Source organism: Gambusia affinis, linkage group LG04 (assembly GCF_019740435.1).
Source record: "Gambusia affinis linkage group LG04, SWU_Gaff_1.0, whole genome shotgun sequence".
NCBI classification, from domain to species: Eukaryota; Metazoa; Chordata; class Actinopteri; order Cyprinodontiformes; family Poeciliidae; genus Gambusia; species Gambusia affinis.
The window spans coordinates 23,405,596-23,510,656 of NC_057871.1; the positions used below are offsets into that span (position 1 = coordinate 23,405,596).

Genomic DNA, 105,061 nt, shown 5'->3' on the forward strand with positions numbered 1-105,061 from the left:
AAATGTTAAAAGCTTCAGGGGGTGTGGAGAATAAAATGTGCTAATTTCGTCCATGCAACCAAATAACCACAAAAGCTACTAAACTGGCTTGTTGCTATTATCTAAATAGTGACAGAAGTGATCAATAATTCACTTCTGTCACTGAAGCTGCTGGCGTGACGCTAATAAAACCAGACTTGTTCCATACTATTATTATTGTACAGTCCTGAAAATTTGCTTTTAAAAAAAATCCCAGGCAATTCCAGAGGGCGAGCACAGGGACCGTGCGGACTCCTCAGACACCGAGGGGCCGCCCTCCTCCTCTTTCCCATGCACCAGCATCCACTGACATTGGCCACATTAAACACCCTGCATTCATAAAAAAAACAGAAAGAAAGAAACGAGAAACCATCTAACAAGAGCAACGCCAACTGCTTCCTGCTGCCGCACCGCACTGCTTTCAGCGCTCTGCACGTCGTTAGAAAGCGCTAAAACTCCAGAGAGAGGAAAGAAAGAAAGAAAAGAAGACGAAGAAGAAGAGAAGGAAAAATGGCCAAAACTGAGAGGCAAAGACGAAGTTTGAAGAGTGACGACTTCTTCTTTGATTCGGAAGCATCCCTCTTGGATCAGCAAGATTTCGACATGTCCAGCTGCGCTTTCAATGACGTCTTCAACTCCAAAGACTCCCACATGGAGCAGATCACTTTCCTGAAAAACGTTCAGATGCTACTGGATGCTGCAAGGATTGTGGAGAGCGCCGAGCGCAAGGACGGAAGTGAGTTGATCTCTGCTGCATTTTTTTTTTATCCCTTTACATTTTTCATCTGAATTTCAGGAGGACAAAAAAAATCACCTCATTGTCAACAGTCTCAGACAACAAAGGGCTGAGTTCATGCAACTCGTGCACCACTGTCTGCAATAAGCACAGCCTGGGGCAGGTTTGCACGGACAATACATGCGATTTAATCATTGCGTTAGTAAATGAAGGGGGGTGGGGGGATTGCGTGCTTTGAATCGTGTTTAGACTGTTTCTGTGTGTTATCCGCAGCAGCATCGTCACTGTGTGCCTCTGCAACTCTGAAAAACAGGGATCAGTAATTTTCCCTGCAGCACAGTTAAAGTACAACATAGACCCCGATGATGTTTAGGTGTGTATGAATGTTCTAATAAAATCTGATCACATTGCGGCGTCCTCCGGGGCTCAGTTTTGGATGATGTCATTGTGCCCCCGCAGACTCTTCAGGGGGCCATATATGGCAAAAACAGAGTTGTTGTTGTTTTTAATACGCAGTGAATGGAAGTGAGTTTTACAGAACGTGTAATTCTGGGCTTGACGTGTCAGATTCCCCATCTCGTAAGCGTTTTTGCAACTATAAATAAGTTATGAGACTTTCTGCAGACGGCAAATCTCGACATGCACGAAGACTCAGGCCTTTATGGTGGTAATCTGGTGGCGTTTAATAAATTAATAATACAGTAGGAACAATGCATATTGTAAAATATAATATCATATCCTTATAATCGGGCATGATTTGTTGGACATGCCTTTGCATTTTAGCGCGAGTCTACAAGAGTCGCTTGGCGTTCAGCGCAGAAATATTAATAATTCCAGGGCTGCGCACATGAGAAGGCACTTTTACCCCACTTGTAACGTGGGAATTTTCATCACCTCGCTTGAGACAGCTCTTCTCTCAATTGTTTGCTTCCTGCTATTTGGGGGCGTGTTGCAGTGCTTTCCACATGGCGCAAATCTCTGCCGCGGTTGGTCAGCTGCGGGTTAAGCCCTCCGCGTCCGTCAAAGTCATCCGCCAATTAGGCTTGTGCTCGTCTGTGATGTCATGTGTTGCTGGGCCTGGCTTAAGCCGAGAAAAACACTCCCACCGCCCCGGTGAAGTCTGGGACTTAGAGTACTTTTTCTTTTAATCCTCATTGCTCAGTCATAACTAACGCTATTATATAGGAGTCTCTTTAGATGTCGTTTATTACTAATGCAACAACACACCATGATCAGTTTTTCTCTTTGATTTGATACTTGTTGTAAATTATTATTTAGATAAATTAGATAAAATTAATCCTTCCAAAAGCAAACTTTCATATCCAAAGGTATAGCGTGCCAAAGAGCCAAAATCCAGTAAATAATGTTATGTAATACGTGTTTTGTTATATAATTTATAAAAAGTGGTGACATTTAAAATAAATAATCTATAATTTAACATGTGGATTTTAAAAAACATCAATAAATGTCAGAATTGGAATGTAGCTTAAAACTTAGGCAAAGAATAGGTATCCTAACATCTGATTTATTGTGTTGTCTTTAATAACCTCATCAACGCTCACATCTACTCACTGCAAATTATTTCATGATGCACATCTCATGACTGTGAGAATCGTAAACTAAACTAATAATTAGGTCCCATAAGGAGATTTCAATTATAACTACCATATTTTTTTTTCATTAATAAATTCACATATTAAATGCATTTATGATAAATGCCTTAAAATATGTAGAGCTTAATTTATTTTCTCATTTTAATGCATGTACCTCCAATGTTATTTTTATGTACATATGCAACATCCATTGTTTATCAGAATTTGTCACTTTTGGTGCTCCATACTGTGCTTGTTAATCTTGTAATCTTGTTCATATGTTTTATTTTAGTGAAATTGTGATTTACAATAGAACTTCATAAAGCATCTAAATTCATTTTCTATTCATTTATTTCAAACAAGTTTTTTTTCTTAAAAATCTAGTAAAGCAGAAACATGTAGACACAAAGCCAAGAAAAAAATAATTAGCGTACTACTGTTGTGTTTGAAAAAAGAATAGGAAGAAGTGAATGCTTATTTAATCCTACTCCCTTATCTCAATTTGTACTATCAAATTATGATAACAAATATTTACGATATTTTTTATTGTAAGTGTAATAAAATATATCTAAATACATATTGTTAATTTTACTTAGAAGAAGTCCAACTTGTAACTTGAAATGATAGCGTAAAGCAAATGCACTAAAAATACTCAATGTCCCAGAATACACCGCGTTTAAACCACCCTACCTCACTCAAACCCCTCCTTAGTTCCCGCCTCCCAGCTGAGCGGCTAGGTAAACAAACAGGAGAGGAGAAGAAACGAGCAGCAGACGCTTTGCTGGGTTCTGGCTTATTTAGGGACACTTTTCTATTCACACCTCTTTTTGTAAAAAAAAAAAGCAAACAAAAAATGACATCCTGTTTCCTAGAAAAAATATTCCTTTGATACTAACATTTTCTAACAAGATTTAAGAACTGCTGGTTGTTAGTAGTAGCTTGCTAGCTCGGGAAGATTGGACTTTTTGTGTCATCTTTTTTATTAGAGCTCGTAAGAAAAGCTCTGTATCGGTCAGTAAGGTGTATTTTTTCAGCCAGTTCCATTAGATGCAGTACTGTCTTCCGTAAATAAATAAATTTTAAAACCGAGCGTTCTTGCCGTTTGCGAAGTTCAACGTTAACGGCAGAAAGCCTCAGAGAAGAATGACCGATGTCCAGCTAATAAATATCCAGCGGTTACTGGAGGCAGCGGAGTACATAGAAAGAAGAGAAAGAGGTGACATGTGTTAATATATTTTAAACTGACTGTGAAAAAGTGCCTCGGGAGCAGGTTTTGTGTGTGTGTGTGTGGAGCCGTGGCTGTCAGTTACAACCGTTGGTTTTCTGTCCTCAGAGTGCGAACATGGATATGCTTCGACCTTCCCTTTAAACCAGAGCACAAACTACCAGAGGCAAAGGAAGTTCCGAAATAAAAAGTTCAGCAGCAACCACAACAGGTAAGAATATCATCTTTGTTGGCTTCTGGCTTTTTTTTCTTCTTTTTTTTTGCTGGGAAATGTAGCATAGCGCGTAATAAGTATAGAGTAATTTGTAAGTACTCATAGGAAGGCACGTGTGATGTAAGCAGCGTTTCATCAGCTGATTGTCAAACTGACTTTCTGATCCAGATTAGAGATCTTGATAAATGTGAGCTCAGAAGTAACAATGTTGCAGCGTTATTTTGAATAATGTCTAAATCTTCAGTCATCATTTTAAAAGGACTTTTGTTTATTTTTCTTGTATTAATATTAGTGCTCATACATGTTTGGTAGATTACCTAACGTTCTTAGTTTCTCTTTCACTTAAAGACAAACTCGCTGCTAGTTCCTTTATGGTCACGCGATTTGCCTGTGAAGGACTAACAAGGAAAACGTAACCTTAGATCTGATCACTCTGTACAGCTACCACATACGTTCTTAGTTACATAGGCGTAATCCTTAAAGTATAACAATCAGTTTAAAAGTAAAGCAGGAAAGCACCATTAATAAGCACTGCTGCAAAAGTAAAACGACATAGCACCAGTTACAGCTATAATAATTGAATGTAATAATAATGAATGAATTTAATGCGCTTATTACAAAGAATATTATACCTACAGCCTGAGAAACCTCTAGTTTTTCTGTAACTGTCCCACCCTTGACTTTATTTAGGTAAGATTCCCAGTAAGGTTCTTACTGAGCAGGGGTCAGTTTGTGATTGATGTGGAATGAAACAAAACATTTTTTTTGTTAGTTTTTCTTTGGTTTCTGTGGTGCTAGTGGCCTTTATTCAACAGTAGAAAGACAGGAAGGAGGGCAGAGAGAGAAAGGGGAAGACATGTAAAAAAAAAAAAAGATCTGAAACAAGCACTTTGAATTGCCTTGTTGCTATATAAGTAAAATTACCTGGACATAGGACGGTGTAACCTCTGTATATGGTGCGCCTGCTCTAACACTGAATCATGTGGACCCCGCATGGTTATAAAAATCTCATCGGTCAGTCAGCCAATGATCGGAATCAGACAGTTTAACCCTGATTGTGACGTCCAATAGTGACAAATCAGCAAAACCAACAGTTCTTTATTACTTTATGGCCAATAAAAATCACATAGTCATAAGCTCATTTACAAAAGCAGGAATAGTCTTAACACATTTGTTTTTAGTTGTATTAGAATCTACTGACTTCGTCTAACCTGCCAAACTGTTTTTATTTCTTTCGAGTCAAACCTCGACGGAAACCCTAAATCAGTATCAGCTACATGAAACCTGATTGATTCACCCTGTCAAAAAATAAATAAAACTAAAACAGAAATGTATAAACTAATGAATCATAAAAGCAAATTATTATTCCAATCACTGCTAAATAATATCACATATTGCTTATAACAGCTAAAGTAAGCGTTGGTAACATTCATTTACTGTCGTTTTAATTTTAATTATGCCCTGCTGTCGAGCTAATGCTAATGTTAGCTGTTAGTTACCATCTACTCACCACTGACATAGTGTCCTCTCTTGCTACTTATGGTGTTAGCTTTAGGAAAAAAATTTTGTTGTTGGCAAGGGTTAGGGTTAGGGTAGTTACTTTCTTTCAGCTAGCTAACATGCTGTGTGAAGTAACATGTAGGGGAGAGGCAGCGCTGAGGATGTTCCAGGCAGAAAGAAAAAACAATGCTTCATTATAAGGACCTTAAACTGTTAGCGTAACTCATGTCTAGTTCCAGGCTCCAAGACATGAGCCTGTAGCTGGATGCAGAAATGAATCTTCCATGTCAACTCCCGCTTCCACGACCACCCTTCCTGCAGATATTACATCCTCTCCTCCTGCTTACATACGTATGTAACGCTGCCTATTAACAGTCCCACATCAAACATGAGCTCCCCCTCCGATTGCCTTCTGAGCCTTTTAATATTGACGTGAGAACGGGGCCACAAACAGGAGTTGCACGTTATTTGTCACGATCACGGAACGCTGCCTCTCTCTGCATGGCAACAGTCATGATCAGAAGTCTGCGGCCCTATTTAAGGCATTCAGGATGAAAAAAAAACCCAAACCCAGACATATGTAGGAATGCCTCAACACAATTTGCCCTTTAAGTTGTATTTAGTTGGCGCGGTTGTGATGAAGTGACAAAATCAGTTGTTGGTGGAAATAAAATATCAGTACCGAGCAAAAATTGCGTTCTTCAAAGCGAGGAACACTCTAGAAAATATTCTCCGTGAAGATATTTTCATAGGTCAGTCTAGATCAACATGCTGTCTACCTAATACCATTTAGAGCTGCATATTGTGATGGAGCTCACTTTATTCCTGTCTTGAGCCCTAGTGTGTCTTTGCAGCCACACTAGGGCTACAAAGAACATTTATTTTAGTAAACAATTCTGACGATTAATTGATTCATCTGATAAAAAATGTGGCACATTCTGCAAGATTTTCATTTAACCACTTAAGCTTTTTTACACAATATCAGAAATACACAAAAATGCAAATAAGCATACAATTCAAATACCTTTTTACATGAGAAGATAAAAATGTTATTGCCCGCAATGTAATTTCTTTTAGTGTTTCCTTGATCATTTGTAGCAAAGGATGCATCTGCAGCTAAAAAATACTGCCTACTAATCCGTTGATCATGTTTTGCGATAATAGATGGATAGGAAAAGGGGGCTTATTAGGAGATTTCTTTTACACAATTTGAACCAGGCGACGCTTGAGGATCTCAAGGTTAAATGTTTGCATCGTAAATGAAAGACTTGCATAGTTCTGACTTAATTACTGCTCTGACTGTGTTTGTCTTTCAGCAAGTGACCCTTTTTAGAGTCTGTCCTCTCCAGGTAACAATTAATCAATTACTAAATTAGTTGATGATTATTTCAATATTTGATTAATCACAATTAGTTCCATTTTTCGTCTAAGCCCTACTTCAAACTGCAGCAGTGCCTCCCGTTAAATTGAATTGGGATTTTCTGTAATTTTATGACTGTTGACAGATAGAGGGAGTAACACTTGCTCACCTTGTTAGGATGCGATGCTGCGCTCTGAAAACTCATTCCCTGACCTTCGTGTGGACTCTGTTTTAACACTTGATAGATCACTCCCAGCCTGCAAGTGTCAACAGAAGGACAGTGAAAATGCCCTTTGTCCACGACCTGACTCATCAGGGCTGTTTTGTATATAAATAGCACAGAATGTATGTTTATTTCACTGATGACCTGGAGCTGTAATGGACCGTCATAATATAGCTACATCTCATTCTTCAAATTATTGTTTTTCCCTCCCCTAAAGCAGTAGCATGGTTAGGTTGTCCTCTTGGAAAGGTTGATAGCGTACACTGTAGGGCGGAAACGATTGCGATTAATCGATTATTGACGTAATTATCAACTAATTTAGCAATCGATTAATCGTTAGCTGGAGTACACATACCCAAAAAAAGGCATTTTGCTGAGAAAAACGTCACAATCAGAGCAGTAATTATACAAAGGTCTATAAATTTTCATTCAAGATAAAAAAAAAATGTCTGTATATATTTTCTACCTAAAGCTCCTCAAGTATCATAGTATAAGCTGCACCTGGTTCAAACTTTGTAAAATTGTCATATTGAACACCATTTGCTGTGCAACTATTAATTTGTTAATTGAAAACGTAGAACAGCCCTACGTTGTATTGGTGTTAAGTGATGCAGAAAAGGGCTTATTTAAGTATTTACCTTACATTTATTTAGCTCTAGTTGCATCCTTTGCTACAAATAATCAAGCACATGCTAAAGGCATGCTGCGATGTTGCATTTAAGCAATGAAATACTTATTTTCTCATAAAAAAAAAAGGAATTGAGTGATTTACTTGTCTTAATTTCTTACATACTTGTAAAATTTTATAAAAACTATGCTTAAGTGGGCAAATGAAAAATCAGCAGAGTGTGTCATTTCTCGTATTCGATGACTTGATTAAGCGTCAGAGTGACCGGTTACTCAAACGACTGTCAGCTGCAGTTCTAATATTCTTTCTAAAATGTACAATTCAAATTCATCTTGCACATTTCGTTTGCTCTCCAGTTTCGTTTGCCTCCTCGGTGGCGGGTTGAGGCTTAAAGCCACAGGCTTATCTGACTCTGTCCTCTCTCGCCTGCCGTTTATAGCAGGGATGCTTTATCTCGCTGACCCACTCTACGGGCGTGCGCACTCGCACACATGCACGCACACTTACAAGAACGCAGGAGGACGCCTGGTGCTGTTATGTCTGCCCTGGAGCCACTTTATAATCTCTGCTGCTTTTGTTGTCATGCACTGAAGATTCAGATATTGTCAGTCAGGATGCAGGAAAATGGTTTCTGATTATAAATCCCTGTGAGAAAGGAATCTAACTTTGATTGTTTTCTTTAAATAAGAGGCCACACTTAGATATGCTGTGGCTGTCCGTGTTGGATGATTTTTGGGTCAGGGCTGGTGGACACATACACACGAGTGACTAAAGTTACTTGATTAGATTTTTGCAGTGGATACTTACGGTCGAATATTAGGGCCGGGATGAGAAAAAAATTAAGCTAGAAAAGTTATAATATTAAGAGAAAAATGTCATAAGGGAATAAACTCATAGTATTACGAGAATACAGTCACGATAATACAAGAATAAAGTTGAAATTATACTAAAATTAAGTCACAACACATAAAGTCACAATAATCCAAGAATAAAGTCGTACGACAAAATAAAATGATTTTATGAGAATATAATATGAGGAAAAATTTTTAGTGATTAGAGAATAAATTCATAATGTTACCAGAATACACAAAAGTCATACTTTTATGAGATTAAGTTGTAATAACACAAGGAAAAAGTTGCGTGACAGTAAAGACTAAATAATACGAGAGAACGCTTACAGTATTACCAGAATAAAGTCGTAATGAAGTAGCAATTTTATAGTAGCTCCAAAACAAAAACTAAGAAGATGTTAAAATATGAAAAGTTGAGCATCTTGTAAAGTTATACTTTTGGTGTCAGTTTTACAAATTGGACATGTTTAATCTTTTAACACATAAGCATCAAATTATTATCAGCAGCAGGACTTTGACACAATTGTACAAATCACTCTGCCTATTTGGAAGAAAGAATGATAAACTAGATGACCAAGTCAAATCAGATCTTGATAACTAAAGTATGTCTTTATCTTACCAGTTCTATGATTTTATTCCCGTAATATTGGAAAAACCAACTCTTAGTCAGACCCTAATGCTCGGTCGTCCAAATTATTTTTCGAACATAATTTTCAGTTTACATAAGCGTCCTGTTTTGATGAATGTTTTAACAGAATGGAAGCTGCTCCCCTTGACATGCTGTAATTGCTCCTATAATGTGTTTATGTCCTGTGAAAACACTGGTCTTTATTCATAAAAGAGCAGTAATCAGCTGAAAACAAGCAACTTTGTTTTTTGTAAAAAAAAACAACAAACAAAACAAAAACAAACAATAAAGTTTTAATTGTCCAGCTAAAAGGGGATGAGGGTTACTAAGCAACCCAAATGCTGCTGACAACTATTGACTCATATGATGAAAAAAAAAAAATTACACGCATTCATTCGTCTTCTGTTTGGCGGACTCACTGATACACACATCTGCTGATCTGGTCCCATTTTAAAAGTGGAATTTTTCTGAAAACGTTTGGCAAGATTAACTTATTTTTGATTCTGATCTGTTTGACTGAATGTCTTGGAGTTGGGAGTTTCCAAGCATGACCACTGAGATATAGTTGATGCAAATGGAAACCTTTAATTCAGGTACTTAAGAGAGTTTCAAGTAAACAACTATTAGCAGCTTATCAGTGACTAAAGTATGTTGCCGCTCCTTTTACTTGTCGTAGATGTTGACGTGTGCAGTCTGTCACTTGAGCACAATGGTAACTACAAAGGCCTTATTATTCTATTGTAAAGAGAAGGAAAATATTTCACTCTGACCGTTAAAAAAAAAAAAAAAATTGTAATATTACGGCCTCAAACATCAATGTTTGTTTTGAGGGATTCTCTGCAATGGAATACCAACACAAAGTAGCGAATTACCGTTATATTTCAGAAAAACAATTTGTGGTTTGTGAAGTAATTTTACAAGCAAAAATATGAGTGTCCTGCCTTAGTAGTTAAGCACTTTTGGCGGAAGGTCTTTTGAGTTGTGTCTCTACCTGATTTGCACATCCAGAGACTTTATCAGCGGCCTCGCCGCAACCTGAATTTTTCTTCCCAAGAACTCTGAACAGCTTCAGAAACTTTTCTATGGCTTTCTTCTTGATGTGCTTCCATACAGACTCGATTTGTGAAAGACAACAATTTCAGGATCTCTGCAACAAGCCTCTTGGCTGCTTCTCTTTCCTGACCTGTATGGATGGGTGCCTGGTCCAGAATTGTGAAAGAAAGTGGAAAAAGTTCAGTTCAATTCAAATCCAAAACACTTTATTTACCCTGAAGGGAAATTAAATATTGTTGCACCTCATGTCATCCAAGTTTCTTCGAAGAGTCGTTGTGGATGGTGATGCTGAGGGAAGGAAGGATCTCCAGTAGCAGTCAGTCTTGCAGCGAATCTGCAAAGGCTTCTAACTGCACACTGCGGCTATATCACTGTCATGACATGGGAACAAATCAATTTCCAGGCAGTGGATATGATATTCCACAGCGACGCGTCTTAGATGACACTCCCAGTTGTTTGCAAGCACTACTAATCCACCTCATTTGCTTTTGCCGCTCCTCTCTAAATCTCTGTCTGGCGGTATGTTAGGAAAGCCGGGCAGAGAGACGTTGGAGTCGAGGATATAATCCTCACCCGTTGGATGGATGGATGGATGGAAGACATTAGGGCTGCCGCCGATGATTATTTTAGCAATATGTTATAGAATATTCTGACGATTAATTGATTAATTGGATAAAAATATTGGCACATTTTGCAGGCTTTTCATTTGACATAGCGTTAGAGATGCATTAAAAGATACAAATAAGCAAACAATTAAAATTAAACTATATTTATAAATAAGGGGGGGAAAAATGCGGCAACAAAGCAGTCCTTTAGTGTACGACTGAACATATTTACACACAAAGAAGGTTTTTCTTCTTAAATGCAAAAAGTGTATATCTTTGTGCGGTTTTGTCGAAACTTCTGCGCTGACTGTGTTGTTCTTTCATCAAGTGGCCGCTTTTAGAGTCTGTATACTCCAGTTGACAATTCATCGATGACTAAATTTGGTGGTGATTATTTCTATAATTGATTAGTCACGATAGTTTCGGTCCTAAAAGAGATGGTTTAAATTTCCTCCTCCTCCTTCTGCTCTTTGGTCCCGTCCTGCATCCACGAATCCTGGCTTTAAACTCCTATGGCATTTGGGCTCGTAGTTCAGGTGTTATTCGAGGCTTTTGAGATTCTAATCAGCTGCTCCCAAATCTTTGTTGCCACCATTACGCATCATAAAAAGTGTACAAAAAGACCCAAAAACTACCGTAATAGTATAATTTCTTCCAGCTGCGCAGCATCCAAGACCAAAGGAAATTCCGGAATATGATTATTTTTTTTTCCTTCCAGGCAACGTATGACTTCTGTTCTTACCGTTTTGTTTATTCGCATCTAAATAAATGGAAAAAAAAAACATACTATAATCAAACAAAAGAAAAAAATGGATTCCAAGAATGAGTCACAGTGTCACTCTACCCGTCATGCTGCATTCATGAACCCGAGCCTCATTCAGAGAAGGCAGGGTGTAGTTTGCGTGTCGAGGGAAGTTGGCAATTTAGGAATCAGGAGGAGGCCTGGACTCCTTTCAGTTTGTTTCCATACAAACACACTCTCAGGCATCAGCTGATTCACTTCGCATTATTAACAGAGGACTGAACCCTGGATGCTGCAGCTGCTGTGTGTGTGTGTGTGTGTGCCCACATGCACACACACTCTAATGCTCTACTCAGAGGAAACATAAGTGCCTTCAATGTCACACTCGTCCTCAAAGAGGTCTGTTGTGTGTTGTTCAGTAAGAGGCTTTATGATGCTGCAGTGAATGCCTGGATGTCATGTTAATATTTGTTCATGTAAGGTCTTCAGTATGCAGAATTTATTAGTGTCTTGACTAGTTTTCACATCCCAAATCTTAGCTTGTGTTTGTTGACCTTTATATACCTATTCTCAGATTACAAGTGGATGTTCTTTTGCATACTTTCCTGATTGAAGTCTTAAGACCAGAGGGAAAAGTTACAAGTGTTTGTGCTGCTGGATCGTAACGAGGTTGTAAGTTGAGCCTCAGAATGGAAAAAAAAGAAAGAAATGGTAGCAAGAAACAGAACAAATAAAGGACACCCGGGGTTTACTAATGTAACCCTGTGTGTCTTTTAGGAAATCTAAAATAACTATTATTGTCTCAAACCTGTACAGCCTTGGCTCAGCAACCTCCCATGTTCTAACACATAATGGCTTGTTTTTTTGTTCCTGTTTTTATCTTTTTGCATTTTGAAGCTGCCCTTGTAATCTTTTTATGCAAAATGTCAATACTTTGTCCCTTCCTTTCTCCCTCGCTCTTGAGATTATGTTCAGGACTGTATTAGGTTTTTTCTGAAAATGGAAAGTCTGTATTTCACTCTCTGTGCAGAACTCTCCACTGACTCCTTATGTATTCTTTCTTTATGTTTTTTCTGCAGGTCAACACACAATGAACTGGAAAAAAACAGGTGAGTTGGCAATTCCAGTCACATGCTGGCACACCCTTCTTTGATGTGAAAACAAGTTCATTTGGTTTCACTTTCACTTTGATAGAAAACAAGTTTGGAATTTTTTTTTAAATACCAAACTTCCTCTAACATTGACACATTTCCAGACAGTTTCCAGGAATTCACCTTCATACATTTGCTTTCAACTTGAATGTAAAAGAAATGACACTTTATGCCTACAATTGACTCTTTTTAAACTAAATAATGAACCCTATAATTCACAAGAAACACTTACCTTGATTAACTTATGTCTCAAGAAATTAAGTGACATAAGGGATGCTAATGCAACGTGTTTTGATTGAGGTGGTATTTTAGGTTTGAATAGCTTTGCTGATAGTCTAGGTCCTTTTAGTACAACTGGCACACAGCAAGACTTTTCCAGCATCCCATCAGTTTGTATTTTGAAACAAAAACGAACCCCTTTGGGTAGAGAGAAGCAACTTTGTCATCCATCGCTGTTGTTTGCTGTACCAGAAACATTTATACGTTTTTTTGTATGCAAACAAAAAGGGAATAAATGTGATTAATTGCTTCAAAATTTTTCATGCATTCCAATCTATGTAATTATCTAATTGAAATGAGCACATTAATGTCCCTGGGTCTAATAGTTATAGAAGCTTGCTAAGCTGTTTTTTTTCCCCATGTGACTGTTGGTTGCGCCTCAGCTAAATGTGACATAAAATTAAATTGTAGACCAGGTCCGCTTACCAAATCTGAAATTTGAAAAGCGTTGGGCTAATAGAAATATGTCTGATATATGTCATATTTAAGGGCTTTGACATGTGGTCAAAAACATGCAAGAAAATCTAAGCTGAAAGCTTGAAAAAAATTTTTATCACAACGCTGAAGTTTTTATTGATTGGTAGAGAATGTTGGCGCAACAGAAAAGTCAGCTCTTTATCTAAAGTAATGCATTTAAGGTGGTTTCCAAGCCTCTATATTGTTCTAAAAATCTTATCTTGGGCGCTCATAATGATTTCTATCTACAGGGTGAGGAAGTGACTTTTTAGATTCTGGATTGTAATTTTTCTCTTTTTTTTACCGCCCTATCCTTTGAAGTAGCTAAGAAAAGCCCTAATCAGATCAAGCTTGCCACCCACATACGGTGTTTACGCTCTGTGACTGCAGGTTTCAAGAGTCAACCTGTAAAGGGTTCCCTTTGACTCTATAAATAGGAGCAGCTAGACTTAAAGTATTTATTGCAAACAGAAACAAGCCTTCCTTGTATTTCATTATGTCAGAGTGTGTGGGTGCATTGAAGAGACGTAGGAGGATGAATCAATTCAGAGTAATTAGATATCACCTCAGCTTTTTTTTTTCATCTCTCTCTCACCACACTCCCTGGCAACTTCCTCTGAAAGGATGGGAACATTGGAAGGAAATTCAGTGGGTTAAAAATAGATGAGAGTTGATGTGTCATTTTTGGTGCTCACATCCACAAGCCAGCCTTTTCGAACTGACTGGCCTCGGCAGATTGCAGCATCCGTGCAGGCCTGCGTTTTACAGTGTTCCGCCTACACAAATGCATTCCGATAATAGCGTCGGCTCATTTGTGTGTTCACTGTACGGAGACGGTTTTGGAGACTCTCGATGCTTATCTGTGTTGTGCGCCGTGCTTCGATGGCCATTTATGGAATGTAACCACTTCTGCCTATCAGAACAGGCCATGGCAAAGCCTGTTGAAGGAGGAAAACAGAGTCATTGTGGGTTTTCCGTCACTGCTGACAAAGCGCCAAACAACAGTCTGAAAGAGGTTATTAGTAATTATGCTACTGTCGTTAAGCCCAAACTTAACGACAGGCACATCTATGAGGAATGGATTTGACTTTCTGCTCGGCACTTTTCCAATTCCCACACTGACACTATATACTCAACAAAGTGAATATTATATTACAGCTTAGTAATTCATATTTCCACGAGGAAAGAAAATACGGATAAGAAGGCTATTGTTAATTCATCTTTCAGAAGCACATTTAAAGTCAAACATTTATAATCCTCTTTCTGTGCCAGCAGCTAATCCAATTCCCCTACAGCGAGTGCCAGGCTGTAAATTATACGTATCAGGCGTAGTTGTTCACCCAAGTGTGTCTGGCTTATGCCATGATTCTCCACCCTCTGCTGCAGCAGCACCACCAGCAGCTCTTGATCCATCTTGAGACCACAGCATTTTCCAACATTTATCAAGCCTGTGTATCAGCAGGCGGCGAGACGATCTGCCTTGCATGACTAGCACAGGTGTTGATAACCTCTGCAGTGTGCAGACTAGCGATACAGTGGAGACCGCTAAAGGTCGATAAAAGGCACCGAAAGAGAGGAAAAAACCCACAAGCACATTCCAAATATTTGGAAGGAGATAACTTGCTCTGCTCACTCAATCCTTGTCCCCAAAATATGCAGCCTTTGTAGAGTTAATAAGAAAAGGCCATGAGCCCTGTCTTTTCACTACTTTGACTACATGGATTTTCTTTTAAACGTGGCAAACTGTTGGATGGTCATTCACATCTCATGTTCATGAATTCAGTTAATCTTTAGGGTTTTTGTACTATTTTGAGGATAATACTTTTAACTTCAAATGCGGAGGCACAATTACTAACAAGTCATAGTGCTTTCAGACCAAACGAGATTTGAGTGTTGGGGCGACTGGATTACCTGCAAAGTCTATGGTGGTCACACATTTAGGGCACATCAAGAAGTCTTGTGGTGTGTTTAGCACTGCGCGTTTCAGATCTCAAGCCTTCAATGTGTGTACAACGCATCCAAAGCAGCAGACGCTAGAGTTGAAGAACTTGGAAAATTTGGTGTCCTGGCAAGAGATGCAGGCACCAATGCGAGTCATCAAACTGGGTTTGGGTGAGAATAAGATAACATCGAAAGCAACACTTGTCAGCGCACAGCACCTGGAGTAGGTCGTGGAACTCAACAAACTCAGAACTTCTTTGGATTATCCGGTAGATCCAGACACAGACCAGAACTGCTTGATGACAATGTTCTCTTGCTTCAGTAAATAAAGCCAAGTCTCCCTCAATTTCTTCTGCCATTGTACAAAGAGACCAGCAGAGGAAACAAATGTCAAGAGGCTCCTCCCAATCGCTCTAGATGCGTGTCTGAGCAAAGTGTGGAAAGACACTCATCTAGAGTAATACTGACGCTTGCATCCAACTTGAGGCTTTGGACATCTTTTTTGACATGAAACACATTCAGTCTGAAAGCAGCAGTTCTCATTTACTGAAACTTCTTTACAAGCATTACAACATTCCTTTGGTAGATGTTACTATGGCATTTTCAATTACAAGAAACTATTCTATTGCCAAGTTTGCTCCCTCCAACTTTGAAAAGACTTGGTAAATTCTCCACACTGAGCTGCTTTAATTGTGCCTAGATCTTCCAGAGCTTTCTGAAATATATTGACATCAAGTAAGCACATAAATTTACTTTGCTGCATTCGCACACAACATGTGTGTTATTGTCTTGCACTGTTTTTGTCCAGCGAACATATTGAGGCATTAACTGTTTGCTTGGATATTCTTGAACTCCTCCAGAGTTGGAGGGATTGATCCAAGTCCAATTGGACAACTCTAACGATCAGTACAATGGGTTCAATTTCTAATGATCCTACACTTGAGGTTTCTATTGGGCTGATGAAAGGATTTTTGTAATTCATGTAAAATGACTAAGAATTTCCATTGAGGTATTATGAAATATATATATCTCAGTTCCCATCTCTCGGCACATGATATGCACTGTTAATTCTTCAATTTATTGCTGTTCCAATTTTCTACATCTGCTCATTAATATTTTACAGTCATAGTTTTTGCCTGTATAAAGCAGAATATTCCTTCAAATAGAATTGTATTTTTCAAATGCCAAATAAAAAGGACTTTATACATTAATTTTTCATAATGAGTGGACCACAAACTCACAAGTGTTCTTCCAGCCATGAGCTTTGGTGAGCATGATATTCCTTAAAGAAAAGAAACCTCTTTTAGCAATCTCTCAGTTGTCGTCCCACTGAGCACAACCTATTCTCAGGCCCCACTGCAGGGCCTAAAACAGAACCCGTTTGTTCTGACCAACGTGACAACTTGTAAGCTTTTCTTGCCTTAGAAAAGCAGCTTAAGGGACCTGATCTTTGGTCTACTGAGTCCAGCTTGGGAGAACACACGTGCTGGGGTGTTTTTTTTTAACTGCCTTCTCTCCGAGGCCATCCGTTTCGTGTTGTCAGTGGCCTCTCTTGGCTCTGGCTTACCTAATGATGGTCCAAACAACCTGACTAAGGACAACGCAAAGCCTAATCTGTACTCCAGATTTATGTACAGAGAGCCTTTTGTGCTATAATTACCAAAGTGGGATGTTCTCACATCCCCCATTTATAATGAGGAATTACATTGTTCGTGTTGTCAGTGGCCTCTCTTGGCTCTGGCTTACCTAACGATGGTCCCAGAGGACAAGGAAGTAATTGACAGGGTAATGAGATGAGCCGGGTAATCGGTCAAACAAACCTGACTAAGGGACGCCTTGAGTAGCACGCAAGCCTAATCTGTACTCCAGATTTATGTACAGCGAGCCTTTTTGTGCTATAATTACCAAAGTGGGATGTTCTCACCTGCCACTACAGTTAGAGGATGTAAATAGCTCGAAGTCTTAGATCCCCATTTATAATGAGGAAATTATATTGTGCTGTTGTATTATGTGCATCATGCGAGCCATGAACATTCAGTTTTACATGTATCATAATCTTGAGATCTATAACACACAGTATGTTCTGCTGAGTTGTACAACCTGTACAACCTTTTTACGATGCAACTTTTTTTTTTTCTGTTTTCTGGTTATCAGGTGTGTAGCTATTGCTGTAAAACAAGTAAACTGCAATCAAGCAAAACTGTGGAGGAAGTCACTAAAATTGACACATCTAAAATAAATTAAGGAATAACTTAAATTTATATGATAGACCTACTCAAAGTGGCACGTAACAGTAAAATGTCAGCGAAATTATACTACTGCTGCATCATGCAGAAGGAAAGCTTCTTTTAAACTGGGACAGAAAGCCGGGCAAAGTTAATGGGGAGTTGGTTGGAGCTAATTTGTGAGTAACTGTAACTGTAAAGCTGTGACTGCATGACACAGCATTAATAGCAACACAGACACAAATACTGCTCTGGAAACCATACCCATTTGTAATGCGCTTATTTAGGATACCAGTCACATAAAGAAGCGTGTGACTTGTGTCACTAAGCTGCCCATAGAAAGTGGATTTAATCATATTTTCAAATCTATTTGTCTCATTAAAAACACTGTTGAGTAAACAATAAAAATAGCAATCCCGACTATATGAACAGTTGTAAAAAAACAAAAAACATAATTAATTAGAATTTATCATCAAATCAAAAATCCTGTAATGACAAGAAACTGAGCACAATAAATGATAAACTGTGATAAATGCCCACCCCAATGAGACCACGGCACCGATTCATGTTCTTCTAGACCAGGGGTGCCCAAAGTCCGTCCTCGAGGGCCGGCACCCTGCATGTTTTAGTTCCCTCCTTGGTTTAATGCACCCGGATCAAATGATGACTCATTAGAAGGACTAAGAAGAACACTGACATGCTGAAAAGGTTGTTGGTGCTACCAGGGAGAGAACAAAAAACGTACAGGATGCCGGCCCTCGAGGACCCACTTTGGGGACTCCTGTTCTAGCCGGACGTCCCTAAACATTCAACCAGAGTTCATGTGTGAGAGTGGTCCAGTCAAAGTCCAGACCTGTGCAACTGAGAACATGAGAAAAGACTTGAAAATAGACATTCACAGATGTCTATTTTAAACCACTGAGTTTGAAAGAGCTTCATCAACCGTAGCCTGTAGATGTGACACATCGATACAGACCTGCCCCAAAAGACTGCAGATGCAATTGCAAGGGAAAGCTGCGCCTCAGAGTGACTCAAATACAAATCACATTATTTAGACTTTTAATTCTAGAAACATTTAAAAGGATGCAATATGTACTTTTCCATTTACAATTATGCATTGGTCTGTGTTGGATCTTTCACATAAAGTCCCAATGAACAACATTAAAGTTTGTCGTCTTAACATGTCAAAATGCGAACCAGTGCGAATGGTGTGTATACTTTTGCAAAGCTCAGCCTCCTAGTTAAGCCGTTATTTTTCCACACACTACACCACATTACACTGGAGAGTGGTGTAACTGTTTGATTTGCTAAAGGTGGACTGGCATATGGGATCAGTCTGCTGTTAAATAAAATGCACACTGTGTGAAAAGGAGTGATTTATTCTCTTATTTATTGCTTGCAGCAGGTGTTCCAATTAACCACATTTATTAGCGACCGAATGTTCATGCTGATCGGTAATGTTCCGCACATTGTCTTCTTCCTCCCACATGACGAGGTTTGTAGTCTGTCCAGCCTGTGCTCTTAAAACGTTAACACAATTCAGAGTCTTCCAGGATGAAATGTCTGTTTGCGCGGCCAAATCTTACAGCGCTCTGTCACATTGACCTTCGTGCTGTTTAGTCACAGCTAAGAAAGGAAAAGAGTGAAAAATTAAGAGAAAGAGATGTGGTTGCAGAAGATGCAAGACTGTGTGCTAAATATGAACGTGGCTTCTATTTTTAGCCCCACAGCTGGGGAGAAAGGAGAAACACCACTGCCTGTGGACCAATCATAGAGGTTAGCTTTTGACCAATGAGAGCAATGAGCTTAAACATGAGGGGGAGAAGTCTCCGCCTCTTATACTTTCATAAACGCTGCTTCACGTACTTTCCCATCAGCAAAACCTGGAGAGAACATCTTCATTTGTCATGTAAGAGTGAATAAAGTTATAACACACAGTGAATCTAACGGCCACCATCAGTAACGGGGCGACTCACTATGACAAGCTTGTGCGGCTTAATTTATGTAGAAAATGTGAGGCTACATCAAAGATATTTCCTCTCTGTGGGAATAAGAAGATTCTGTTCCTATTACATGGCACAACATCAGGCTGTATCTCACGAGGCTCATTTTTAGGTCTTGGCTACATTCGAGTCTCCTTTTCAGTGACAGATATTTTGAGGAGAAACCGAGGCCTGTTGTTGGGAGAGTTCTGTTCTGCAGACTGAGAATCAAGAAGGAGATTAATTGAAATGAATGTTCAACCTTTCAGGGGTGTGTGGTCATCGTGCAGTGTAAAGCATTTTCCCATCTTCCTTCTTGATGTTCCTCTGCCCACCTCTCTTCCGCCAACCCCCACCACCACCTGGCTCAATTTCCATGCTCATCCCTTTCATTTGCTCCATGTCTCTGTCTCTTGCCTCCTTTCCTTTGTGCTGCCTTCAAACCTTTGTCAGTGGTGGAGATTAAAAGGCAGTGTGCACGTGTGAACTAATCTGTGCATTAGTGATGGGCTTCAGCCCTGCAGTGTCTTTGCCCAGCCGCACGGAGAGCACATCTCCCACCCTCTTTTTTACTCAGACAAACTCTGCACATGTATGCTTATATGTGTGATCACGTGCCGATGTCTGTGGTGGCTGTTTGCAGAGAGTGAATTGCTGCATCGTTGCATCCATTTTCTCTCAGTCACCGGTCATCTATGTCTTCCCGTCACTCTGTTTATCACAGGAATGGCCTCTATTGGCAGAACTCCTTTGGCACGTCAGGAGTTGATTCAAACATGATTCAGAAGGATACGTCAATTATTGAGATTGCATTTGTAGCAGATTCCATTAGGAACCCGGCACATTTTTAACATAAAGAGCTGACCTTATCAAAAGTAAATCACACTGACACCCATTCACTTTATGGTGACATTAGATTGGGTTTGTTTTGATTATTTCCCCTGAGCAGTACAGCACAGGTAAATGCGCTTCAGTACACTACTTTCACAAAAAGTGTCCAACACAACCGACGCGTACTGAACCATTTCTTCAGGGGTACGCACACGTTGTAAGGACAGAGACCGATGCCGTTGTTTCTTACTCATTCTGCAGCATGTTGGCGCGCAAGACCTAACAGACAGCATCTGGTTTAGAATTTTCAAAATAAAAGCTCCTCCAGACTCAATACATAGAACTGACATATTTAATTATTTCTTGGGGACCACTGCTCTAGACCATATAATATAATACCAAAACAACATAGTCCATTTTGTACCACTTAGAGAAAACGAGATGTTAGAGCTTCAAATTTTGGGATTTTACTCTCATGGGTGCTCCATGTTGCAAAAACGTTGGTGCTTTACGCCTGTTGACTATGATTGTAAATCCTTTTCATGCATATTTGTGGTGTGGCTCTTGTAGTCATTTTTTCTTCAAGGTCAGAGAGTGCAAGATGAATTGCTTTTTCTCCCAACCACTTATGTGTTCGCCATACACAGTCTTGTTGCCACACCTACAAACTTGAGAGTTCCACCTTTGCTTTTGTCAAAATTTGGTTATATGCAAACATTAGCAGAATACAATATTGCAGTTTAATTCAAAATCGTAAATGGCTACTTCTCAATGCATCAAGTAATAAATTGTGGCCTCACAATGGCCTCATTGGGTTTTGTGAGTGAGGCTTCATCTTTCCTCACTTTATTTACCACTACATTCATTTAGCCGTAGTTACAGCTATACAAGTTTTAATTGTAAAATCCCTTTTTGGGACTGAGGTCGCAATTGGCTCAGAGTCTCATTCCCACCCCCCCACCAGCAGTGATGCCTTTATAGCCCCGTTTCATCCTGCTACCACCATCAGTTTCTGTAGTAGAAAGAAGAGGTCTAAGCATTTACCTCATTTCCATTTCTCTCATTAAGTTTAACATTTGGCGGTTGGTTAACGCTGTGCAGTAAAACTGTTGCGTGCACAATAAAACTTGTTAGATGCAAAGTTCAGACAGTTAATTTATGAAGCCTATGTTCTGGAGTGTAGAAGATCTGCTTGTTCTAAAAAGTTCTTTTAAATTGAAAGAAGTTTTGCTGTAGTTCTATTTGGCGCTAGCTGATGGACAGACTTGTTGAGATTTTACTTCTGCTAAGGTTTGAAGTTGCCATGTAAGCACCTCACCAGAAATTCACAGAGAAATCAACTGGAAACCGGTGTGATACAAATTTCAGCTTGATAATCCTAAGTGGTGACTAACAAAGAAGGAAATATTAAATCCCAAAGTTTTTCTGGTCAGTGAACGCACCGTGCGCAAGAGTTACCAGGTCATGCTGAAAAGAGTCTTCAGTGTGGAAGTTTAAGCTCAGGAGAGTTACTGGTTGAACTCACATTGGTGCCCATTTCCAGTTTCTGGACAGATTACACAGTCAGAACGCTACCCTTCCTCCCCCGTTCTCTATATCTCAGCCTCTAGATTTCTCTCTGATTCGCTCTGCATCCAGTCCATCTGTCCATGTTTCATGGAGATGATGAAAAGGACACCAACAAAAAAACAAAAATACAGTTGTTAAAGGATTGCTTTAATCTTATATGTGGAAGTACTCTGCTGAAGCCTACGGTTCAGGCTTTGGAGTGACCACATAAAACTTTTACTCTATTTATCAAAATGTGTAGCTCCTAAAATAACCTTTTTGTCTATTCAATGAGAACTATTGTGCTTTCTATCTTTACATTCAAAATGGTAGACATCACTGACCCTATTGCCTGTTGGTAAGTGGTCTTCACTTTACGTAATGGCTTTTAACCCTGTTTTAGCTTTCACTAAGCAATGTGGTAATGCTCTTCCTATTTTCACATCAACACAAGCACTCAAACAGTACTTCTGATTGAGTATTATGCTACACATTATTTCGGGATGTTTTAATAGATTTTGAGTCATTTAAGATTTGGCATTCGCCCATACTGAGTCTTAATCATATACTAATTTAAAATGAAAAAAATTAATAAATAAATGAAAACATCAAAGCCATGAGTACGCTTAAGAAAGCTTTAAAGTGCATTCAAATAACACACTACATTTGATGCATTAGTTTTGTGATCGTGCTCATGTCAAAACAGACACCTTGATCCTTGCCGTTGCTGGATGGGGTTTTCTTGAAATTAGTATGTAGTGGGTTTTAATGACATCTTGGCAAGTTGCTAACTATGTAATCACGTGTCATAAACACAAAGTTAAAGCCAGTGAAATTACTTTGAGATAGAGCTTGTCTGCTTCCATTTGTTATCTTTTCAACTTGGTGTTTAAAACTCAGATTATAAAGCTGTAATTGATAAGGCTCCACTTTTGCAGCCAAGTTGGTGCCACCTTGATGACAGCAGTAAACTTAGGTAGTATTTGCTTCTCCTTTGTTAAATATATACGTATATATGTGTGTATGAACTCCAAGCACATTACTTAAGCTGTTGCCTAACATCAATCATGTGACATATCCAGAAGAGAAGGAAAATCTAAGGTTACCTTTAAGAAATATGACCCAACCACATAAACATCAGCTTAAGCTTCCCTATTTTGTTAATGCCGACTTATCTGTTGATGCAAGATGTTAAATGTGCAACGATCGTTCTATTGACCTCTAAATGTTGGAGTGCAATCGTGTGCCATCAACACAATCAATTCACCGTCTAAAGTAAGAGCAAGACCATCGCCGAGCACATACACATAGACTGGCGCCTGACTGGGAACCTTCAGACCTGCCTCTAGACCATGTATATTACATGTTATCATCTGTAGAGCGAGGATCCAGTGTGACACATGCTGTTTTATGATGTGCGGCCCAGGAGACTGAGCCGCCTTTAACACAGACGTAATGGATTTAGAAAACACCGAAAGGGGGTGGGAGGGAAGTCTTTCTGGTAGATTTGCAAGTCTCCCTCCTTAAAGCGAGGTAATTAAATGTCGAGAACGACATTTGATGTTGTTCTCAGTTGACAGACTGCAACCACTCCAATAATCTTTAACCACGTTGTGAATTATGATGGAAGGCTGCTTTAAATGAACCTCCATGCTGCAGATCAAGCAAGGCACAGAAGGAACAGTGGATTTCCCCCATGAAAGTCAAAGTTTTTTTTTCCACAAGTCCAGCGATGTCTTAATTTCCTCTCTTGTGTCAATTTAAAAGATTAACCACAGAAGCAATCATTGCTCATGTGTAATTAGTGTAATAAGTGGGTGAAGGGTCACGTTTGCTTTCTCTCTACTTGTTTTAGAAATGGGTCAAATTATGTATGTGTCAGTGTGTGTGTATGTGTGTGTTAAATGGGTTTTAGAGAGTAGGGGGATTTGTCAAAGAGGAGAGTATTGACCAGTGTCTGGGCTGGAAATGTGACCCTCTCTTTTAAAAGCCTGTCCAGTAATTATGTCAGACATCTTGGATGGCCTGAGAACTTATCCATTATTTAAGTATTCACAATCTAGGTCAGCTGTATTTCTTCTTCTTCTTTTCTGTGTGGGTAACCCTTCAGCTCCTGGTTAGGAGGACTTTCAGACAGCAGAGTATACTTAGAAACGCTGCTTTGTCATAGTAGTTTTTAATTATGTTTTTGGTAACTGCATGGGAACTTATCCATACCTCTTTTAAATGTTCATGCTTTTTTTTTTCTCCCAAAAATCATCTGCTTGTCTTCAGGTTGCATTAACACTAGTAAAATGTAGGAACTGTGGAATCTCTCTGTCATACACAGAAAAGACATAACGATCAGTGGATTATATTTTCCTTTTTGATAATCAGTGACTTTTACAAGCAAAATTATCTCCACAATTAACTTGGACTAGGTTGTATCTTTCTTTTTTTTCTCAAAACACCAGGCTCATTGTTGTTCTTAGGTGAATTGACAGAATTTAACCTGTATTGTCTTTTTTTTTTTTATCATTATGTGATGACCTTTACAAAAGACAGAATTTGTTTGTTTTCAGATAAAAAAGGGCCATCCAGTCCATAAAAACCATAGATTATAATACCTAAAGGGGCACTGTTTATTCTTTCATTTAATTGCTGAAACTAGAATACCTGAACTTATTTATCCAAGGGTGCCCAAGTCATGTCATAAAGTTCTACTGTCCTCTGACTTTTAGATGCATTCCTTTTCCAACAAAGTTATTTATTGCAGTCCTTTGTGATATATTGCATTTTTTTCTGTCATACTCTTCCCCTTGTTTAAAGCTGATAGCACTGAGCTACTTCCTGATTAATTTGGTTCATGATAATCTGACCTTGTGAAGGCAGTGATAGAGCATTGAAATATAATTCCCAGACAATCAGTTCATTCTTTAATATAAAAAACAAATTAAATTAGCATTCAACCTCAAATCAAAGCAACATAGTAATACACTGAGTTTCACGCCATTGATCCCACCGCACATGTACTATTCAAAATGGCAGCGCTTCCACGAATATTTCGAAAATGTAAGCATACCTGGCAAGATAGGAACCACTACGACATCAGCTGAAGTATTTGTTGTACGTACAGGCTGGTTACCGGTGTCTGGAAATGTTGACTCTTTGGAAAGGTCTGATTTTGGAACATCTAAAATGTTCTGACGTGCATCTTCTTACAGTTACAAGCCCATTTGATCAAGATATTGTAGAAGGTACAGGAGTCTTCTCTAGCTATTTGCCCACTGCTCCACCTGTTTTTGTGCAGTTAGGACGAAGGCTATTAAACTTTTTCTTCACTTTCAAGACAGTGAAGTTATGCTGTTTGAAAATCTTTATGGACACCAGCAACACCAGACTGTCATGGCATGGAACGCAACATAAAGTGTCTCTTTGTTTGTCTCAAGCTATAGCTTGTGAGCTATTAGCAACGTTTGTGAAGCAGCTGAGTGCAGGCTGGCTAACTAAGCACTAAATGGAACAAGGTGACAAAAAAGGATAATATTCTGTCCAATAAATGCCTGAGAACGACTACTACTTTTAACAAAGGTTTCTACTTATTGTTTGCTTCATTCTATGTATCAGAATCACAATATTTAAAAATAAAGATGTGATAGTTCACTCAAAAATATCATCAGAATTTCAGTGTCATAGCTTACAGTATTCTTAGGTTATTACACCAGTGTCACTGAGATCAAGAAGTTACAGCTAATTGCTCCTAATGACTCCAGTCTTCTTGATCTGATGGGATTTTTTCTTCTTCTTTTTTTTGCCTTGAAGCGATTGTTAATCTTGTTTCAAATCAGAGTAATGAACAACATCAAGGCAATTTTATCTGTCTGTAATTGCATATTAAATCCGATTTAGAATGCATGGTGCGTTGTGAGTGCCTTGCAGTGCCCCACCAACAGCAGAGGCGTGAAGTGAGTGCTGAGCAGTTGTACATAGGATGTGCGTAGGTTTCGGTGGGAGTTGAGGTGGTCAGCTTCTCTATGTAAACTTTGAAAAAAAAAAAAAAAAGACTGTGCTTCAGTCACATTGGAAGTAGATTCCCACATTTAAACAAGTGGAATGGTATCAGTTGTGCCAATAAATGTTCTCAGAAGATGATTGTTTTTCACTGGAACTAAAATTAAAGCAAGAAGAAAGGAAAGTAATGGAGGCAATATTCACTAAGGGGCGGAAGGGTCTGGATAAAAATAAAATGCAGTCTGCGCAGATTCACAGGGAGGCTGGTTTCGAGAGCAGGATGGAGGCAGAGGAAAGGTGCGGCGCAGTGACCCAGGGCTGGCTGGCTGCTCGCTCACATGTCAAAGCCAAAAGGCAGAGCTGCCTGCCTGCACACCCATCTGGGGCCTGTCAGGAGCACAACTCACGGAAGCACAAACACACACACACACACACACACGCACACACATACAATCGTCAGCATGACAGAGACCCACATGTCTTCATACTTGAGTGGAGTGAGTAGTTTGGAAGCAGCCCATTGTCTCCGGAGGACAGGAAGAGCTGTCTGCTTGCCAGCTTTTCCTTGAGGATTCAGCAGTGGAGTGCTCATTGCCATAGTTCACTGTGTTCTTTAGGTTTTGGTTTATTTATCTGTGAAAAAAAATAAATAAATAAATTGTTGGGTGGTTCCAATGGTACCAAGTGTAAAATTTTACACTTTTTGATGGTTTCTAACAATCTGAATTTGTACATCTGTCGGAAAAAGATCTAGGCATGGGCCGGGAAACTGCATCAAGGCAGGTTATAAAAATGTTCCACTTAAAAAAAAACGCTCCAGTTAACACTGTTGCTGTGGTTTATAGTTGTTTTAACGAGATGCCTGGAGGAGGTGCTGGCGTGACCTGAGTTTCCACTGGAATACAGGGTAGAGCAACCATTGCTGCCTACCTGTTGCTGCCAGTGGATGTTTAACTAGGTAAAAGAAGGCCCCAACATTGACAAGACAAAACCAGCTCATGCTGCTTTAAATAAAAGAAATTAGATGGTGTTGTAAAGTTTTGTTTAAATTTTTTTGAGTTTCCAAGTTTGTCCTAATTGTCCAGCAATTTCTAGTTGTTGGAGAGTTTCATTAATAACAAATGTTGGAAGTTTTCATATTTTGTTTGTTAGTAAAAATTCTTCACTGCTGATGATTTTGCTGGTAAAACCAGAGTTGAAAGCGCCTGAACGATTCTTTTACTACCGCGGTGAATATTTTCTGAGCAGGTAACTCCCAGGCAATGGTGAGAGATCTGCGGCTGCTTTAGATGTGGTTTTTCTGTAAATAACCACTCACATTATAGATCGATCTGTTCATAAATGTACTGTCAAAGACACCGTGGGACGGTGGGGGCGGCTGTTCGCCTGCATGTAACTGCTAGGTGCCTAAAGAAGAAAAAAAAAACACAACCCTTTCATTTATTCTTCCACCCCAGCATCTATGTTTGCTAAACACTAGGGAAAAAAAGGGCTATTTTGCCTTTGTTGGCTCATTGGCAGTGAGGGTTTGACATCCCTGCTGCGTGTGACAGTTCAGAGCAAAGGTCTTGGTAGCAACAGGCCACGTGTTATATAATCCGTCACAGATGGAGAGTTCCTCATTCAGACAACCTGCAGCTCATTGTGCCATTCATTAGACACTGGACTCTACATGCTGTTAGTGGCTGCCAATATGTAATGTATTATTATGCTGTAGGGTATCGAAAAAGTGTTTTTGCTCATTTGGATTTGCTGATGCTTCTTGTGCAATCTATGTACCATAAAGGGCATTTAATTGTAGAAGGTAGTTTAACCTCTTTGTGAAAGATGTTCTATTTATTGTACCAGGCAAAAGATTATCCACATATACTTAACAGAACCTTAACATTAGCAGCAGAGGACACAAAGTTATGGCTCTTCTAGGTAAATCTATAGCTGTTTATGCAACTGGCTCCAACCAGGCTTTTCTAAGAACTCTGGAAACAGAAGGCTCTGTTGCTGGTTAGTGTGATTATAAGAGGGTTAAGGGGGGAAGCAAAATAAAAAAAAGATTGTGCCTGCATATTGTTATTAGAAATGCACCGAATGCAGGACATGCCCCCAGCCTTTTCCGGATTTCCATTACACCCAAAAAAGTGCATCAAAGTACATTCTGTTGGTTAATGCATTTCTAAAATGAAAATGGCAGATGGCATTAGTTTTGAATGACTTTATGAATGGGTAAAAACATGAAAAAAATATTTTCAATATTTCAGAGGAAAATTATCTTATTTCAATTTATGATAGATTGATGCATATCTCGTATTTATAGTCAGATGATCTCGCTCGAACTCCAGCTGATCCTGTTTGCAGCTTTTTCGGCAGCAAGTCTCCTTGATGAACAGGTGCTTTTAAGTGGTATTGATCCTGTGATTGGGGGGGGGGTCATCACCAGGAGTCTAGGTTTATGACCCTGTAGCCTCTAAGGGGAACACTTTGACCTCATTTAGATTAAACCCATTGACGCCGGAGTCTATCTTTGTCTGTAAAAACCCTGCTGACACTCAGTCTCCACCAAAACTACATTGCCTTCTTTTGGGGCTTTCAGAATACAAAAGTAGGAAACATTTTACAGCTTTTCAAGTCAAAATGGACTCTTCCAACGTAGCGTGCATCCACGGTCTGGTTTGCGAAGGTGGCAGTTGCACTAACCGACATGAACCAGCCCCCTTGCAACTCTTCACATGCCTGTGGCCGTCCTAATGCAATCAGCAGGTTTCTACAATAGAGTACTTTCTAAATTCTTTTCCGGCTAAGACTTACGCTGATGTCCAGTTACCAGACTGTTCTGTGCAACTGCCATAAGCTGCAATTAGATGCCCCTCCCTGCTTTGTCCTTTTGCGGTTACTCCGTCTTTGTCCCTCCTTTTTTTTTTTTTTTTGCTCATCTAGCTTCTTTGGGCATCTGTAATTATCTAAGTGCCACACACTTGGGTTGCGTCATAGCCGCAGAGATAAAAAAAAAAATGTCACATTGCATACAGACTTTTATATGCAAGATATAAGTCAGAAAGACTATATCTTGCATATAAGTCAAGCTATAAGAGTGAGGGTGTATGGATGCTGATAACAAGTTGCATCTTTCCACCAGAAGAGATGCAATAGCGCCTAAAGTAGTTGTGAATAAATGCCAAAGTGGTGAAAGAAGTGAGCACGCTCACCCATGTCAACATCCAGTGGGTGTGGAAGGTTGTTTGCGGTGAATCAGCAGTGGGGATCAGCTGCCCAGTAAGTACCCACTCGCACACTATTTGCGGTCTGTGTGCTAAGAACCATAATAAGATATTTGGGATGGGAAAAGTGTCGACGTGCCATGTAGCCTGGTTCCCCCAACCGTTTGTCATGTCGGTGGGTGAGGGTGAAAGCAGGATGAAGACAAAGAGTGCATGTAAATGGGGGGTTATCAGGGGTCGTCTGGCATTGACTGTAATCTCTACTGAGCGTCTCCGGTGTCTGCAGTTAGCACATTTTTATGCCTGACGGGCCAGAGTCTCAGACAAACAGGCCCACACATGACTGCAGTGCCCAGTTCGTCCCTTACTGCTCTCTTTATCAGGCCCTACCTGGGCGTCTGTGAAGAAAATCCTAGTCATTGTGACTTACAGTAAAGTGGCGTAGGATGAAAACATGTACATACACAGTGCCTTGCAAAAAGCATTCAAATCCCTTGAGCTTTTTCACATTTTGGGGACCCAAACTTCAATGCATTTCATTGGGATTTATTTGATGCCTCTTCACCCCCCACACCCAAAAAAAGAGTGCACAATTGCAAAATTAACTCACTTTGCTCAAATGCCCCTAGAGAAATCTGTAGAAACCAGTGATCTTCAGAAGTCACCTACTGAAGTAGCCTCATTATAAATCCAGCTGTTTTTCGAGGGCTCCAATGGTTTGTGAGAAAATAGTAGTGAACAACCAACATCTTGAAGACCAAAGAACACAAAAGATAGGTCAGTGAAAATTGATGAGTACTTAAAAGCAGGACTAAGTCGTTAACCAGCCAATTGCCACAATAAGTGCAAGTTTCAGTTTGCCAGAAGTATTGTATTGGAAACAGCTAAACATGGGGAAACGGTTTTCCAGGCTGATGAGATTAAAAATGCACTTTTAATATCTCATGCAAAATACCAAAACATCACGCTGAAGACACACACCCCACATTGAACGTCTGCTTGCAAAACTCAACACAAAAAAAACTCTTTTGCCTCGATTCCTGAATTATCCATTGCAGTTCCTCATTAGACTGATGGAAAGAGTGGGTAGAAACTTAACCACGTTTAGTTGCATTGTGCCGTGTTTAGTCTGTGAGCTCTCCCAGATGGAGCTCTGTTGTTAGTTGTTAAAAGGTGGGAGTTGATACCTGTGTATGAACAGATGAAAGGTACAGATAGGCATATCCATCATGGAGAAGAAAAGGGGAACTGAATAGAGCTGATTAAACAGCCTGTTGACCTGAGCCAGACTGATAGTCATCATTTAGACCTCATTTGTGTGTGTGTGTGTGTGTGTGTGTGTGTGTGTGTATGCCCATGTGTATTGTGACTTTCAAAGCTGTGGCCACACGGGCTGCACCAGACTGCTGTAGACTTGTTTAGTCTGCAGACATGCAATGTTTATTCTCATACAATATCCATATACAGTACTGGTGTAATGGCTGTAATAGTTTGCCCTTATGCTCTTATCAGCACCATCCATGCATAACTGAACCATAGCACAAACACACGCACACTCGCATGCAGCCACCAGCCCTGAGGCAGCGGGGCATAGCAGAGAACCACATAGCCCAAACGTCTGCAGTGAATTCCCGCTCCGGTCCTTTGGGTACGTCTCCTTTGGTTCCCCCAGAGATCACTTCTGAGTCTACGGGTGCTTAATGTCTCTCCGATCTTACCCCCCAGGCTGAGCTGAAAGGGCAGCCCCCTCCTAATGGAGCTCTGATTTTGTTAAAGATACAATTATCTCACTTTACCTCTCAACCGGGGGGTCCATTAGCGGGATAGATAGTACTTGCTGTCCATCTCCAGTCACAGAATACGGAACTGTCAAGAATGATGGAGTGCTGGAGTTGAGCAGGCTCCAGGAAAAGCCATTACATCACCTTCCCCATCGCTGTACCTTTGGTTGTAATGTAGATGGCTGGCGTAGCTTAAACTCAAATAACTGCGGAGGATGAGGCATAACCTTGAGAAGGAAGTAAGACATGAATTATATGAAAGCTGTTGTCGTTAATGTAAATCACCCAGTTGAGGAAAGGATTCGAAGTTCAGTATCCTCTACAAAGGACAGTTCACCCTTAAGCATCAATTTTGAATGGCTTCAAATTAGAAAGTTGTTTAGCCTTTTAGAGGTTAAGATAGCTTTTCAAAAATGTTCATCTGACAACTAGAAGGCATTTTTAATAGACAATGTTTGGACAATCCAAGGCAGCAGCCCATTGTGTTTTGCACAATTGGTGCGCACCCCTTCGCACCCAGTTCAATGTGTAAACTATAGACCTAGCTTAATCTGTCTTTAGTGTCACTGTTACTGGTGTATAAAAAACCCCAATTTAAAATAAACAACGCTTAGCCTGGTGGGGTGGGAGGCAAGCACATCATACTTACAATACATTGGTGAAAACACTGGCAATCCAATCATTGTGCTCCTTTCTATTTGTCTTTCCTCTATACTCTATAGACGAGCCCACCTGCGGCTGTGTTTGGAGAGGTTGAAGGCCCTCATACCTCTGGGACCCGACTGCAGCCGCCACACCACCCTGGGCCTACTCAATAAAGCCAAAGCACACATAAAGGTACGGATGTTACAGGTTGTCCTAGTTACACAATTTGACAGACATTGCCATAAGACTATCACAATGACGCACAGTAAAAAAAGATGATGTATTATCTGATCACTTAGACCAGTTTTCCTAGAAACTGCTATAAAAAACAGCAGCCCAAATAATGATGGTGACACCACCATGTTTCAACATGATGAGCAATGTGACGCACGCAACAATTTGCAAGTCAACGGAACGTTAACGTTTGGTCTTGTCTGACGAAAGCATCTCCATCCACAAACTGTGGATGTAATGAGGCACAAATGAGGAAAAGTTTCACGTATATTTTGCGCAATATTGTACGACTGCACTTAGTTATCATAGGGCACAAACTTTTCCATATGCAGTGTGTCTCTTTCTATTCATGCGACCAGGTAGGCGATTTCTCATTTGTGTTGTCACTCACACGCGTGCGTTATGAGGTCTGGCATCGTCTGATTGTCATCACATAGTGTCATGGAAAAAATCGGGGGGCATTTAAACACGTCACGTCGTCCTCATTTTCCATCTGTTCACTGGACATAATAATAATAATAATAATAATAATAATAATAATAATAATAATAATTAAAATTAATAACAGGTATTAAAAAAAACTGAAACCAATTGGACGCCGCTACAAAAATACACGATTGCCTCAGATGGAGCAATCTGTATGTGAGAATGTTGGCCTGGCGTGCTGCTCGCACGTGATGCGGGGGGGGGGGGTTATGTGCCAGCATAAAGCCAATATTGTTGTTCTCCACCGTCACCACTCTGCACCTCTGCTGCTGTCAACTGCGGCTTATTGACGGCCTTTTGTTTTGCTCCGTCACTAGGAGAGTCACGCATGCTAGTGCTGGCCACTGTGACAGAAGGCTGTTAGGTCGGAGCACAGAGCTGCTGTATCAGGCACGACCACGGTCCCCCCACAACCCCCACTCCCTGTTTGTATCGTAATAGGCATAGGGCTGCAAGCAAAATGTGATAAGTGAATGCGGTAACTGGTAGTTTGAGGGGGGATTGTGATTGGTGTTACTGAGTTTGCAGTTTCACACATTTCCTTTAGTTGGAAAATTGCTTTCCCTACATAGCAACACCTAACCTCAGTATCTCTGCTTTTTGTGTTTCCTCTTTCGCTGTTATTTTTCAACTCCATCTGTGGTTTCTCTTTGTAGTTGTGTGGATATTTGCATAACATTTTAGCTGTGGAGGTCTGGCAAAATCCAAATGATTGTGGCTAGGCCCGTCGCATTAAGCTATAACTCAATATATCGCACGATAAATTACAACAAGCTTAATAATTTCTCTTTTCTCTCCTTTTCTAACCAAAAAGCTGCATGACAAATGTCTTCGGTCTCAACCAGCCCTTTTTGAAGAACAATTGTGTTTACAGAGACGCCATAATTAATTTTATTTGTCATTTCTGCTAAAAAAAGGAAAGTAAGAGACTTGAGTTGAATTAGTAGAGTTAATCTAATCTGAAGCTGATTTAACATCGCTTCCCGTCTTGGAATGTGTGCTGTCACATTGAAAAATGTCTAAATCTTAGGAAATAGCGAGGACTTTATAAAACATGAAGTCTTTGAAGTACGTGTTCCCCTTTTAATTGGCTCCCCGTTGCAACAATACATGTTTAATGTGAATTTAATATTCTTTGTGTAAGATTTTTCTTTCACGTGTAAGGCTCAACCAACCATCTGGGAATGACATTTGTCCTGCACTACAAGTGCCACCCGGTGGTCAGATAATTCCATGCAGAACCTAATCAGAAAAGTGGTTCTGCTGGCTGTGAGTTTCTCTTTCAGTTTCAAGCGTCCTGCATGCAGAAGTGAGTGAACTTTCCCAGCGCAGACGCTTCATCTGCGTAGCATAGAAGGAGATTAAATAAAGAAGTTATTATTAGGTCACGGTTGTGATATTTGAGGCGAAGGTGCGATAAAAAAAAAAAAAACATGCACAAGTAAGGAACAGATGCCACCAGTGAGGGACCCCAGTACTGTCAGTGTACGTCGAGATGACTCCCAGGGCCCAGCTGGAGGCGCAGAATTATTGGCTCATTTTTATTTGTCAAGCTATACCTGGAAGACCCCGGCCTCTCCAGGTGTGACAGCAGAAGTTGACGCACCCTGGAGAAGCTGCAGCGGGAGAGGAAGGGAGAGGGTTGGAGAGATGAAGCCCCTCCGCCTCCCCCTGAGGGAGGCTGATGGCATTTTGTCAGAATCTGAGTTGAACCTGTACAGAGCTTGGCATGGTGTGAGTTTAGACCTGCAGGAAGAGGTTCAATGTCACCACAATGTCGAAAAAAAGATGCTGCAACCCTCAGAGTCTATATGGGTGAGTCATGTTAGTGGGGCAGTGGGTGTGTTTCAGGAATTCAAATCAGTTCAATCCAAAGTAGCATTTCGGCATAATTTTAGAAGATAAAAACCTTATGTTGGAAGCAAACCTGCACTTACTTTTCAGAATTATCCAACAAATTAAAAAAAAAATTGTAAAAAGATAAAAACAACAAAAAAAGTCATATATGTACATATACAACTCTGGAAAAAAAATAAGAGACCACTGCACTGAACCTCATTGAAATTCTTATGGTTATTCCACCAAATATTGATTTCTGAACTCTTCCTGGGTTAAAACTTTCATATTGTTGTTTCTAAATGAGTATGAACTTGATTTCTTCGCATTATTTGAGGTCTGAAAGCACTGCATCTTTTTCATTATTTTGACTATTTCTTATTTCCTCCAAATAAAAACTAAACTTTTGCTTGGATTTTTGGAAACACGTTGTCATTAGCTCATAGAATAAAAGAACAATGTTCATTTTACTCAAACATATAACTATGAAAAGTAAAATCAGAGATACTGAGTATTTTAAACGGTCTCCTAATTTTTTTTTTCCAGAGCCGTATATCAAATAAATAACCATGTTGTCCATCCTGGTCATGGAATTTGTCTTGTGGATTCCCGAAGTTTAAAGTGACAACTCACAAACCTTTCCTCTGTTCTCAGCGGTTTTTTATTTTATTTTTTTGTCCTCTCCAGAAACTTGAAGAAGCCGACAGGAAGAGCCAGTACCAGCTGGAGTCCCTGGAGCGCGAGCAGAGACACCTACAGCGTCAGCTGGAGCTTCTGAGTGGAGGAAGCGCCGCTGCCGTCCAGAGCAGCCCGGGGGAGGGGGAGAGGATACGCATGGACAGCGTGGGCTCCACCCTCTGCTCCGACCGTTCGGACTCCGACCAAGGTTCCAGCTCCCCGCGGTTCTTTGGCTCATTTTGCAACATTGAGAGTGGAGGTGCTGTTGGTGGCCGTCGACAGAGATTCGCTAATGTAGGCGAAGCTTGTCGGAGTTGATGGTGGATGGGGGCTAAATGCAGCGTGATACTGGAGTCTGAGGGCGGAGGTTCCCCCCTAAGCCAACATGACCTAAATATCCATTTTGCTTTCAGGCCAGTCGGAAACAAACCCGTTTAGATTCACAAATGTCGCATGGCATTTTAAAAAAAAAGTCATTTTACTTCATTTCTGTATATATTTTTTTTAAAGAACAACCATTTTTTCTCTGTTTCTAAGATTTAATATATAAAGATGAACCTAAAATTTTGAAAGAAAAAAAGGATGGAATTTTTTTTCCTGTGTAATGGAAAATTATATATAAATAAATAATAATAATAATAATAATAATAATGATAATAATAATAATAAAAACATAGATTCAAACTTAATCACAAAATCTAAAAATCATATGACTGGTGTCATTACTCGTGAAAATTCGATGCAGAAAATTTTTTTTTTAATTGTTAAAAACCTGTTCTTGATGTTGCATCTACATTTAAAACATGAGCCGGTTCTTTTTATTTATTGTGTCCAAAGTTATTAAGAGTAAGTATTTTCCCCCGTGGCAAATATCTTGTCTCAAAAAAAAAAAAAAAAAAAAAAAACTTTAATATTCCCCTGAGAAATTTTCTTACTATCTTGAGAAAACCACATAAAAAAAAAAATAATAAAAGTGGGTCACCCTCTTTATATTAGATTTAATTTTAAAAAGCATTTTATAACATCTTTATATATGGAGCTTCCCAACTGTGTCTGTCTGTCACTTATAATCCACTAAGATTTGTGGCTGTACATTAGATTTTAGTGTTTTTCACTAGTCTATTGGTATGAAAAAAAAAAATAAAATAAAATAGAGTACGTAGAGCAGTACATCCACATGAGACATCAACGTTTCATCTCTCCTCTCCCCCTCCCCCTTTTTTTTTGTTCTGCAGAAGAGATTGAGGTGGACGTAGAGAGCACCGAGTTCTCCCATGGAGAGCTCGACAGCGTGAGCATGGCCAGCACCAGCGACCTGGACGACCACAGCAGCCTGCAGAGCATGGCCAGCGACGAGGGCTACTCCTCCTGCAGCGTCAAACTTGCCTTCTCCTCCTAAAGCCGCCGCCGCCGCCGCCAGCACCGACCAGCCCTGCCAAACCCGCCTGTCTTTCTCCTCTGCCGTCTTCATAGCCCATCTAAACGTGGCGTCGCCAACGACGACAGCATCCCCTCTCCGAGCCTTTTTTCTTTTTTTTCTTTTTTTTTCTTTTTGTTACATCCGCTCCATCCCGCCGTCACCTGTGGCCTCCCCCCCCCCCTCCCTTCTCCTCGCCCCGAACAATCGGGTTTTAAGTTTGGTTTAAAGGGAGAACGGAGGCTTCGCACACACAAGTCTTCTGGATTTTTTTAAAAACCCACTACGAGAAGAAAAAAAAGAATTTGTAATTGAATTTAGACGTGATATTTCCTTTTGATTTTTAAAAACATGCACAATCCCTGATTTTACTGAAAATGCACTTAAATTTTTTTTATAACGGTGAACTTGCTCAAGAGTCGTCGGTTCTCCAATGCGGGCGTCTGAACCGAAACTTAACGACGGGGGAGGGATCTCCGCCCCGCGGGCGCCACAGACGTCTTCCCCGTCGCCTCACTGCTTATCCGCAGCACAGAGGCTCACGTCCTCGAAATCGGTGCTACCGGGAAGGCAGGTCAGACTCGTCGCCACCCGGAGAGCGTCCTCTGCGTGTCGCGGCGATCGCGGGAGGAAACGGGCGGAAGCCACAGAATGCGGTTTCAAAAGTCGTGAGTTTGTGCGAATGTTTCGTTTTCGCTCCTTTCCCCTCAGACAAGCAGCTACGACAAAGCCATGCAGCACTCGCCTACTTCGTAGCTGTCGGTATGTAACAAGGCACAATCCGAGACGAGATTAAAACACACACACACACACACACACACGCTTATAAGGAAAAAAAAAAAAAAGCAGCAGCAACAAGGAAAAAAAATTGTAACAGCTCCGAAGTTTGGAACAGAGGCAAGACCTTTTTTCCAGCAGTAAGAAGCAATAACTCCCGCAGTTTTTTTTTTCTTTCTTTTTTTTTTTGTCTGTTTCAGTCCCTTTCCTTCCTCAGTTCTGTGTGACCATCGAAATAAACAAGTTAGAGCAATTAATATTATTATTATTATTATTTTTTTTTTGTACATACAAATAGCTTAATAAATCAAACTTTAAAAAAAGAAAAAAAGAGTTTAAAAAGCTCATGGATAGAGCTGTTGCTGTTTGACTTCTGTTTATGGTGCATTATAAATGAAATTTTATCTTTTCAACATTTCTTTGCTGTTTGAAATAAACTATTTACTCGGCGCCCCGACCGGGGAGCGACGTTTTATTGGTGTGACGGAGAAAACCCAAACAGAGCAGCTCTCTCTCTCTCTCTCTCTCTCTCTCTCTCTCTCTCTCTGTGTGTGTGTGTGTCCTGTCAGGACTTTCAGTTGGAGGATGCGGCTGTAGTTTGGCGCAGTTAATGTTATTATCATTATAATTATTATTATTAATTTTTTGTTTTTATTTATTGGATTTATTTTTTATGTTGTTGTTTTTTGTTTGTTTTTTTGGGGGTTATTTCTCGTTTGATATTCCTCGTGCATGTGGCATTCCTCCGGTGGGTCGGGTGTTTCTGAAGGAGAAAAACGGGTCGTATGATGTCAATAATCTCCATCCTAACCTTTCACTGGCATTACGAATTGCACTTCAACCACAGTTTCCTTTTCCCGCTCCACCTGCCATCCATTCATGTTCCCATTCGAAACGAGAACGGGAAGAACTCTGCTCGCTCTTGAATATTTATTTCTCAGTCCCTTAAAGAGCACAAGCAGTGGGGGGGGGGGGATGGATGGGAGGCGAAAAAGTTAACTTATTTTGGTTCTGTCTTATTTTACTCACTATTATTCCTCATTCCTTATTTTAAGAATTGTATATTTTATGTTGTCTTTAAGCTGTTTTTCTTTTCTTTTCTTTTTGGGGTGGGGAGGATTTTAAAGAATGATAATAATAATAATAAATTTAAAGAAAAAAAAAAAGCATAGCCATTTGGTTTGATTATTATTACTTTTCAGATGTTTGACTCTATGGACACTTGAAATGTACTCGGGATCCCTAAGCTGCTCCTAGTGCTGAGCCTCGCCTGTTCTGAGTCGCCGGCCTCGTCCAGAACCGTCTCCGTCCTCGAGCAGCCGCTTCAGTCTGGGGTTTTTTGTTTGTTTGGTTTTGTTTTTTTTTTATTTAAAAAAAATAAAATAAAAATTCTGTTCCGAGGCTTGAGCTGCTTCTTCACGAGACTCGCTCACAGCCAAGACTTTCACTGGCAGATACTGAGCCAGCTACTACACAATAAACAAAAAAGGGGGTCTAAAAATCAACAACAAAAAAAAAAACACGAAAAAAAAAGCTAACAAAACACACCACTTTCCTGTATTGCGAGGATTGTAGTCTCTATTCGACTTGTGTTTTAGTTGACTAAATATGTCTTACATTTACCTCCGTTTGAGGATTTAATGTGGAAAAAGAAAAGAAACAGAAAAAAAAACACCGTAATAAGAACAAACCTTTGGTTGCCTAAGGGCGTCACTAAGGCGTGGGCTCCTCCCCTCGGAGCTCTGTGGAGGTTGTTGGACTTGGCACTGAATCAGAAAGTCACCACTTTTTTGGTGCTTTATTGTAAAAACAAAAATGCCAAAAAAAAAAAGAAACACACCTCAGAACACCTCAGTGTCCTCTCTCTCTCTCTCTCTCTCTCTCTCTCTCTCTCTCTCTCTCTCTTTGAGGGACAGTTTACATTTGCTTCCCCCCTGCCCCTTTTAATTTAATGACTTCCATCTTATTGTTGCTTTATTGTTGTTGTTTTTTTTTTCTTCTTCATATGTTGGCTTTCTGAAACTGCACTGCTGACAGTAGAAGAGCTCCATGGTTGACCACAGATCTCTCTCTCCCTGTGCAACATGCTGTGTTTTACCGCACACTTGATGAAATGGCAAAACTAGACGTGATGAAATTGGTGGCCAAAATCGGACAATATTTGATCTTGACCAAAACCAGCTGTTCTGATTTATTGGCATTTAAAACTTATGCAAATGTGTGTGTGTGTGTGTGTGTGTGTGTGTGTGTTTGTGCGTTCTTGAAGGACCAAAGCTTTAGCAACAAAGGGCCTGATCTTGAACTAGCCTGCACACATCTTCTTAGGCTCTTTTTTTTTTTTTTTTTTTTTTTTTGGATGAATTTTAGCCTCCCAGGGTGTGTTTATCTTAGAATGACTGGTCTACACGGTGTGTGTTGCTCTAAAAGTAAAATCGGAGCTTGATTGCGGGTTTGATGCAGACTGGATCCCAGATCAGCTAATAGGCAGGTCTGAAGAAAAAATTTTTTTTGGCTAGCATATCTTCTCAAAACTATATTTTTCTCTTAAAGTGTTTAAGCTCAAGTTTTGTTTTTTTCCTGGTCTCTGTCTCTAAACTAATGGGCGCCTTCTTCCAGGAGCAGTGCAGTAGAGAGCCTACTGTTTTGGTGAACCTGTGGCCACTTTGTTTTGTTTTTCTTTTTTTGTAAAACATGCACTCTGGTGACGACGACGGTGATGATGATGATGATGTTGATGAGGAGGAATAATCTAGTTGTGTATGTTGAACATGCAATACCGACAATAAAGCCACCAAGATTTTCAAACCTAAAGGACTGAAATGAGCTGTTACCACCACAACATGTCTCTCCTGAATGTACTGTAAACAGATGGCTCACAATGAGATGAATAAAGTTTGTGACTTTGAAACGTCTTGTACATCGATGTACGTTCAGTGTGTTCAGTATGAACTCTTATTCACTTTGTCACGTTACACAAACCGTCCACAGGAAATGATACAAACATTGATTTTCTGTTTTCATTCTCTTACTCCTAAAGGCTGCAGCCCCTAGCTGAAAGTTTCTAAGTGTTTAATTGGTGCCAAAAAATTTTTTTGTATGTTTATTGTACTAGAAAATGTTAGGTTATGTTACAAAAAAAAAAAAAATGCTTTTGTCTCTTTCGGAGTGATGGCTTCTTCCCTCCTGAGCGGCTCTTCAGCCCATATTAGTACAGGACTAATTTCTCTTTGGATAATGACACTGCTGTGTCAAATTTAAACTAAAACACATTCACTCCTGGAAATATTGTATATGATGGTATGACGGATGAAAATTCCACATGGTCTTTCTACCGGGTGAAAAGAAATCCCACAAATGAATAACAACGGCAAGCAACTTTACTCAGATTAAAGGTTGGATTTGTTTATTATGACATTTTGCTACAGTAATGAAAAAGAAATCATCACAGATGTGATATGCTGTGGCGTCAGATCAACCAAACGGTTGAGCGCTGGTAACTCTTTTAACCTTTTCTGAACCTTTGAAGTCTGGTGTTCAGACGCTGCTCATTTAGCTCCGAGTGGAAGGTGAATGTTGCGTTTTTCAACCCATCGTTACAAAATCCCTGTTTTCTGGCAACAAGCAGGTGGAAAATGTCCAGAATTACTGCAACAACCAGGGATATATAGTAATAAGGTGCTTTTAATAATTACAACTGAACTGAAGTTCAGAGAGATAAATGAGTTTAGATTAACAACCAAAGCCTTCATGTTAGGGACAAACCTCAGAGAAGCGTGATAGATAAAATGGATTTTTCTGAAGATTTTAAGCTGAAGTGTTTGTGTATATATAATCTAAACAGATAAAAATGTTGCTGTGACAAACCACTTTTTCAGCTTAAAAGAAAAAAAATATTTGTTTTAAAAAATAGCCTTATTTGAGTTTAGGTTTCTTCACGATTATGCTGATATTAAAAATGAATGTTAGCGTTTTGTCCTAATTCATTCATGTGGCCTGATATTGAATCCCGTGGCGCCCCCTGGTGGACATTTAATAAATTCAGAACAGACCTCGAGAACGAGAGAAACGACAGATTCAAAAATCTGTGAGAAAACGCGCAAATGTGATAGTTTGGTAGTTAAATGAAACTGCTGGGTCACCAGTTACAAAAGATGACTCCAGACTAACGGGATTTTTTATTATTATTTTGGATTACACAGAATTTTAAGATGTAGTGCTACAAACTCAGCTCAAATGTCTGTGACTGTGTGCTTCTTCTGTTTAAACAGAAATGAGATTTATTGAACATCTGCAGTGCTTGAAAGGAGAAGACTCCAAACACGGTGTGGAAAATCTAGAAAATTATTTTTCTGCTCATTTTTCAAAGTTGCTCACAATTTGACAGATTATGCAGGAAGCGCATCCTGTCTTCAAGTCCAGATTCTGATTTGGTTTTAGCTCTCGATTTTAACTGGGTTCAGAAATTACTTTCAAAAATGTAATTACAAAATTTTTACTTGTGATGTTTTAATAAAACAAAAATAAAGCACTGTGGGTTTTTGCTGTTGCAGACCCGAGAAAATGCCTCGTCGAAAAGACAGGCAAAGGAACAACCACTAGGTGGCGCCGGATGCTTTAAAATAATCAAGGGACGCTGATTCTTTGCTCTATCGTGATGACACACTGCCTGCTGAAAATAAAACTGAAAAACACCGCTGTAATGTATCTCTGCTGTCAAACCGTACTGACTGTTGTCTCAGGACTCTTCAAATGTATTTAGGCTGATCTCGATTCCAGCGGAGATGACTTGAAGTAAAACAAGTGAGTCTAAAATGAAAATCTTATTAGTCAACAGAACAGAGGAGATGCCTGGCATTAGCCACATACACAATTCTAGAAACAGACTAGAACTCCAGAGTAAAATCGACCTTGAATTAGAACTGCATGAGAGATACTCGGAGAAAATATGAGAACTTCTGTGAAAAGGGGAAAAGACTTAATAAAAAAAAATGGCAAACTTCCTTCAGGTCAACATCTAAGACTGATACATCTAGGACCTACAGATTTCCTCTTGGATTATTCATACCTCAACATTGGTGCCTTCGTTTATTATTAGCACTATTATTAGTAGTAGTAGTTTTTCAGCTTTTCCAAATTTTCAGAGACACTCTTTTAGTTCTGCTGCTGCTTTCCTACAGACAGAGGAACCTGATGTTTGTTTTATGCAAACGCATTAAATGCCGAATTCGGCTAACGTTAAAGGACATGCTGTCCGTGTTTTCCATTTACAGATCCAATGCTGACAGCAAATAAAAGCTGCTAACACCTTCTTCTCATGTTTTTTTAAATATAATTATTATTACCAGAAATGTCACAAATAACAGCCGGTGCATTTAAATGTGCTGATGCTCGTTTTCTGACAAACACAGATATATTTCTTTAATTTGACTCAGATCTTTGAACAGACTGAGTTAAATCTGGATATGTTGTTAAATACCAGCCTGTTTTATTTTGGTTTGGTTTTGTTTTAGCTTCATCATTTGGTGGAAACCAGAACTCAATCAGGGACTGAGGACATCGGAGTCAATGAGTGAACTCAATGACCTGCAGAGGCGTTTTACACCCAGCCACGAGTTTCATTCAGGTTTCATGGACATATGAATATAATAACTAAGGGTTGTTATGGCCTCTTGATTAGCCTTCTGTTGTTTTACTTGGTCTGCTCTTAGTTATCTTTGTTAGATTACATTATTTACTCCTTCTGTTAGTCTGGGTTACAGTCAGATTCATTTCCCAGTGTACCTGTTCTCCCTCGCCCCCTGTCAGTCTCTCTCTCTCTCTCTCTCTGTTTCCTCAGTCTTCCTGTCTGGTCTCATCCCACAGCTGCAGCTCGTTACTAATCAGCCAGCTGTTCCCTACCCAGTAATGAAACTCTCCAGTATTTAAGCTCCTCATGGCCAGAGAGTCACTGCCTGATTCTACTGCACAGGTTGTGGTCTGTCCTTTGTGTTCTCGCCTCATTCCACCTGCTGCCATTTAATCTCATCTTGCACCAATCATGACAACACTGCACACCATGATAATCTTACTTGTGCTTAAGTCAACCATGCACACACACACGCAGGTAAACTCAGGTAAAAGCATTTATTGCACCGGATTTTATTTAGAGATTTCAGAGTAGAAGGAACACAAATACACAAAAATGTTGCAAATGTTGCTTGCACTTGATAAGAAATTACATCTCTTTTACCACCAGAGCGCTAAACATAGGCATATATTTTTATGAAATGAATATCTGGGCCGCATCTCCATATTGCAGTCGTGGTTCAGCTCCCCTCTGGTTCGCCTGCGAGGGAGCAAACCCAAACAGCCAATTACTGCTGTGAGGAAAGAGCCGGTGGGAGTCCACAGGGGTCGAAAGTTGAGGCAAAATTAAGCAGGGCAGTAGGGCTGAGTGATGAGTGGGGATATTTCTGGAGAGGAGGCGGGTTGGTGGGGACAGGTTTCCTCCGGTGGCACGCATGAGTCACCATCCCCGCGGCGTCTGACATCACGGCGGCCTTATCAGAGGAGGAAAAGCAGCAAAACGTCCTTCAACACCGATGGATCGGAGGTGGACGCAAAACAAATTATGCATCAGCTCTCCCGAGCCGGCTGGTAGCGTATAAACAAAGCAGGACAGTGTTTCTGCTGATACAAGAAGCCAGGTGTGTAGGCGTGTGTGTCTGCGTGTGTGTGTGTGTATGTAATGGCAGAGTGACAGACAGAGTAATTGCAGTTGCAGTGACAAGGATGGAGGCTGGTGGCGTCATACCCTGACCAGGCTTCAGGCCATCCAATCATAAGCAGTCTGTCTTTTTCTGTGTGTGTGGGTGTGTGTGTGTGTGTGTGTGTGTGTGTGTGTGTTCTCAATGGGTTCAGTCATGCTGTCACTAAGTGGAGACCCATCAGGCACGTAGGACTCTCCCTGAACTCACGTAGTGCAAAACTTTTTTTTAAATCACAAAAAACAACCTACGAAATAAACAGAAACAGGAAATAAAAGGGAAGTTTTGCATTCTGTGACCTGTGAGTAAGACAGAGCACATCTAGGAGGGTTTTCAAGAGACGCTGCAGGACAGGAAACAGAGAGCATTTCCAAATGAAGGCTTGGATACAAATAGAAATGTTGTGACAAAATGTGAAGCAGTAGGGTTTTTAAGCGGTTATCTGAGCAGTAGTTTGTGTGGTTTTTTACGTATGGAGAAGCTCGACAGCTGCTGCACGCCACACATTTGAACTCCCAGAAATACGATCAGCAGTGGAGCCTGAGGAGAAGACTGGTGGATTATTTCTGAGACAAGCTGCTGAATATTTGAGACAAATATATTCAAACACATAGATGAAGTTTATTAATATTTCTTGAGTATTTGGAAGAATTGCCTTTTTAACCTGTGGGATTTGAATCAAGTACACACGCTCACACACTGTCGTGTTTTTATGACTTGTGGGGACTTTCCATTGACTTCTATTTATTTTCCACAGCCTAAGCCTTACCCTAACACCTAACCCTACCCATCACATACCTAACCTCTAGCCCAAAAGTGGCATTTGCCCAATAAAATGTCCCCACAAAGAGCAGTGGTCCCCACAACCCCACATTGTAGAAACAGGTCCTCACCAGGATGTAAAAACCAAGTTCACACACGCACACAAGTGTTTACAGAAACACACCAACTTTGGCTGCTGTTTCCACTAAGTACATCTTGTATTAATTAGCACCATGTACTTTTCAGTTTTTGTATGCTTGTCGCTGTGGTTTCTCTGTTCTGTTTTTTTTTTTCTCCCTCTCTTTCTGCAGATGTAGGAACAGACTTCTAGGATATTTTCTTGAATTCTCTTGTACACTTCATCCCATCCTGTATTCTTACTTCCTTTTTTTCCCCCCACTAAAAGCAATAAAACCCTGCACAGGAACATTAAATAAGCAAACAAATAAAATAATCTAAATAATTCTTTTTCATCTCGGTTGTGAAACATTTCCTTCTCCTGCATTGTTTCTCAGGACAGTGTCGGGCCTTGTTTTGGTATTACACAGACCCGTGGATGTGCCGGATTTAATCTGGTGTTTATTAACAAATCCCGCCCGCCTTTTACCTGGAAAGCTCATCACCTGACAGACTTCCGAGTTCCTATGCTGTTCAGCATTACTGACGGCTTCACAGATGTGCAACTGAATGAAAGTTACTTATTCGACTAGTACGCTTACCTGCTGTTAATGTTTCATTGCGGACAAAATTTAGTTTGAGATTTCACGTTGACCAGCCCACATAATGCAGTGCATTAATAAGAAGTGGGACAACAATTATACTGTACATGGTTTTCTTTTTCAGATAACATTTTCTAAAAAAATGGCACCATTTCTGTTCAGCCATAACATCGTGCAAACTGACAACCTCCCACCAAACTACATCACTGCTCTTATTTCTGTAAACTCCTTGCTGTTGTTAACATACTTGGGATTTTATTTGCTGCAAAAACAATAAACTTGATTCAAGTTTTCAATAAATAAAATAGTAAATGGACGTTGTATAATCACACACAGAAGAAAAAAAAAGCAAACAACTCCTCTCCCTCACTACAGCCAAACACGTTTGGTTGTAAGAGGAAGACATGAGAACAAAAACTGAGTGGGATTAACAGAAAAACTTTTGAACATAAAACCGCCCAAAAAACAGGATGAACTGCTTTCAATGACTAATAACAAGCGTTTCATAGTTTCCCTGTTTCCCAAAGTGACACACATGTATCATGATGAATCTCCCCCCTGTGTGGGTGAACCGCCCCCCACTCCCACTCTACTCTCAACCCACTTAATCTAAACGCCCCTCTGTCCTCTGTGTTTTTTCGCTGATAAATGTTGCAAATGTAGCCCTTTGTTGATGAGTGACGTGTCATTTTCGCCGTCCTGCTCCCACCGACACATTGTGCTGACAAACGCTCACGCACACTTTGGCTGACTTGGTCTCTGTGTCACAGGCGGGCTGCCCTAACCGGACATCTAGGTTAGTTTGGAGCGTTTATGTGATGGGGCTTGGGGGGACTTGACGTTTTATTTAGAATCACCATCTCTTCCCGCCCTCCTATCCCGTTTTCCTCCTCCCCTCCATTGTGACATGCCCACATCTGTGGCCTCTGGAGAGGTTACAGCTCCGGGAGGATGGCAGCACGGATCCGTCAACCTTGCCTGCCTTCGCTCTCCTTGGCTGGGTCCAACTTCCCACCTATCCTGAAGAAAATAGCCCACTATAATGTGCATGAAACAGGAAGTGCTTTAGTATACATGAAGTGCTTGGCAGATTTGTCAGAACATTTCATAGGGCTGAAATGAATAATCGAATTAATCGTGATTAATCGATCATAGAAATTACAATTGAAATTATTCTAGAATTGAAATGATTGATTATAGAAATAATTGTGATTAATAATAATTGATTAATCACTGCCTGGAATATATAGACTCTAAAAAGGGCCATTTGAACAATCAACCCGGTCAGAGCAGTAAGTCAAAACTGCACAAAATAAACCATACACATAAAGCACCACAAAGGACATCAGTAGGCTTTGCAGAGCAATGCATTCTGGGTACAGAATAAACGTCATTCTCTGGATCACATCACAGATGGAGGATGTGAGGAGCATCTGATCTGGGATTGCTGTGACAAGAATATTCTGAAAGAATATTGTTGTGGAGAAATTGTCAGGAGAAAACTAAAATAAAGAACACAATTTATTAAATATATTCTAATTTGTATGATAGCATTCAGATATTTCCAGCACCTATCCACTCAGCCCATTCAGTGAATCCTGTGTGAATCACATGTTTGGGTTTGGTGAAGAACAAGAGGCGTCCTGTGACAGGTGGGCGGACTGAACCCGTTGGAGCAGCTGTCCTGAAGATGTCTCACGATGGACTCATCCTCTCCAGTGTTTTGTTTGAGTCAGACTTAAAGGGATTGGTAGGTGAAATGTGCAACCGCCAGCCTATTTGGACGGTGAGCCAGCGCCGTGTCACAGAGGTTATCTCATCCAACGAACTAGCCAGGGGTGGATGTTTTAATTTTAAACATCCTGTGAAGCAGAGATTTAAGAAAGAAGATTTTCTGCTTTTGTGGTTTAAGTAAAGGATTTAGAAATCAATTTTGGGGATAAAGATTTTGACCAAAGGCGTTGCTTCTCCAACATGAGAGCAAAAAGTGTTGACTGCTAATCAAATTTCTCAAAGTTTCCTCAAATTTCTTATACTACAAATCATGGCTTTTAACATGATCGTTTGTCTGATCCAAGAGGGTGACGGGACTGATAATCCACAAGCTGATTCACTGTTGGTTCACCTGCTTTTGTTTCTTTTTTTTCTTCTTTTTTTTTTTGAGAGCAGGTTTAGCAATGGCAGCTTTGTGTTTGTCAAACGCTGAGTAAGCGATGGGTGGTCTGATTACAGCAGAGAAGTGTCGGGGCGGGACCGCATCATGGAAAGTGTTTTCAGCACAGCGTCCGCAGGCGCCCTGCGCCGCCATGGAATGTATTTAGGTTGCACCTGGTGTGCAGACGTAAATCTGCTACAAATTTATGGTCAGGAAACGCGTCACTGCAAAAGGTTTGAATCGACCCGTTAAAAGCTGCAGCAGACATTTGTTACGTCACCGTTAGTGTTGTGGAAAAATATTAACCCCCATGAAGATTTGCTTGTGTTTGATTAATATGAGACAAAGATAAAATTGAGAAAATATGGTCAAATTAAATTCAAACTAAACTGACCTTGTGTGAAAATATATTTTAATTCGCCTTGTTAAATTATGAATTGAAAGAGTTTTACCAGATTTTTTTTTTAACAAGGTACAAGAAGATGACCCATTTTGCACCGATAATAAGAAAAGACAAGAACAGATGAGAAGTTATCAGTCTGGAAAAGGTTCAAAAGTCATTTCAGTGAGATCCATAAATATAGAAATACAACAGTGGCGAGTCTCTTTGGGAGTAGCCAATAAATCGAAATCACCCTAAAAATGGATCATAAAACGAAACCAGAATAATCTAAAACACTGCAGGCCTCAGTTGAGGTCAGTTTCCACAACTCAACAATAACATAGGGACCAAATTGAAACAACACCCATGAAAAAAAACATCTTACCTTCTGGGTAAATATTCTACAGACTGAAAAACAAAGAAAAAGTTGAACTTTCTGGAAGTTGTTCTAAACAGCAATGTTATCAGCCTCCAGGTTGAATATTTTTATAAAAATATAAAGTCTAAACTGGGCCATTTTTTTGAAGTTTGCTTCTTTATTGTACACACATATATATATATATATATATATATATATATATATATATATATATATATATATATATATATATATATATATATATATATGCATATTGCAACACAAAATGGTCAGAATAATCCACACAAACACTCCATGCATTCAACTCTACATGTCATACATTGGTTTGATGTTTTTTCTATTTTTTTAAATATAAAATACAGATTGTTATCATAAACATACTTATGACATATTACTGAATCGACTGGAGAGTTGGGTCGGACTCTTCGGTCCAGTACTTAACTGGGTTGAATCTTACATAAAGAATAGGGATTTCTTTGTTTCAATTGGAAACTTCTCATCAAAGAGGTCAAAGGTCACATGTGGGGTACACCAAGGTTCAGTCCTAGGACCCCTCTTATTCAATATTTATATGCTCCCACTGGTTCAGGTTATAACAGGAAATAATATCAGCAACCATAACTATGCAGATTACACACAGCTCTACATTATGATGTCACCAGGTGACCTTTGACCCCATCCAATCACTGAACAGATGCTTAGAACAGATAAATGTGTGGATGTGCCAAAACGTTCTCCAGCTGAACAAAAACAGAACTGAAGTTATTATGTTTGGACCTAAAGAGGAACGATCTAGAGTCAGTGCACAGCTTCAGTTATTACAACTAAAAACCAGTGATCAGGCCAGAAACCTGGGAGTAGTGATGGACTCTGACCTGAACGTTCAGAGCCACATAAAGACAGTTACAAAGTCGGCCTTCTATCACCTGAAGACCATTTCCAGAATTAGAGGACTGATGTCTCAGTAAGATGCAGAGAAGCTCAACCATTCATGGATGAGTTTATCTTCAGTCACATTGAATGCTGCAACCGTGTCTTCACAAGTCTGACTAACAAATCAGACAAATGATTGATTTCTTAGTCAGAGCACAAGAGAAATAAGCACAAGAGAGACAATCTGATCAGATTACAGACATTTATTTTCTAGTCATGTGACAGTGGATATTATTACCGATTATTAAGAAAACAGCAGCTTCACTAGAGAAATAATATTTTAACACAGTTTGTGCACACTTGTGCACAATAATTTTAATTCCCAAGGAGTTCAGCTATAAATCAGAAAATGAATCAAGTGAAAACTGAAATTTAAAGATTGACAAATTTTGTCATCTTGTGATGCTGGGAACATATGCATTTAGCCACAATTCACACACTGGGAAACCCAGGATTTCTTTGGTTATATAATTGAATTAATTGTGTCATCTATCCACTTCTTGTAGGCACAGACGTCCATGAAACCAGCTGGTGCAGCGTGTGCATAAATATGATCTCCAGTGAAGACCTGGACGCCATACAGCCTGTTCCTGAACACCCATCCTCCACCAGAGTCGCCCTGTCACAAACACAAAGCTTTCAGTTGTTATGCTGCTGTGATTCATCCAGTAAAATAAACATCAAGATTTTGTCCAGAAAATGGTTTAAAGACCGACATACAACAGATGTGTCCTTCTTGGTGGTTTTCACACTGTACCAATTCTGGTAACTGTACTGAAAGCACTTCTGTCTGGCCAGTGCCTCTTGCAGCTTTTCATTTTTATCAATCTTTAACTCTGCACACTGAAGATCATTTGATCGACTTTTGACTGTAGAGAAAACGCAGCATAAACACAAAAGGTCTGTTGAAGCATAGACACATTTTGCTCAAAATATCACCTTGTTGTCTGTGGTTATTAAACTGCAGTATGTTACTTGTATAAAATGCATTTTTTTTACATTTTTATCAAAACTGTCACTAAGTCCTCACGGTAAATATGAAACAGATACTCTATGAAAAGATTGATCTCCTCCACCTCCTCCCTGTTGTCCTAGTTGTCTGCAGAAATGCACCACTCCAGGTCAAAAACAACCAATCAGAACCAAGAGGAGGATCTTAGTGCTGTCAATCAATGCTCATGTACATCCTGTTCACTGTACAGGGGAGCAACCTGTTATGTCTGCTTGTTCATATTTTCAGGCTAAGCTCACAATTTTCTCAGAACTTCCTATTTCAGCTTTAAGCAGTTTATCTCAGAGTTTTTGATAATCAAATCTTCAACCCGCTTACTAAGTTCAGCTTCAACAGTCTAAAAATGATTTGAATCATCTGAATCATTTTGAGGTAATAACAAACACAATGAGAAACATGAACATTCATCTCACTTCTTTTGTTGAAAAAGCCAATTCTTTTTGGTCCATAACCTGCAATCTGAACCTTGGTGCCGCTGAAACACAAGAAAAACAAAACTGAAAATAAGTCACATTAACCCTCTAATGCGTAAGTGGGTCCTTTTTCATCTGGTGAGGTCATCTTTTTGCAATATCTTTGTAATGAAAAGTTTTCATCACTTTGTATTCCAGGTATTCCTCAAAAAATATGTTACTGATTTTTTTTATTTATCTTTCATACATTTTAAGAAATGTCATGTTTTATATTACTACCCCTTTCTTCCGTGAGTGGGTCAAAAAGGACCCACATTCATTTCCTATGGAATTTAATGGGAATCTTTGTTTCTTACCAACTGTGACTGTCAGGAACACAATTTTTTGTGAACCATACACACTGAGTGCTAAGTGTCACCACTGAATAAAAATATTTTACACAGCAAAAAAAAAGTATTATCTTTATTTTTTACCTCACAAATGTGTGTGTGCGTGTCAATCATGAGTACTGTGACAGAGTTATTTTCACGAATCAACATATTAGCCTTCTTCAAAGTTAACCAACTCTAGTTATCTAACCAGCTAGCTAACATTACTGCCTATACTTTATTGTGCATGTGTGTCTGACACCCTGGATGACAAAACCAAGAGCGAGGGAATGTGTTGAATGACATGCAAAACCTGTTATCAATGTGTTATTTCTTATATCATCTCAATAAATAAAATAACAATTCAATGAACTGGAAAAGAAGAGCGTGCCTTCTCCGGGTCATGGAGGGTGTCCAGCCCCAAGTGGAGGAGTTCAAGTATCTTGGGATCTTGTTCACTAATGAGGGAAAAATAGACCCAGAGATCGACAGGCAGATTGATGAAGCATCTGCAGTGAAGCGGCTACTGTACCGGTCTGTCGTGGTGAAGAGAGAGCTGAGACGAAAAGCAAAGCTCTTGATTTACCAGTCAATCTATGTACCCACCCTCAACTATGGTCATGAGCTTTACGTCATGTCCGAAAGAACAAGGTCACACATTCTGCGGCCGAAATTAGTTTTCTCCGTAGGGTGTCTGGGCTCTCCCTTAGAGATAGGGTGAGAAGCTCAGTCATCCAGGAGGGACTCAGAGTAGAGCCACTGCTCCTTCATGTCGAGAGGGGCCAGTTGAGGTGCCTCGGGCATCTGGTCAGGATGCCTCCTGGACGCCTCCCTGATGAGGTGTTCTGGGCACGTCCCACTGGGAGGAGGAAGACCCAGGACATGCTGGAAAGGCCCGGAGAAACCCCAGAGGAGATGGAAAAAGTGGCTGGAGAGAGGGAAGTCTTGGCCTCTTTATTTAGGCTGCTACCCCTATGACCTGACCCTAGATAAGTAGAAGAAAATGAATGGATGGATGGATGGATGGATAAATGCACACACATACATACACTCACATGCTTCATACACAAAACAACAGAATACAGACAGTAATGTTAGCTAGCTAGTTTTAAGAAACGTGCACTTTCGCACCCCCTCCCCATGCCCACACACACTTGCATACACATGATGGACATAGTCCATTATTGACATTTCATCATTGCTGTTGTAAAATAGATATTATTGTCACTTTGTTTTAAAAATGTTCTACAAATTGTCACAAATGTTCGACAAATTGTTCTAAAAACGTTTTAAAGTGAAAAATGACAATATTTCAAACATGGAATAATTCTTGTGTGAAATAAAACACTGTAGAAAGTATTACACAAAACATTATTTTGAATCAAAATGACAAAACTAGCACAAAAACATATCGATTGTAACCCAGGTCAAACAACACCCAGTCACAGAAGACTGCATAGTCAGTCACTCACGCATCAGAGCATTAAGAAAAAATAGATAACTCTGAGAGACCAGAGCTCAATAGTATCCCTGGATTAACTTTGCCTGGCAGATCAAGAACCAAGTTCTGAATCTTGAGAAGATAAAACTTACAGTAGGAGAGTATCTGGACAGTCAGGTAGTTTGATTGGTCGGATTGTTGTTTTATCTGACAGCTTCAGGAGCATGATGTCATGTAAACGACCGTTGCAGTCTGTATAAATTTCACGTTGAGTGATTGTATAAGTCGTCTTTGCAGCTGTTTTAGGATGAACTCCTACATGAGCCTCATTAACCCTGGGCAAATAAAACACATTTATTAGTGAAACAAACAGATTTATTGGTCATTTTTCAGTAAAACTTTTCCTCACTCACCATCCTGGATCTGACATCCAGCAGTGAGTTGCAGTCAGAACCCACTGATCACTGATCAGAGATCCTCCACACAGTAAATGCTTTTTTCCATTAGATATAAAGATAGCCACATGATACTGACGCTCATCGTCTCTACAGGTCTGACCGCCAATGATTCTCTTCTGCAGAGACACTGAGCTCACTGCAACACCTGGACAAGAAAGTTGCTGTTTTTAGCTAATTAAATCCACACAGTAGAAATAAGAAACCAATATGACAGCTTTATAATGAAAACAGTAAAACACAGATCAACATAACTCATGGCATTCAGAGCCAGTGGAAGAGATCCAGTGTCTCCAGTGTATCCGACTCACCCAGCCCCAGCAGCAGCAGAACCTTCAGCAGAGCCATTGCTGGTCCAGCTTCTTGTGAATGTCTGCAGTCCTGCAGCAGCTTTTAAACTCTGTTCACAACTTCCTGCTGGACAGGAAGCCACCAATCACAGGATGGACCCAGATCTGTCCAATCACATGACTGACACCAATCTGTCCCTAACGTCAATAACACTAAGACTTTAGACTGGACTGGAAAAAGTGTTCAGAGACATGGACTTGACTTTATTTGAAAAGACGTGATATTTTACTTATAATCTAAAGTTTGGAACATATATTATTTAGAAATTGGGCCCCATTAATCAGGTTTTTTCCCCAGTGTATTATAAGTGTTTAATTGCCTCCACACCAAGCATTGCTTGTTTAGGTGTTAAGAGAAAATAGTATATTCATTTTTTAATAATAATTTGTACTGCAAGTATCTATGTTGCGCTGAGCGTTTCACTGGCGGAGCAGAGTGATTCCTAAAAGATGGGTTTATCGTTCATGCATTTAACAAGTCACACAGCCAGAGGGTGGATCAATCACACCACTGGCACCTCTGTGCTTTGCCTCGTGCGCTGTCGCTGCTTGATGTCCGAAGTTTACCTCAGCACAAATTGCATGCACCTCGTTTCACTCAAACTGGACACAGGCTGACCTGTATAGACATTTTCATCAACAGCCTTTGAAGACTAACGTTTCTTTTCATCAAGGTAGGACTCGAGATTAAAACCCATTGCACTAACTTTGCTTGTACATTAGAGCCAGCTTGTATAGTTGTGCTTTAAGAAGTGTACGTTGAGGAGCGATGAGAATAATTAATATTTTTCAATAAAGAAATATGTGTGGCGTTTACATCACTCTGCCCTGCAAATGACTCTGTTTCTGCACTGACAATGTTTATGGATGTCGTCCCGTTTGGCTGGTAAAGCTCTTCCACCTGTGGAGAAGATCCACAGGGTTCAGCCTGTGGAGGAGCTTTCATACTCACCTTAGTGTTGCGCATCACACTGGTTTTATCAGGCCGGAGCACCTAAGCACTGCGAAAGCCTACTGTAATCATAGTGTTTCTTATTATTATGCTTCCTCCAAATGAATTGGCTTTTTGGGCGCATTATCATATTCAAAAACTCTCCAAACCTGGTGGACTTGTCAAGGCTGTGTGACAATTACAGACTTTAAAGTCGTTGCAAAAATTGCACAACAAACGGCTCAATAGGACCACCAGGCAACTGAAAGGTAAAGAAGACTATGACTATGAATATATAATATCAACCATTTCCAGCAAAGATTTAGGCTATAAAATAATTATTATATTATAGTTCTTTGTTAAAAATAAATGTATTTTTCCTTAAATCTTCAAGCAAAGTTAGAATTTATTGTGGTTCTTAAAAAATCTATTTTAATTTATATTTAAATGTTTACATTACATATATTCATTCCAACCTGACCATCATGGACATAGTGACTTTAAAGTCCAATGCATTACCTCCGTCTATCATGAAGTGTGTGGTTGAAGTGTGGACCCAAGTACAGTAGGCAGGAGACATAAAAGTTCTGTTGTAGATTTAATTAAATTAATCAAACTTAGCAAAAACAAAGTCCAAAGAACAAAAATAAACACCAACCAAAGACCATGAAGAAACCAGGGAGAAGGGACGAGAAGCAGTGGCATGAAATAATGAGACGAACTGGTGATTAACAGTCTGATTTGACTAATTAGAGATGTGTTTACATATTCATCTGCTATTCGGGGAAAAAAACATCTGTTTTATGTGGCTAAAATTTGGTTTGATGTAAAGTGGAGCTAATGTGCTAACAAAGAGCAAGTTAAGGACAAACATGAATGCAAAAAAATAGAAAAAAAGCCCTGATGCTACATTGTGAAAAACTAAAATGTCCATTGCAAAAACAAAACTATGAATCCTTTTACATTATAGACCAAAAATGTTACAAGAAATTTTTAAGGAACACTCTGTTATGGACAAAAGGACTCTTTGTCTTTTCTCAGAGTTTTAACTGCTTACACACAAGCTCTATCTAATGTGTCATTTCCTTTATCCTTACGTGTACATTTATGCATGTGTGTGTATAGATGAGCATGCAAGATGCTAAAAGAGATAGAGGTAAACAAAGAATTTGTCACAATCTGTGTTTTTCTGTGTATCTATTTCGAGTTTTCTGTGTCTCTGAGTCTCCCTGTTGTCCTGTCTCCCCTTGATTATTCCCAGGTGTGTCTCGTTCCCTGATTACCTCCTGTGTATTTAGTGTCACCTGTGTCTCAGCGTCTCTGTCGGGTCTTTGTCGTTAGTCGTCTCATTCTGTGTCAGTTCTGCCGTGAGGCTGGTTCAGTCATTCCTTCTCTCTGTTGCTACCTGTGTTGATCCTTAGTTTCCGCTCAGCAGTGTTGCCAGGAATTTGGACTTGTGTGTCTTCGTTGTGTTCAGTTTCCTTTGGATTATTCTTCATTAAACCTTCATTATTCATCTTACCTGGGTATCCTGGCGTCTGCCTCTCCTGGCACCCACATCTTGACAGAATTATGTAATCTAACAACCCTCATGATGGGGTGGCACAGATACCACCCCACCATAACCACCAAGTGTGGTTGGTGCATGTGGTGCTAAGCTAAAATATGGCGGACTGCTCTTTCAAGCCGTCGCATTGTCCCAAGGCTCCCACACAGAACGCCATGTCTCCACTAACAGCCCGCAGTCCTCAGTCTTGTATACGTCCCACAAAGCTAAGCTAATGTGATATTAAGATTGAAGTCATTAAATATGGCTGAAGCAAATGAGTGAAAAAATACCAAATTCAATATGATTCTCAAATAAGCCGATCAAACATGATGCAAATATTACTTATTTCAGTGGGAAAAAGAAATGGAGAAGTATAGTAGCACCTGTGAAAGAAAACGGAAAACCTACCAGTACAGCAGAATGTAAGTGTAACCCAAGGTCAAATCTACCCTTAAACCTGCATTTGCTGCTCCAGATGCAGTACCATTGGTTAGAGTGACAGCCAGTCACATACTGCATTCAGCCAATCACTGCATCTGGAGTGGTTATACAGGCCTGCTCCAGCTTTCCCAGTCAGGTGTGAGGGGGGAGCTGGAGACAGAAATGCTAAAGGTTTGAGCTTCCAAACAACTACGGTAGATCTTCTCTTTGTTTCTAAGACTCGCAATATAACAATTATTTGGATTTGAACACATATTTAGCTTGCTAGCTAATCTGAACTTTGGAGCTACTTAGGTAGAAGCTTAATATTTACCTTATTAAATAAATAATTGGCTCAAAACTAAATATTTACAAGAGAGACAATCTGATCAGATAAGACATTTATTTTCTAGTCATGTGACAGTGAATATTATTAGTGATTATTAAGTAAACAGTAGCTTCACTAGAGAAATAATATATTAACACAGATTAGCTTGTGCACAATAATTTTAATTCCCAAGGAGTTCAGCTATAAATCAGAAAATGAATCAAGTGAAAACTGAAATTTAAAGATTGACAAATTTTGTCATCTTGTGATGCTGGGAACATATGCATTTAGCCACAATTCACACACAGGGAAACCTAGGATTTCTTTGGTTATATAATTGGATTAATTGTGTCATCTATCCACTTCTTGTAGGCACAGACGTCCATGAAACCAGCTGGTGCAGCGTGTGCATAAAAAGGACTTCCAGTGAAGACGTGGACGCCATACAGCCTGTTCCTGAACACCCATCCTCCACCAGAGTCGCCCTGTCACAAACACAAAGCTTTCAGTTGTTATGCTGCTGTGATTTATCCAGTAAAATAAACATCAAGATTTTGTCCAGAAAATGGTTTAAAGACCGACATACAACAGATGTGTCCTTCTTGGTGGTTTTCACACTGTACCAATTCTGGTAACTGTACTTAAAGTACTTGCAGCTTGTCATAATCTCTTCCACCTTTTCATTTTTATCAATCTTTAACTCTGCACACTGAAGATCATGTGGTCGATTTTTCACTGTAGAGAAAAAGCAGCATAAACATGTAAGATCTGTTGAAGAGTTGACACATTTTGCTCATTATTACCTTGTCTGTGGTTATTACACTGCAGTATGTTACTTGTATAAAATGCATTTTTAAAAAACATTTTTATCAAAACTGTCACTAAGTCCTCACTGTAAATATAAAATTTGTGAAAATATTGATCTCCTCCACCTTCTCCCTGTTATCCTAGTTGTCTGCAGAAATGCACCACTCCATGTCAAAAACAACCAATCAGAACCAAGAGGAGGATCTTAGTGCTGTCAATCAATGCTCATGTACACCCTGTTCACTGTACAGGGGAGCAACCTGTCTTGTCTGCTTGTTCAATTTTTCATGATAAGCTCACAATTTTCTCAGAACTTCCTATTTCAGCTTTAAGCAGTTTATCTCAGAGTTTTTGAATCTTCAACCAGCTTACTAAGTTCAGCTTCAACAGTCTAAAAATGATTTGAATCATCTAAATCATTTTGAGGTAATAACAAAAACAATGAGAAACATGAACATTCATCTCACTTCTTTTGTTAAAAATGCCAACTCTTGTTGGTCCATAACCTGCAATCTGAACCTTGGTGCCGCTGAAACACAAGAAAAACAAAACTGAAAATAAGTCACATTAAGAAAAACAACTAACTGTGGGAGACTAGAGCTCAAAAATATTCCTGCAGGAACTTTGCCTCATCTGGCAGATTAAGAACCAAGTTCTGAATCTTGAGAAGATTAAACTTACAGTAGGAGAGTATCTGGACAGTCAGGTAGTTTGATTGGTCGGATTGATGTTTTATCTGACAGCTTCAGGAGCATAATCTCATGTAAACGACCGTTGCAGTCTCTATAAATTTCACGTTGAGTGATTGTATAAGTCATCTTTGCAGCTGTTTTAGGATGAACTCCTACATGAGCCTCATTAACCCTGGGCAAATCAAACACATTTATTAGAGAAACAAAGAGAGTTATTGGTCATTTTTCAGTAAAACTTTTCCTCACTCACCATCCTGGATCTGACATCCAGCAGTGAGTTGCAGTCAGAACCCACTGGTCACTGATCAGAGATCCTCCACATGTAGAACTGATTATTCCTTTATATGCAAATATAAGCACATGATACTGACGCTCATCGTCTCTACAGGTCTGACCGCCAATGATTCTCTTCTGCAGAGACACTGAGCTCACTGCAACACCTGGACAAGAAAGTTGCTGTTTTTAGCTAATTAAATCCACTCAGTAGAAATAAGGAACCAATATGACAGCTTTATAATGAAAACAGTAAAACACAGATCAACATAACTCATAGCATTCAGAGCCAGTGGAAGAGATCCAGTGTCTCCAGTGTATCCGACTCACCCAGCCCCAGCAGCAGCAGAACCTTCAGCAGAGCCATTGCTGGTCCAGCTTCTTGTGAATGTCTGCAGTCGTGCAGCAGCTTTTAAACTCTGTTCACAACTTCCTGCTGGACAGGAAGCCACCAATCACAGGATGGACCCAGATCTGTCCAATCACATGACTGACACCAATCTGTCCGTAACGTCAATAACATTAAGACTTTAGACCTGACTGGAAAAAGTGTTCAGAGGCATGGACTTGACTTTATTTGAAAATATGTGATATTTTACTTATAATCTAAAGTTTGGAACTTATTTATAAATTGGGCCCCAATAATCAGATTTTTTTCCCCAGTGTATTATAAGTGTATAATTGCCTCCACACCAAGCATTGCTTGTTTAGGTGTTAAGAAAAAATAGTATATTAATTTTTTTTATAATAATTTGTACTGCAAGTATCTCTGTTGCGCTGAGTGTTTCACTGGCGGAGCAGAGTGATTCCTAAAAGATGGGTTTATTGTTCATGCATTTAACAAGTCACACAGCCAGAGGGTGGATCAATCACACCACTGGCGCCTCTGTGCTTTGCCTCATGCGCTGTCACTGCTTGATGTCTGAAGTTTACCTCAGCACAAATTGCATGCACCTCGTTTCACTCAAACTGGACACAGGCTGACCTGTATAGACATTTTCATCAACCGCCTTTAAGGACTAACGTTTCTTTTCTTTTTGTTAGCTTTGCTTGTGCAGCTCTATGTTATAACCTGTAGTTGTGTTTTCAGTGTTGAGGAGCAGTGAGAATGATTTATATCTTTTAAACAAAGAATTATATGTGGAGGTTACATCACTCTGCCTGGCTCTGTTTTTGCGCTGATAAAGTTTATGTATGTGCTCTCATTTGGCCGGTAAAGCTCCTGCATTTGTTGAGAAGCACCACAGGTTTCAGCCGGTGAAGGCGATTTCACACTCATCTCAGTGTCATGCAGCACGCTGGTTTTAATTTATTTTGTTTTGTTTTTCCGGTTACACAAAGCCATCCATCGACTCATCTTCTTCCATTTATCCGAAGTCATGTTGCGAGGTTAGCACTCTAAGTAGGGAGGCCCAGACTTCCGCCAGCCAGTTCGGCCAGTTCCTCCAGAGGAATCCTATGGTATTCTCCACCCAGCTGAGAGACATAGTCCCTCCAGCGTGTCCAGGGCCTCCATCTGGTGGGACGTGCAGGGAACACCTCACCAGGGAGGCATCCTAACCAGATGCCTGATCCACCTCATGTGGTTCCTCTAGACGTGAAGGAGCAGCGGCTCTACTTGGAGTCCCTCCCGGTCAATCGAGCTTCTCGCTCTATCTTTAAGGGAGACCAGAGACTCTATGGAGGAAACATATGGGTACAGAGAAAGAGAGCAGCTAAGAAGAAATGGGACAATGTGAGAACTGAAGCAAGTCATCAAGAGTACAGGGAGCTGCAGCGTAAAGTGAAGGTAGAGGTAGCTAAGGGCAAGCAAAGTCCATACACTGACTTGTATAATGAGCTGGAGAGTAAGGAGGGAGGGAAGGACTTTGACAGGTTGACGAGGCAGAAAGATAGACATGGGAAGTATATACAACACGTTAGGGTGATTAAGGACCAAGATGGAACTCTACTGGCAGATGCAAAAATTGTAATAAGAAAAGGGAAGGAGTACTTTGAAGAGTTGGTGAATGAAAAAAATGAGAGAACAAAGAGGAGAAGAAGCTGCTCCTGTGGATCAGGAAGTAGCAACGGTTACTAAGGATGAAGAGTGGAAAGGCAGTTGGTCCAGATGATATACCTTTGGAAGTGTAGAAGTGTCTAGGGCAGGGGTCTCGAATTCCAGTCCTCGAGGGCCACAGTCCTGCAACTCTTAGATGTGCCTCTGCTGCACCACACCTTAATAGAATAATTAAGGCTCTGGAGAACTGATCTACACAAGGTGGAGGTAATTATGCCATTTCATTCCAGTGTTTTGTACCTGAGGCACATCTAAAAACTGCAGGACTGCGGCCCTCGAGGACTGGAGTTTGAGACCCCTGGTCTAGGGGTAGTTTTTGACTTTGTTGAAGATAGACTGAGGTCTGAAGTGGACATCTGTGAGCAGCAGCATGGGTTCATTCCAGGAAAATGTATTACAGATGCAATCTCTGCTTTGCGGATTTTGATAGAAAAGTACAGAGAATGTCAGAGGGAGCTGCATTGAGTTTTTGTAGATTTAGAGAAAGCATATAACAGGATTCCAAGAGAGGAGCCCTGGTACTGCATGAAGCAGTCTGGAATAACAGAGAAATATGTTAGAGTGGTGAAGGACATGTATAATAGCTGTAAGACTTTGAGGTGTGCAGTAGGAGTGACAGAGGAGTTCAAGGTGGAAGTGGAACATCACCAAGGAGCCACTCTGAGCCCTTTCTCATTTGCTCTAGTGATGGGCAGGTTGACATGATAGATGAGGTTAGACAGGACTCTCCATGGACTATGATATTTGTACAAGATGGTGGTGAGACCAGCAATGCTGTTTGGTTTAGAAACAGTGGCAATGACGAAGAGGCAGGAGGCAGGGCTGGAGGTAGCAGAGATGAAGATGTTGAGATTCTCTTTGGGAGTGACAAGAGTGGATAAAATCAGAATTGAATACATCAGAGGAACAGATCATGTCAGATGTGTAGGAGATAAAGTCAGAGAAGTAAGACTGAGATGGTTTGGTGATGTTACCAAACCATCTCAGTATGAGATGGTCTGTGACTGTCACTCCTGAGGATGGACCTGCCAGGCAAGAGACATAAAGGAAGGCCAAAGAGACGATTAATGGCTGGAGTGAAAGAGGACATAAAGGTAGTTTGTGTGAGAGAAGAAGATGCGGAAAATAGGGTTACATTGAGACTGATGATTCGCTGTGGCAACCCCTAAAGGGAACAAAGCTGAAAAAAAAGAAAAAAAACTATATCTATAAATATATAATATGCACCATTTCCAGCAAATATTTAGGCTATAAAAACATTCTTATATTTTAGTTCTTGACTTGAAAATGTAAGGAAATTCAATCTGGAGAGACTCAAACAGAGAAAGGGAAACTATTATAAAGGTTTATTAACAGCATGAGTTAAATCTTTAGCGCTCGGGCCCCGGCTGAGGACATCTATTATCGCAAACTTTGTGATGGGTACAGATGAACAATCCTGATGCTGAACAGAACATCATCCCCCCCCGGGACCCGACAGTGGTGGTGGAGGCGATGAGAGATGCAGCCAGAGGGCCGAGCGAGTGGAGGTGAGTGGGTGGAGGTGGGTTGAGCTCTGCTGGAAAGCGAGAGATGTCGTGGATGGAGGTCCTTATCAGCGGAGATTGGGCGTGGCGTGATTTGGACCAGCGTTGGTTAATCAGTGGTGATGAACAGGAGGTGCCAGATGAATGATGCGGGTGGGGCTAAAGAGTCTTCCAGATTGAATTTAAGCCTAGGCTTCATTTCAATCTGGAGACACTCGGACAGAGAAAGGGAAACAATTAGAAAAGTTTATTAACAGCATGAGTTAAATCTTTAGCACTCGGGCCCCGGCTGAGGACATCTATTATCTCAAACTTTGCGATGGGCTTAGGTGAACATTCCTGATGCTGAATGAAATGTCATCCCCCAAAATGAGGTCGAGGCCGGGATCGAGGCTGGAGAATAGGTGATGGAAAGTGATAAATGAAGGGAGTTGCCCTGGCTTAAATTGCAAGATTAAAACCAGAACTGGAGGAGGTGACGTGACAGAAATAGGCTTTTGTGAAAGTACCGGTTGCTGCTGGGAACATTATCTTCCAAAAAATGGCCGATGCTAGGCTGGTGATGGAGCAGGGAATTCAGTGGGAAGGGGGATATGGAGATGCGAGTTGAAGCCAGCAGGGCAATGAATGGTGAGATGTACTGAGTGTAGGATAGGGATGCTGAAGGATTGGGATCGGCAAGGGATGCTGCAGGACGAGAAAAAAGGGGCTACTGATTAGAAGGTCAGCTGGGAACACAGCAGGGCTTGGGAAGATGGGATGCCTTAAAACGGGACCAACATAGGATGCTGCGAGGCGGGGATGAGGAGCGGCGGGGATGAGGAGCGGCGGGGATGAGGAGCAGCTGGATAAAAGGCCAGCGGAGAGGGGCGTGGTGGTGAAATGTTCTGATACGGGATATCTGGCGGCTGATAAATACAGGCCAACCAGGGATGCTGAGGGAAGAGGAGGACAAGGCAGCTGGTTAAAAGGGCCAGCTGGAGACGGTGCGGTGTGATAATAAGGAATGTACAAGGCAACGGTTACAGGATCCAGGCTAATGATGAGAAGCAGGAGATGCTGTGGGATGGGGATAAAGTACAGCTTGTTAAAAGGCCAGCTAGGAGCTCAGGATAATCCGGGCATGAGGTGGTGTGCTGCCAGAGAAGAGGGCTAGTGGGAGGTTAAACAAGTGGTAAAGCGGTGAAAGAGAGAAAGGAAACTAGAAAGGAGAGGTATGGACTATTTCTTATGGAAACGAGATGCTGGAGTAGGAATAAGACTCACGATGATGAGGTAGTCAGCCTTGTCCACGGCACGAGGCTGACGACTCATGCTATGGAGTTGAGGGGGGCCATTTCTCTGCGAACCACTTGCCCTGAAAGAATCCCCAAAAACCAGCAGATGGGGCTGCATCTGTATAGAATTGGATGGAGTCAGCAGAGAGAATAACATCGCGTAGAAAAACGAAATGCCGTTCCAGCTGTTGAGCAGTCTGGACCAAAAGGAGAGGTCGGAGCGACACCCGTCATCCAGCGAGACTTGATCGAGCAATGAAGGAACTGAGTTAGCTAAATCCTGGAGCCTGGAAATGAAGGAACGCCCTTGGGGAATTATCCGCATGGCGAAGTTGAGATGTCCAAGCAAGGAGAGAAGCTCGCGTTTAGAAAGAACAGAGGATGAGAGGTGGGGTTGGAAAATCTCGCGGATGCAAACTTATTTGTCAGTCGGTAGTGAAGCCAGCATCTTCTCAGTGTCTAGGTAGATGTCGAGGAATTCTAACTTTTTTGACAGAAAGGTGGTTTTCTTCTCAGAGGTGGGGACACCGACGCGATGAAAAACAGATCTTTGAGTGTCTGAAGGGAATGGGATGTTTGAAGAGGGGGATCGATGAGGAGGAAGTCGTTGAGGAGGTGTAGCACGGAGGGGAGCTTAATAATGTTGAGAAGTATCCAACAAAGGGCCTCAGATAACATGTTAAAAAGACAGGAGATACTTCTGGGGAGTAGCCCCTGTGGAGGGGAAGGAAAGAGTCTTCGAGAGAAACAAGCGAATGTGAGCGAAGCTAACTGAGGCCAGGGGTAAGGGAAATGACTCACGAATGAAGGATAGAGGTGGGGGATAAAGGATTTGAACGAGAGGCGATGCAAACGCTGCAGCGAACTGAGAAAAAGGTGGGAGGGCCAGGGGCCTCAGAAGAGGCGACTGGAGAATTTGGTAGGACATCAGACTCAAGGTCGGACATGATTTCAAGCTGTTGAGCTCTGCTGGAAAGCGAGAGACGTTGTGGATAGAGGTCCTTACCAGCTGGAACTCAGATGGAGATTGGGCATGGTGTGATTTGGACCAGCGTTGGTTAATCAGCAGTGATGAGCAGGAAGTGCCGGTTGAATGATGCAGGTGGGGCTAAAGAGTCTCCTAGATTGAGTTTACGCCTAAGCTTCATGAAATCATTGTTGCCATTTTATTTTGTAACAAAGGTTGGCTTGATTGTGGCTGTTAAAGAAATCAAGTTTTATTTATATTTAAATGTTTACATTACATATATCCATTTCAAGCTGACCATCATGGACATAGTGACTTTAAAGTCCAATGCATTACCTCCGTCTATCATGAAGTGTGTGGTTGAACTGTGGACCCAAGTACAGTAGGCAGGAGACATAAAAGTTCTGTAGTAGATTTAACTAAATTAATCAAACTTAGCAAGAACAAAGTCCAAGGAACAAAAATAAACACAAACCAAAGACCATGAAGAAACCAGGAAGAAGGGACGAGGAGCAGTGGCATGAAATAATGAGACGAACTGGTGATTAACAGTCTGTGATTTGACTAATTAGAGACGTGTCTACATATTCATCTGATATTAGGAAAAGAAACAAATGTTTTATGTGGCTAAAATTTGGTTTGATGTAAAGTGGAGCTAATGTGCTAACAAAGAGCAAGTTAAGGACAAACATGAATGCAAAAAAATAGGAAAAAAGCCCTGATGCTACATTGTGAAAAACTAAAATGTCCATTGCAAAAACAAAACTATGTATCCTGTTACATTATAGACCAAAAATGTTACAAGAAATTTTTAAGGAACACTCTGTTATGGACAAAAGGACTCTGTCTTTTCTCAGAGTTTTATCTGCTTACACACAAGCTCTATCTAATGTGCCATTTCCTTTATCCTTGCCTGTACATATGTGCGTGTGCTTGCACATCTCTGTGTGTGTATAGATGAGCATGCAAGCTGCTAACAGAGATAGAGGTAAGCAAAGAATTATGTAATCCTAACAACTCTCATGAAGGGGTGGCACAGATACCACCCCACCATAACCACCAAGTGTGGTTGGTGCATGTGGTGCTAAGCTAAAATATGGCGGACTGCTCTTTCAAGCTGTTGCATTGTCCCATGGCTCCCACACAGAACGCCATGTCTGCACTAACAACCCACAGTCCTCAGTCTTGTATACGTCCGACAAAGCTAAGCTAATGTGATACTAAGATTAAAGACATTACATATGGCTGAAGCCAACGAGTGAAAACATACCAAATTCAATATGATTCTCAAATAAGCCGATCATTTCTTTTTCCCACTGAAATAAGTAATATTTCATATTTCGTCATGTTTGGAGAAGTATAGTAGCACCTGTGGAGGATCTGGAGTGGTTATACAGGCCAGCTCCAGCTTTCCCAGTCAGGTCTGAGGGGGGAGCTAGAGACAGAAATGCTAAAGGTTTGAGCTTCCAAACAACTACGGTAGATCTTCTCTTTGTTTCTAAGACTCGCAATATAACAATTATTTGGATTTGAACACAAATATTTAGCTTGCTAGCTAATCTGAACTTTGGAGCTATTTAGGTAGAAGCTTAATATTTACCTTATTAAATAAATAATTGGCTCAAAGCTAAATATTTACAAGAGAGACAATCTGATCAGATAACAGACATTTATTTTCTAGTCATGTGACAGTGGATATTATTAGTGATTATTAAGTAAACAGTAGCTTCACTAGAGAAATAATATATTAACACAGATTAGCTTGTGCACAATAATTTTAATTCCCAAGGAGTTCAGCTATAAATCAGAAAATGAATCAAGTGAAAATTGAAATTTAAAGATTGACAAAATTTGTCATCTTGTGACGCTGGGAACATATGCATTTAGCCACAATTCACACACTGGGAAACCCAGGATTTCTTTGGTTATGTAATTGGATTAATTGTGTCATCTATCCACTTCTTGTAGGCACAGACATCCATGAAACCAGCTGGTGCAGCGTGTGCATAAATATAATCTCCAGTGAAGACGTGGACGCCATACAGCCTGTTCCTGAACACCCATCCTCCACCAGAGTCGCCCTGTCACAAACACAAAGCTTTCAGTTGTCCTGCTGCTGCGATTTATCCAGTAAAATAAACATCAAGATTTTGTCCAGAAAATGGTTTAAAGACTGACATACTTGAGATGTGTCTTTACTAGAGGTTTTCACACTGTACCAATTTTGGTAACTGAACTGAAAGCCGTTCTGTCTTGCCATAATCTCTTCCACCTTTTCATTTTTATCAATCTTTAACTCTGCACACTGAAGATCATCTGATGGATTTTTCACTGTAAAGAAAAAGCAGCATAGATATGTAAGATCTGTTGAAGCATAGACATATTTTGCTCATATTACCTTGTCTGTGGTTATTACACTGCAGTATGTTACTTGTATAAAATGCATTCTTTTAAAAACATTTTTATCAAAACTGTCACTAAGTCCTCACGGTAAATATAAAATTTATGAAAAGATTGATCTCCTCCACCTTCTCCCTGTTATCCTAGTTGTCTGCAGAAATGCACCACTCCATGTCAAAAACAACCAATCAGAACCAAGAGGAGGATCTTAGTGCTGTCAATCAATGCTCATGTACACCCTGTTCACTGTACAGGGGAGCAACCTGTTTTGTCTGCTTGTTCAAATTTTCAGGCTAAGCTCACAGTTTTCTCAGAACTTCCTATTTCAGCTTTAAGCAGTTTATCTCAGAGTTTTTGATAATCAAATCTTCAACCAGCTTACTAAGTTCAGCTTTAACAGTCTAAAAATGATTTGAATCATCTAAATCATTTTGAGGTAATAACAAAAACAATGAGAAACATGAACATTCATCTCACTTCTTTTGTTAAAAATGCCAACTCTTGTTGGTCCATAGCCTGCAATCTGAACCTTGGTGCCGCTGAAAAACAAGAAAAACAAAACTGAAAATAAATCACATTAAGAAAAACAACTAACTGTGGGAGACTAGAGCTCAAAAATATTCCTGCATGAACTTTGCCTCATCTGGCAGATCAAGAACCAAGTTCTGAATCTTGAGAAGATTAAACTTACAGTAGGAGAGTATCTGGACAGTCAGGTAGTTTGATTGGTCGGATTGATGTTTTATCTGACAGCTTCAGGAGCATAATCTCATGTAAACGACCGTTGCAGTCTCTATAAATTTCACGTTGAGTGATTGTATAAGTCATCTTTGAAGCTGTTTTAGGATGAATTCCTACATGAACCTCATTAACCCTGGGCAAATAAAACACATTTATTAGAGAAACAAACAGAGTTATTGGTCATTTTTCAGTAAAACTTTTCCTCACTCACCATCCTGGATCTGACATCAAGCAGTGAGTTGCAGTCAGAACCCACTGGTCACTGATCAGAGATCCTCCACATGTAGAACTGATTGTCCCATTAGTTCCAGATATAAGCACATGATACTGACGCTCATCGTCTCTACAGGTCTGACCGCCAATGATTCTCTTCTGCAGAGACACTGAGCTCACTGCAACACCTGGACAAGAAAGTTGCTGTTTTTAGCTAATTAAATCCACACAGTAGAAATAAGAAACCAATATGACAGCTTTATAATGAAAACAGTAAAACACAGATCAACATAACTCATAGCATTCAGAGCCAGTGGAAGAGTATCCAGTGTCTCCAGTGTCTCTGACTCACCCAGCCCCAGCAGCAGCAGAACCTTCAGCAGAGCCATTGCTGGTCCAGCTTCTTGTGAATGTCTGCAGTCCTGCAGCAGCTTTTAAACTCTATTCACAACTTCCTGCTGGACAGGAAGCCACCAATCACAGGATGGACCCAGATCTGTCCAATCACATGACTGACACCAATCTGTCCCTAACGTCAATAACATTAAGACTTTAGACTTGACTGGAAAAAGTGTTCAGAGACATGGACTTGACTTTACTTGAAAAGTAAAGTCAAGTCTAAAAGATGGGTTTATCGTTCATGCATTTAACAAGTCACACAGCCAGAGGGTGGATCAATCACACCACTGGCGCCTCTGTGCTTTGCCTCCTGCACTGTCGCTGCTTGATGTCTGAAGTTTACCTCAGCACAAATTGCATTCGCCTCATTTCACTCAAACTGGACTAACGTTTCTTTTCTTTTTGTTAGCTTTGCTTGTGCAGCTCTATGTTAAAACCTATAGTTGTGTTTTCAGTGGTGTGTGTTGAGGAGCAGTGAGAATGATTCATATCTTTCAAGCAAAGAATTATGTGTGGAGTTTACATCACTCTGCCTGGCTCTGTTTTGTGCTGATAAAGTTTATGTATGTGCTCCCATTTGGCCGGTAAAGCTCTTCCATATTTGGAGAAGCACCACAGGGTTCAGCCGGTGGAGGCCATTTCACACTCATCTAAGTGTCATGCAGCACGCTGGTTTTATTTTATTTTATTGTTTTATTTTCCCGGTTACACAACGCCATCCATCGACTCATCTTCTTTCATTTATCCAAAGTCATGTTGCGAGGTTAGCACTCTAAGTAGGGAGGCCTAGACCTACGCCAGCCAGTTGGGCCAGTTCCTCCAGAGAAATCCCATGGTATTACTAGCCCGGCTGAGAGACATAGTCCCTCCAGCGTGTCCTGGGTCTTCCCCTGGGCCTCCATCTGGTGGGACGTGCAGGGAACACCTCACCAGGGAGGTGTCCTGGAGGCATCCTAACCAGATGCCTGATCCACCTCATGTGGTTCCTCTAGACGTGAAGGAGCAGCGGCTCTACTCGGAGTCCCTCTATCTCTAAGGGAGAGACCAGAGAGTCTACGGAGGAAACATATGGGTACAGAGTAAGAGAGCAGCTAAGAAGAAATGGGACAATGTGAGGACTGAAGCGAGTCATCAAGAGTACAGGGAGCTGCAGCGTAAAGTGAAGGTAGAGGTAGCTAAGGGCAAGCAAAGTCCATACACTGACTTGTATAATGAGCTGGAGAGTAAGGAGGGAGGGAAGGACTTTGACAGGTTGACGATGCAGAAAGATAGACATGGGAAGGATATACAACACGTTAGGGTGACTATTGTAATAAGAAAATGGAAGAAGTACTTTGAAGAGTTGGTTAATGAAAAAAATGAGAGAACAAAGGAGAAGAAGCTGCTCCTGAGAATCAGGAAGTAGCAAAGGTTACTAAGGATGAAGTAAAGAGGGCATTGAAAAGGATGAATAGTGGAAAAGCAGTTGGTCCAGATGATATACCTTTAGAAGTATAGAACTGTCTAGGGCAGGGGTCTCAAACTCCAGTCCTCGAGGGCCGCAGTCCTGCAATAATGATTTATATCTTTTAAACAAAGAATTATGTGTGAGTTTACTTCACTCTGCCCAGCTCTGCAAGGCTCTGTTTTGTGCTGATAAGGTTTATGTATGTGCTCCCATTTGGCTGGTAAAGCTCCTCCATATGTCGAGAAGCACCACAGGGTTCAGCCGGTCGAGGCAATTTCACGCTCATCTCAGTGTCATGCACCACGCTGGTTTTATTTTATTTTATTAATTTTTAGGATTAGTTTTCCGGTTACACAAAGCCATCCATTGACTCATCTTCTTCCATTTATCTGAAGTCATGTTGCGGGGTTATCACTCTATGTAGGGAAGCCCAGACTTCCCCCAACCAGTTGGGCCAGTTCCTCCAGAGGAATCCCATGGTATTCCCAGCCCGGCTGAGAGACATAGTCCCTCCAGCATGTCCTGGGTCTTCCCCAGGGCCTCCTTCCGGTGGGACGTGCCCGGAAGACCTCACCATGGAGGCGTCCAGGAGGCATCCTGACCAGATGCCCGAGCCACCTCAACTGGCCCCTCTCGACGTGAAGGAGCAGCGGCTCTACTCTGAGTCCCTCCCGGATGACTGAGCTTCTCACCCTATCTCTGAGGGAGAGCCCAGACACCCTACGGTGAAAACCCATTTCGGCCGCTTGTATCTGTGATCTCGTTCTTTCGGTCATGACCCAAAGCTCAAAGGTCATTCCCACCCTCATAGATGAGGGTGGGAATGTAGATCGACTGGTAAATCGAGAGCTTCGCTTTTTGGCTCAGCTCTCTCTTCACCACGACGGACCGGTATAGCGCCCGCTTGACGGCAGACGCTGTGCCAATCCGCCTGTCAATCTCCCGCTCCCTTCTTCCCCCATTCATGAACAAGATCCCGAGATACTTGAACTCCTCCACTTGGGGCAGGACACCCCCCTTGACCCGGAGAAGGCACTCTACCCTTTCCCGGCTCTAGACCATGGCCTCAGATTTGGAGGCACTGATTGCTATCGCAGCTGCTTCACACTCTGCTACAAACCGCTCCAGCGAGAGCTGCAGATCACGTCCCGATGAAGCCAAAAAGACCACATCATCTGCAAAAAGCAGAGATGCAATCCTAAGGCCACCAAAATGGATCCCCTCAACACCCTGGCTGCACCTAGAAATTCTGTCCATAAAAGTAATGAACAGAATCGGTGACAAAGGGCAGCCCTGGCGGAGTCCAACTCTCACCGGAAACAAGCCCGACTTATTGCCGGCAATGTGGACTCATCTGTCAAGAGGCGGTAACGGTATTCAAAGAATACAATCTGAGGAGACACTATGGATCTCGTCATAAAGACAAGTATGATAGCTTGCAAGGCCAAATGCAAGCAGACAAACTCAAAGCTAAAAAGTGGACTGTTAGCTCAGCAGAACCAGTCATCTGTTCGGGCCAGCTTTCGGGTTGCTCAACTGATAGCAAGCAGCGGTAAACCTTTCACTGATGGAGAGTTTGTCAAGAAATGCATGAAAGCTGATGCGGAGGTGTGTCCTGAGAAGAAAGATGTCTTTAATGCTGTGAGTCCATCAGCAAGTACAATCACCAGATGCCCAGCTGCAGCAGAAGACGAAAGAATTTGAATTTTTTTCATTAGCATTGGATGAGAGCACGAACGTGCAGGAGAGATGCTCATTTTTATTCGTGGAGTTACTGCAAACTTTGAGATGTGCGAGGAGCTGGCAGCCCTCCAATGTCTCAAAGGGACTACGATGGGGAGGATTTTTTCGGCAAAGTGTACCAAACCATGGAAGAGTTGGACCTGGACTGGTCAAAGCTGGCCAGCATCACAACTGACAGGGCTCCTAGTATGGTGGGCATGGGTTCTAATAGGACGCATAAACCGGGAGATTGAAGAACGAGGTCTCACCGTCCCGCTACAAGTCCACTGCCTAATTCACCAGCAAGCACTGTGCTGCAAAGTGTTGACGTGGAATTCTGTCATGAAGGTTGTGGTGTCATGCATAAACTTCATCAGAGCAAAGGGACTTAAACACAGGCAGTTCCAAGGATTCCTGTCTGAACTGGAATCTGCCTACGGAGATGTGCTGTACTACACAGAGGTCCAATGGTTGAGCCGGGGCAGAGTTTTGAGGTGTTTTTACAAGCTACTACCTGAAATTAACGCATTTCTTCATTCACAAAACAAAACGGTGCCATAGCTGATCAACCCAGAAAGGAAATGGCATGTCACATTTTTGGAAACTTTAACTTGCAGCTACAAGGCCAGGGGAAACTCATTTGTGAAATGTATCCCCACATCAAAGCATTTGAGGTGAAACTAAAGCGGCTTTTGGGACAAGTGAAAAAGCACAGTTTTATCCATCTCCCGGCTACACAAAATCTCTCTGCAGAGAACCCAGCGGTCCCTTTTCCAGCTGAAAATTGTGTGGAAGCACTGGAAATGCTAAAGGCGGAATTCGGTGTGCGATTCCGTGAACTACATGTTTATGCAAAAGACATCCGTCTTTTCCAGAACCCCTTTGTTGCCGATATCGATGAAGCCCAGCCTTCTTATCAGTTTGAGATGGCAGAGTTACAGAACTATGATGTTCTGAAAGACGCGTTCAAGCCCAAAAGTCTCATTGACTTCTATGCCACCATCCCAAACGACACGTACCCTAACATCAGAAAACACGCAATGAAGATGTCCACACTTTTTGGCAGCACGTATATCTGCGAGCAAACCTTTTCACATATGAAACTGCAGAAAACTTCAATGAGATCAAGATTGACAGAAGAACATCTGCATCAGTGTTTGAGACTGGCAGTGACTAGAATGGAACCTGACATTCAACCTCTCACCAGCCAGATGCAGACCCACAGTTCACACTGATGAACGTACAAAGATAAGCTCACTTATCTTTGTACGTTGAATGAGTCATTCTGAGTATAAAAATATAATCATAATAAAATCTACTGGGATAAAAAAATCCATCTCCACAACCAAGTTTTATTAATATTTAAATGTTTACATTAATATATTGATTCAGAGCATGATGGACAGAGTGACTTTAAAGTCCAATGCATTACCAACGTCTGTCATGAAGTGTGTGGTTGAAGTGTGGACCCAAGTGCAGTAGGCAGAAGACATAAAAGTTCTGTTGTAGATTTTTTTTTCCCCACCAGGGGATTTTTTGTGGGCTCTAGTGTCGCTTATATGACAGTAGGCTGACAGGAAAGGGGGGAAGACATGCGCCAAATGTCGCCGGGTCCAGGAATTGAACCCACGACGGCCACGTCGAGGACTCAAGGCCTCCAAATGTGGGTCGCGCTCTCACCTACGCCACCACAGCACGCCCAGTTCTGTTGTAGATTTAATTAAATTAATTAAACTTACGCTTACATCTGTTTCATGTGGCTAAAAGTTAGTTTGGTGTAAAGTAGAGCTAATGTGCTAATAAAGAGCAAGTTAAGGACAAATATAAATACAAAAAATAGAAAAAAAGCCCTGATGCTACATTGTGAAAAACAAAAAGACTAATGAAACTAAAATGTCCTTCTTAAAAAAAAAAAGAAGAAATCTTATAATTTTACAGACAAGAAATGTTACAAAAAATTTATAAGGAACACTCTGTTATGGACAAAAGGACTCTTTGGCTTTTCTCTAAGTGTTTTATCTGCTCACACACAAGCTCTATCCTAATGTGTCATTTCCTTTATCCTTACATATATATATATATATATATATATATACACATTTAAGGGAAATATAGAGTTGTCACTAAACTACCATGCATGTTTTGGACTTTGGAAACAAGCTTCTTCTTTGTTTTAACTGTGAAGTAAGACAAATATGTATTAATCAGGAAAATGGATATGTGAAAATAGCTTCATGCCAAAATGTGTGAATGTCTGCAGTCAGAGCATGAACTGAGCAGCAGTGCTCCTTGGTGGTCCTTTCTATATCCAATCACGGAAACAAAAAAGTGTGTACCCTCTGAGAAAAAAAACCAACCTGTAATAATTACTAATAGCAATGAAGATATTTTTGTGGCAACACTAAATGGAACTCAGAAATATAATGCAACTTCACTTTTGGACCCAAAAAATAAACAGCTCAGCAACGCCACCCTAGGAATTTCACCCAGGGAACATTACCTTCCTTTTAAGGCACACAGGTTCAAATATGCAGGTATGCATGGCATCTGAGACGGGATTTAGGTTCACACAGCAATTTATTAAATTCTATTTAAAATATTATTTTACAAACAGTGTCCTATAAAAGAAAAGCAAATAAGAAAACAGAAGAAAAATCACAGTAGCTGAGGTAAAAGGGACCAATAGCAAGGGCCGGCTTCTACCAACCACAGCAAACAAACAAACAAGAAAACCGTTAAAGCACCAGACGAAGTCAGACAACCCACAGTAATCACGGCACACAGAAGAGGAAGACACCATCAACACACCAGCACCAACACCGGACTTCAGCAAAGGAGGAGGAAGAGGAGGAGAAGAGCAGCGCAGTAGCGTTCACCTTCAGAGAATCAAAACGGCATGCACCACACTTTGCGACCTGTTGCTGCTTTACAGCCAGAACCCACTGGGAGCCACACAGTGGGAGCATGAGGAGGACATGTCAGGTTGAATGCGGCAGCTTCTTTTACACCACGCCCACTTTGTCCAACCGGAACTGATTTCACCTGGGAAATATTTGTATAGAAATGGGAACCTTCCTGAACTACTACATTATTATTTAATGACAGAAAACATACAGAACCAACAGGGGCGTAAAGGGCAGCATGAACCAATGCTGGTTTAGCTACAGATACCTGAACAACTCTCACACACACCTTTGTGAGTGGCAAGGACCAACGTCTGCTTCGTTTTCATCTGAGGTGACTTGGGGGGCCAGCTGGCCCCGCGGCCAGATGGACGCTATTTCTCGGGAACGGGAACAAAGCAGGAGGCGTCCCACCGAGCTGGTCTGCTCTCCTGGTTGAGAACGTGACTCACGACTGCAGACAGCTGGCTGGCACCACTCCTCAGCAACCTGCCAGCTGATCCCATCAGGGCCCCGCGGCCCCGCCTCGGTCCCGGCTCCAGCTGTCTCCTCGCCTCTCCGGCGGTCACCGTGAAGGCGGGAACAGCGGCTCATCAACAGTGGGACGGAGCTCAGCAGGGACATGAGCTTTGTTTATTAGTAAAAATGACTACAATAAACTAATATCTGGCAGTCTAAAGAAAAAAAAATGTCCATTTCCCAAAATGTCTGGTTGTGCCGTGAGGAAGTACAACATTTTTAACCAACTAATCTTTACTTGTAAAGCAGTATTAAATACAATGAAGTGACCAAAGTGTTTCACAGGTAAAATAGGCAAAATAGTGAAATAAAACACAATGACAGATGATTAAAATACACAAAAAGAGTAACATAACCAGCTTAAGGCCAAGAAAAATGTATTCAAATTCACTTTATTGTCAATTTCCCCAATGTGGTGGAAAAAAAAAATAACAGCAGTCCATCAAGCAGTCTTTATTTTTATTTATTTTTTATTATTATTTCAATCTCATGAAAAGAGTATCAATCAACCTGGCAGACAAGGCATTTTGAATCAGACTGTTTGTAACTGCAGTGGCAGAGACTAATTGGTAGTCTCAACAAATTATCGGTAGAGACGTATTATTTATTCCATCTGAATCTAAAATGCTAAAATCAGCTTAACATGTTTTGCAAGTATATCATGACATCATGAAGAGAAAAAAAAGCATCCTACTCTCTGCCTGAGTTGGAAATTTTAATTTCTTTTAGAGCCAAGAATACCTTAATGATCCGAGCTCAAGCTGAGAAGTAAAGGTTCTCCAGAAATAAAACGGAGGGGAAATATCTTTTCCTAAAGAAGCTCCCTCCTGTGGTAATTAGCCTTCACATGACAGGCTGAGTGCTGCTCTTTGTCATCCAACTGGAGGAAAACACATTTCTTGTTCACTCATCAATACATGTTCACACTTTTTGACAGGTCGTTTTAATTCAGTTGTATTTTCGTCAGAAGACTTTCAAGCAGTTTTAGCTCAAAAGTCGGTGGGTCTGGATAATTCGTAAGAAGCAGATGTTTGGTGGTTTCTTGTGTTTAACATGTAAATAAAGTCAGAGTGAAGCAGGAGCACCAACTTTTGAGAGTTGAGGAAAAAATACCTTTCAGAAGGGAGGCTTGGATTCCTATAGGAGGGTGTGAATATGTTTCAGGTGCAGAGACAAGATGGCTCCATGAGTCCATATTGTTCTGAACAGCATCCTGATGATAAGTGTAGTATGACATAAGTAACAAATACTTCATTGATGCAATTTATTATCAATACACGTTATGCTGTGCATCACTGATGTATCTGTTTAGGGCAGGAAATAACTATGCAGCTACATTTAACATTTTAAGGTATAACTAACATCTGAGTGTTATAACATTTGTTTTCCAGCTTGGAATTGGCAAAGGCTTGAACCTGGATCACCTGTCTTTGCCTCACCACCACACCCTGCACTTCATGACAGACGCTGTAGACCCAGGTAAGGAGTGAAAATGGTGGTTTTAATGCACAAAACTAGACACAAATAATCCAAAATAGTCCAAAAACCAAGGCAGCACTGCTGAGTGGAATCCAGCGCTCAACACAGGTAGCAACAAGAAATACGAATGGACTAGACGAGGACCTGACGAGGAACAAACATAAATACACACAGAGGGTAATCGAGGAAACGAGACACACCTGGGAAACAATCACAGGGAGACAGGACAACACGGAGTCTCAGAGACACAGAAACTCAAAATAAATACACAGAAAAACGTGAAACATAACAGTCTTGATGTTCCTAATAAAAGTCGGGTGAGGAATCAGCTGACTCGTGTCTTTTTAACCAGAAAGAACATGTAAAGTTTAAGAATTTCTAAAAATACGATAGTTGGTGTCTGCCTTATCCTGGCCGTGTTCTTCCTACGTTATTCTGCTCAATTCTAATCAAACTTCACAGCGTTTCTGCCACTGACTTGGATTCCCACTCATAGAATTTCAATCGAGCCAATCAGCGAAGAGAAGTTTTGAACGACGATTTTCTGCTCTGTTTTACAATCTGCCTGTAGTTTTAGCGATGGCAGCGGAGGACGTGAACGAAGCCGTTCAGTCCATGTTGGTCACACTTCCAAACACTTAACCAACACCAGCAGCCGCCTCATTCAGCTCGACGCTACTCTCTTTGCAGTGGAGGAAGGTTGTTTACATAAAGTGTCAAACTGGCGTATCCCATACATCACGGACAAAAATTAGCGATCGAGTAAAATTTAAAACCTCTACAGAGTCCACGCCTCCAGGTAGGATCTTTTCTCAATAGTTCAGATTCCAGACTCCCTGTATGAAGCGAAGTGTAAAACAAGCGAGGCTTGTTTTACCAGGCTACATCAACTGGATTATTAAAGTGAAGAAGGACATGGAGTTCTAGAATAGATACTTAGAACTCTGCATAAAATTATTTTCTAAACCTTTTTAATGGGTCCTGCAGAACATTTACAATACATTGAGCTAGAGCACATGTGTCAAACTCGAGGCCCGTGAGCCAAATCCAACCCGCCGTAGATTTTATGTGGCCCTCTATGTTTTAGACTAAACACTAAGTATTCTAAGATATTATTTTATCAATCAAATTAATGCAGTTTTCATCTGTTTACTGCCAAGTTGTATCAGTCAGTCCCTCAAGTTTCTTGAGAATTGTTGTGGAAATTCACGCAAAAATTGGCAAAAAAATGTGTTGCTTGTACTAAACAGCTGACTCGGCCTTAACTGATGAAGGATTGTAGTCCATGATCTATACAGTGAGTAATAAAAAGTCACATTTACCGCCATAAATATGTGCAAATATTTCCAAATTAGCATCACAAACACTTTGATTTTTATTGCAAAAACATCACAAAATCTTGGAAGAACTGGAAAGATTATTAATGTTATTTAATTTTAAGAATTTATTGACATTTTAACATTTTGTGAAAAGGTTTTATCAATACATTATGGCAAAGAGCATTCGTGATCTTGATTTGGCCCAAAACAAAAATGACTTTGACACCCCTGATCTAGAGGATAAAATATCTTCCCTGAATTAACAAGTAGAGCTGTTCAATGCTGGATTTTTTTTAATTTACAATTTTGTTGTCATTCTGTTATTCCCTTATTGAATGCCTGGAGGAAAATGAGTAGAAATATTATCAGAGATAATACACATGCTGTCACAATTTCCTAATCACTATTTGCAGCTCCAACAGAATTGTCTGATACGTTTATGTGGGAAGCGAAACAAAATTCTTGGATAAAATTTACCTCATGAAAGTCATGTCATTTTGTGTAACAAAAAAAATAATAATAATAATGAAGCAGAGGAAATTCACCTGCTCTGATGGTACACACTTTACTCTTTTTTAATATATATATCAGCTCAGAAGATGACTGTGTGATGATAGAGATGACGCTCGTCTGAGCATAGTGACTAACTCTCCTTTTATTGTTTTATTTTTTTCCTGCCTCTCGTTTTCTAGGACTAGCTGCAATACCAGATCACAAGAGGGGATTGTTTCTACGTCAGAGGCAAGCAGCAGTCGCAGCGACGCCCCCGCAACACAGCTTACATTCAGGGAGGACAACTCTGTGAATGAAAAAATAATCTTCCAGATAAATAAAATCTTGTGTTTGGATTTGCGCTGAATATGCTCAAAACTTCACAACTGCTGGTATGTGAATGAGTGAGGAAAACTTCTGCGCGAAAACAGAAAAGCAGATGCTATTTCTGTAAATGTGTGTGTGATGTTGTGCTTTACATGTTCCTGGGACACTCAGTTCTTTGTTCCTCCATCCGTTGCTCGTGTCTAATCATCTTGAAGCCGCGTCTTCCTCCTCTCAAACAACAACAACAACATGAGTAAAGCTGCCACCGGTCCAATTAGATGTGAGACTGTGACAGTGTTAAGATCTGCTTCGCCTGACACTCACACCTTATCATGTCACTCACTAATGAGAACTCTCCAGGCTGACTGCCTCCATGATGATGAAGCAGTCACTCTCTCTTTCTCTTTCCTCCCCTTCGTGCTCTTTCATCTGCCTCTGATCTCCGCGGCTCCGCTCTCAGGCCGGCTCGATTCTCAAGATTCTCCGCGCCTCCCTGGCCGTGGTCAACAGGAAATGAGGAGAGGCTGAATCACGCTGGGAAGGCTGTCCCTGTCATCAATAAAACCTTTGTGATAAGGCTTAATGTATTTTCTAAGAAGTCCCTGCTGCTCCATGTAAGATGGAGAGCCGTGAGACGGGAGTTCTCCTTATCGGTTTGCTTTGTGCGTCTCTTCTTTTGATGTAAATCTGGCCTCTGCGTTCCGCTTCGGAAACCGAATCTGAGATTTACGCTGAGTATGCACAGTTTTTCTAAAATTTACTTCAGCCTCCACATTTCTCACCGCTTCTGACACTTCAGATTTTGATATGGAATAGACACCAAGCAAATGCAGGACCAGAATCACCGATATTGATATTGATACCAATACCAATGTGATACTTTTAATTCTCTAGGTTTGAAATATCATGAAACTAGATTTTCCTTTGAATTATTTTGTTAAAACCTAGGACAGAATTTGAACATAGTTTATGCCTACAAAACACTTTAATAACATACTAACATGGTAATCAGAAATAATACAAAATCAGAACAAATTTGCTATTCCCCCCCTCCTAAATAAACCGAGGTGCTTTGTGATCTTGATGGGGTTGTGGATCTCATCCTGTTACGTCAACCTTAATTTGGGATGGAGGCTCACTCAGCATGCCTCCTTCTTGTCCTGCATGAAAACGTTGTACAGAAATAGGGAAAAGATGCAGCCACAGCTTTGAGCAATTGCATGAGGTTTGCACGTGCGCGTTGAACGACGTTGACGAAAAGCGCATGAGTCACAAAGTTAATTATATATATAAAAGGCTCTTCTCTGTGTGTGCTGCTTTTCATCCTGTTTCTGCGTTAATACCCGCAGGCTTCTGTTTCCATCTGTCTCCCCGTTTCTTTGTTGTATGCTTTCATGCCCCGAGGATTGTGCCTCTGTCCTGATTGCTCTGTGCCTCCAGACTTTTTTTTTTCTTTTTAATGTGCACCGACTTCTGAATGAAATGTAAGACGTGACGTATCTCGACAGTTGAGCACGTCAACCGTGCCACATAAGCAGGCCTGACACTTGCTTGTCTATGGTACGGATACGTGTAAACAGCATGTCTTTGAAAGTTTAATTTTTGTTTTCTAAAACGGCAGCAGAGATAGAAATAGTAGACTGAATGTATTTTCTCTGCGGTCTTCAGAGAGTAACAGAGCCCCGCCTCTTTAAACAAATACAAAGAAAGAAGACACTGTCTGACGTCGACGTTCAGCTCCGAGGCAGTCCATCGCAGACGAGAATAGTAAATAAATAAAAAAGAGAAGAAAAACGCCCCTGGAATGAAAACAAAACATCCATAGCTCTGATGAGTTGCTGAACTTTTTCCTGTTGCATAAACCGAAACGCCTGCAGGCGGGTGCACCGTAATGATGTCAGCGGTGACTTTGCATCAGGCGAATTGGGGCAGACACAGAAGGCAGGGCCGCATCAGCTGGTCTGCGTGTGTTCATCGCGCTCACTTCAAACCACCGAGACCCGAGGCGCCCTGCCGTCGTGGGAACAGCTGGGATCGTGTGTTTAAATTTATGGAAGCTATTTCCGCTCAACGGAGATTATTTAATCTTGTATGACTTTTGGATGGTTTAGGTTCATCTTTCACAAACTGGTCCACGTAAACCTGCACAGGTTCTGCGGGGAGTTTCGTGTTGTCCCACCGGCCATTGGGACTTTTGGTAGTTCTGGCATAAAGGAATGTTGCATGATGTGTCGGTGTCAAACCTCTGCTCTGTTTGTTGCAACCAGCTAAGTACTATGGTATGCAGTTATGTAACTAAGGTATTGTTGTTGTGTTGTAGCGAGGGGAAGTAAATAAATATCTCTCCTTAGCAACTTTGTGTGATAGACATTATTTTGAAGAAGTGTCAGGGTTTCACATTTTTAGCCAAAATCACTCTGTCATTTGAAAATCTTTGATTTTGTGTTCCAACATCATCAGATTATACATATTGCTTATATATGCACTGCAGTAACCAATGGCAACAACAACAAAAACTTAAGTATTTTTGGTTGCGTAAACTCCGAATAAGACAAAATTAACTTACAATCAACTTTTCAGCAAAATATAGGAGCTTGGTTTAAGTAAAAAAAAAAACCTCTTTAATGAAAAATTACTAGTTCCACTGGTAGATTATTCCACTTTTAACATGACATTTTTGCCATGACCAATCTAGAGTATATGTCTGAAGAGTAGTTGGATGTAGTTGAAAGTTTTTACTTTGTGGATTTGATCTCACTCTGAACTTTAAGCTACTTTGATGAACCACAGTGGAAATTTGAGCAGGAAGCCAATAAATCCTGTTAGATCAGGGGCGTCGAACTCAGTTTTATTTTGGGCCATACCAAAAACTTGACTGTTCTTAAAAGGCCGATTGTGTCAGAATGTATTGATGAAACCAATTAAAGTGTTAAAATATCAACAGATAGATGTTTGTTTCATCATTCAGTAAGTGTTTCTTAAAATTAAATAATATTGAATATCTTTTGAGACCGATCAGTCCCTCCAGGATTTTGCGATTTCTTTTTTTTTTCTTTTTGCAATCTAAATTGCAAGCTTCAAGCTTCTAATTTAGAAATATTGGTAGGATGTTTTTTACGATATTTGTGCTGACAGATTATATTAAATGTGACTTTTTATTCCTCTCCGTATTGATTACACAATATAACTTGACATCAAATAAGGCTAAGGCTGCAGTCACTTAAACTCAGTTTTTGACCAATTTTGGGGAAAAATTGCAGTAAAATGAAAAAAAAATGTGAGGATCTGTTTTTTTTATATATAAATTTAATGGAAAAACTGGAGTGACTTATTGATGTCATTTGGAGTCTAGAGGGCCACATAGAAAGCAGCGGCGGGCCGTGTCAGGCCCCCGGGCCTTGAGTTTGACACATTCTTGTCAGACGTAATCTTAAAGGTGAACCATTGCCAGCTGATACCATTGCTGACGTTTTTGTTTGAATATACAAACACCTGGACTAATACAGAGCAATGCTATAACTACTATTACTTAAGAAGCAAGAAAGAAAGTGGGTTAAGGACATTTCTTTTTAAATTTACCCCGCTGGAATAACTCTGTAAATCAGAGTTGCATGTCTTGTGTATGAATCATGGTTTTATGTTCATAGAAAGATGAAAAACATGGGCTCTTCTTTTACTTGTAATCCTGACTCAGATCTGCAATATGTGGTTGCATTTTTCAGCCTACTGGAGAGGCCATCAAGCTTTCTCAAGTGCCATTTTGGATATACATCATTAAAAAAAAGAAAGGCTTTTTGAAATCTCTCCGTTTTTACATTAACAGAGAGGTAGATAATGCACTCACTCACATTAGCGAAGTAATAAAAAAAAGAAAAACACATGCTCAGTTTAAAGCGAATCCATCTCATCCACAGGTAGAGATGTCAGTGCGATTATTGGTATATGATTCACCCTCTCCTCTCCTACTAAAGAACCCTGCATGTCTGAGTGCAGCCTCTTTGTGTCCGGCTCGCATCACCAACTTAACGCGGCCTTACGCAATCCCACACCTCCATACGTTAGCGGGCTGCTCAAAATAACACTGCGACCTTCCTCTCCCATCCAGGGACGCGACGTTCCTTAAAGGCCGACACCGCAGGGATTCGTGGGAGGACGTGGTGGCCGAGCGTCTACGAGGTGAGGCCCGGGATAACGCAATTGTCTCCCCTGCGGGAGAAAAGCGAACCCATGACTTGAGTAGTCGAGCCCAGAGGGAGACGGCCAATCCCTTAAGAAGGAGTCAGGCCAGATTTTCTCCCGTGCTGAAGAAAGCGCTTACCAGGAATGTCATCAGGAGGCGAGGGTGTGTGACTGACACACACTGAGTGTGTGTGTGTGCTTTGTTCAAATGTGAGAGCATGGAAACAGTCACGATTATGACTTACTGCTGGCAACACAACAACCTTGAAAAGGATTGTTTATTGTGTATTTTTAGTCCAAACTCTGGTCATATTCTTCTTGTGGCTCAATATAGGTTTTTATTTGAACATCCCTTCTTCATTAAAGAGGCAGTATTATGTAAATTGTTTTAAACTTAAACTTTTAGTCTTCTTTCAACTCGTCTATACAGGTCAAATTATGACATATAGTTGTGTTGTCAGCTTATTGTCTCACTTAAGCTACGGATTATTGTCACCGCTCCAGATTTACAGCAGGTTTGTAGTTCTGCTGCACTCTTTCAGTTTTCACATGATTGGATTAAGCAGTCCTCTGTGACGTGTTTAAAACTTGAGTTTCTGTTTTATAACATGATCCTGTTGAATTTATAATGAGAACAAAATAACACAGAAGTGGTGTGCTTTTAATAATTAGGTTATTTTTGAAGAACTTTGTTAGCCTGGACTTTACATACAAATAGATTTCTATTTGTAAAACAACTCAAAAATAATCATTTGTCATTTCTGTGGTATATATCGTCATGTTAAAAATTACACTGAAAAGTTCATTTATTTTAGTAGCTCAATTCACCAAGTGAAATACATTTTATAAAATAATTACACACAGACTGATGATTTTAAGCTATTATTTCTGTTAATTATGATTAGTTTCTGCTTAAAGCAAATGAAAACAAGACATTTAAGACTCAAATATTACAGATCAGTTAAAAAAAAACATTTCAAGGCAGAAATGTAGACTTTATTAAAAGTGTTTTCACTACCGCCTTAAAGATTATTTTCAAAAGCTGATACTGTAGATACATGAACATCTCAGTAAGTTGCAATATGTGCTCCAAAGAGGCACATTTGTCAGATTCAGCATTTATTTTGAACATAACATGTGCAGGTATTAGTATTAGTATTAAAACACTTTTTTATTGGTTTGATTTAATATTCTACTGTTGAATGTTGTTTCCATTAGCTGTAAGCAGAAAATCCTCATAAGTAACATGGATAAAAACATGAGTCTCTGTGTAAATATTCTGGATGAAGTGTTTTTACTCAGTGAACAAACTTACTGAAACAAACACATTTTTCAAAGATATTGTAACATATTGAGATTCAGCTGCAGCTTAAAAACGACTTTGAATGCAGAAAATTATCCTTCTTCAAGATAAACCCAAATATACTAGAGTTGATATTGGCAGGCCAAAACTTTAGGTAAGCCACAAAACAAAAATAAGCCCCAAAAGTCAAATTGATAGATCATTATGTAAAAGGTTATAGCTTCAAAATAGTTATTAGAGATTGTAGTGTCTGTCACATTTATACTTCAGTTAGCAAATAGGCTGCAGGAAGTGAGATCTGACACACAGTTGTCTTTCATACTCTAATTACAGATCTGAAGTGATGCACTCAGAGCACCGATACATAAAGATCATCCCTAATGTCTGTAAATGTTAGGTATGAGGAAGTCTGTAGCCTAATCTATAACAAATGCCCTCTGAAAATAATGAAACACTTTGTTATGTATGAAAGAAAACCTTCAAAGATGGCGTGGGATTACTGCTTACACATTCTGACGGTGAAGAACAATCAGCCAGTGTTTGCTTCTATGATAACAGCATATTATGGTAATCACAAGAGAGCCCACTGAGAGACTGACTGACAGCTTTTTTTTTTTTTTTTAAACTGTTTACGGCTACAACAGCAGCCTGCGGCTTCAAAACAATTCGGGAAAAACATCTAATGAGGAAAAAGTGTTGACTTTCAGTCACAGGATCTTTTTGCTTATGCTGACTCACGGGGTCAGCGGCGTGACACGGCTAACCGTGTTTACCCAAATCTACAAATGCACAACACTCACCAGGAAGGTATGTGCATGCACAATTAAAAGAGGTGTGACAACTTTTTCCCAATGTTTTCGCCTTGGCTCAATATACGTCACATCGCTTATCCATCAAACCTGGAAGGTTTAAATTCATACGATAAACATCCATTTACCGAAAGTCCCAGGACGTATAATTCAGTTTTAAATACCTTTCTTTAGCTTGCCCCCATAAAAATAAAACGCGCAGTGGTGTGTTGTGTGTGAGCCAAAAATCTGGCAAAAGGCGGAATGATTGAAAAAATTAAAATTACATCCGTGCAAGAAGTGACAGAGCTTAGTCATAAATCTCCGTTTTGCCCCCAGCAGCATTCCTGCCTGATGGCCATGAAAGTAAAATGTTTGAGAGAAACTAAGCTAACGGTTCACTTGCTAAGGGATTGCTAGTTGCATCTTTGTCAGGAATTTGCTTCTGGTTCAGACAATGTCGCACCGAAAATGTTGGGAAATCTTTCCTTGTTTGGATTTTTATGGAAAATTAAAACAGGATTAATACAGTTAAGTTTCTATAACTTAAACTGATACGATACGCTACTTCAAACTGAATGACATACAAAGTGTGAAACAAAAAAACCCATTTTCCTTCAGTTGTAAGGTATGAACAAAATAACTCTCTGTCACCTGGCCAAAACGTTACAGGGACGTAATCGTATGGCAAGAAGCATCGTGGGATCTTATTTTTAAAGTTGTAGTCGTCAATTTCTACTGAGGAAGAAATAAATAAAAATCTTGATGGATCTTGTTTCCGCAAATTGTGGACTAAGGATTCCAACTGGTCTGTACAAATGTTACAAGTTATAAAACCCCAAAGAACAACAGAAACTCCCTCAAGTCTGAAGGTATTTATTTATTTTTAATTTACACATTTCTTTGACAGAGTAGTACATGGCACACTGAAACCCAATCCATACTGTGGTGCTGAGGCTCAAAACAAAACTGAGATTTTCTTTTTTTGCTTGAGACAACCAGGTGTTTTCCACTGAGCGTTTCGCTTTTAGCTTACATTTCCTCAGATATACCGTCCGGCTAAGATGGAAAGCACATGACTTACATTATTTTAAGGTTTCATTGTAATATTTAGCGAAAGCATTGCTCACACCTGCGTTCAGCCACAGCATGGCCTCATCCTGTGTTGCTGTCGGGCCTCTTTGTAGCGAGTGTTCATTTTCTGACTTTAGTCGCAAAAGCAGGGAAAATAATTCGACATGCTCCCTGCAAAGAACTGATAACCAAGCCAGACAGCCTAATAGTAAAAATATAGAGTAATTTGCAGAGGTTTAATTGTCAGTCATGGTTCATTTATGTGTCTTAGAAATATTTCAGTGGCTTTATAGAAAAGGGTTTGTGAAGCTCTTGACAGCTAGCACCCAGTTTCAGATGGTTTCAGCTATTGAAAGGCAACTCAAACAGAAAATGTTTCTACCCTTATGATACAATCCTTCTATGTCTCTGAGTATTGAATAATTTCTGGCACTTTAAGAAGTGATGGATACATTTATTTTAGTTAAAATGCTGTTTTCTCTTTGCCAAAAACAAAGAGAAAACAGCTAGAATAATCTAGCTGTGGTTGCTGGGAAGTTATTCCAGCGTACTGACATGATGAGTTTCTTCACCTGATTAGGATTCAGATTCAGATCTTTATTTATTCACTTCACAGCATCAAAACACCGACAAGTGGCACTAAATGCCCCTGCTTCAACCAATGGAGGCTAAAAACACAAAACACATCGATCAAAAACATACAGGTGCTGGTAAGACTAAACAATAATGTAACCAGAGTATTTTTAGTGTGACTTGTTTCAAACTGATAAAACCAGCTGTTCACTTTTCACCACTCTTAACACTTCCTTCCTTTTCTAGAAGACCACCACATTTCAACACATCTGAACTGCCAGCATCTCTCCTCAAATGGGTCCCCATATCATCTCTGTCATGATCATCCACTGACACTACAGTCCCTGCTATCATCATCATCGTCACCCTCATCATCACCATCGTTCTCGGCGATCACACCCAGTGTAGCAGCCAGGTGGGCTGCGTGCGCACTCAGCACGTCGCACTCCGGCCCGGCGGCGCCGCGTGACGCCAGCTGAGCCCTTGGCTTAGGGCTGCAGCCTGCTGGGAAGAAGCAGAAGCCAGAGGAACGGAGGAGCAGATCGGTCAAGATTACTCACTGTTGTCTGACTTTGAGGCCGGCATGTTTGTGCGGGATGTTGGTGAGTAAACAGGGGCAGAGGATGCTGGGCCCAGATACCACGCACCGGGTCTGTTTCCTTCCCTCCACGACCCAAACCATCTGCGTGGGAGTGTTCGTCAAGAGATAAAACATGTAAATAAAAAAGTAACTAAACAAATGTCCAATGTGAGAATCGTAAAGCAAATCTTTGGTTATTAGCATCTTGTGTCTGCTGGCATTTGAAAGCACTGATCTCTTGTCCAAAGATGCCTACCAGTTGTTTTGACAATCTTGTATGCAAATCTTTGTAGTTTTTTTTGTTTTGTTTTTTGTCTTTCTCCACAACATAAAACGATGAATTAAACTGCAAAAGAAAAACATCTTGATTCCAAACGGATCATTTGGGATTTTTCAGACATCAGGACAAGCAGTAGTTGTTCAAGCCCAAGGCCTGAACCTGAACAGCAGGTTCAGGACATTTTCCGCATGTAAAGCAAAACTGTGGATTCAGCAGTAAACTGAGGGCAGATTAAAAAGGTTATCCAAACATTCCTCTCCTCTGTGTTCAGCATGCAGGAGGGAACAGTTTCCTGTCGGCCAGTGTACTTTTCCTGTCCACACTTCAAGTGACGCTCAACTTCCTTTAAAACAGGAAACTTGTTTGTTTTTGGGGTGGGGGCGGATTTCAGGAGTTTTTAGACATTATTTGGATTGGAAAGGAGTTGGGGTTTTTTTTACTGCCTTTTAGGAGTGTATGCACAATGAACTCTTTTGGGGCATTCTCACATTATAACTGCAAACTTTAACTATATTTCATCAACCTGTATTTTGTGATACTTCATTGTAACGTTTTATTATCCATGAAACAGTGTGAATATGCATTCTTACAGCCCTCCTTCTGAACATGTCACAGAGCGCTGTTCAATACATCGCATAAGTTTGGCACAACTGCAAAACCTATAAAAGGTAAACCCAAAAGAGCAGGATGCTCCATGTTAGCTCTGGAGGAGGTGCAGAGTTCAACAGCTCAAGTTTAACAGTGTGTGAACAAGACGTCCATTAATCATGAACTTCACAAATCTGGCCTCCATTAAAGAGTGGCAAGAAGAAAGCATTAAAAAGTCCTGCAGTTTCCTGTAAACCAGATAGGGGGCAGAGGAAACGGGTGGACAAAGGTCCTCTGGTCAGATGAGAGCAAAATGTTACTTTTTGCCCAACTTGTCCTAGAAAACAAACTCCGTACAGCTTCCTGAACGCACCATCTTCCCCAGTAACATGTGGCACCATGCAGTGGGGGTGCCTTGCTTCACTTTCCAGATGAATAGAAACCCTAATCATACAACCAGAGGCTCTTTGGAGGAGTCATTAAATTAATAAATAATTTGGGCGTTTTTGGAAGATTATCACAAATTCTTTGGCAAAGTCCGAAAAAACCCCAACAATCCTACAAACAGCCAAACCGCCAACTGAATGGTTTAGATCAGAGGTATAATTCTCAAATTATTAGATGCATTCTCAGTCCAAGAGACCTGAATTAAATGGTTCCTCACTATGTAGAAACACAATCTAAGTTTTATTGAACATTCAAGCATGGTTCATTTTATGGACATGACATAAGCAAATAAGATTGTCCAAGAGAAGAAGAGAATCGAGTGAAAACAATTGATAGATGTGCTAAAGTATTTGAACCATCACTGGCAGATTAAAATCACTCCTATGATATGCAGCTAACCGCTATCGGATCTACTTCTGATCAGAGGAATGCACCAAAATGCTTGAAAGAAAAATCCTTAACGTGAACAGGGTTGTCTGAGCTGCATTCAGACCATAAATCTAATCACTGTTTGTGTCAACATGTTAATCCGAGTCTTTCATCGGAAGAGGCTTTTCTTTCCCTGGGTCACGAGGAAAACTCTGGTAACGGTGAAAACAAAAGCACCTGTCAGGGAGTTTGCAAGTGTGAATGAGGCTGCTGAATGAGCAGAAGAGGCCCTCTTGGTTGAGAAATTAGAGCCAGACATGATGCCTCACGTTTTCCCTGCCCTGCTTCTGTAACTGAACCCAGCTTTAATTATTGTGCAGCCTGTCACCATGACGGATTATCAGGAGGGAAAGAATTTTCCAAGGAAAGATTTTGTTTCGTTGGGAAAGTGAATTGAAATGTTCGTCCAAAAAGAAATGACAGTTCTTTTGTTTAGGTTTGTTTGACTTTCCACATTTTAGGAGGGATTCCATCAGAGGTTGGTAACACATTGACGTTCACATTACTACCAGCTAGCTGAGTAGCTTCTAGCTAGCTGGTATGCTACCTGGAAGCTAATAGCAACCTATCTAACCTATGTTACTGTTGGGCTTTCAAGAGGACGGTTTGAAACTATGTGGACATCAGCTCCAGACGAGCTTAAATAAGCATCTGCTTATTTTGGGGGGGCAAAATGAATACATAGTAATAATAATGTTACTCAAGTAGAAGAAAAATGTACAGTGCAGTAAAACTACTCATATAAGCAGCTTTTTTCCAAAAAAAGGTTACTCAATGTAACTACCCACTTTTGAACTTAAACAACATCAGTAGCATATAGACTACTTGTTAACAAGCTTAAGGTGCTGTAATGGTGTTAGCTAGTCATCTTTTAGCTAACATTACCTGAAGTTAACAGCAGTGCTGAACTCAGTTTGTTAGTTTGGGGGAAAATTGTGTCAAGTTTTTTGCGTTTTGATGCCATGATTTTAACACAGCAGCACAGCAGCAGGTTTCCGTCGCTGCCGCACAGGTGTAAACCCAGCGCGAGCGTCTTAGCGCTCATGTTGCGTTTGAAGGCCGCTCGGAAAAACAGGTTATGACGTGTTAACAACGGATTAAAGGACAAAAGGCATGGAAAAGGGAAGTGTGGAAGCCCCTATTGTATCAAATGGATATAGGAATAACAGAGAGTTAGCCATTCTGAGGTAAAAAAAACAAAAAAACAACAAACAGCTTCCAGTCCAGGGGGGTACCGCTGACTCTGTGGGCGGGAAATGCCCCCAATGCCCGCCCGTGCTGCCATTCATAGCTAATATTTCACGTTATATTTAATCTGAGTCCACTTTACACAGGTAAATAAAAAATAAAGTGCTTGAAAATACCACCATAAAAACATAAGCGCCATGGACAGTACTTTACTCGCTAATATTTATTGCAGTCCAGCTGGCTCTTTCCAGTGTTCATGTTGTGCACATTAATATTGAGAAAATGTCTTTCCATTGCCAGTTGGACTTTCACTGCAGACCAGGTTAAACCCAAACACATAACATTGCATCACAGTACTGCACAGGTGTCAAACTCCAGTCCTTGAGGGCCATTGTCCTGCAACTTTTAGATGTGCTTCTGCTGCACCACACCTGAATAGAATAATTAGGTCATTAAGGCTCTGGAGGACTGATCTACACAAGGAGGAGGAAATTAAACCATTTCATTCCAGTGTTTTGTACCTGTGGCACATCTAAAAACTGCACGACAATGGCTCTTGAGGAATGGAGTTTGACATTGCTGCAGTAGTGTAACGACAAATGTAATGCACTAATATGTCTTAGGCTTGTCACAAACAGTATTGTTTTTCTGTCTCCCTAATCAATGAATAGTGTTGTTGTGTGAAAGTAGCTCCATCCTAACCTACAACTGAAGGAGGCCCATCATTGGTATGGTACAAATAAAAACCTTACAAAATTGTGTACCCAACCTCATTAGACACGAGGCTTAAATGTTGCCAATTGCAAATAGTTTTGCCGATAAGTTATCTAATTATGGAGAAACATTCTTATAATCTGCGATGTAGGACTTATTGTAGACTTATGTAGGAAAAAACAATATAGAATCCAAGGTGCAAATTGCCCAATTAGAGGATTTTTTTGAACTAGATTGTTTTGCATTTAGCTTGTGTTTGGGCAGTATAGTCCTCGAGTAAATCAAAATGAGAATGTAAATGGCCAAGGTGTGAGACTGATCTGGTCAATGTTTACTGAGAAGTCATGACGACTGCGTAATCAGGGGTCAAGATGTTCCTTCTTTGAAAGAAACTGTCTTCCATTCAGTGGACAGCACAAGATTAACCACCTTCTGCTCTGTTTACACTTTAACCCTGATCTTAACCAGAATGCAAGACAAGCGCCCTCTAGGCCATGGGGTCTATATATGTGGGTTTAGTGCAAAGAAGAAAATAAATCTTTGACTAAAAAGGACAAATACACAGTAAAAATGTAGAAAGCTGGGAAAACATTTTAACACAGTAAACCCTTGAGGTCCTGCACAAGATAAATGTAGAAACTGGATGATGGTGGCTATTTACCACAACCTCTCTCTCTGATGACTCTAAGCTGGATCATCCAGCCAGACATTGTCTTCTCTTTGCTATCAGCTTTCTTTGTATCACTGAGTTAACTCAGCATTGCTCCATCCAGTGTTCATTCTTGTTCTTAGTATTAATACTCCATGACTGTTGTACAGACAGGAAAACTAGAATTAAAAAAAGCATTTTAAATGCTTTTAGTTCTTAAAGGAAAGTCAGTATTAATAAGGCAAAAAACCAAAAATTGGGCCTCTTCCACAAATCTCACACTGAAGATGACCCTCCAGTTGGACAACTACTTACTAAAAGTAAGAGCACCGCGACCGGCTCAGAGGACCCTCACAGTGAACTCAGAAGTTATAACAACTGAGGTCAGGAGCATCATTGCAGCTGTGACGATGGCAGCTGCTAATAAGAGTGTGAATGCAGGTGGGCGGCGACAGCTAGTGACTCATCGGGTGATGCCTGACACCCGCAGCCAGATGAGATGGACGTAAGCGGCTTGAAAGCTCGCTGCGCGTTTGTATCGATGGGGCCGGGGGAGTTTAAGAGTGCTGTCTGCTTAGGAGCTGGAAGAGAAGACAAATTAATTTCAGCGCTGTGACGACAGGTGGCCCAGAGGAGGTGGGAGGGAGCGCACAACAGATGAGGTCGATTCAGGAGAAGGGGAGGCTGCAAGGGCCGGTGGGCCAGGGGTGGAGGCTCACTGGGGAGAAGTGAAGGCTATTTGCGATGACATTTATGAGGTTTGCAGCGAGGGGAAAGGGTGAAACTGAGTGCAGGTTGGGAGGATGAGTCAAAAGGAAAGTTAAATGCCATCAAATGGGATAAAATAAGCTTTTAAAGTATCAACTGTCATTGAGAACATGTGTCTGCAGGGTGAGGGGGGGGACGGTCACTCTTCTGACTCATTCCTCATGTTCTGCATGTGGAAGCTCTTTTGTGCAATTACCGCCTTCACAAATTAGTCAACCTGAGAGTTGCACCAGTTCCTTCAGGTGTGCGCAAGCGGGAATGTGTGAATGGCATAACTCCCTCCTCCAGCCTTTTTCTCTTACAAGAATTTCTATCTGCATGCAGATATTCTGCAAAATCAATCAATCAAGTTTGTTTCTAACGGCACGTTTCAGCAGTGAGGCAGTTCAAAATGGATCTAGGAACATCCATCCATCCATTTTCTGAACACCCTTCATCCCTAGTGGGGTTGGGAGGGTTGCTGGTGCCAATCTCCAGCTGCGTCCCGGGTGAGAGGCGGGTTCACCCTGGACAGGTCGCCAGTCTGTCGCAGGGCAACACAGAGACATACAGGACAAACAACACATTCACACACACACTCACACCTAGGGAGAATTTAGAGAGACCAATTAACCTGACAGTCATGTTTTTGGACTGTGGGAGGAAGCCGGAGAACCCGGAGAGAACCCACCATGCACAGGGAGAACATGCAAACTCCATACAGAAAGACCCCGGGCCGGGAATCGAACCCAGGACCTTCTTGCTGCAATGCAACAGCTCTACCAACTGCGCCACTGTGCAGCCCGATCTAGGAACATTCTGGAGCAAAACCAGAGAATGTGATGAGTCTTATTATTAGCATGTGCCAAACAATAAGGGCGTTCCTACAAGGTAAATTAGGCCATATGCCACTGATTTTGCAGGTAACAAGAGGATGTATTTTAGGATTGTCTATTCTTTAAAAAAAAGGTTTTATTGGCTCTAGTGGCCTTTATTTGATAGTTAATTGACAGGAAAGTGGGTAATGAGAGAAGGGGAAGACAGGCGGCAAAGGCCACCAGGCCGGGAATCGAACCTGTGACGGCTGCGTCGAGGACCAAGGTCTCCTTATGTGGGCCGTGCTTAACCCCTGCGCCACCACAGCACATCCGGATTGTCTTTTTTTACGGAGACTGAATACCTTTAAACTATTCAAGTCTTTGCTGTACAGTTTCACAAGTTTTATTCTTTCATTCATTTTACGTGACTTAAGGAAATCACAAAACACAAATCTTTTGAAGAATACCTGTGCAACCAACATCAATATTTGTAAGTGAATTTTCCATCATAAATGTGAGAAGCCTGAGAAATCACAAACAACAAATCCTATCAGCTATTCAAAAATAAGCATTTGATCGATGTCCCTCCACATTGTCCTTTTATATATACCAATCGGCATTCGTTAGTAATTTCAGTTTGTCAGCAGATCAAAGTCCTTAGTTTTTCCAAATTGCCAACACAAGGTCAAACTTCCTCCTAACTTCCTGCCTCCTGCTCACAAATCCTTTTTAGGAATTTCACTGTAAAGGGAAAATTACCCAAACAGTATCTCAGTCCCTCTCTCTCTTTGTCTCTCTCCCGCCCGGCTCCTCTCCGGGGAGACGTCTGCTCGTCCGCTTTCATCAGGGCCCAGAGTCGTTGCACGATAACAGGCTTTAACTCCGTCACTGATTGAATTCTGGTAAAGGCTCATTTCCAGGACATTGATCGCTTCTCTAATGAACTGGCACCGAGGAGGACTTTTTCCTATCAGTTCTCCAAACTCACCATTTATAGCCGTACGACTCAAGAGAAACAAAGAACAGAGATAAAGTGACTCAGAGCGTTAACTGCCTCCATCCAGAGAAAGGGAGGAGGCTCATGGCGAAATGCTCCATTAATGGCAGCCGTAGATAAAGCAGCCATTAGCTTGCGACGGCGACTTGACTTTTAGGAGACAGGAAATTACCTTTTGATCTTTTCTTTTGCCTTTTTTATGAGCCGCATTGATTTTTACTGCACCAAGGTAAACACGAGACGAATGATTGTCTGGCAGAGCAGAAAGACAAATCATGGCAACGCGGGCCGGGAACAGTTGCTTTCGGAGTTGCACTTAGATGCTGTTCGTAAACTAAATGAGTCACAATCGCACACTTTAATGTACTTCTCATTAGATCTTTGCGTGATGTCATAACAGTGCGTGTTGGAGGGAAGCGGACGGAGGAGGAAATAGACGGACAAGAAGGAGGCGAATTAACGTGGACTGGATATTGCAGGGAAAATGGAAGCAATGTTCCCACTGATAATTAAAATTAAATTGCGCTTCTGCCGGGTCGTCAGCAAAGTTGGCCCCTTTTCGGAGCTCGTTTCGCAAGGAAGATTGTCGTAATTCTCTCAGCCGTGATGTTGATTTGTCTTTGTGTGTTTTTTCCAAAAGAGGGGAGTGAATCAGAGGATCTCTCAGAGAGCATGCCCAGACTGTGCGTGGACAGCTTGGGTGTCACGATCGTAGTAAGACTTTTGGAGCTGTGAGTTGTGACACTTGAGTGTGACACATTTTAATGCTGAATTTAATGCTGGCAGCAAATGAGGCTGCAGATGGTTGTAAAAAAACAAAAATAAAACATTTATGCCTCCTGTCTTCATCCTCGCGACCACAAATGTTAGCGAGCCGGGAGGGCCTTCCACAAAACTTTCCCTTCAACTGTGAATTTAAACTTTCGGTAAAATTTGGCCTGTCTCTGCCTCTTTGTCACTCTTGAGTGTTTCAGATAATCCAAAAGATTTGGCAAACTCCTTATGAGACAAATATAATCTAAGGAAATGGAAAAGGAAGTTTGAAAATTTTAAGGAAGAAAACCTACAATAACTAACCTGGCTTTATAGAAGTAAAATCAAACTGGTTATGCCCATTTTGGCAGCAACAACTTCAATCTTTTGCATGAATTTGGAGAAACCTTGGCCTGCTGTTTTTTGTCAGATTTTTTTGTAATTTGTCCACATTAGTATTTTTTGTTTGTTTGTTTGTTTGCTTGCTTGGGTCATGCCAAAGCATCTCAATCTAATCTAAGTGCAGAATTTGACTAGGCCGCTCCAAAATGTTCATATTTCCTTAACTATTCAGAGATAGTGTGAGTTGAATTATTGTTTTTCTGCCGCTTGTGACCAGATGTTCTCCTTCAGCAATTTTTAGTAGGGAGCAGAATTCTCCTGAGTTTTAAATGGAATATTGATCAACATTGCATGATGTATATTTTCTTAATGATTTTGGTGATGGCATTAGACAAAATGGAATGACTATTGCTTGTTTCACTATTCGTGACTGAAATGTGCTAAACTTGACATGACTTATTCCACTAATTAATAGTTTTTCTGTCTTTTTGTGAAATCCTGAGTTTACCACCACATGTAACAAGAAACTTATCTTCCAAAACGTTCTGCATTTGTTTCATCAGTCCAAAAAATATGTTCGGCAAAATCATGATGCCTACAAAGATGTCTTTTGGGGTTAGTGAGTCAGACCTGTGTGTTATTTTTGCTTAGCCGTGACTCTGGCCTTGGATTTTTTGCCATGGAAGCCATTTTGCCCCGGAGTCTCTGCCAGGGTCCACCATTGGTTGTTGCTTTATCCGTTTGTGGATAATGGGTCTCTGTGGGATGCTTGACTCCCAAATCCTCAGATGTTACTGACTTTCTCTACATGATCTGTTGCTTTTTGACATCTTTATGTAAATACTTTATTCAAGTATTGGCGTGTATTAATTCATCTTTTAATCTTTTCACTGCACAAAGTGTTCAAAGTGCTTTCACAGTAGATTGACACTGTGTTTATTCTGAGTAGATTCCTTGGGGTTTCAACATAACACTTGTTTTTCATTTAGGTCTTCTTAATAAGTTGTCTTAAAAGTCTTTGTAATATCATTAACACAGTCTTCCTTTAAATATGTGAGAATGAAACAGATTTTTGACAGCTTTTATGCTCCCTATTCAACACAACTCACATTGAAAACAGAATTATGTGCCTTGTTGATTGTCATTTACTGTGTGTCTGCCCTTATCTGATTTCTTTAGCTTCATTCATCAGCGGTGAGTCAACATTGACAAATAACGTTTGGGTGTAATGTTTGCCGTAACCTTTAGTGAACTATTTATTCTTACCATAATTACAGTAAACATTGGAAATTCACTTTTCTTCTTTATGAATGCATTTGCTGACTCAATGAAAAGGTGTGATTCAGGCTTCACATATGGTTAGTCTTAGACTTACTTCATTCTGGTGACCAGTGACACTGGTTGGTTCATGGTTGTGTGATGAGGTGTCTTTCTGTTCTCCATACAATCATGTCTGCCCTTTTCAGAGAGTAAGTTGGATGTGTGTGTGTTTTCCCTCAAGACCTCCCTGCCTGTATGTGTGACATACAGGGCTTTATATTACTTCTAGCCTGTCACATGCTAGTTTCTGTTTCCTATCCTGTTTTTGCTCTGTGACTCAAGCTTGAGTCATCGGAGTCATTCTGACTACTATCTCAATAACCGTCACGAATTGTTTCCCTGAGGAAGAGGTTGCCACTTAGGCTGAGGGAAATGGTGACATGCCTAACTTGTGGTCCATTGTGTTGCCTTAAGACCCGGTGGCATGAGGAAGGGTCATGGGTCAAAGGATCCAGTTTTATCAGAGCCCTGTATGAAATAGTTCAACCCGGGCCCGGTGTCAATTTCAGCAGACGGATGTCTCGCTCTTCAAACAAAACGACACAACTTTCATCGCGCGTCTACGTCAATGAGAGACGATTTTGGCACTTTGGATGAACTACGTCAGGCATTTAATGCAACATCACTGCATCGGCTCTATACTGAAACAATATCCAACATTAAAACCCGATGACTCTACTGATTTGATGTTACACAGTATTCTGATAATAAAGAGCAGCAGCAGCTTCATTGGTAAAATGAATTTGCTCATTCTACGCCTGAATAACGAGAGGGTCTTGAGTTTAAGAGTTATTAATACTTGTTTGATCCTTTTTTTTCCTTGTCAGCAGATGGTGCTTCAAATAAGTGCCACATGAACCTCGCTGCAAACTGTTAAAGCGACACTTCTTGGAAACTCCTTGGTAAGCATGAATGTCTGGACTGAGCAGATGGTATTTTCTTGTGTAGGATGTGACCAGTGGACGTTTGGGATTTTTGTTCTTTTCTCTTACATGGTTTTTTTCCCACTTATAGCGCCACAGCTTACTCCCCCGCCCACAGACGAGCCTCATCAAGAAGCAGCAGTTCCTTGTGTTCGGGGCAGTGGGATCGTCTAGATAAAATAGCTTCTTCGGTCTGTCTGACAGCTTTGTGGGAATAATGAGAGAGGGGTTGTCTAAACAAACAAAAAAACAAGACAAGCATAACCTTTCTATAGGAGAAAAAATAACGACATCCTTTTTATTTTTGTAGAGTTTCAAGTGACTGAGAAGAGAAAATAAACAGTCACCATCGCCTCCCTCTGTCACTGATTCAGGGAAGGTGGATGGAGGCAGGCGTTGTTTGAGTCACCATCCTGCCCCCCTCCTCATCTCCTCAGAGACGGTTAAAGAGTGATATAGAAAGAGGAAATGTCACAGATCATATGACTGTTCTCTGAATCCCTCAAACAACTTCACTGAACACAAGTACTACCTAGAATAATAGGAAATACCGGACGTAACACATAAAGTGTTGGCATTTCAGTTTCAATTTACCGGTATGCAAACATCTGAAGTTTTTTTAGGTTGTTTTTGTTTTTTTTACTTAAAACCTAAGTAGGTTGTTTTTTTTATCTTTATTGAATTTGACATTGATCTAAGTAGCACAACCAGCTTCACATTTTTATTTTTCCACTTCTCTCATGTGCCGATGTGGAACTGATACTTTAAACAATTTGTAGAAAAGGCAATCCACTAAGCAACGGTACGCTTTTACACTCAGGCACCACAAACTAGACGTTTTAGGTCATTTTTTCTCTACATTCCTGTTTGAGATTCGAACATCCTGTGAGAATAAACGGAAGTTCTTAACGTGCTGCTGCAGATATCTTAATAACTCATCACTGAACAAAGCCAACCAAGATGACTGTTTAGGTTTTTATGGGAAGAAAATGTCCTGGAAAGAGACACTCCCATGTTAATAATAAATTAGTTGCTGTGGATGTTGTGCACACAGTTATAATGGAGGAAAATGCAGGCGCAGCCTTACTGTAGATTTCAGTGGAACGCCTCAAAAAAATCTGTTAGTGCGCATTGTAGTACAATTAATTAATTACTAATGGAGGGATTACTCAACTTCTAAAATAATTCAGTGTTGCAACGTTAGTGGGAACAGACATGAGTTTAACCATATGTTTGGATCGGTTATGTCTTTAGAAAGTAATGTATGATTTAGGTGACAAAGTTATCAAAATACTGTAGTCGCTGTCTCATGAGAATACTGGCAAACTCTCCGAAGTTTCACTTTTTTTTTTACATTCAAGTCAAAATAAATTAAACTATCATTGGCAGCAAATATTGTATCAAATACAGTCAAAAAAGTTGCCAAAATGATATTTAGTGATTGTATATAGCATGAATAAAAGTGAAAAAGTGCTTTAAAATCCACTTGCAACTAGATTTTAAAGCAAGTGGACTTGGCTTGTCTTTAATTAGTGCTGGTTTAGCATCCTCTGAGTCAGAACGTTAATACGATTATTCACTTAAAATGCATAATTTGACATGTTTAGACCTGTATCTAAAGAAGCAGGTCATCCCAACAGCTTTGTCAATTCATGTTAAGTTTCCTCTGGGAATAAGTAAGGAAGCGTTTACCCTCACCCCCTGCCCCCCCGCCCACCCTAGCAACGGCTTCGGTCTCGATCCTTACAACCCCACCACCCCCGGTCCGCAGAAAATTCACGAAGGGTTGACCGGTCCACTGTACTAAAAAGGTCAGGGACCACTGGTGTAGAGCATTCTGAGTAAGTACAACTATAACAAATGTAGACAAGAGTCTAGTGTTCCCGGGAGAAATGGCTTGTGGTCTTTTAATAAAGACAAAAGAGAAATCCTAGAAGCACAAAAATCTGATGCTACCCCATTTTTGTTTACATTTTTTAAAGAGATTTTTGTGTTGTTTCCTTCAGTTGTTCTTAGTGCAGCGCCACCACAGGTGAGGGGAGTGAACAGGTTTATCAAACGGGTTGCTAGATTTGACACAGTGCAGTGTGAAAGCGAACTGTACCAGCTGAAAATGTAACAAATGTTGCAAGTGTGGTCCCCAATCAAATTATTAGGTGTGAAAACACCTATAGTGTGGTTTGTCTCGTGCAAACAGTTCACTTTTTTGGGCTTTTGCAACAACAGGAAAAACTCTGTCCAGGATGTCATTACGAAATGCAGAGGATGTCATTTTCCTCCACTTTGTAGCTGCTGATGTTTAAAACATGTTCCTGGTTTCGATCTGACTTCTTTGAAAGTAATATTGCATTAGAACTTGATATTGGCAGTTGCCCAATCTTGAATGACTCAGATCCCCAAACACGCTGTTTTTGCAACACATTTTGCATTTTCACCCTTGTCTTAGTTAAAAGCTGGCTCAGGATGAAAATGAATACACTCTTTTTGATTACATGTCTAAAATATACTTAAATTACCCACAATGCCACATTCACTTGGCGGTGACTCATGTAGCCTCGAGCCATCAGCCCCAAGCGGAGTGGAAGAGCGCATTCTGGATGTCTGTGCGCTGCACACTGTGATTTTTGGCCACCGCCTAAACGTAATACTGTGTTATTTTCCTTTAAACCAGTGTAGGTGCAGACCCAGCGCTGTCACCGCTGTTATGACAGCAATGTTTATCCCTCATTTTCTATGGCGTGGGCACTGCCCAGTTGACACCCGCTCCTACTACCTTCATATCTGTGACATCATCTTTCCACTCGCCGCCTCAGTGTTTCCGTCAGCTCGGCGAACCAGCATATGCCTGCGGTTGTGTGTGGCGACGGTTCTACGTGTTTGTGTGATTAAAGTGAAGCGGCGCAATCTCTAAGGCCCCAGTGAGTTTTATTCCAGCAGAGTGGATTTGGCTTTGCATCTCCCACACAGGTGATGAGAGGAGAGGATGGGGAGGAGGAGGAAGAGAGCGGGGTGAGAGGGCTGGACGACTGGGAAAGACAGGACAGGATGGGAGCTAAAGGTAGAGAGATAGGGAAGGGTGGATGAGTTGCTAATGAGATTGGTGAGATGTTTGAGTGACTTCAATGTTTTACATTTTAAGAAAAAAAATCCTCTAAGGAGGGATGAACAACTCAAATGTCCTCAAATTAGGTCACATATTCATCCATCTGTAGGCCAGCCGCAATAAATCGATTAATCGCACGATGAATTGAAACGAGCTCAATAATTTCCATTTGCATGATTCATCGTTTTTCTCTTTTTACCAAAAACTGGATGACAAAAGTTTTCAGTTATCCCTGACCTGTCTGCTGATTTTTCTTAGGTTTACAGTGTTGGTTGTTCACCAGAGCTCTTTAAGTTACATGGATATACACTTTATTTTTCAATGGAATTACTGATTTTAGTTAGTGGTGTCAGCATATAGGCAAGTAAGTACATATGTGTGGAATGCTTTTCAGATTGCCTTTTAAAAATGTAAATTTTGTTCCTTCTATTTTATAAATATGCACTGTTTGTGTTGGTGTATTACATGAAATCCCAATAGCTAAGTGTTAGATAAGCAAAAATGTTAAAAAGATTAAGAATAACAAATGCTCTTGTTCACCATATTTATTCTGCATTCACTCACCTCTTGTATTTTTGTCAGGTTGATTTTACGAGGTCTGTACGCAGGATTTCATTAATCTGACTGGCTGAAAAATCCTAGCCCTAACCTTTCTGTTGCATGTTAAAATACAAAAATATCTAACTAACTTACATTTTTTTAATCAATTTCCCTTCATTGTTTTTCTCCAGTAAATTTTGCTCCAAGTGCACAGCTGCAGGTACATGCATTCAATTGTCTGCAGGAATGTGTTGTTGCAAGACAACATGCATCCTTGAATAACAAAGGGCTCAGTTTTGGCAAGAAGCAGGAAATGCTGCTCTGTATAAGCTGCCGACTGTGTTTCAGGCGGTTTGATTTACTGGCAAAAAACATGTTTGGTTGTCGGCACCTTTCCATTGAAAATGAGGAAGCAGGAAGTTGTGACGAAAATACTTGAAATGACTTTCACTTATTCTACACCAACAACACACCTTAAATTAGATTTAAAAAATTCTACAAATGCATGCTTGCTTACATTTGGGGATTTGTAAATTCTGACAAGGAAATAAAACATAAACTCTTAACGTTTCGACTCCACCATTTCGTATACAAGTATGGGATTTGGATCCAACTTTGCGGCTTGCCGGCCAGTTGGATCCCACAAAGCCAGGAGCTTAGAGCGGTGTTTATCACTCCTCCTCTGGATAAACACCAACTTTCAGATCTATCATTGTATTCATTTATCTTCTGACTTCCTCAGTCTCTTCTGTGCCCACTTGTATTTAGCGGAAGTGCAGACAGATAACAATATAGTGACATGCTCTGTATGTGTTTACAGGTGCTAAAAGGACAAGTGAGAGGGAGGTTTGGCAGAGCTTATTGTTACATAGGAGGATGTGTTGGAAAATCACACTGGAGGCACATGAGGAACTGTTTTCTATGTTCCTGTGATCATAATACCACCTTAATTAAATTGCACTCATGATTTATTTTGGGCTTAACACCAAGCTAAACAAATAAAGGAAAATTTTTTTATGGTGTTTGTCAGATTTACAGCAAATTAGAATTTTGTAGTCTACACATATTTATGAAGTTTTAAAGACAAACCTTTATACTGTGTTGTAAAAGTTCATGAGCATCAACACATGATGGGACGTATTTGAACTAAAGGTCAAATTTCTCAGTTCTGAGCCAGGAAATAATATAAAAGAAAAATTATCCACAAAGTTGACATTTAAGCCTAGAAAGTGAAATGTTTTTCAGCCATGAGCTGAAAATTAAACATGGCCAAAGGAAATCTCACAGTAACGCCCCCAGTGTCGCAGAAAGTGCTGCACAATCAGTTTTTTATGGTCACCTTAAAATATTAATAATAACTTAGCAGGTTACAAACCTTGATGAAGAGCACAATCTTTTAGGGTTTTCTGCTTGCAACGAAAAACACACTTAAGATGGATGTGAGCTTATTCTAATGTTCACGGTAAATGAAAACTCCCCTGTAAGGTGTGAGGCCGAACTCTGTGAACTGAAGAGTGCTGTGAAATAGTATTCATCTATTCGTAGACTAAAACATAAATCACGCACTTTTATATCACATAAAGATAAGACGGCTGCGTGCAAAAGGCAGTTTTCAAAGCAATGATTATGTTTGTTAAGGGAAAAAAAGTCATTCAAACCACCCTAAACCCTTTGTGATAAAGTAATTTCTACCTAAACTATAAATGAATAGATTCAATATAAACACAGCTCTGTGAGTTCCAGGGGTTTGTTGCACTACAGTTTGGTTGTTAACTGGGTTTTGAACTTTTAGGATCTTCTGTGTTAGTGGATTCAAGTGATTAGTGTTTAGCGGTGAATTTTCTCGAGTTGACCCAATTCAAGTATTTCCAATGTGTTTCTTTGAAATATTTACATGATTTCTGCAGCTCCTTTCAAATGATCCTGTCATCCCATAACAATACGTGTGTTTTTTAAGAATAGTGCTCAATGGGGTGCTGTGGTGGTGCAGGGGTTAGACACGACCCACATCAGGAGGCCTTAGTCCTAGCTAGCTAATGTTAGTAAATACTGCTATCTATGAGACCCAGTTAGATATGCTACTTACACACATGAGCAGAAGTATGAAATGTACAAGTAGAAGTCAAGGCTATATTACCAAAAATAACTCGGGGAAAACAATTGCAGTCGCTACATTCAATATTCCCGTCCTAAACATCCGTCCTAACATGGCGCCACAACGTGATTAAGTAACGCAGTTGCAAAGGGTCAATAATGGCGCAGGACAAAGTCAAACATGTTGTTCCCAGCAGCTAGCCAACTCAGTTAAAAAGCCAAAAAAGGTAACGGCTTTGAACGTTTTTACAGCTAGGAGTTACTTTTTTTTTTTTTTTTTTTTTTACAGATTGTATCTTAGTTTTAGGAACATGGTCTCTCACATGATGGTGTTTGGAGCCACAGCAGAACTATTTTCAACGTATTATAGCCCACAGTTCTGTGTGTGTGTGTGTGTGTGTGTGTGCGTGTGTGTGTGTGTGTGTGAAGCAGGTGGAGAGAACAGCGCAAGTCTGCTTACCTTAATCATCATATGTCATGGCAGTGTTCACAGATCTGTATGCAGACTCGAGCTATTTTGGGAGATGTGATAAATGGTGGGCTCTAATATAAACCTCCCCCTTCAGTAACCGGGTCACGCTGTGATTCACGGCGCAGCACGATACGAAATGTAACTCTGCTTTACCTCCACATACTGCATCCTAATCACCGGAAGCTCGGCCAGCTTCGTGGGACATCTGGATGCAGCGTGACGACATGGACGGAGGGGAAGGGATGGGGTAAAAAAAAATTCTGCCTCAAACGTCACAGAGGAGCAAAACAAAACAAACAAAAAAAAAAAGGTCGAATGTTAATTCCCAGAGCTCCCATACCTCTGCAGCATAAACACACCAAGCAAAATTTGGCGCCACCTGAGACCTCTGCTATTTTTAAAGTCACCCCAACATCCCAGGAGCGTGTTTTCCTCTGAATGAAAGAAAAGAAAAAGGGGAATTATTTTGTGCTTAATCTGCCAGATTGCCTCAGTGTCTCTCCTCCGTCAGCTCCCCGTCTTGCCTAAGAGTGTGGTTTGCCTTCAGGAGTCATGACGATGATGGGTGGAAACGATGACTCAAATCTTGTGAAGCCTTTGTGTGTGTGTGTTTGCGCTCAGCATGTGTCAGGAGCCATCATATTATGACTTGAACAGAGGAATACCAAGCATTCTTGCTCCTCACTGAGTTTGGCAGCCACGGGTTTACTGGATGTGATTCGACTTGACTGCGTGGTTACTCACAATCGCCGAGGTTTGCTTGTTGATTGGAAGCGTGTGAAAACAGGCCATCAGCATTGCTGAGAAACTCGTTAGAATATATTTGTTTCCTCACGAATGACAACAAGGACTTGAAATGCTTTTAGAGACAGCAGTCAATGTGTGCGCGCTCCGTGATTTATTGCGTTGAAACTGTATCTTTTAAATAGGCTTAGTGATCTGGGATTTGGGGCTGCACAGTGGCGCAGTTGGTAGAGCTGTTGCCTTGCAGCAAGAAGGTCCTGGGTTCGATTCCCGGCCCGGGGTCTTTCTGCATGGAGTTTGCATGTTCTCCCTGTGCATGGTGGGTTCTCTCCGGGTTCTCCGGCTTCCTCCCACAGTCCAAAAACATGACTGTCAGGTTAATTGGTCTGTGTGAGTGTGTGTGTGAATGGTTGTGTGTCTCTGTGTTGCCCTGCGACAGACTGGCGACCTGTCCAGGGTGAACCCGCCTCTCGCCCGGAACGTAGCTGGAGATAGACACCAGCAACCCTCCTGACCCCTTTAGGGACAAAGGTGAACAGAAAATTGATGGATGGATCTGGGATTGATAAAACATATTCATTCATGTGTGTGATTCATATATATATATATATATATATATATATATATATATATATAGGCCTATTTTGCTTAATCTTGAAAAACTGCATCATTTTACAAAAGTTACGTAAATAGACAAAGTGGAAATGATCACGTTTCACCCTGTTTTACTTCCTCTATGGTCTCTGAAAAGCTTCTATAGTTATATTACATTATACATACAAAAACATCCATCTTTGTATCACCTTCAAATCACCGTAAATGGACTCTTTGGTTCCAAAAACACAAGTCTAATGCTATTTCCACAATTTTTAGGTTTTTGAAGCAGGGTCAATCTACGCTACAATATTTTCTGAGCTGTAGTTTTTCCCCTAAAAACGCTTACAGAGTTCCATTAAGCACAGCTCTAATACATAGTTTTATACTGCGACAGTAAGAGCCTGGATCTTTGATATTAACAAAAACCGAGACACAAAAGAAGTACGCAAACACGCCTGCAGCACTGCCAGGATTCTCCCATAACTCACGGCTTTCTGTTTTCCCCAAAGCAGAACGCCACTTCCTCTTTGTCAGAAACTTTTTCAAAGCACATCAAGTTTATTGGAAGCAGAGAGACCACAAAATGAAACACATGTGGAAAACCCCCGTTAAACAGTTTAACTGTTGTTGAACATATTTGGAGCCTTCGCACCATTGTTTCTAAGAATCACCTTTCACAAAACAAGCTAGGCTTTTAAAATGTTCACTTTTTAAAATATTCCAACGAGCCAAACGTTTTTCCTGTGTCCCACAAAATTCCTTCATTCTGTAATTCTTTTACTTTTACAATACATGTTTCCTTTCAATATTGAGATACTGAATTCTGTGAATTGCAGCATCATATTAAATGTTTGTGGACATTTCGTTTTCATTCTTCAGCTTTTTCTGGTGCCGTTGTTTTGTGTTTTCCGATGTGCTGAAAATGCCTCCCTGTTTTATTATCTGTTGTGTTTGTGTTAGCTTTTTTTTTTTTTTTTGCGTTTTGCACCATGTTCATGTTGGAATCGGGCTTCAAAGTTAATATTGGCTGTATTCCTTGAAATCCCCGAGTTTGTAACAAGCTTTTTTGC

General features: G+C 40.6%; 4 protein-coding genes across 5 annotated transcripts; 1 reads left to right on the forward strand and 3 right to left on the reverse strand.

The window, feature by feature from the left end:
- The first annotated feature begins 303 nt into the window (after nt 1-303).
- mxi1 (max interactor 1, dimerization protein) lies at nt 304-38,345 on the forward strand. Of its 2 annotated transcripts, none has more exons than XM_044114547.1 (6): nt 304-754; nt 3,680-3,782; nt 12,455-12,484; nt 31,494-31,608; nt 34,660-34,858; nt 35,886-38,345. In XM_044114547.1, the coding sequence occupies exons 1-6, from the start codon at nt 529-531 to the stop codon at nt 36,047-36,049; spliced, it is 837 nt and encodes a 278-aa protein (XP_043970482.1). In that variant the 5' UTR covers nt 304-528; the 3' UTR covers nt 36,050-38,345. The 2 variants fall into 2 exon arrangements, with proteins under 2 accessions (XP_043970482.1, XP_043970483.1); XM_044114548.1 differs by lacking the exon at nt 304-754 and adding an exon at nt 3,071-3,562.
- Nucleotides 38,346-49,108: 10,763 nt separating this feature from the next.
- On the reverse strand, nt 49,109-53,023 carry LOC122829750 (kallikrein-14-like). Its single transcript, XM_044114549.1, has 6 exons — nt 52,921-53,023; nt 52,568-52,757; nt 52,307-52,489; nt 50,346-50,407; nt 49,641-49,789; nt 49,109-49,539 (listed from the first exon to the last, which is right to left on the reverse strand). The coding sequence occupies exons 1-6, from the start codon at nt 52,955-52,957 to the stop codon at nt 49,384-49,386; spliced, it is 777 nt and encodes a 258-aa protein (XP_043970484.1). The 5' UTR covers nt 52,958-53,023; the 3' UTR covers nt 49,109-49,383.
- Nucleotides 53,024-56,245: 3,222 nt separating this feature from the next.
- Nucleotides 56,246-58,356, reverse strand: LOC122829751 (arginine esterase-like). Its single transcript, XM_044114550.1, has 6 exons — nt 58,290-58,356; nt 57,937-58,126; nt 57,676-57,858; nt 57,462-57,523; nt 56,774-56,922; nt 56,246-56,672 (listed from the first exon to the last, which is right to left on the reverse strand). The coding sequence occupies exons 1-6, from the start codon at nt 58,324-58,326 to the stop codon at nt 56,517-56,519; spliced, it is 777 nt and encodes a 258-aa protein (XP_043970485.1). The 5' UTR covers nt 58,327-58,356; the 3' UTR covers nt 56,246-56,516.
- Nucleotides 58,357-65,443: 7,087 nt separating this feature from the next.
- On the reverse strand, nt 65,444-67,584 carry LOC122829752 (prostate-specific antigen-like). Its single transcript, XM_044114551.1, has 6 exons — nt 67,495-67,584; nt 67,141-67,330; nt 66,880-67,062; nt 66,666-66,727; nt 65,971-66,119; nt 65,444-65,869 (listed from the first exon to the last, which is right to left on the reverse strand). The coding sequence occupies exons 1-6, from the start codon at nt 67,529-67,531 to the stop codon at nt 65,714-65,716; spliced, it is 777 nt and encodes a 258-aa protein (XP_043970486.1). The 5' UTR covers nt 67,532-67,584; the 3' UTR covers nt 65,444-65,713.
- Between the last annotated feature and the right edge of the window lie 37,477 nt (nt 67,585-105,061).

Bases quoted from the DNA above. Each gene is read 5' to 3' on its own strand.
- mxi1 (XM_044114547.1), top strand. From the start codon at position 529: ATGGCCAAAACTGAGAGGCAAAGACGAAGTTTGAAGAGTGACGACTTC. The intron at 755-3,679 runs GTGAGTTGATCT...TTCTGTCCTCAG, and splicing joins CGCCGAGCGCAAGGACGGAA to AGTGCGAACATGGATATGCT. The intron at 3,783-12,454 runs GTAAGAATATCA...TTTTTTCTGCAG, and splicing joins TTCAGCAGCAACCACAACAG to GTCAACACACAATGAACTGG.
- LOC122829750 (XM_044114549.1), bottom strand. From the start codon at position 52,957: ATGGCTCTGCTGAAGGTTCTGCTGCTGCTGGGGCTGG. The intron at 52,490-52,567 runs GTGAGTGAGGAA...TTATTTGCCCAG, and splicing joins TGGATGTCAGATCCAGGATG to GGTTAATGAGGCTCATGTAG. The intron at 49,790-50,345 runs GTGAGATGAATG...TTTTCTCTACAG, and splicing joins TGGCTTTTTCAACAAAAGAA to TCAAAAGTCGATCAAATGAT.
- LOC122829751 (XM_044114550.1), bottom strand. From the start codon at position 58,326: ATGGCTCTGCTGAAGGTTCTGCTGCTGCTGGGGCTGG. The intron at 56,923-57,461 runs GTGAGATGAATG...TTTTCTCTACAG, and splicing joins TGGCATTTTTAACAAAAGAA to TGAAAAATCGACCACATGAT. The intron at 56,673-56,773 runs GTATGTCGGTCT...TGTTTGTGACAG, and splicing joins CCAAGAAGGACACATCTGTT to GGCGACTCTGGTGGAGGATG.
- LOC122829752 (XM_044114551.1), bottom strand. From the start codon at position 67,531: ATGGCTCTGCTGAAGGTTCTGCTGCTGCTGGGGCTGG. The intron at 66,728-66,879 runs GTAAGTTTAATC...CTTGTTTTTCAG, and splicing joins TGTCCAGATACTCTCCTACT to CGGCACCAAGGTTCAGATTG. The intron at 65,870-65,970 runs GTATGTCAGTCT...TGTTTGTGACAG, and splicing joins CTAGTAAAGACACATCTCAA to GGCGACTCTGGTGGAGGATG.